Raw genomic sequence first — 144,179 nt, 5'->3', positions numbered from 1 at the left:
TTCAGTGCTGTACCCTGTCCTACATCCCTGTCCCAGGTCAGAAATCAAGTCACAGAGAGCTAAAGGGATTGTCGAGAGAGGAAGGCATGTTCCTTACTGGGTCAGTGATGGAGGAGGACACAAGCCCACCAGAAACTAGTTGCATCAGGGAAGGTGGAGAGGAGTGGTCTTCTGCTGTAGCCATCTGCCGTAGATTGCTCTGGCTAGGTGTCGCAAATACCTCTCTGCCTGCCTGGGGCAGGGCAGACTTATGCAAGCATTTAGGCAGGCGTCTTTCTGGTCCTGCAGCAAACACCAGGCCGAGTTAAAAGGGATGATCAGGCAGTGAGTGTCCTGAGCATGTTTCCTAAGTAAAAGGCAGCGTAGGACAATCTGAGGAACAGGAATTCAACCTTCACAATGTAGTGCAAAGGTTTTGTCTCTTTCCAGCAATCGCTAATTAATGGAAGACTCCTGTCCTCCCGAGACTCCGCTGTTGGTGAATCACAACCCAGCCTGTAGCACACATGTTGGCACTTGGATTTCAATTTGGACATCCTGGAGGATGTGGGGGAATGAGTAATGGAACTAAAAAGCACCAGGCTCACAGTGATCTGTTAGCATTGCAATGACAGCTGTCAACTTTAAAAACAAAACAAAACAAGAGTCCTATCTTCAAGTCAGAGTTTTCAGTGGCTGTCCTTTCCTCACATGCGCCCAGTCCCCGGGGCCAGCCCCATGTTGTAGGAAACACAGCAGACAAATCCTGTCATCACTGGCATCAGCGAGGCTACTTCACATTGACACCCAAGCATATTAGAGCAGAACCAACTTCCTGCTGGCCCTTCCTTTGCTAGAGTTGTTACCAACTTGCAACTAACAATTAGTAATAACGGAGGAAAAGACATATGAAGATCAGCCCCCAAGGCACTTTTGAAAATCCCAGCTTTTGAGAATTTCAGGCATCTGGCCACTTCACCAGTAATGCCCGAAATACCCTTGAGAATACAGTCTTTGAGTTTACAGGGTTGTCATCACACAACTCTTCTTTGCGTGAAACTCCTGTGGATTTTAATTTAGTTCACTTTCCAGGCTCCTCTTTTCTGACATGGCTTCAGAGAGCCCAAAAAGTCTCGTGTTCAGCTTTCCTTACACTTTTCCTACACAAAGGAGGCAGTTTCAGCTACTTTTTCTCACGGAAGGACAAGTGAGATTGACAATGTACCCTGTATAAACCAGAATATGAACTGACGCTATACAGAAAAGCTTCTGATTTCTTCGATAGTTGTTTGGAAGACAAAGCTCTTAGAAAAATGTTTTAAAAATGTAAAGAATGAGCCTCTTTCAGTATTGAAAATCACTTCTGCTTTAGATGAATAACATAAATGTCTTACAGGCACAAAAAGACTAATCTAGAAAATGAGAAACAGGAGTCAGAAAAAGCCTTGATGAACTGCATACAAGGAGTACTGTAGAGCTTCCCTACAGTAACCAACTGCCTTATTTACCCTACAGGAAAGGGTTAAAAGGACAGAGTGTACTTCATCATTTCCTTCTTAACATGATAGCAGCTCCCTATTTGTTTTAGGAAGGCCCTTAATGATAGTAGAGACACCTGGGGTTTTGGTGGAACAGGAAGTATCTGTGGCAACAGCAGGCGAGCGTCAGCTGTTGTATGACAGAAATACACAGGTAAAGCAGGGCAATTTAAACAAAAGCATGAATAATGAGTATGGTTAAAATGTATAATAACAGCTCAACAAGAAACCCACTTGAAAGGAAGCAGGGGATTTGGCAGTATAAGTATATGCTAATTATAGGATGGAGATTTGGCTGACATTAGTAAGAACGTACAGTGTGTAATTTTTGTGTATAAGATATGGACAATAGGCTGTTTTCTATGTTTAAGAAACCATGACACTTTGGTATCCAGCCCATGCCCTCAAGTTATTCCCTATTGTGCTTCACAACAGAGGGAATGGCTTTAAAACATTAACTGGGTCATGCCTTCAGCCCCCCTTGCATTGCTAACTATGAGTTCCAGGTTTGGAAAAGGTCTAGGTTTCTCTGGGCGATGTGTGAAGGCTACAGCAACCCACAGTCCCTCCATCTCTCTTCTCCTGTCTTTCCATCTCTGTTCTCCTGCTGACGCTGACCTGCGAAAGCAGACATACTTTTTTACAGGATGCGTTACAGAGCTCAGGCTTAAAAGTGCAATGCAACCAGAAAAAAGTGGAGGGCAGGGGAGGAGGTTGGTGATGACAAAGCTGGACTGGCGAGGGGGCTGATTTTCAGTTCTGCCACAGAAATCCTGGGACCATTGGCCCACCTGTAACAGGCTGACAACAGTGTCTCGCATGTCACATCCCTTCGGGCTGCGAGATCCTTGAGGAAGGGACTGTCTCTTACGGAACGCAAGTGCATCTCCCAGCAAACCAGAACCCTCACGCTGCGTGGGGGCTCTTCTCTTCTTCAAAGAAAATAAAGTAACAACAAATCAAGGTGGTAAACATAAACATGGGGCATTGAAGTTTCTTCCTCAGGCACGGAAAATAACCAAGGGAGCCAGCTGGGCTTGTTTCCTCCCAGCTTCGGGTGAGGCAACTGTATTGTTTTTTTATTCCCTCCATTTTTGGCCTGGTAAACTTAGAAGTTTGAGAGACGTGGTTTCAGTGAATAGATGTGACTTCGGGCATTCTGCTTTTACAGTAAAGTCTGAATCACAAAATTCCCCTGTATCAAGTTTATTTGCTTTGCAGAAACTGTAAGGTCTTAGCTTATGAAGAAGTAGCTGACAACATCCTTCTGGACGAAAAAAAAAAAAAAAAAAAAAACAAACTATTTTTATAGAGTATGAGTTATGTTTGTAGGAAAAAAATCCAAAAGTTTGTGCTATTTAGTCTCCCAATATCATATCTTGCAGATACTAACACAGCATTAGGACACAGATTACAACTGGAAATAATGATATAGTAGTTATCCTCCACGCTGCTAAAACTTTAACCACTGATGAAAAAAGTATGTTCTGCAAGTTGATGCTCATGCCATGTGGTTCCTATCAATGGGAGAACGTAAGGATAGGGAAAAAAGCTTGAAGTTACAGTTCACGTTTAAGAAATTTAAGAGAAGATGCTTTTACTTTCTTGCATAGAGACTGGATTGCCTGAGCTTCGCCCTGCTGTGGAGAAACCATGTGTGTAATTTTCTGCCTCCTTCGTTGTGAAGTTCTAATGCACTGGACTCTAAGTCCAGTCTTGCAATCACAATTTATTTATATAAATCCTATCTATGTCTGTGGTGAACAACAAATACCAGACACAATTGCTGCACAAGTACGTTCACAGGTGCCTTCACCTTTGCAATGCTAACAGCCTTGTGTGCATTTCTGTATCCTGCCTTTCATGTGCAGCTCTGCAAATGTCCATCTGAGCTGCTGTGTCTCATTCCTGTGCTGTTGCTGTTGTGTCGTCGTTCTCATGACCTTCCACCTGCAAATCTCTGTACTGTTTTTATAACAGGTTCTCGTGGGAAGCGACTGACAGCAGTTTGAGAATCCTCCCTATCTTCCTGCTGTGTTTCGTAACTTTAGTTTACATGAGGGCAAAAACAGGAGTTAGCAAATAACAAAGTAGATAGTAGTCCTTTAAATATCCCATAAGCATTACCCAGCCATAGGCATGCACAAAGCATAGAGTGACCAATTGGCACGCACCCACTCTGACTGATGAAGTGTGATCCTGTGCGTGCTGACAGCACGATAACAACCAGCAGGGAGCTTGGCTGGGTCCAAATGCAAAGCACAGAGTTAACAGGGGAAAAAGTCTGACAAGAATAGTTATTGTCATCTTCCTCATCCCCACCACTTGCTGATTCTGGAAAGAACACTTCTCTAGAGACCCCATTGCTTCAGTCCATGGCTGTCCACTGGACAGCTGTTTCATGCCTTCTCTTTCCCTTCTTTTTTCCTTGAGGTAACCTCTAGTTGATGTGTGGAGCCCACTAATAAAACTGTGCAATTAAACTTGTCTCACAAGGTGCAATGATACAGTTTGCAAGGTCCCCTGTCCTTCCTTCAGCATAAGTCCCTGGTGGGAATGTTGGGGAACAGAGTTATAACAGCTAAACCCCAAAGCAAAGCTGGTTTCAGGTTGAGAACTCAGAAGACCGTTGCAATTGAGCAAGGAGCAGTCCCTTAAAAAAGACACTGACGTGAAGGGAAATCCAAAATCCAGCCTTTTCCAGGGGAGAAAGTTTATCATATTGGCTTATAACTTGGGAGAAACCTGTGTCAATTCCCTGAGACAGACAGATTTTGTTTCCTTTCTTTCTAGTTCACGTTTGCACCACTGAATGACTTGTGTAACAGGAATGTTACCTGTAAAAAAATATAACCCTTATCTACAGATTACTGTAAGAAAATCCTCATTCCTTTGAGCTTTCATAGCTTTTAGTCTGTTAATCTCATCAATCATTGACTTTAAATATAGGAAACATGTAATAAATGCACATAAAGCTCTCTCATTATGACAGAGAATCCAAACACAAATAAGCCTAAGCTATCATTAGGGACTCCAGCCTTAAAAGAGGTGGGGAATTGAGCCATTCAGGCCATCACTGCTGTGAATAATGTAATATGGCCAGGCTCTTACAGTAACCATCCGGGTATATGAAGCATCTTTGAATTGAAAAACAGTCTAGATGACATTTACAAGAGTGCAACTTAGGACCTGCAGTTTAAAAAAAAAAAAAATTTTTCTAATAGTCAAGTTTCTTTAGTGATTCTGATAAGGAAAGCAACATTGAAGTTTGCTCCAAAAGACAAGTGGGTGAAAAATTGCTTTAAAAAGCAATTTTGGAAAGTGCAACCAAGCACTGGTTTGTAAGTAGGCTTTGATCCTATGGTAAAAGTAATCCTAAGCTCTGATTGAAGCCAATTAAAACATCAGCTTCCCAGGAGGTTTTCACTGTTGTTTCATAGCAAGGCTCTTTGCCATCAACATCTGTATAACATAGCTTACAGGCTGCTGACTAAAAATACACTGATAAATGAAATTTTATTTTGAGACTCATTAAGTCAAAATTATTGTGCAACATAAGATGGAAAATCTTGCTTAACAACAACAATCAAAAAAAAAAAAAGAGAAACAAATCATCCAAGACTCTGTTTAAATGGAACAGCAATGTACCATATATTTCATCTAGATTTTGGAAATGTTTAAGTGTACTTTATGTATGTGCATGACATCGCATATTTCAGAGGAAATTAGTTATTCTTTTCAAATAGACGTAAAAGGTTCAGAACACACAAATTCTACACACAGAAAAGATACAGAAAGATTCTGCAGGTAACCGTACTCCAGACTGCAGCACAGAAAATCTTCCCAGAGATAAATTTTGCATTTTATTTTTAGGAAAAAAAAAAAAGTTACTTTTTCTCATCCCTCTCCCCTAAAATAATGAAAATATCCCTCAAAAGAAGGTTACAATGAAAGTATAAAACTGCAAAAATCAAGAGAAAAAGCATATTACTTGCAAATACTTTCTCAAGTACTTTCTAACCATTGAGTAAAAAAATAGCGATTTATGTACTACTGCTTTAGTTACTTAATCTAGTTAGTTATTTCTTAACTTAGTTATATAAATCACCATCTTATTCTAGCATGAAATGCTATGCAGAACTAAATTAAGCAACACTCCACTATAAAGATTGGGAACACATGTTCCATGAGGAGCGGCTGAGAGAACTGGGGTTGTTTAGTCTGGAGAAGAGGAGGCTCAGGGGAGACCTCATTGCTCTCTGCAACTACCTGAAAGGAAGGTGTGGGGAGCTGGGGGTCGGCCTCTTCTCACGGGTAACTAGTGATAGGACTCGAGGGAATGGCCTCAAGTTGCGACCAGGGGAGGTTTAGGTTGGAAATGAGGAGACATTTCTTCTCAGAAAGAGCAGTCAGGCATTGGGACGGGTTGCCCAGGGAGGTGGTGGAGTCACCGTCCCTGGGGGTGTTCAAGGATAGGTTGGACGTTGTGCTTAGGGACATAGTTTGGTGGGTGACATTGGTGATAGGGGGATGGTTGGACCAGATGATCTCGGAGGTCTTTTCCAACCTTAATGATTCTATGATTCAACAGTTTTTAATTTTGCCAAAAATTTAAGAATTCAAGCTAATGTTCTTCTACACCAAGTCTCTACCAGATAATAAAGTATTACCTTCTCACTGGTTATTTTGGTGGGTCACATGAGTATGACAAGCCTGCTGCTCGGGCACTGAGAAATACGTGCTCACTCATGGTCCAGAGCAAGGACTTCCTCCCAGAGGGCATTTCATACTTGTGAGGGAAGAGAGTTGAGAGGCTGCAAGGCACAGGTAAAGATTTTAGTGTTCTGCTGATTTCCTCCTTGGACCTACCAAGAGAAGAAAAAATGTATTGATGTTCGTTAGTGTCTCTTTCCCTGTGGTGAGACTGCTGCAAGCCTGGCAAGAATAGCATTTTGTCCTGCATGTGCAGGAATGATAAACTCCCAGCAAACTCTGTGTGGGATTTGTTTGTGTTCGATGTGTTCATGTGGGATTTGCTGCCCCAGCTGGATGCACATGTCTACGGGGCCTGATGGGATTCATCCCAGCATACTACAAGAGCTGGCTAATGTTATTACAAAACCACTTTTAATTATTTTTCAGTGGTTTTGGGAATCTGGGGAGGTCTCGATTGGAAGCTGACAAATGTCCCAGTTTTCAAGAAGGGCAAGAAAGAAGACCCTGGTAATTGTAGGCCTGCCGCTCTCACTTCAGAGCCTGGTAAATTGTGGAGAAGGTTATTTTGGAAGTTGTTGAAAAACACTTGAAAGACAACACAGTCATCGATCACAGCCAACATGGGTTCACAACAGGAAAGTCTTGTTTAATGAATTTTATTTCATTTTACAGCAAGGTTACTCACCTGGTTGACCAAGGGAAGTCAGTTGATGTAATCTTTTTGGATTTCAGCAAAGCTTTTGATAATGTCTCTCACAGTGTTCTTCTGGACAAAATGCCCAGCACACAGCTAGTGAAATACATAGCACAAGGGGTGAACAATTGGCTAATGAGTCAGGCTTAAAGGCTAACAGTAAATGGGGCTACATCAGGCTGCCAGCCAGTCACTAGTGGGTTACCGGTGTGCTCCATTTCGGGGCCAGTTCTCTTCAATGTTTTCATAAATGACTTGCATGTAGGACTAGAAGAAGTTTTGAGTAAGTTTACAGATGATACTAAATTGGGAGGAGCTGTTGACTTCATTGAGGGTAGAGAAGCCTTGCAAAGAGATTGTGACAGATTACTGGGATGGGCAATCACCAACAATATGAAGTTTAACAAGAGCAGGTGCCAGATTCTGCACCTGGGACAGGGCAACCCTGGAGCAAGACCGGGACACAAGAGGCTGGATAGCAGCCCCACAAAAAGGAATCTGGGGGGTTGGGTCAATGGAAAATCAAAGATGAGTGAACAGTGTGCCCTGGTAGCCAGGAGGGCCAGTCACACCCTGGGGTGCCTTAGGCCCAGCACTGCCAGCCAGTGGAGGGAAGAGACTGTCCTGCTCTGCTCTGTGAACTGTGGCCTCACCTCAAGCACTGTAGGTGGTTTCAGGTGCCACAAAATATGAAGGACGTAAAACTCTTAGAGAATGTCCAAAGGAGGGCAACAAAGATAGTGAAAGGTCTAGAGAGCAAGACTTGAGGAGCAGCTGAGGTCCCTGGGTTCGTTCAGCCCAGAGCAGAGCAGGCCGAGGGGAGGCCTCATGGCGGCCTGCAGCTCCCTCACGAGGGGAGCGGAGGGGCAGGCGCTGAGCTCTGCTCTCTGGGGACAGCGACAGGACCCGAGGGAATGGCATGGAGCTGGGACAGGGGAGGGTCAGGCTGGGGGTTAGGGAAAGGTTCTGCACCCAGAGGGTGGTCAGGTACTGGGACAGGCTCCCCAGGGCAGTGGTCATGGCACCGAGCTGCCAGAGATCAAGAAGTGTTTGGACAGCGCTGTCAGACATTTGGGTCAGATTTTTGGGTCGTCCTGTGTGGAGTGAGGAGTTGGACTCAAGGACGCAGATGAGTCCATATCCAGCTTGGGACATTCAGTCGCTCTGTGAAGATGCACAGTCATATTGCATGTCCATGCAGGACCAGCAGGAATGCAGTGTGGCCCATTTCCATCAGCCGGGGGCTGTGTGTGCACCCCCAGATGAGCACCACTGGAGGAGCTTGGTGGCGGAGCCAAGCAAATAGCCACTTTGCTCCTGTCCCTGGAGGGCCCTGCCAAGAGTGGCTGTCCAGCAGCTCCTGGCCTAGGAGGCCATTTTTGAGGGAACCGCCTGGGCTGAGCCCTCTGCCCAAAGCCCGTCGGGCACAAAGCCTGGGGCTGAGCAGGGCCAGGCCACCCCAGTGCCCTGCAGACAGCAGGCAGGGGACACGGGGCCTGGTCAGCCCCGCACAGGAGCTGAAGTGCCCCATCTGCTATGAGGCACAAATGGACATCGCATATACAATGCCCTGTGAGCACCAATTCTGCCTGGGGTGCATCCTGCAGTGGGCAAAGCTGAATGCGGAGTGCCCACTCTGCAGGGAAGCTGTGAGCAGCAACAAGGCGTCTGTGCGGGGAGAAGATGACTACCTGGAGTGCATCGTCACCCCTCCGAGACTGCCAGCACCTGCTGGCTTCCAGGCAGGCATCATTCTCAACCCCAGTTGGCCTGCAACGTCCTCCCTGCAGGGAAGAGCAGGGATGGGGGATGAGGGGCAGGGGAGCACCACCACACTGCAGAATCTCCTGCCCGAGATCTGGGCAACACTCTTCAGGCAGCACCGCAGCATTCTTGACCCCGTGCTGCCCTGGATGCGTCAGGAGCTGTCCATCATCTATGGGGTGCACTGGTGGCCAGCGATGGTGATGGAGAACATGATCCTGCAGATCCTGTGCCATGCCAGGCTGGACAGGAATGTCCTAGTCCAGCAGCTGCTGAGATGCCTGGGGGACAGGACAGAAGCTTTCATGGATGAACTGGTCAACACCATCGTGCACCTGTGCAGTGAGGAGGCCTGGAGGCTGCTGGGCCTCCAGGAGGCCCACGTCAACAGGGAGCAGGAGGACAGCTCTGAGGCCATCCCGCGTCCTGCGCCCCCCCTGCAAAGAACTCCCACCTCCAGCCCTGCAGACTCTGATGATGAGGAGCTCCCCAACACATCCAGTGCTGCCCTTTGTGGGGGTCCTAGCCACCCCACCGCCACACGTGTCCCAAGGGAGCAGGAGGAGCCCCACGCGGAGCCAGAGCAGGCACCAGTAGAAGATGACGCTGGCCAGGGCTGCAGCCACTGGGCCTCTGCTCCTGGACAGGGCAGGGACCGCTTGCTTGGGAGGCCTCGGCGCCCCCCCGAAGAGGAAAGCCAGCAGCAGCCTGGACCCTTCTAAGCCCTGCAAGAGGCCACCCCAACTAGCAGGGCTACGCTTGTCTTTTGTTAAAGCAAACACAAAATCCATGAGGATTCCGCAGGCAGTGTTTTGCTCTTACTTAAAATAAAGCTCAGTGCAGAGCCTGTGGGTGGTATATGAAGGCAATCACCTTGCCAAGGTGAGACAAGCTCTCTCCTTCCCTACCAATCCTGGCATTTCACCAGCTAAGGCAAAAGGCAGCCAGGTGGAGAGGCAGGATCCAGCCGGGGTCAGGACATGTGGCTGGTCCCAGCACCTCACCTTCCTCCGCCAGGAGACCCCTGCAAGGCATTGGGAGCAGGGACGGGGCTGGGGCTCATCAGGCACAGCACCGTTAGCTGGGTGAGGGAGGTGGCTGTCCCGCTCTGCTCTGTGCTAGCATGGCTTCACCTGGAGCACTGTGTGCAGTTTTGGGTGCCACAACATAACGATACAAAACTATTAGGGAGTATCCAAAAATTGTGACAAAACGTTTGGACAACGCTCTCAGACATACGGTTTGATGTTTGTGGGGGCCTGTGTGGAGCCAGGAGCTGGACTCGAGGATCCTTGCAGGTCCCTTCCAGCTGGGGACATTCCAGGAGTCAGATTCCACGGTTCGTCTCGTGTGCTGAGCGCTCCCTCTGCTGGCACGCAGGAAGCTGGATTTTTCCCAGCTCTACTCCGGCTGGGGAAAACAAAACAAAACAAAACAAAACAAAACAAACAATGGAGCAGAAGTTGTACTGAAGAGGTAAGAGAGAGGTTTTCGAAACAGAGGCCTTGGGCACACGAGGCACGAGCTTACGTTTCCTTCATGGTACAAGGAATGATCAGTCCTGTTCATTACCTTGAGCAGCATGCAGACAGTGCCTATATTTTTACATAGGTCTTAGAGCTGTTTTTTTTTTCACTTATTGGAGTTGTCACCTGAGGAACCTGTTAGTTTTTTTTTTTTTTCCTTTAGTTGCTGAGTTACAGAACAATCACAGTTGTTTTTTTTTTTTTCTTTTAGTAATTTCTTTTTTATGAGCCTTGAAGGCTGTGAATTGAGCAACAGATTAAAAAGTAGCACATTTCTATCCTTATCTAGAAACCCTCTGTGGAATGCAAATACTGACAATAATTTCAACACCTGTTGTAGGTCTTGTCCTTACAGTGCCCAACAGACTGGCACACTTTTCAGCCCTGTCTGTTTACAGCAGAAACTCCAGGAATGACATAATATGAAAGTTCGTTCAGCAAGGACCAAACATGCCTAATACTCAGCACCACCAGCCCCAGTTATAAGGACTCTTCCTAAGGGAAGGCAGTGGTCTCCCTACCCCCATGCTCATGGTGCTGCCCTCAGGACGCATGCTCACCTGGGTCAAGCAGCACAGCGTAAACACATTTCATTGAAAAGCAGAGAGCCAAGCTTTCTGTTTTTCCCTTTTCCCTGCTTGCTTGTCCCATTAGGCTGGAACTCTTAACAGCTTGTAGCAATCAGCGTGCTGGATGTGGTAGTCCCTGCCCTTCTCTCCCCAGCATGAGCTGCCACAGCCACAGCAGTGGTCATACACAGCCCCGATCTGTTTGCCAACAGTCAGTATCACCCAGACCAGCATGGTGAGCTTTCACTCTTTCATCATGCAGTAAATACTACTGATGTACTAGGGAGAGAAGAAACAGTGGCCAGTCGGAGACAGCTCTGTACTGCTGTGGATCCATCTCCACTTTCCTTCTAAAGAAGACACCTTTCTCTAGAATTACACAGACAGCAGAGTGCATCATCAAATGACATTCACAGCTCCCAGCCGTGTTATGCAGGAGCAGTGCTGCTGAATGCAGGAGAAACACACACGTGCTTAACTGCAAGCACTGGCAGGGAACCAAACGGGCACATTCTGCCTTTGGGTTGCAGGATATAGTTAATGAATAGGGTGCTGCAACTCACCCTTCCCTCCTCCCCACACCCCTCACCCAGCAATCCTGAAAAACAAAATGCTTTGGCGGAGAAGTTGCACAGAAAACTGCTAAGGCGTGGGTGTTGATGATGAAATGGGTATAAAAGTAAACAGCCTTGCTCTTGTTACTCAAGTTCTTTGATCTGCCTCAGTTCCTGTAGTGTTACAGGGCTGTGTTTAGAAATGTACTTTGATTTCAAGAACATTTTCTAGTATCTGCAGGTTTCAAAATATGTCTCATGTTTTCAATGATTTGCAATAGCTACAGATCATTTGTCTTTTTTAATAGCATCTGATAGAGAGAGCCAGTTCCTACAAGTTTTGTGAACATCGTTGACCTGAATAGGAGAACAAAATGTTGTTTGTATCCTAGTCGGAGGAAAAGTTAGTTTTGGGTTCCACTCTACCTGTACAACGGGAATATGTTCCGTGTCCCCTAATCCTGGGATCAGATTTCACATCTCATCACTTGTCAGCTAATTCAAAGACATGGTAATATTATAAGAAATCATGTTGTGTTAGGTGGTGTACATCTCACAGTAACCAAGCACAGTTTGCTGTCGGTAGAAAAAGTGAAAACAAAACAAAACAAAAAAACAACTCCACACATTGAAACATAAAACATTCGGGATATCATTTCTCTTGCAGTCATTATAGCAAGGTATTAAGAAAAAAGTGTTGTATCTTGGGCATTACAATGAGTCTGAGTTACGTTTTCACAAACAGTTTCCCATTTTACCCACGCTTCTACTGCACCAAGGAAAAAGGAGGACTGGCATTTTAAAGTAGTAGACTAAAAAGCATGAAAGGCCAATATCCTGCTAGCAACACTTTCCCCTCACAGCATGAAGATAAACTGTAGCAACGTCTTTTACAGACTCATTTCTAATGGTGTGCCACATTTAGCCCCTAATTTTCCTAACATGAATGCCATGATTACCTTTAGTTTACCTTGATCTAAATTTACCTTTACCTAAAAAAGAAGAAACAGAAACAGTTTTTAGAAATTCCTCTTTGGTATATGCTTGGTATTTTTATCCATGTTGTAGAAATGCTAAATCACACTTTGATTAAATCTTGTCCTTTTCAAATACCTCAGCCTAATAAAGCATTTCCATATGCATATACAAATATTTATTAGATATATAACATAACATCGAAGTACTTATCAGAAAAGGAGGAGGCTGATTAATTGAAGAAGAATTTGACTTCCCAGGCCATTTTTTAATTAAAAAGGAAAATATTTGAGGATTTAATCATAATGATTAACTTCTGTAATGTAAAACTTTTTTCGTGATCAGTTTATTACTTTCTGACCGTTTTGAAGTTTTGCTAAAGGAGGTTCAGAACAGTTTTGAATAGTGAGAAATGTGGAAATCAGTTCTAAAACAGTGCCACAACTTAGAACTCTAGATCTGTGACATTGCCACTTGTCCAACAAATACTTCATAAATTTTAACTAGTAAACATCATTCTGGAACTAGAACAAACTCAATAGGAGGACCAAATTGCATCAGATTTTAACTGAGATAAGACCATATGACATAGGTCATCAGGATAAGGGTACAAGAAAGAAACTGAGTCACTTTCTACCAAATTCTGTTGTAGAAGCAGCACACATTTAGGAAAAACAGATTAGAGATTTGAAGAAAAAAAGTTCAATAGTCTGACTGGATGGTTTCTGAAACTATGGGTGCCTTCTGAAGCTACACTCACTGCAAAATCTTCATTAGCTACTTAACAAAGCAGTATAAACTTCCAGTTTATAGCTTCCAGTGCTAGGTCAGCTCTGCCTCCTATGCCACACACAGCCTTTCCCCAGTTCATGCCAGCATGCTCCCAGCCCAGATGCGCTGCTCCATCCTGCTCGGGCAAACACAGAGGGGCTGAGGAGCTGCTGCAGGGCCAGCTCTCACCCCAGCTGCACAACGTGGAGTGAGCTCCCTCTGTGCCCCAGATTTTCATGCCTGATGAGAAAGGAACCCGTCTTTGTGTTTTTCACTTCCCTGAGATTGCAGGGCACAATGGTGCATGTGAATTTTCTGTCTTATTACCAGAATTCAACAAGGACGGACCTTTCGCAATACCAGCAGTCTTAAATGAGTGTGGGCTTGAAAAACTTGAAAACTATTGGACCATGAAGTGCATTAGGAAATAAATCCTAAGTCTTGGGACGCTTGGGAGACCTAAATGCCTTAAATCCTGGGCGGTACTATTGGTGACACTGAATAAACGCTTAAAGAGATCGGTACCTTGGGCTCTGCAGATGCTCTCGCACCATGCTGATGAGGATGCGTTCACTCGCCCCTTTGGAGAGCGAGGCCGTCCCTGCTTTCAGTGCTGAGCTCCCGTCCTCACCAGCTGAAGAGGAGGAAGGGGATGTGGCTGTCTGCACAGGTCTGGTAGCTTAAACCTCCCGGTGCTACCTGCAGCTGTTGTGGGAGGCATCGCCTTGTCTGTGGCGGTGGATGGGGTGTGCAGCTGTGTGCACGCGTGCATGCAGGTGCGCGTAACCTAACTCAGAGGTACCAGGACTAGTGCAGGGAATAAACCAAGGAAAGCAAAAAAAAATAACGAGATGGCCACTTAGCAGAGGTACTTGGCACCCTGCAAAACTGACCATATTGCTCCCACTTCTCTGCCAGCACAGGAATCTCTGCATGGCATTCATAGCGCACAAATACAACGGCAGGGTAACACTCGGTCCCCCCACCCTTCTTCTGGGACATGCACGCAAACAACCATGTAGAAGGAAGCCCACTTCAGATATGCTGCACAGTTCCAAAGGTGTAGAGGAAATGAAAACGCTTGCAACCTAGCATGTGTGTTCTCAAGAAGGAATTCGTTTAATCAAGACAAACGCCTTCTAGTCTTAATCAGACTCGGTTATTTCTCCTCTAACAGTCTCACATTTTATTCTTACGTATTATATTTCATCAGAAAGGACTAGCATTTAAAAACAGCATTATCATTATACACAAAAGGCCAATGTTCTGTTAGGAAGGCTTTCCCCTCAAAGTTTAGAGTTAAACTGTGTCAGCATCTTCTCCAGCTTTATTGCTAGTGCCATGTTACCTTTGATCTTTAACTTTCCTGACATGAAGGCCATGGTTGGCTTTAGTTTACCTGAAAAGAAGATACAGCATTATCAGGAAAAGAGTTGGAAACAGACCGTGCAGACAAAACCTCGGTATCCTACAGTAGCATCTGGTGGTTACTTTGCTACCCAGCTCGTGTAAAAGCAGCATGCATTTAGGAAAAACAGATGAGAGGTGCAGAAAAGAAGTTCAGTAGATTGACCGGATGCTTTCTGAAACTGCGGATGCTTTCTGAAGCTACGCTCCCTGTGGAATCTCTCATAGCTACTCAACAAAGCACTATCAACTTCTGTGCTCTTTTTGTTCACAGACATAAGAGTCCAGAGAAGCCCAAGGAACTCTATGCTACTTGCACCTGAGCCACTAGAAGCTTAATGCTCATCCAGTTCCAGGACTACAAAGAGAAGAGCCAGTCGGCTAGGCTACCAGCAGAATAAAGCGTTCAGAATAAAGCATTCTGGGCACGAGGCACCGCTGCCCCTCTGGTGAATGCCTTCGTTACTCACCTGTGAACATTTTCACAAAGTCGCCACTCGACATGCTCATAACTACGTCGGCCGTCACAGGAGGCTTTCCAAAGCCAGCGCTCCCGTCATTGGTTTTCAGGTCGATGTACCAAGTGCCTCCGTCATCACCTGAGCACAGCAGGGAGAACGAGCGGCAGTCGCCAGGCTGCCTTCGGCTAGGCATGGGAGCGTGTGAAAGTTTTACAGGAGCTGCTCTTTCTTACCAGATAATTCAAACTGGAAGACACCCTGCGTAGATCTCACAAATTCTTTACTGATGGCTCCCTGAATAACTCTGAATGTTTCTGCAACAGGACTCGAAGCAGATTCTGTATGACCCTTAGCTCCATCTGGGCCTTCACGCTTGGATCCACTTGATTTCTTTTCCTCCTTGAATGCCTGGGAAGTGCCTACAAGAAATTAATTCTTCTGCAAAGTCTTCAAAGCCTTAAGTCCATTCATAACTTTAATCAGCATTTTACTACACTGTAGTGAACATGCACATTTAACAATAAAGGATAGCATTTGTGACGTAAAAGTCCCATTAAGTTGAACAGCCTCTAAAATGTTGTACAAAGTTGGTTAGGTCTTAAGCATCAGAAATTAATTAGGACTGTTTTGTGAATTGCTACTAAATAACCTGGACTGCAAGGTTCAGGGAGTTAACAGCATCAGACTCTCTCAGAAAAGATGTAGAGCATATGCACAAATAATATTTTCAAGGGAAAAGGGCTCTGCCCAAACTTAGCACCCTTCCGCCATTTTCTCATCTCTCTTTCGACACTTTTATTGAAACCTATTCAGCATTCTTACTTTCTCTCTACTTCTTGATAAACTGTAATTCTGAAAAATCCACGTTGGTGCTTAAAGAAGACTTCTCCATTTTATCTAAGAGCTTGTAAATTAGTCAGGTTTTACCTAAGAAGCTAGAGGTTGGTTTTTTGTATAAATCCAGCAAGATAGATCATATGACAGTCTTGCAAAGTGTGGTGTTAACTATTTATATTTTTTTATTTTATTTCCAGCAATCTTTACATGTGATCTTCAGGACAAAAAAAAGATTCTTCAAAATAGGGCATTGATTATAAACCATGAAAGTTTCACAGTCCTGCAGAAGGTAATGTGCTTTCCCTGACATGAAGTACAGACACTGCTTTCACTTCCATAAATCATACATTCCAAATTAGAAAAGTTTTTATTTTTTATTTTTTTTTTTCCCCAAATAGCTTGAATGGAGTCCAAGTTCTGGTCAGAAAAGAAGAAAACTTGAAATACAGAGGAAATTTATTATCATCAGAAATTATCAACTCCAACTAGCTGTGAAACAATAACATATGCATTGTCCTGGGCAACAGTTTTGAGTTGAGGAATTCCAAACAATTGGATTTATTGGCAATTAGTATAAATGTTTAATTACTGATTTTATCATTGATTAATGAAAACAAACACTTAGAAAAAAAACACCTCAGCTCCCCTTTGCACACCTCTCCTCCACCCTCCCCAGTCTCCAATACCATCACTGCACATACAAGCATTCCCTTTGGTGATGTGACAAGTGGTGCATTGCTACTTAATTGTTCCCAAGTGTGTTTCCCCATGAGCTGCAGTCCCTTTACAATTGTATCTCCTCCTCTGCCTCCTCTCTGTCACTGTCTGCTTGAGAACTCTGCTCCAGGCCTGCTTACCAGGTTAATTTGCTCCTCCCTGGAGAAGAAATTCCAGTACATCACATGTTGAGTGCCTTCACACCCAGTATTTCCTTAAGGAAATCTTCTGTGTATGGGTTTCTGTTATGAAATTTGAGTTTGAGCCAAATGTGGGAATTGCTTCTAGTAGCAATGTACACAGAAAATTTCTCATCCTTCGCTGCTGTTTGTCCAATTCAATTTTTCTTTAACATTCCAGTCAAATAACAGTGTATTTAAGAGGAATATTTTAGACATAATGATTCTTCTTCTAAAAATTCTCCTCCTACTTAGTTGAAGTAACAGCACTGTTCATTTGGGTGCACGCTTGTTGGCAGTGAAAAAAGAGAGGAAATGATACCATACATGATATGGGACTGGTGTATCAGAAATCTATACGCCTGGCGTGCTGGCTGACACTGGATGTGTGTCTTTTACTTCAGATGCCCCACTCTTCATCTGAAAAGTCAGAAGTTTGTGCCTATTTCTACATTGACCTTGAGACATACTAGAATATAAAATAAAAATAAATGGACTTAAGTGACAGTGTAATGCTGAAACCAATTCAAATAAACGGGGCAGGGCTAAGGAAACAGGAAGGGCAGAAGCAAGTTGATTGCAACTGTGGCTGGAGGAAACACAAGAGCTGATAACTGACCTGAAAGATCTCCTCAGTACCCAGCTGAAATGTCTGTGTGAGAGCATTCCAGCTACCTCCTTCTGAATGGTCACGTTTTCACAGAAACATTAAGGTTGGAAAAGCCCTTCAAGATCATCAGGTCCAACCATCCCCCTACCACCAGTGTCACCCATTAAAGCATGTCCGTAAGCACCACGTCCAACCTATCCTTGAACACCCCCAGGGACGGTGACTCCACCACCTCCCTGGGCAACCCGTCCCAATGCCTGACTGCTCTTTCTGGGAAAAAATTTCCCCAAATTTCTCCCTTTCTCCCCGCTTTTCCTCAGGTGACCAAAGGGTGCGTGCCGTGAAATGGGGTAACAGCAGAGCGGGGCGTTAACCACGGCAGCACACCAAACCACCCAAACCCTTCCCCGTTTCCTTCCCGTTCCTCTTCCCAGCTCGGGGTCGGCTGCCACCCCCGGCCCCAGCCACCCCCGGTGTCCTCACAGCCTCCCATACCGCTGCCACCCCTGTGCCCCCTCGGCCGCCCCTCACACCGGGTCCCCTCACACCGCCGTCCCGCCCCGCCACCGCCTCCCGGCCGCGGCGGCTGCGCCGTGAGGGGGCGGCCCCGGGCGGCCCGTCCCCGCTCCGCCATGCTGCCCAACACAGGGTAAGGCGTCCGGCCTCCCTCCTTCCTTCTCCAGGGGGCTGGGGACGGGGCAGAGCCGCGGGAGGGACCTTAGGGGGGGGCCGGGGTTTGGGGCCGGGGGGCGTCCCGGCGGTCGGTGTGCTGCGCGGGGACGTGCTGCAAGGAGAGCAGCTGCTGGGGGCTTTGGTCCGAGCTGTGCGGTGTCCCTGCGGGTTTGTGTGGTTTAAAGTAGTTTGGGTACAAAAAGTACGCCGAGCCGTGCCCACCCAGTCCGGCGATCACATTGTCTTTCATTAAAGAATCTTAATTCAGAGGAATTTTGTTGCCTTTTGGAGAGACAGCGCTGCTAATGGACGGGAACATAAGTTGGCCTTAATTTTGTGAGCAGGATTGTTCGCTGAATTCCTAACGGGGCTAGGCAAGTTGTAAAAAGTGTCCTGGTGTAGCCTGCTGGTTTCTGTAGTAGTTCGAGCCCGGTGTGAGATCAGTTCATGTTTTTCATTTCCCTGAGGCTGCAGAGCCCGGAGGTGGGTTTGACATTTTTTGTCTTACTGCCAGAGTCCAGCAGGGATGGAAGCAATAAAGGAGCAGCCTTCACAATACAGGCAATTTTAAGCAAGCACAGGTATTAAAAACTTGTAAACAATTGGACCATGAAGTGCATTAGGAAATAAATCCAAAGTCTTGCGAGTGTCTCAGCATGCTTAGGAGAGTTAAACGCTTTACAGTCTGGGTAGTTCTCTTGGTGAGGCTGAACGAGGACTTAAACAGGTTGACCCAGCTGGCTTTGCAGATGCTGTCACACCGAGCTGAAGGTGATAAATTAAATGAGTAAAAATAAAACCGAGAAGGAAGCAAGATTATTATTTTTTTTAAACACAAAAGCGTGAGAGTATCAACTCAGCTCAATGTTTCAGAGAGGAAATTCATTTCTGAAAAAGAATTTTTCCTGTTAGTAAGGCTTTGCATGTTTCGGTAAACACTATTTCTATGTGCTTCTGAAAGAAATGGAAGCTCCTGGAGGAGCTTCATTTGAAGGACTGAAGGACCTCGAGAGAGTGAATGTGGTCAGCGGTGGTTGTAAGCCTGGGGAGAAGACTTTGTGTAGGCTGGAGAAGCAGCTGTGCAGAAAAGTGGCAAGGAAAAAAAAAGGCTCAAGCCAGTGAAAATATAACTAGAATGAATAGAATGTTTCCCGACATTTTAAACAGAGTAATAATCTGGGCAAAGGAATTGAATCTGTGTGAATTCCTTCAGTCACAGAATAATTCAGGTTGGAAGGGACTTTGAGAGGTCTCCAGCTCACAACATCTTGCCCAAAACCAGGCCAGCTGTGAGGTCAGTCTGGATTGCTCTGTTTTACATCCACCTGGGTCTAAAGAATCTCCAAGGCTGGAGACGGCTCAGCCCGTCTTGGCCCCAGCTCTGCGACCTGACCTTCCCCATGGAGGGGACTGCCTGAACCTCTCCAGTGTGAACCTTTCTTCTCTTAGTTTGAAAGAACACATTGTCTGTAATCCTCCTGCAGTGTGCCACAGTGGATGTGCTTGGCTGTCTACTTGACCACCTCATAGTGAGCAGCTGCTGTTAGGTTCCCCCAAAGATGTGCGTTCCTCAGGCTGAACTGGCCCAGGTCCCTGAGCCTCTCCTCACAGGGCAGGTGCTCCAGCCCTTAAACAGTTCTGTCTCCCTCTGCTGAACTTCCATTTTGAACTTGCCTTGTATTAAGGGGCCCAAAATTGGTCACAGGGTCCATATGTAGTCTTAGAAGTGCCAACTAGAGGGGCATGTCCCCTTCCTTCAGTCTGCTGGTTATGGTGTTCCTGCATCCTTTCCCTGACAGGGCATGCTACTGACGTATGCTCAGCTTGCTCTCTGCCAAGTGTCCCCATCCCTTTTCAGCTGTGCACCTCCCTGTCCACTCATTCCCCAGCCTGTGTCATTGCAGGGACCCTTTCTTCCCAGTTGCAAGGCTGTCCATTTGTCCTTGCTGAATTTCATGAGGCTTCTGTTACATTCATCCGGCCTGTCAAGGTCCCTCTGGATGGCAGCCTAGCCCTCAAGCACATCAGCCAATTGTCATCCCTGCCAAGTGCACTTTGTCATCTCCTCCATGCTGGCGATAAAGGTGTTGAACAGGACTGGTGCTGGAGGAGATCTGACCTAATGCTGTCCTCCAGGCAGAGTATGACTTACCCAAACCACCACCCTCTGGGCTTGACCAACTAACTGTTTGTTAACCCTCAGGTTGTGTACCCATTAGGGCCATAATGTCTTTATTTTTGAGAGATGGCATTGAAAGCCTTGCTAAAGTACATGATGTCTGCTGCTCTTGCTGTGGCTACAAATCCCCTCATTTTATCGCAGAAGGCAATCAGGTGAGCCAGGCATCTTTCGCCCTTGGAAAACCCATGCTGACAGTTCCCAGTCATCTTCTTAAAGTGCTGCCAGAGAAGTTGGTCCACAGTTTTCCCAAGAACCAGGACAAGTCTGATGAGCCAGTGGTTTGGTGAATTGTTCTTTCGGGCGTTCACATTTGCTTTCCTCTAGTAGTCACGGAGCACCACTGATCTCTCTGGAGTTTCGTATGTGATAGAGAGGGGCGTTGCAAAGGTGTCAGCTTTCTTGGTACAGCATGGTCCATGGACATGTATGGCTTATGTCCTCTTAGGTAGCTTCCAGCTTGACTTCTGTTTGCTGCCAGTTGTTCTCCTCCTATGGAACAAGGTCTGGGACACCTTGCTGATGAAGACCAGGGCAAATGCGGCATAAGGTACCTCAGGCACTGCCAGTACCTGCTCGCAATAAGTCACCCCAACTATTCAGCAACAGGCCTGCTTTTTCCATGTTCAGCCTCTTACTGCCCTTGTAACAGCAGATGATCTAGTTGCCTTTGACATCTTTTGCGAGCCTGAGCTGCAGGTGGACTTTGATTTTCCACTACCTGATTCCTCCTTTGTAGCCTGTCCTTGCCTGCACCCCTGTATGACATCTTTGTATGTGTTAGCTCAGTCGTGAGCGCCCTGCGTCGCTGTGTCAGTCTGCTGATACATCCACTTGGCTTCCTGAGCGCCGGAATGGACAACTCCTTGGACGGTCCACGCACATGGAGGGGCCTCGAGCCCTGCCAGCCTTCCTGACCTGCTCAGTCCTTCAGAGCTGCCTCTCGCAGGACCCCATTTCACAAAATCACAGCGTGCTTGGCGCTGGCAGGCACCTCTGGAGGTCACCTGGTCCAGCCCTCCTGCTCAAGCAGGACCGTGTCCATTTACCTGTTCCCTTACTGAGGTGGGGTCTGCACACCTCGTATTGGTTTGGGGAAGGTAGAAGCCAAAATCTGGCCTTGTTTTTCTGAGTTTAACACCCTGATTATGAATTACGGGGGTGATCTTTCCTCATTGTGCATGTGACTCAACTCTAGGCAGCATTTTTTTGCGATTCACTGTATTTTGAGATTTTTCTTCCCATGCCTCTCTAGAACCCAATTCTGCAGAAGGCAGCTGCTTGAATTGGTATCTGCAGGGCTTCACTGACTTGTGGGACTCTGCTGTTGACTAAGATTGCTTAGGGTTGCTTAGGGTAACTAAGTTGCAGGGGAAGATTTCCTCCCCCTTCCTGCCTTGTTTCAGTTTTCAGTCTTCTGAGAGCAAATACCCTCCTCGAGGTTGCTTTAGAGAGGGATGTTCTCAGACCAGAGGGAGAAAACTGAGACCTGGAGGAACAGTAATTAAATCAAGTGTAGCCCAGACTGAATATAAAACCACATCACATTCATGATGTGAGTGAATGGTGACGCTGCTGTAGCACGTGGTTTATATTCATTCTTTAACTGGGGTTCAAAATTTGGACCTCTTGTCATTTTTCACTCAGTTATGAAAAGCAGCACAAGTTTTCTGCAGAACACCACAGTCCACATTCCTTCATTTGGAAAACCTGTGGTCTAAGAGACTTTATTGTCTAGTATGTCCTAAGTTAGAGTTGAATTTTTAGCTCTTAAAATTCAGTGACATTATGTATGTAAGAAAAATATCTTCTGGCACTCCAAAATCTGTTAGATTCTCCGGGGGTTTTGATTGGACTGATTTTGGGGTGATCTATTAGGTTAAATGTAGTTACTGGGAAACTGTTGAGTTTAGTGTAAAAACTTTTAAGAGAAAAAATGACTTTCTGAAAATCAGATTTCTGGCACTTGTCTTTGGCATCCTGCATTGGTATTGTGATTCTGGTCCTGAACTTTATACCATGTTGAGACACCAATTCTTTGCGTTTAGAGGGCTGTGAGAAGTGAGTTACAGAGAGCTGCACAGGAGTGTCACGTCATTAGAAACTGGCATTTCGATTTACGGCTGACTCCTTTTTTGGTTTTGGAGAACTTAGGCAGCTCTGTTGTAAACAGTGCTGGATCATTGTACAAAAAGGTCACTGGGTGACCTGTGTAACCTTCCTGCTTTGCTGCGTTTATAAACTTGGAACATCATCTCGTCTTCAGTGGTGGTGTAGGACTGTACTTTGCTGTAGTTCTGTCCATCTCTTCTGTATTTTGGGTCCGTTTTTGTAGTCAAATGTTGAAGGCAGTTGGCTGGCTGGAAGACCGTGCTGGTTGTTTTTGTCCTTGAAGAGTGCTAAAAAGTCAGTGATTTACAGGTTTTGCTTTGTTCCCCCTCTTATTTACCCTCCTTACCTGTTTATCTTTAGGAAACTAGCAGGATGCACTCTCTTCATCACGGGCGCAAGCCGAGGCATTGGCAAAGCCATTGCCTTGAAAGCTGCCAGGGATGGTGCAAACATTGTGGTGGCTGCCAAGACAGCAGAGCCCCATCCTAAACTTCCAGGGACTATCTACACTGCTGCAGCAGAGAGTAAGTTGTAACACATGAGGGTGGGCTTCAGGTGCTGGGCTGCGTGCGTGTCCTACCTTAATTTTTGTAAGTGAGTGGAAAAACTGCTTAGACTCCCTTAGCGCCAGTTCAGCTTTAAAACAGTACGCTTAACTGGTTCTCTTGCCTCCCAGGAGTTCTGTGAGGTATCAAAATATAACAGTGATGAAGACATATGTATGTAGATGTGAAAATGCTGTGTTAATTTAGACGTCTAGTTGTGCCATACACAATTTCAGCGTTAGGCTTCGGTTCTGGCCTTCCTGTTCTTTATGCAACATGTGAAAAGGTCACAATTTGAGAGTCTTGTTTTTGATGTGTTCGTTGGAGAAGAGATTCTCAGCAGACTATTTGTTCAATCTGAGAGACAATTTTTAAATGTTTTATTTTCTAATTATGCAGTTGAAGCGGCTGGAGGAAAGGCTTTGCCATGCATCGTTAACGTGAGGGAAGAACAGCAAATTATTAATGCTGTGGAGAAAGCTGTGAAGACTTTTGGAGGTATGCTGAGATGTGGGGGAAAGGTTAACAGGCAGATTGTTCAAACAACAAAAGAAAAGAACAGCCTGCCTTACTCCTGCTTTTTGTCCCTAACTGCTAACGTGAAATGGCTTATTTTAAAACCAGGGATTGATATTTTGGTGAACAATGCAAGCGCCATCTCTTTGACTGGCACTTTGGAAACAGAGACAAAGAAGGTCAATCTCATGATGGATGTCAACGTACGAGGAACCTACCTCACGTAAGTGCTGAGAAAGGAGAGTGAAGAAATTTTAACGAAATGTTTGATGTTACCTCAGTTTACCTGAGATACTTTCTGCAGCTGAATCTGGTTATCAGACATTATGTTCCTTTAAGTTCTGTTGCTAAAGATCAGTGAAGGAATTGTCATTAGAGTAGTTTAAAAACACACATGATCAGCCTGCTGAATCAGAGAGAGACATGCACAGCATGTCAATAGCAGGTAGAGAGAAAAACGGAAAGAAAGTAATGATTCTGGCTGTGGGGTGGTGAGTTTGTACTTCCACCCTGTGTTGTCTGCTTCTGAAAGCTGAACTGTAAGCAGCTCTGTGCTCATAAAGGAAAATTGTTCTTGCAGCATGGCATTGCACAAAATGCTCTGTGCATGTCCCTTGTTATGTCTCTGAATGGGCTGCACTGTGTTGCTGGTAGCAAGTGCCATTTACACCTTCAGCCCCAACAGCAACAGTCACTTTCTAGATGGTAACATCTAGCTTTCCAAATTAATGAAGAATTCTTTAAAATGTCTTTTGTTTGGTGCCTTAAGAAGATAAAAAAGCAGATTCTGTGTTGCTGAGAGTGGAAACATATGTGAAAGATTAATGCCTCTCAAGGGAAGTTACAAATGGTCTTTGTCATTGCTTTAAAGCAATCAATTGTGAAGACCTAGTAAAGCATTTCAGCCTTTTCTTCCCCTTGCTTTGTGTGTTCCTTCAGTTAGTAATTTGTAGAGTTCTGTTGTTTTGTTTCATTTTTGTTTCATTTTTGTTTCATTTACTGTTGAGAAGGTTATCGTAGCTAAAAAAAAATGGCACAGGTATTTTGTCTGTGGAGGAGGTATGGAGGATTTCCCATTCAGAGGTGTGCCTGTTGAAGTATATATACCTTGGTTCCTGTGCAGTAAGAAACAGGTATCTGTTACTGAACCTCACACACTGTCACTGGAAAGAGTTGAAACCCCAGCTTATTTTAGCAGGTGATAAAAGACAGTGTCAACTTTAATGGGTTTACAGTTGAAGGTGTTTCCTCTGTGGCTGACAGTATGCATGCGTCCTGATGAAATGTGTGAATAGGGGGTAGGTGGTGTAGTCCACAGCACTGCTGTTCCCCCTAACAAGCTTGATAAAAATTCTCCAGCAGAGGTCACGTGCAAACATGTACCCTAGATGTAGAAGTGAAGTCAAATGATGGTTTCTAATAAGGTGAAAGTTATGCCTTTACAGATGCACTTACATTCTAAGCTGAATGAAGTAGGTGACTCTTCTGGTCAGCAGAGAATAGGCTTTGAGTTTTGCTTGGAATTGTCACAATAGCTTTTCACTATGCAGTATTACTTCTGTGATGTGGTTTTGAAGAAGAAATAGATGTGTGATCAGAAGAGAATATATTTAGGACTAAATGATGCTCTGCACTGGTGATTTGGCTTGTTACCTTATTGTGGTTTGTTGCCCCTATCAGAACTATTACCAGCAGACTATGGCTTCTGAGCATCTGGAAAATCTGCTTTAGTAGGTGCTGCTAGGACAGAATATTTCTGTTGTTCCATTTATCAGATAAATATTTGATACAAGGGCAGGGTTTCAGCTTAGTGTTGGATCTTCAAGAAAGTGAAAATAGCGGTGTGCCATTTTTTATTGTGAGGATAAGTGTTCTGTAAAGTAAGAGGTGACTGACTTGTCTGGTTTCTGTCTTCCAGGTCCAAAACATGCCTTCCATACTTGCGGAAGAGTAAGAACCCCCATATCCTGAACCTCAGCCCACCTATGAATATGAATCCCATGTGGTTCAAAAATCATTGTGGTGAGTGGCATTCAGGTGCTTTGTTGTTATTTTTGAGAACCACATAAATAACTGGTGAAATGTGCAGGAATGCCAGCCCAGAACGCCAGATCTTGTGTTCTTAGCATTCAGTACAGACTGCCTGTAATGGTTCCCCAGAGTCTTTTGCACCTCACATAAAAAAAAAAAAAAAGTGGTTTGCGGGAAAACAGAGTGCAAGTTTCATGGTCTAATATGTCCTTTTATTTTCAAGAATGTTCTACAGTTGAGACTGCTTTTTCATAGGAATTCTTAAGATAACACAGTGTTTTCTGTTACACAAAGAATTAGAAAAGCAAAATCTGTTTTCTTACAGTTTCAGCTTCATGTTTGATTTGATAGAAATAAAGCTCAAGGCTGTAGTTTTGATTGGAAACTATTTTGAGGTGCGAAAGAGACCTCATTCTGTGTTTAGGTTAGAACATATGTTGTTCATTTTAAGCTTGTTGAATAGCTTTCAATTTTAGACGCTTGTCCTGTAAATCTCCCCCAGCAAGTCCAAGTTCTTTTCCCCTAAAAGTTTCCCTTCTCAAAATAGAAAAGAAGGATTTAGAATGTCCTTTTTTCTTCCTCTTCATTTTTTTTTCCCCTACACTAAAATGCTAGTTTGGTCATAAGCAGCTACTGTGTTGCAGAAAAAAATGAGAGCTGCTTTCAGTGTGTGTATAAAAATACAATATAAACACCATAAAGTTGAGCTTCGGTCATTGTTTTCATTTGCCAAAAGATGCTTAGCTCATCTTTTAGCTCATTTAGTTGTAGTGAAGAGATGGCAGGCTACAGTTTGTATCTGCCAAGGTACGGGGGAGGAAGGGAGCGATTTTTGCTCTGGGAAGATTCTGCTTTGTGTCCAAAAACTTAATTTTCCATACAAAGAAATAACTTTAATTTTGAGGGACAGAAAGTTCAAGTTCTGTTGATAGACCGTACATTTTGATCCTACTAAATACAGGATGTTTATATATTTCTTGTTGTAGCTTATACCATTTCTAAATACGGAATGTCCATGTGCGTCTTGGGAATGGCAGAAGAATTTAGAGGAGAAGTTGCTGTCAATGCTTTATGGCCTAAAACAGGTGATTTTTTATGATAATAAAATAATTTTTGTGTTTTGTCTTATACAACTTGGTTTATTTAGCTTTAAATGCACTTTAAATTTCTTCTGGAACTGATTCAGGACACCAAGCAATTCTTTTGCATATTCTTTGTTCAGCCTGCATGGATGTTGGTTTTCATTCCTAGCTCTCACTAGACCATTGCCACTTTGATCCTAACTTGTTTTCAGCCTGATTGCAACCCATTCAGCCCTTCCAATTGGCCTGACTGCGCTCCTTTTCATATTCCCAGAGTTCTGGTTTGGACAGAATCACAAAAGTACTAGCATGCTTTCATTTGCATTACTATTTAGAATTCCCTGCTGGTTAGGTTGCCAGGAAGTAGGTGGACCTGGCAATAGACATATCTTTGTAGAGATAATTTAAAAAAAAATCCTCATTCTAGAGGTTTTGGCACAGTGGGCCAGCAAATAGTTGTTCACAAAACCGTCTTCTTGCAAGTCACAGGACATTAGAGCTTTAACGTAGAAAAACAGCTTGGTGTTCCTAGACTGTATCAGCTCCAGTTTGTTGTCTGTGGATCAGCGAGGATCAGGGCTGTGTTTCAGGATTTAGTCCGCTGTTGGACAAAGAGGCCTGTCCCTTCATCCCAAATACATCTATATGCAGAAATGATATGGATGTCATTAAAATCAGAGAGAGGGTAATCTTGCCCTTTTGATGGTGTGGTCCTAGTCATCACCTTATGATACGTTACAACAGCAAAGCTTATTCCCTTAACGTGGAATTAAGCAGTGAGAGAGGCAGAGGGGCAGGAAGAAAGGAAAGAAGAAGAAATAAAAATAATGAAGCAAGAGCCTCTTCTGGGCCTAGTGCTCCAGTTGTAAGCAACGTTTGCACCCAGGCACTTTTCAGCACTTTCCTGTTAGGAATCGCAGGCCCGTTACAGTTTTGAGTGTGGAAGCTCTCTGGTTTTCTCCCCCTAAAGTGAGGAGTGTGAGCAAAACTTGATGATTTCAGTCAAAGTCAACTGGGTTTCTTTGCTTAAATGCTCTGGGCGGTACTCAGTTGAACACTTACATTGGTATAACTGTTAGATCAGGTCGTTTTTCGCTGGTCTGGATACTTGCATTGTAAATTCTCCCAGTACATTAATATCTTATAAACTCTGCTTGTGCTGAGTTTTACTCACAGAAATATTTTATTTAGGGATTACTTCCTGAATGATAGTTACATCAATACCAAACCTGCATGAATATCATGCTAGGTTCTCTTGTGTGAAAAGTATTTAAATTTTAATGTAAAATTCTGCACGGTATATCCTGACACTTTTCTGTTCAGTCATGTATTTAAATTCTTTTAATGAATGTGCTCAGTTATTCACGGTTGGATGAGCAAAGAGAACATGTTAGTTGCCTATAGTAAGTGTTCAGTTTACCTATAGATGCTAAATCCTCGTGTCATTGAATTACTTATCCATTAGGCAGAATAAGATGATGTAGTCAATCTTAAGATCTTTTTTTTTTTTTCTTTTTAATCTGGTATTTGTAATTGTTTTGATCTTTTGTTTTTAACATTTTGGCTAAAAATGAAAATTCTCGTTTACAAGCAGTTCTTAGGTAGATATATGGCTGAGGAACATGTGTTTTCTGTTTTTTTTACCCTGTCCGTGAGGTTTGGGAGTGTTGGGTGCAACGCAAGGAGTTGTAAGCTCTGGAGTTTGGTGATAGTATCTTTGTATTCTCTGGCAAAACTCATACCTGCTGGGTTATCCGGATGAAATTCTGGGAGTGTTCCCATCCCACCAGTGTCTGTAGCAGAAAGAACAGCTTTGCGTTTGGCACCAATGTCATCTGCCTTAATCGTGACGTAAGAAGGAGAAAGTGCTGATACTGTTGAATTTTAGTGAGCACGTCTTTAAGGCATGCTGTGTATTTTGAGGAGGATAAGCTGTTCATCTTTGCTATACTGAAGGCAAATGCACACATAACTTCATGGTCTGGATTGCCTTCTTGACAGTGAAGTGAAAGATTGTCTTTCAGGTTTCGAGTCTCTGTTTTATTTGTTAATTCTGAAGGAGTTAGAAATACGCACTCGTTTCCACATGCTTGCTTCTGGAGTAGTCCAAGGAAACCTCACAAAAGTTTCAACGGAGATTTCACAGGATAGGGCAATGCAATTTGCTTCTTAAAGCCTCCGACCCACTAAACCTCATGCCCATCCCTCCTGGCTTGCAGCTAAAATGCCACTGCTGGATGGGTTTTATATCTCCTCAGAATCCCGTTATTTTATTTTTAATAAGTGGAAACGATATTTTATCTAATATTTTGTGGTTTTTGGTCACTGACTGATTAAGCATAGAAGATTGTTTATGAGAGTTAAGGACGATGAAGGAATTCATCCAAAGTACCTCATTCAGACAGAGAGATTTGGCATGACTTATTTTCACCAGCAGCACTTTGTATGAAATATGCAAGCATAGTATGAGGCAGTAGATGTTCAAAACCTTTCTGCATCAATCTGTGCTCATAGGCTTATATTTAGAAGGATAACATTTGGCACTAATAAGAAGGTGGGAGGTGCATGGGCCAGGAAAAGTGAGCAGGTTAATGAATCCTCAGAGTATTGAAGTATACTTGTGTCAAAAAGACCTAATAAACATCATCAGTGTATCTGATGGAAATAACCTCTGAACTGTTGGTAGTTATTAAAAAAATAAAATAAAATAAAAATTAAATCTTGCAGGATAGGTCACATTTTAGAGGACTGAAGGAAATGCCTGAAGAAGATGTATTTCCTGTCTTTAGAAAGGATAAAAAGACCTAGATGTATGTACAGCGTAACTATTTGCCACTTATCTATAGGTGACTATTTGTAGCATTTCACTTGATTTGAAAAAAGAAGCTGAGGATGATCAAATGTAAATGGAATCCGAAGGCTAGCGCTCACCACAGAAGAGTACAATAAGCCTCAGAAGTGAGTGGACAAGGCCATCCACCTCTTACACTTTACCAGAACACACTTTGACAGGATCTCCGGGGCCAGCGTTGAACACTGTTGTTCTTTTACACGGCTCCCGCTTGGGAATGATCTTTCTCACATTGGTGTGTACAGTGCCTACTCTTTTCTTTTAAGTGATGTTTCAATCATTTCTGCATCAAAGCTGCTGTTACTTTGTGTGGAATGGAAACATCTGAAGGAGAACGAAAATAATTTAAAATCAGGTTTATCCTTCCGCCTCCAGGATCTGTCATCCCCAAGTGGGGGAGATGATTTGAAATCTGTCCTGGAACGTAGAAAAGAGCAGGGCAGAGTGTTGAGTCTTGAAGAGAAGCTGCAAAGAAGACATGAGGCAGAACCGTGTAAGGGAAGACTAATAACATGGCAAATGCCAGAAGCTACAACTGAGCAGTCTCTTTGTGGAAGAGGATGAAAGCAAAATGAGGTACATACCTCAACCTGGAAGAGCAGAAGTCCATGTGTGGGACATTGATAGAAGGGTTGAGAGACATGATGAATGTCATAAGGAGTCCTTCTCATTCTTCTTCTTTTTCTTCCTTTAATAGCTTCCTATTTTTACTGCTGCTTGTAGAGAATTATTTGTCCGTTGGTAGTATTTCCTAGTTTTGTCTTTGTAAGATTTCCTTTCATGTGAAAGGAAAATAGTTCATGCACTTGCCATGAAGATGGGAATTTCATGTCGTCAGTGTTAAACCGTTATTTTCTTATCCTCCAAACTTTCCAGCTATACACACGGCTGCTATGGATATGTTGGGAGGATCTGGAATAGAGAAACAGTGCAGAAAAACGGACATCCTTGCAGATGCTGCATATTGCATTTTAACAAAACCGAAAAGTTTCACCGGAAACTTCATTATTGATGAAGTTCTGCTGAGAGAAGAAGGAGTTAAGGATTTTGATGTCTATGCAATTGCACCAGGTAAAAGAGATCTTTAAAATGAGAGAGAAGCTGAGGAAGGAAGGAAGGCCATATGAGGAATATGTATATTCTTTTGTGTCTAGGGCCTCTTACGTGAGTCTGTAAAAAGTCACGTGGCTCGACTTTCATAACTTGCCTTCCTGGAAAGCACATACTAGTTCACCAAGGCTCAAATCATACATGTCTATTAAAGTAAAGAAATCCATTGACAAAAATAAAATGCACCTGCCCTATAGGTGCATATATAACCATTTACCAAATAGTGAGATAATGTATCATCTTCAAAGGTTTCTCATTGCATCTGTAAGAGGCCTCTAGGTCTGATTTTAAATGAACCAGAACCCAAACATGTTATTTCATGATATGTCTTTCCTTCAGATTGCAGTTTTTTTTACATACAAACTGGGGTATAGTTTCATACAGAGTGGATTCCTGTTTGTGCTGTTCACCTTCACTTGGACTTACTGTTATTTTTTAACTCCCCTTCAGGTCACCCCCTGATGCCTGACTTCTTCTTGGATGCTGAAATTGACATGACAGCCATGAAACCAGAAAGCCATGGTAGGGAAAGCTCCTCATGTACAAGTTGATAATTCCAAGTGATAACAAATGCCTCCTCTATTTCAGATTACTTTCTTTTCTCCCAAGCATTTGTGCTACAAGCTGTTTGGCAAAACCTCTTTTGTATTTGGGATGTGTGATTTATGGACTGTCACACTCTGTAACTTTTACGGTTGATAACTATTGCTTTATTTTGAAGAATTCTCTCTTAACCATCTGAATTGTGTAGTATTAAGGTCACAGGTAAATATTGCTGGAAAAAAGTCAATAGCAAACAATACATTTTGCAGGGATGTTATATCTGTCTTGCTAAATTTGTAAGAAAGGAATTGATGTAGAGCCTCCATTGCTTCTTAGATGAAATTCCCACAGTCATGTGTGATGTGAATGTCCATGAGGTGAAACAGAGAAATCTTTGTCATAACAGCATCAGTTTTGCTTTTTCAGAATTGTAGTCTGTCAGGTTGGTGGGCAAGTAAGAATACTGAGTAGTTTTCATGGTGGTGCCAAAACAGGTAGAGAGAAGGGAAGAAGGATGCTAAGTTTGAGCAGAGTCCCTTTCCCATGAAAAAAACAATTTGTGTATATGCTCCAGGACTTTTTTGCCAGAGATAGAAGCTGTTAATTCCCTGGACTGTGAAACCCAGGTTATTTAGTAGCAATTCACAAAACAGTCCTAATTATGTTCTGATACTTAAGATACCTAACCAACTTTCTGCAGCAAATTTGAGGGTATTCAACGTGATAAGCCTTGTAAATTGCAAATGCTTTTCTTAATTTTTAAATGTGCATATTCACTGCAGTATGGTAAAATGCGGGTTAAATCAGTGAATTGACCAATAGCTGAGAAGATTTTGCAGAAGAATTACTGAAAATATTTGTGTTATTAGAAATATACATAACATGCATAAGCATTTCAGCATGAAAGTTCTGTTACTAAAGACACTGATGGTTTTTTTGTTTGTGCTGTCAGGAGTATATTGAGTGCATAGAAAACTGTGCTGGATAAACATAACGAATGAATTGTGAACAGTCAGAATTAAATTGTTGCTGTGGTTTCATTTTTACTTTTCTTTTGACATAGTAAGAAGTTAAATATATATTACAGAATTACCCTTAGTGCTGTATACCAGTTTCAGTTGCTAGGTGCTGAAAACTTCATTTATCAGTATTGAAGATATTGTTATTTCAGTGGTATTTTCCCAACTGAGAAGCGTAAGTCCTAGAAAACCGCCTATGGTCAACAGTGTTGCATATAAGCTTGTCAGAGTTCTCTCCCTATGTTAAGACATGCTGTTTTAGTGTTTCGTGCATCATTTAGCAAGAAATAATCTATTTCCTGTAGGTGCTTCCCAGGCATTCAAGGAGGAAAAGAAATCAAGTGGATCCAAGCGTGAAGGCCCAGATGGAGCTAAGGGTCATACAGAATCTGCTTCGAGTCCTGTTGCAGAAACATTCAGAGTTATTCAGGGAGCCATCAGTAAAGAATTTGTGAGATCTACGCAGGGTGTCTTCCAGTTTGAATTATCTGGTAAGAAAGAGCAGCTCCTGTAAAACTTTCACACGCTCCCATGCCTAGCCGAAGGCAGCCTGGCGACTGCCGCTCGTTCTCCCTGCTGTGCTCAGGTGATGACGGAGGCACTTGGTACATCGACCTGAAAACCAATGACGGGAGCGCTGGCTTTGGAAAGCCTCCTGTGACGGCCGACGTAGTTATGAGCATGTCGAGTGGCGACTTTGTGAAAATGTTCACAGGTGAGTAACGAAGGCATTCACCAGAGGGGCGGCGGTGCCTCGTGCCCAGAATGCTTTATTCTGAACGCTTTATTCTGCTGGTAGCCTAGTCGACTGGCTCTTCTCTTTGTAGTCCTGGAACTGGATGAGCATTAAGCTTCTAGTGGCTCAGGTGCAAGTAGCATAGAGTTCCTTGGGCTTCTCTGGACTCTTATGTCTGTGAACAAAAAGAGCACAGAAGTTGATAGTGCTTTGTTGAGCAGCTATGAGAGATTCCACAGGGAGCGTAGCTTCAGAAAGCATCCGCAGTTTCAGAAAGCATCCGGTCAGTCTCCTGAACTTCTTTTCTGCACCTCTCATCTGTTTTTCCTAAATGCATGCTGCTTTTACACAAGCTGGGTAGCAAAGTAACCACCAGATGCTACTGTAGGATACCGAGGTTTTGTCTGCACGGTCTGTTTCCAACTCTTTTCCTGATAATGCTGTATCTTCTTTTCAGGTAAACTAAAGCCAACCATGGCCTTCATGTCAGGAAAGTTAAAGATCAAAGGTAACATGGCACTAGCAATAAAGCTGGAGAAGATGCTGACACAGTTTAACTCTAAACTTTGAGGGGAAAGCCTTCCTAACAGAACATTGGCCTTTTGTGTATAATGATAATGCTGTTTTTAAATGCTAGTCCTTTCTGATGAAATATAATGCGTAAGAATAAAATGTGAGACTGTTAGAGGAGAAATAACTGAGTCTGATTAAGACTAGAAGGCGTTTGTCTTGATTAAACGAATTCCTTCTTGAGAACACACATGCTATGTTGCAAGCGTTTTCATTTCCTCTACACCTTTGGAACTGTGCAGCATATCTGAAGTGGGCTTCCTTCTACATGGTTGTTTGCGTGCATGTCCCAGAAGAAGGGTGGGGGGACCGAGTGTTACCCTGCCGTTGTATTTGTGCGCTATGAATGCCATGCAGAGATTCCTGTGCTGGCAGAGAAGTGGGAGCAATATGGTCAGTTTTGCAGGGTGCCAAGTACCTCTGCTAAGTGGCCATCTCGTTATTTTTTTTTGCTTTCCTTGGTTTATTCCCTGCACTAGTCCTGGTACCTCTGAGTTAGGTTACGCGCACCTGCATGCACGCGTGCACACAGCTGCACACCCCATCCACCGCCACAGACAAGGCGATGCCTCCCACAACAGCTGCAGGTAGCACCGGGAGGTTTAAGCTACCAGACCTGTGCAGACAGCCACATCCCCTTCCTCCTCTTCAGCTGGTGAGGACGAGAGCTCAGCACTGAAAGCAGGGACGGCCTCGCTCTCCAAAGGGGCGAGTGAACGCATCCTCATCAGCATGGTGCGAGAGCATCTGCAGAGCCCAAGGTACCGATCTCTTTAAGCGTTTATTCAGTGTCACCAATAGTACCGCCCAGGATTTAAGGCATTTAGGTCTCCCAAGCGTCCCAAGACTTAGGATTTATTTCCTAATGCACTTCATGGTCCAATAGTCATCTAAGACTGCTGGTATTGCGAAAGGTCCGTCCTTGTTGAATTCTGGTAATAAGACAGAAAATTCACATGCACCATTGTGCTTGCTTCACAGACGGGTTCCTCCATAGCCAGGCATGACAACCTGGGGCGCAGAGGGATGGAGGGAGGGGGAGCTCACCCCCTGTTGGGCAGCAGCAGCTCCTCAGCCCCTCTGTGTTTGCCCGAGCAGGAGGGAGCAGCGTGGCTGTGCCGGGTGAGTGCTTGCGGCCACACAGCCTGCCAGCTGCAGCGGAGTAGGGGCGCTGGCATGAACGGGGACAAAGGCTGTGTGTGGCATAGGAGGCAGAGCTGACCTAGCACTGGAAGCCAAAGTTCTCTGAAAGAGAATGAGCTGGCTGAACGGATTGTGCAATAGTGCACATATCATGCTGGTTGCTGCAATGCAATAAGGAAGTGTATATGCTTTGCCTCTATTCAAAGCAGAAACCTCTACAGCAAATAACACCTGAGAGCTGCCTAGGATGTTTGATCTGGAAAGAGACACTTTGGATTAGAAGTAGATTTAGAGTCTTAGATTAGACTTAGAGTCTTCTGAATGGAGAGGGCAAGAAAAAGAATCTTTGGGAAGCAGAAAAAGCAGTGCTTTGCTGCATGATCTAAAGGGACAATGGTACCAAATCCTCTTGCTAGGAGCACAGGGTAAGTTTTTCACACTCATACTGGAGACTGTTGGATACACTGAAGTTTTCTCAGCTGGATGGACAGCAGATGGAGGTAGCCTTATGTGTATGGACAAGGGATGGTTGTGAAGGAAGTGGTCTATTTTGGAATTACTGCTGTGTGAGGAAAGCAGGGGTGGCTGGTGCGGGGGGACATTAGCCAACCTGGCACTGGGAAAAGGAACAAAAAGAAAATGAGAAAAGGATTTTGCAGCCAACCTTCCTTAGTGGCAGCTCAGAACTGTGAGCTGGGAAAGAATTAATACAGTGACCTTCCCACTCTATTCCTTGAAGACCAATGAATATTTCAAAAGGGGCATTTTGGTGTTGGACTACACCTTCCCCCCACACCCCCAAATACAAGGTCTTTTTAGCTTGAAAATCTGTGTGCCTTGTATTTCTTTGATCTAATCCTGCTCAGATCTGGAGACCTCCTTACAGGATTTTTGAGCGGAGCCCACCCAAACATGAACGTGGCAGCAGGGGCAGGAGCAGAGTAGTGCCGGCACTGCAGATGGCTGCTGGGAGCATTTTTCATCTTCCCTCAGCTGGGGCACTGCTTGAAAAATGCAAAACATGGTGCAACTAGCATGGTAACAATCTCCTACAGCAAGCTCCAAAACCAAAAGAGACAGCAAAAAGTGGCTATCGCAAACCAAACATGCCTGCAGTACAGCAAGGGGCTTGTTTTACGTGATGGTCTCCTGTTGGCCTACCAAGTTCAGCCAGATGCTATGACTAGATGCAAGTTCGCCATCTAGTGTAGAGTGGAGTGGTTTCCATTCTCTGTTCATGTGAGAGGTTTATCTTCAAACTGAAGCGTTTGCAGTCCAGCTGAAATCACTGGAGCCTTTCCTCTGTCTCACCTTCTGCCATCCCCAGGGATGGTCTGTGGCGGGATTGTCTTTCTTCTGCTCCTCCAACCATATCTGTCTCCTCTGCAATTTCCCCCCGGCTCCTCTCCAATTTCACAGCAAAGGCAAGCTGAGCTGTCACTTTGAAGATCCTATACCACTATATCCACACATAACTCTTCCTGCGGGGTCTCATCCTCCCTCTCAGGGATGCCTGATAGAGGCTCTGGTACTCCCCCTGCCCTTTACACACTGCCCGCTTGGCAATGCTGCCAGGAGACATTCCACCAGCTCCTACCTTTGTCTTGTCCTCGTTCCCTTTTGGCTTTCACACAAAGGTCCAATGCAACATCTGGAGAGCATATTCAAGTTTCACAGATATTTAGGGCAGGGAGGGCAGTTTTGGCCATGGTTCTGAGTCCAGCATAGGAATTAAATCAGCGGGCTTTACTGACTTGAGCAGAAGTCCAGTTAAGCTACAAAGAGACCCACTTGTCCTTGTGTCTTGAAGTCATGGTAGCTATTTGACTGCCACTGCATGTCCCGTTTCCTTGGAGCTCCAGACGCCAGTAGGAACCATCATGAATAAGCCAAAGGAATCAAGGGCTCTGTGAATGCTTTGCTTCCCAGAATGTCTTCTACGGCTCCTTCCTGCCTAAGGTCAGAATCCTCCACAGGTGGAAGCCAAGCTGGTCTTGTGAGAAGACCTGCTGAGACAGGACCTCGTCCACCCTCTGCAGCCCCTCAGCCCAGAGGCAGAGGCCCAGGTACACGGGTGGGGAGCCTCATACCTGCAGCGGAGCTGCACGGCCGTGCCTCCACAGAGAGCTGCTGGTCTCAGCACCCATGGTCCTGCTGGCAGGAGAAGCAGCTGGGCACCGTACTCGGCCTTGTTCCCAATGCTTTTGTCTTGGATGCTTTGTCCTCTCCAGCATCCCGTGGTGAGGCTTTCTTCTGCATCAGGAGGGTGGAGTTTCCCTGAGGAGTTCTTTCTGAGCAAGACGCTTTCTGTGGCACCTGCAGTCCTGCTGTGGGGAGGCATCCTCTCACAAAATGGCCGCTTGTTTCAGCCTGGACCCAAGCTTGCCCCTTGCAGCCATAGCTGCAAATGTTGGAACATGGTAAGGCCTTCTCCCTGAAAAACAACCTATTTACCTTTGCAGGGTCAGCATTTTGTCAGCAAGCTGTTTGGTTTATGCGTGGCATTTCAGCAGCACTGCTCTGTCACTGCTCTGCCTGTTGGTTTGGTCTGCTGTTGTGTTTAACACCCTGCTCTGCTACCTGCCAACCCATTTCCCAGCCTTCACCACCAGTTGACTTTAATTCAAGGAGCAGTTGGAGCTGGGGTCCCAGGGTCATCAAGGCAGTATGGAGATCTTTAAGGTCTTTCAAAACACGGCTCTGAAAAACATGGTGTCTCCTCCAACTGAGAGTTACAGCCATCTTGCTTCTACCCTTTAGGCCTCCATAACCCTGGCCCTGTCCAGCGCATTTGAGCAGTGTGTTTCTTTATTTCCTGCACAGTTCCTCTGCCTCTATTCTACTAACTCTTAATGCAAAAAGTTGCTTTGCTGTCTCACTCTTTTCAGGAATGTATCTCTGAAGGACAGTGGTTCCTGCCTATATTTCAGACATTTGCTCCCACAGAAATCTTCCTCTCATCCTGTCATTGAACCAACTGTTTCTGGAGTACACTTCTTCTCAGGTAAGGAAGAAGGATTTCAATTACTTATTTTCCATGTAAAAGAGAATATTTTCTGATAGTGTAAACTTAATATAGGCTTGTTTAAGGAGACATACCTCTGCTCTGTTTGAGAGAAACTGTACCAACCATCGTGAGTGTGTATTACAGCTACCAGCAAATGCTGCAAAAGTGGGAGTGTATTCATTGACTTCAGTGATAAAACAGCCACCCTGGTGGGGATACATGTGCTTTTTGGGGAGTCCCACCAGCTCTCTCAAAAGTGTTACTAGCGGAGCTGTTTCAGTGTTGGGCAGTGGAGTGAGCCTGTGACTGGCACACCTCTTGTTAGCTTAGCCTAGGGATTTTTAACTCAGAGAATCATAGAAGATTTTATTTATTTATTTATTTGGATTTTTTTTGCAAAAGGTAACACATTTCTTCTATCAGTGTCGTGAACAGTCCAGCAGGTATCTTTGGAACATCTGTGGAACAGTTATTTCTATTACTGGCAGTATTTGCTACCATCATCTAACAAACGCAGTCTTATTAATAGCAGTTAAATGGCAATTTCATCTCATAACAACTAAAATGTTAAAGACTTGTGTATTGTAAAGCTTTGTTATGTCTGCTACCAAAATTGGGAAAACCAGGTGGTTTTATGAATAAGTTGTAATAAGTTCTCTCCTAAGACACTTCATTTATTACCAAAGAGTTTATCAGGATTCATTTTAGAATTTTTTTTCACACAGTGAAACAAGTACAAGCAGGAGCCTGGTTACCACATGAAGGATTTACATCTTTTCTGACTTTTACCTTGGTGAATCGCCTAAAATGAAGGTCCAATTTAATCACAATTATTTTATTTAAAAATGAATGTTTGAAATCTTGCTCTGCTGTGTGGTGCAAGTCAATGGCTTCTATCAGACATTTTACCCCGTTGGGAACAAATTGAAGAAAATGATCATCAATTAATTGTAAATGCCTTTGGAAAAACTCAGGGCAATACCTCCCTTGCCTTGAGCTGCATCCAAGCGCAGTTATGGATACAATCTGTAGCAGCAGCTGTTATTAGAGAGGGAGAAGGAGAAACTTTGCCCACTGAAATTCGAAATTTGATTTGGGATAATGCTTCAGAATTTGAAAAGGAGTTTCAAGCATGGTGGCAATTAGTCAACTTTACCTACTCTGCAGAAAATGATAAAATTGTTGCCTTTATACTTACCGTAAGTAATGCCACCATATACAATGTATATCCAATCATTGCATTAGGACTCAGTCATAATGGAATTATACTTTATCCTAAGGAGCATAAAGTATGGGCCCATCAAAAGGGAGGAAAGTGGCAAACAATTGCTGTGAATGCATGTATTGTGCTTGAACAAAAAGGCTTCGTCTGTAAGAGTAACACGCTCGAAGCCCAAGACACTTGTCTTGACACTGAACAAAATATTTGCCGCTTTGAGATACATCCTAATGAAACCCTTGAAACTGTACTTGTATATATTGGGAACGGCTGTGTTTGCATGAGAACCCATTGTGATTTTATAGTCATAGACAATACAGTTGTAGATACCAGTAATCACTCTAATGTTTGTGTTTGTAATTTTACCAAAATTCGAGGATGTGATTTTAGTTACTCAGCTCCTGTATCCTCTTGTCAACTTATTGCGCCCCATTATATTCTGCTTCATCTGTTGCCTACTCCTATTGGAATGAACCTTACCTTGGTGAAGAAATTGCTGTTACATGAAGACTTAAAGCAGCTGATGAAACAAGTCCGAGAAAATGGACGAAAGACTCTGATTACTGTCCATCATGATGTACAAGAAATACATCAAGTGATGGAAAGAGTAAAGAGAGATGAAAAACACCGTTGGTGAGACACTTTGGATGGTCACCAGCTGCCACAGGAATCTTCAACAAGATGCTTCACCCTGTTGTTTTGTTAATACTCACTGTATTATGCTTTATACTGACAATTAGTTTGTACGTTAAACTCTGGATTATGATGAAATGTTTAGCATCCCTACACAATGTACATACACTCGATAAACCTCGTCCTGAGAATGTATGTGGTATCCCTGACATATTCAAATGTCATGAAGCTTGAGCTGTAGTCACGGGGTGGATTATGTGGTGCAATTGCCTAGAGTAACTAGGAAAATAAAACTAACATTCACATTTTAAAGAAAATATACAGCATTGAAGAGGTTTTCAGGGTAGGGTGTAGCTGCATTACCTGAGAATTCCCTAGGCTTCCAACCTTAGATGTTATCGCGCTGGGGGAACCTGGTGTGCTAGCTCTAAGGAACAGTACGGAGCATAGAGTGGAGTGGAGACACCACGGCTAGGCTCTGTGGCCAGGTGGGGACTCAATTGTTCTTGTGCACACCGAGACCGATAAGCCGCACTTTTTGGTACCCTGAGCCAACGACCTGTCATGTTTTGACAAATGCTGTACTCTAGTGTACTTTTGCTCATTATAATATCATTATAATACCAAAACACACCTGCATCCCAAAAGCTACCCGCCTCCAAGGTGCAACCACCCCTCACTGAGCATGCGCTCTGAATTTCTCAGAGCCTATACTTTTAAACAGAGACAGGAAAACTTTTCACCAATCATAGCTAAGATATGCTTGACTAGAGTCACTCAAGCTCCACCTAAAAGATAGAAAACAATTTAAATTGGCCTAAGAGAGAGGGGATGTCAAGGGAAGATACCATCGTAAGGGAAGGTGTCACCGTCAGGGGAGATACCATCCTGAGGGAATACAGCATCCCGAGGACCTGACTCCTGGGATCAGTCGACGGGCTGAGCCTCTCTTCCCGCGCATTGGGACGCCTTTGGGTGAGATTTGAACACTTGGTTATACTGTGTGTCTCCGCAGAAACTTAGAAATCTCTGTAGAGTCTTTGTGCCTTTTAACGCGTTAATTTCCAGGCTGCGCACCTGTGTATTTCATGCATGCTAGCTTGCTTTTGCAGACAGTAATTATCGCCAGCAATCCAAAGAACCTGTGTACCTGTTGCTGTAATATATTGCACTTAACTGCATTGTTCCTAGCCATGATAGTTCTCATTGAACGCGACTAGAGTAAGGGCCGTTATATGTTATTGGTGAATCCGTGACCGTGGTAGTTCAGTGCTCTGAATCCGACCAGACCCATATTGGTTAATGCCTCATTGGTGAATCTGTGATTGTGATAGTTCAGTACCCTGAATCCGACCGGACCCGTAACAGTTAATCGGCTACACCCCTTAACGCGACACGCTGATGACTCAGATAACTGATTTCCATTCCCTTGCTCATAGCCCTGTATTTTTTTCACACCTTGCACTGGCATTAGTCAGCTGTCTGTGCTCCAAGATTCTCCTCTCTCTCTCTCTTTTGCCTATACACCATACTCCAACATTTCCTGGAAAAGCCCAGGGTATTTAAATATCCTTGAGTGATCCAAGTGTTTTTCCAGAATTGAGGATGAAGAATGAATAAGCTTAAGTATGCATAAAGCTCCCATGTATGAGTAGCCTCTGTTACACTTGCCAATTAGATTTAATCCAATGTATATTAATAATCAGTTCCCCTACATCTTGTAGTTTAGCTGTTCTTATGGAAATATTAATTGTGAGTATTGTGTTAAGAACACTTTCTGCAATTAGATTCGCTGGAAAAGGTAATGACTATCAGTTCCTTCACAGCAAAGGAAAAAACACTGTATTACATATTTTTATAATGTCTAGTACAACAAAATACTCTTACAAGATAATAAGTAACATAGACCAGATCTGTGTGAAGACAGCTGTTATACATTATCTCCACAAATAATTTGGGTCAAATACTAAAGTTGAACTTTAACAGGTGTCTCAAGCAAGATCAAGTTTTGGCTTTTCAGAATAAATGGGAACCTTTGAACATTCGTAGATTCGTTAAGGTTGGAGAAGACCTCCAAGACCATCTGGTCCAACCATCCCCCTACCACCAATGTCACCCACTAAACCATGTCCCTAAGCACAATGTCCAACCTTTCCTTAAGCACCGCCAGGGTTGGTGACTCTACCACCTCCCTGGGCAACCTATACCAATGGCTAACCACTCTTTCTGATGCGTAGAGCCCCTCTCTCCAGCTCCTAAGTTAACTAAGGTCTGGTTAATTGCATTCAGCACACCATCGAAGCATAGTCAAACTAGTCCTAGTTAACGACACTGTCAGTTACTCCTTACTATCTGTGTGCGTGGTTGCTTTGTTGGCATCCACAACACAATGCTCTGACAAAGGGGAGCAATCTGCTTTGCAAACAGGTAGGCACAGTTTTGATAGCCCTTACTGGTGCATCACGTTGGGCAGAGATGAAAATACAAAGAGGCTTAGAGAAGAAGGCACTGAGCACCACTGTAAGGCGGTCTGGCGGTGTTACTCAGGGCACTGTGAGGACCTTCCCGTCATGGCAAGTGTATTTAAGGGCTCAGCAAGACCCATGGAGTTTTGAAGACCCTCCAGGAGAACATGATTTGGGATGCTATGATGTACACTAAGCTAAAGAGACAAAAGGTTGGGGAAGCTGGGGATACGATCAATGCTCTCATGTGCCACGGTTGCACTCTTCATGATTTTGTTAGCTAAGCTCCCCCCTCATCCATGTTTATGATGAGCAGGCAAATTACGAACAGAAGACAAAATCCTGGCAGCAGAAGCAATTCCTTCCCCCTCCCACATTCTCATTGCTGTAGTGCAGGGTGCCTGTGCTCGGCTGTGATGGTATAAAACTGTGTAGTCCTGCTATGAACCAAGATGGGAAACTGAAAAGAAAAAATGGTCTCCATTCTCTTCAAAGTCAAGCAAGATCAATTCTGCAACTTTGTTCAAAATATAAACCAACTAACCAGCTGCCACCACCAAAAAGCAGTAGAGGAACGCAGTTTAATTTTGTTCCATAACAATAGAATACAGACAGTGGAAGCGGGATATGTAAAGTTGATCACACGATCCTTGTGCAGAACAGAGAGCATACTATTAATTCATGTTCCGTTAGCACAAACATTACTTCATTAAGTTTCTCCTAGAGCCTGTGGTTCTGATTTACCCACCGTCAGCAGAGACGTCCTGACTTTTTCCTAGTCATATAATACTTGACTCTAGCAGACAAATGAGAAGATTTGTGTAAAACATTTCACTCTGTAGAATCTGCTGTGCCCTAGAAGCACATTCTTACCACCCGTTGCCCTGAGTACCTCCCTCTGATTCACAGTGCAGCCGGGTATGTTTGTCCCGTAGACCTCTGAACTACGGCACTCCCCATGACGCCTCACTCACTGCTCAGCCAGCTCAGATATTCTGTTACACTGGGACAGTTAGTATCAAGGTCAGTTTGTTTGTTTTTTTTTTCTCAGAAATGGTTTAACTGTAAGTATTCCCTGATTATTGCTGTGCACACAAAAATGTGGAATTGCAAAAATCCCAAATTAGGATAAGTACAGCTAAAAAAATACAGGATTCTGTTGGAATTCATTATCTAGTTAGCAACCACATTTTCCACTGCAAGACCCCTGTCAGTTTTAAACATTGTTAGTGGCTGTCACAAAAAAAAAAAAAAAAATTCAATTGAACCATATTTTAGCATGTTTTTTTACACATTCCACACTCGAAATTACATTTTCAAAAGAAATTGATTGTAGAAACAAATGAAGTTTCAAAGCGATGTATGAAAGCTTCAGAAACTGATCGAATACTGAAGAGCTTTGAGATAGAAACTGTAGGTAACTTCATTACAGCTTTTTCTGTAATTCCAGTCCTTTCTCTCTTTAATGGTGTGAACAAAGAGTAAATGATATGTAAAGTCTGTTTGTATGTCTTACTCACAAGTAAAATGCATGTGCTTTGACCTGACATCAAATATTTTCCTTTACGAAACAGTCCCGTGTGTTTTGGTAATATAGCTTTGCAAAGAATTTTCTCTGTTCTCTAGGGAATTTTGAAATCCGTGTGTCTTTCAAGGCCTTCTGCTCTGATTTTCCTGTTTAATGCATAAATGTGATGTTTGCAAGAAAACCTCTTGTATTCATATGCCTCTTTGTAACTCAGTCGTGCTGCGCAATCAAGGTAGTTAGATGAATGAATAAAGCCTTTGAGTCTCAGCAACAGCCTGAAGAAATGAAGCATGTGTGCTCAGAGGTTCATAATGTTTAAATGTTCTTTTCTCTGTCAAAGGTCCTCCCCGTGTTTTAGGGGATGCCACGCTGGGGCTGCAGGGCGCCTCTGTTCTGGGTGATGCAGTCGGAAAAACGAGAGTGAGGCACCAACACAGAGCTTGTCCACGCGGGGGTGCTTCTGAGTGGTAAGGACGAGGTCGTCGCCGAACTATTTCAGGGAGCAAGACGATAGAAGACAAACCCCACAGAAATCTGTGCAGCTGTTTCCACCGATTTCTCTTAACAGTCGGAGGAAATAACATATTAGGTTTATATATGTGTATTCTAAATGTAACAGAAACAATAACTTCATGTTCCAAAATGATCTCTTAGAGCACTATTTCAGACCATTTTTTTCTTTGCCTATGCCATGAAGATGAGTGATCACTCTAATGAAGAAAAAAAAAAACAAAAACAAAACCACAAAACAACGCAGCACAGCACAAAAGGGACAGAATGCACAGCATAACTTCCTTAGGAGCTAACTGAGGGATGCCAGTCTGTGATGCACAGGCAAATAACCAAAGAGCTTATTTACATGCCTGTATCATCTGGGGAAAGGAAATGTTCCCTTAACAGTGAGTGCAATGAGAACAAAGCAGTGACAAAGAATTAATCTGTAAAGGAAATCCTCCTTAATTTCTGAAGGAAAGCAGGAAGTGGATCTTGCAAATAACTCACTAGGCATGAAAATCTAAACTAGACATAACAGGCAGAGAAAGCTGCTCTGGAGCAATAGCATCTTGTGAAAACAGTTGTTAAAATTAACCAAAGCAATGAAAGGTGTTTGAAACAACTTGAAAATTAGATAAGTACAACCAGTTTAAAACCTGCTGGAGGCTGTTACTTTGCTATTTTTTTCTGAGCCTGAGCACATTGCTTAAATTAAGAAGATATAAGTGAAGTTTTTATGTGGGAGAACACTACAAGGTCCTCTTGAGCAATCTCACAGACAGAGCATATTTCCAGTCCCTTGATGTCTTTACCTGACCTTGAAGATAAGAGAAGAATCTCAAAAGGAGCTAGCAGCAGAGAACTGCTTTTCAGTTATGAGAAAATTTTAATCCTCCATGACCTGAAGCCCTACAAATCAGGTCAGGAGGCTTAAGCTAAAATATTACAACAATTCCAAGGGGAGGACATCAAAGTCTCTTCCTTATTTCTTACTAATCAGTAGATAAAGGAGAGCCTTCCATTATTTTAAAATTAGAGGGGGAGTTTATTGTTATTAACTTGAGGCCAGGAGATGAGTATTAAATTCAAGAGTTACTGAGTATGACTTTGACGACTGGAGCAGTGAGGAATATGTAAGATGTATTTTCTTTCTGGTTACATCTTATTATATCCAATTCAGCATGCATCAGAGACAGGTTTGAAGCCAAGTGACAGTTTTAAGTAAACATAATGGTAAATGCTTTGTTCTTGCCTCTTGATTTAATAGACTAAAAACCATAAACCGTATAGGGAGAGAATCATGCAAGACTATTTCAGATAAAAAGATTTAAATGTATTTCTTCTGTTATGACAGAAAAGACATTTCTTCTGTTGTGAATGAAGAATGTCCAAGTCTTACAAGTTGCTGAAGGCTACACCCACGGTGTAGTCTAATCATGTAAGCATCTTTGCTTCCAATGTTTTTAAACATCTCAAAGACACTAGAAGGATTCAGAAAGGGAAGGGTCTAGCTTTTGAATAATATGAACAAAGAAATACTTTTTAAATCTGACAAAACTGTTCGGTTCTCATGAATTTGTACTGGGATAAATCAGACTTAAAACTTACAAACTTGACAACTACACCTCCTGTGGCTTTTTAAAATTCGTATGCATGATATTTTTCTATGTGCCTTACAAAAAGCTTTAACAGTTGCAATTTCCTATGCAACTTTGTCAGGTTATTTCATAAGAGTATAGCAGTTCCATCACACAAACGTGCTGCAGAGCAGCAAGATTTTCTTTTCAGCGTTTAGCAAGAGGTTTCTGTGAAGTAAGAATTGCATTAACAAAATTTGTGTTTGACCACAATTGACTTTGTTCTGGTTGCTGTAACCTGTATCACCTGTGAGGCTGTTTGTTCATGAAAGCAGGCAGAGTACAAGCTGTCCCAGGCTTGTCCCCTGAAGCCTCTGGTACAGGTACAGAATATACAGCCTGATCTCAGGTTCATGATGCAGATCTTTTCTGCCATTCATATTTGCTGTAAAAAAGTGAATCTTATGAGCGTAGTGCTGCAGCAAAATGCCCTGATACTTGGACACAGAGTTCCAATTTCCCACTTCAGCTGGTCTGTTCCCTGACTTTCATACAAAAGCATAACTGTCAGCTGAGACAGTGACAAAATCCAAGTGACGGAGGGAGAGAGTGAGGGAAGGCTACTTTCTCTCTTCAAAACATTCCACTACCTTCTTAAAATTAGGGTCTATTTTCAAAAGCTCCTTTGCTGGCTTTTTCGAACGAGCTGTCAGTGTAATGCTATCAGGGTTGCTGTGTCCTTGGCCTTCAGGCAGGTATGCAGGGAGGAGGGCGCAATGCTTTCCTCCCTCATTCTTTGGCAAAAGGATTGAGACTATCTGGCCTCTGCGTGAAAATTTAGCGAAGCCAATTATAATGGGCTCTTACTATGTATCGTGATCAGCAGCACATAAATACATGAAGAGTCATTAAAAGTCCTGTGCGTCGTTTTCTCTTTGATAACTCCAAAGCTTCTCATTTCTTAGGCATTGACAACAATACAATTCAATGTTGTACGTTTCACAGGTGGTAGAGAAGATAGGTATCAGAGCACAGAATTAATTAGCCATTTTATGGGGCTGATGTGGCCAAAGTGTGAGTAAGAACCACAACTGGAGCATGTATTATATGAAGCACAAAGATTTCAAAAGGAAGACATTATGATTCATTCACCTAAAATAAGACGAAGTTAACAGCAAGAATCGAAGAGAAACCTTATACGATGTCCAGTGTTTCCTTTGCTAGCAGGTGATTTATTTCTGCAGTGATGCTGTGGCAAGTTACAAGCTGTTAAGCAGGGTTACTGAAAGCAAAATCCTTTCTGTGCTGATTTCTAGCAAAAGCAGATATACCTAATTGCTGCCTTAAAGTTGTAGCTCATTTCCTTAAGCAAAATAATTCAGATATTACAGTTGGCAGATGGCTTTATTCATGGGCTAGAAAAGAAGGAGCAATGCAAATAATCCCTAAAAAGTAACATACAGTAAACACTGGTGTATTTACTAACTTTTTAAAACTATCTAACATTCAGTAATGATACTATTTATGGCATTTTTGACTGTATTCAGTATTTGTCATACTAATGTCGTATCACTGTCTTTGAAAGTTATCTGAAAATTAGGTTCTGGTTTCACTCGCTGCAGCCCTGGAATGAAACCAGCGGTTACGTTACATGGAGAGTTAGAAATTACTCTAATACTTCAGCTAAGAGCTGAGCACAGAAAATTGTAACTCAGCCAGCCCCAGCATGTCCTTCTGTCAGCAAGCATCGATCCCAGTGGAGAAGATGAAAACGTAGTATCTTTGCTATTCTTGACATAATGTATGGCTTCTTAATTTTGGACATCTACTTCTGCAGGGTTTATATAAAGCTGTGTGGATACATTTATCTTCTTGCACTTGGCTAAAGGGTAAGGATGAGAAAAAGGTCGTTAAGAAGGTAATTGGTTTTTGATACAGGAAAGTGTTAATAAATGCCAAGCGGTTCGCAGTAAGGGAAATTCTTTGAGAGAGTGTGGCAAAGACAGTCGCTTTGCAGGCTGCCATTCTTTTGGCAATTACTATCGTGAAGTATGTTCCCAAAAGACAAAGATTTATTTATTTATTTATTTATTTATTTATTTATTTATTTATTTAAAGGGGCAGTTAACAAATCAGGAAAATGTGCTGTGCCATTGCTTGCCAGGACAGTGCCCTTCTTGGGGCGGGAATACTTACAGTACTAGGAGAGATTCATTACCACACTGACCACACGTTGAATCAAAGCATTAGTCTTTCACTCTTTCTTTCGGCCCGCAGATAATCTCACTGCTGTGTCTCACAGAGAGAGGGCACCCCTGCAGAAGCCCCGTGAGAGGCCCCTGGACAGGCAGTGGTTTTTTCCAGTGTCTGCCTTCAGGGTCACCATCCGTGGCTGACTGGTTGCCTCCTCTCGGTCTGCTCTAGCGGATTTGTTACTGCAGGTGTTCACAAGAGACAACAGTGGGGTCGAGAGGTCTCACAGTTGTTCTATTTCATCTGATTAGAAGCCACAGGCCTCCTGAACGCCGACGGGAGCCCTTTCAATCAGCCTGGCTCTTAGTGCAGGAAGAACTCTTTCCCATCGTTGCCTCATCAGCATGGGTTGGTGTCTGGAGACATGGGCACTGCCGCATGGTCCGATGGCTCTGGAATCTGGGAACACGCTCACTGAGCAAGCAGGAAAGGTAAGAAGTTGCCTTACAGGGCACGGGAGAGCATAGGATAGGTTCTGGTCTCAGAGATGTACAAAGGGCTTCTTTCTACCGAAATACCAAAAATGGTCAAGGGAGTTTATAAAGGCAAACTACACACATTTTGCTGAGGGGAAAAGTAGCCTTCACGTCAGGAAGGATGCTTCCCAGAGGTGTGCTCAGCTATCTGCATTTAAAAACAGATGATTCATTTCAAAAATCTTCCTTGTGATCCCTTATCTCTGACAGGAAGTAACTTAAATGAAGTTTCTTATGTATTCAAATGACGTGTAAAATCTGCTTCCTAAGCCTGGATGGTTGAGAGGGTTCCCACCCTCCAGGTGGGTTACCTGCCCGCCCATTTTGCTAAGGGATCAGGGACTCTCGTTTTGCTGCTTGCACAGCAGCTGCTGAACCCACTCACGTTTACCTTCAATATGCATGGCTCCATACTGCAGCACTTTAGCTGTCATGACTTCCTTCCAGCACAGAGGCAAACCAGTGCTTGCAATCCTCCGGCTGAATCATGGGTCTCTTCTTTGGCAGCTGTCCACAACTCATTTCATTTTCTGAATGTTAATAGACTTTCAGACCTGACACCACTGGAAGTGTAAATTAAAGCCAGTCTTTTCTCCTGGCAGATGACCTGCAGGCTGACCTGCTCTATCACTTATTTCTTTCTCCCTGTTTCCTAAAGGACTAACTCAGCTCTTCAGGAACAACTTCTATATTTGACTGGAAAAAATATCATACACAAATCATCTCAGTGTAGGACATCTCTGTGAACCACTAAACATGGTCCCACGCACCAAAACAATACGCAGAGATAAATATAATGCCGTTCAGCAGCTCTGCTGCCTGGCTTCTCCTGCCTGTGTGACAGTCACTTGAATTAATATCTGTAAAAATACATATGTAAAGATTACACATTAGTGGCTGAGCAAGTTGCTGCAGGCATCAAGTAGGCTGGGAGCTTCCCAGGTAGCTCTTAAACCCTTGAGCAGCAGAGGGAAGACCAATCCACTATGGCTTACAGCTAGATACTGAGTCATTCTCTGAAAACAAATGTTCATAATAGCTGAAAGCAGCCCTCAGTCAGTCACCCGTGAGTGAGAACAATTGTTGCTAGAGGCTTAACTTCTACCACCCAGTCCTTATCGTCCTTATCGTTTTGGCCTTTGTCGTGTCTCCCTGTGCTCGTGAAGATTTACACTGACAGTACCAGACTGACAGTGCAAATAGCAAAATGCAAGGTTCTTCCTTCAGTTTCCCTCAGGATGCTGTTGCAAGGTTTTTGTTCTGTGTGTCTCGGTTCAACTGACACATTTTTTTTCGAGCCTTTTCATTTCAGTGTACAACAGCATGAATCAGGTGGCCATTCGTGTTTTGGTGTTGCTTATACTGCTTCTGAAGGCAGATTGCAGGGAACGCTACCTGGCAGATGGCACGCATTCCTCTTTGCTACCTACCAAGCTGTTCATCCTTGTTCTCAACCAGTTCTGGGAGGTGTTGAGAATCCCTCACTGGAAGTGAAAATCTGTTTTGTTAGACAGAGTCCATCACAAGCTTCAACAGCACATCAGACTCAGTCAGGAAAAAGAAAACTTTTGCTTGGTGCTGTGCAACCTATATATACAGGTTAATCTTCTCTTTCATTTAAAAAATAAATAAATAAATAAATAAATAATGCCTTAGTCTTCCAAATCAAAACAGGGAAAATTAAAATAAGGACAAAAGTAAAGGTTTCAGTAAACTAGTCAATCTTCAACATAATTCTCTCTCTCTCTCTCTTTTTGTTTTTAATTGGTAGTAGCCTTCTGTTACACCCCTATAGATTCTGAATATCAGATCTTTTTTATTTTGATGTATCAATAAATATTTTCTTTCTGCTCACTCTGTAAAAATTTGGGGCAATACTCCATTCTGAAGAGGCATCCTAAGTAATCCTGTTATTGTGTAAATCAATCAATGACTCCATTAGTAACTGCATTCAAAAAAGTACAGGCAGTATAGGATTTATCCTGACATTTGTCACCGAAATAACTTGCCTAATTTCATTCTGAGCATGCAAAGCTGAAGCAAATAAGCCTAATCATCTTAGCATGGGAAGGGATCTGGCAGAGAGGTAGAAGCAGCGGCTGTACCAGTTCCATTTTTTCCTAGAAGCAAGCCAGAACAAGCAATCGCAAAAGGAAAGGACACCACCACCACCAGACGCACACGCAGGGGCACACGCTGCTGTGTGATGTGCCCGCAGGCATCAAAGGACCACGCAGCACTCCTGCAGAAGCTGAATAACAGCTCGCCAGAAGTGGGGGCTTCCAAACAAAGAGATGCCTCTTGTTAGCAGCGGACAAACTTCTTCAAAGCAGCGCAGAAAACACTGCCTGATCAGCCGAAGGGTTTCTGCTGCTACTCATCCGCACAGCTGTCGCCTCCTCCAGCCGCAGTTCCAGAGAAAACCCAGACAGGGAACACTTCCCCTGGGAAAGGCCATCTTCAGCCTTCTGATCCACGCAGTAACCTGTTTTTGAAAGGCACATTTTATTTATAAGGAATTGCTTGACAGGTCAGCTTGCAGAACAGTAATTTTATAGATCAAAGGGAAGAGAAGGGAAATGTGCCAGCAATCAGAATGGCTGTCTTATGAATGATGTGGTATTCTAATAAAAAGGTCAAAGGAAAATTGTGAGAATATGTCCTAAGCTGACTGCAATGGTTATCTGAACTTCAAAAATACAATACAACAAAAAATATTCCGAAACAAGAGTATAAGCCAAGCAAGTTGAAAGAAGATCTGATTAGAAATTCAAGAAAAGAGAAATTCGAGAGAAAGTAAGATACCTTGTTTGTCAGAATAAACATAAGGGCGACCCCAGCACAATGAAATAATGCCAAATACTGGCAGGATTGTGTCAAATATAAAACAAAATGATTTATTTTTGTAAAAACGAAGTCAGTTAATAAGTCACAATGAAACACAGCAAGAGAAGACAGTTGTGATGCTAAGGCTTGAGCAATGACTTGTCTATGAATAATCTTTATGGAGAAATGAATATTACAAGAAATAAACTAGAAAAAGAATTAAAAGACAAACGCTGTCCGATGTGCAGGATCAGAACAGAATGGGAAAACTTTACAGAAATATTAGTGATTAACCTCACTAAAATCAGAAAAAAACCTGATATGTAAGGATTTTACAAAACTGATGCTTTGAAATACTAGCTTGGGGTTTCTGTGCATGCTTGGGTTGAAAGAAATCAGTCTGCAAAACCAGGTAATAAAATGGATGTTAAAACTAATCTAAAACAATAATAAAAAAAAATCCAGGAGAAGCTGGTAAGAAATTTTTCTTTGTTACCTAGCAGATGCTACAGGATTATCAACTATTACCCCTCATTAAGCTGAAGGGAGCCTGTATCCAGCGGCTGTGATTGCAGCAGAAAGCTGCCTCAGGCTGTGCCCTGACATCCATCAGACGCCCGGCGGCACAGAGCCCTGCCCGCCGGGACGCAGCCGTGAGCTGGGACTTGGCGAGCGTGGCCACTGCCAGCACCTGGCAGCCCACTGGTGCTGGTCGGGCACCGAGCATCCCTCAGCGCCCTCGGGCTGCAGGTTCCTCTACATCCTCCTCCAGCCACTGTTATTTGACAAAATCTTTTCTTGAGGTTTGGATTTTGAAGTTCGTCTGTCCGTCCTCTGAGCCCGGATCTGTCTGGGCTCCTCCAGGTCCTGCTGCTGGTAGAAACAAGCTCTCTCCCAGAGCAGCAGGCCACTGAAGCCGTCAGCCTCAGACTCCAGCCTTTGAGGACACCCACGGCCCTCATGGTCATGTAATCCAACAGACAGATTGCTCAGTGTTTCTAGACACATCGTTACTTTCACTTCAAGAAGGAAAACCAAGTGCATACAGGCCGTTAAAACAAACGAGTGTCAGCGCAGCAGCCTTCTTTGCAGCTCACTCGCGCACGGGAATACACCTGTCCCCTAACATGCACGATTCCTTTCTCCCCACCCAGCCAGAGATGCTAAAAATAGTCAAAGAAAGCAAACGGCCTGCCTCCTTTCTTTGTGTAACCCTCCATTTTCCCTTCCAGGTGATTGATATGGGGTATCCACAGACTCCACTGTGATGCCCTGCAAGTAAACGAGTTTTTTTTCAGAAGCAGTTAGCATATTTTTGTCTAGCTCATATCTTATGACAGAGAGCAGCAGTCAGTACATCTTTATTGCTAGTCTCGCGCTGCCAACTCCGAGAAGTTTTGCAGAAGGCAAAGCAGCTGAGATGGGACCAGCAACCCAACAGCTGCCCCTGGAGTCCCCACCACTCAAAATCCATATGGTCTGCAGACAGACAGACCGATTGCCGGACCCACCGCTGGCCTCTCTCCCGTGGTGCTGGCCTGTGGCTAGAGAGGGAGCTGCCACGAAGCAAATACACCAAAGGTGAGCCTGTACCCCGTCCTCTGCTCTATTATTTTTACAACAGCAGCTATAAAGTATCTGGCACTTTGAGGTGTGCTGTGGTTCTCTTTGTAAAGGCAACGCAGGCCTCTACTGATACAGCTACTACAGCCAGCCCCTTCTGCTTGCAAGCAGGAGATGTCAGTGATTATCCTTTTGTTAGTCTGAGTTAGCTTAGTGTTGGATACTAGCAAAAGGATTTTTTTTTTGTCACGTTTTTTGCTATGCTTAACTGACCTGTGTTCAGCTATGAGGGTAAGCGATCTTTCCAGGCTCCTTCCTAACCTATATCATACATGCAGAACTTTTCCAATGTTGGTCACGCCAACATGTGAGCAGGCAGTCTCATTATGGGGCTATTTCTATTTCAATTTCAATTACATTTCCATGTTGAAGCAGTGGTGAGGCTGGTGCGCTGTACTCAGGTTGTGGATTCTGAAGACCGGTGGCTTATGTGTGTATCGTATGTTTAAAAAAAAAAAGGAAAAGGTAAAAGCAATCGCTAATTATTAATTTCATAGTAGCAAATCTGAAAATAGTTTGATACATGGAGAACACTAATTATAACAGGAAACCGAAATGCAGATGGCTAGAAAAATGTGTGACTAAGCCAAGTGTCAAGTGTAATTTCTTCATTCTGTTTGATGTCTTAATGATGCATGTCTTAGAAGTTTTTGTTTTCAGGAAAGCCAGCAAACCCATATTAAAACAAAACAAAAAGTCACAACGAAGCCATTATCTTATTCTTCAAAGGGAAGCTTTTTTTAATAAGGCTGTAATAAATTAACAGTGAGTACAACTACCATGAGAACTAAGCTGACAAAAAAAAGCAAAACTTCACTAAATAACATATTGACTAAGGTGCAACCTCCCCCTTGTACATTCATGTACACAGTCATATAAAGAACTGAAGGGCAATTAATTAAAAAGACTCCTTCTGCTACATTCTTACTTCATTTGATATGCTGAGGCTAGCCCCAGACAAGGTCAGATTGCCTCTGCCAAGCAGAAAACATGCTATTTCTATTTCCCACTGTCTTTAAAGGTGCAACACTCTTACTGCTGCCTAAAATTCTTCTGTCCAATTTTGGGTTTTGCTGGCATTTAATTACTGCAATTTATTTTTATGCTATCTGAAGCATGAGTTTACAGGTGGCTGTTTTTGCAGGCCAGATTATACAAAAATTATAACCTGTGCTGCATCATAGTTTTGGCTCTCTGCGTCACTTTTTTTTTTTTCAGAAAGCCCCCGGTAGCTGCTGTTGTCCTACATGTGGACATTGCCAATAAGACGGGCAAGGGCTGAGGGAGAAGCAACATTCAGAGAGGGTGAGAAACAGCACTGAAGGAGGGACCAGATTCCAGCATTTGCTGTGATGTCAGTAGAAGGGATATAAGCATGCATTTCTTTGTTAGTGATATGCCAGAAAAGCCATTTCAAAGCAGGTACAAATGGGTAGCTCTGTTTCAGTGAGACTGTGCAAAGCTGGCGTGCAAGATAGCCTGTGAGGTGGAGACAACACAGTCAGGTTTCATTTCCAGCTCTGCCGTGTGACCTTGGGCAACTCTTTCTGTGCCTGTTCCTCTATCCTGTTTTATCTCACTATATTGTGAACTCCTCTGGTCAGGCCCCTTCTCCCTCTGGTTTTAGGAGAGCTTTCTGTGAAGAACAGTCCGTATTTCTAGCAGAGGGTAAGATGCTAAAGGAATAATGATCATCTGTATTATTGGAAAAAGGAAGCTCGTTGAAAAGGAAAAATCAAGGCACTGTATGTTACAAAAACAAGTTTTCCAAACCTTTAAAAGAAGGTTTGCAGCTTCAAGGGCATGTACACGTCCAAGGAAACATGCTTAATAATTAATAACAGTCAGCAGGGCTGCCACAGCTCTCTTGTGCCTGCTGCTCCATACAACTAATTACAGAAATAAGTCACAGCAGGGTATGCATTAGGCAGTTATAGGTGCCCACATCCAGTGCGCTGCAAGGGAGCTTGCTGGAGGTTGAATACCTCTCCAACCACCTGAGAAATACTTCAGGAACCTGAAAGTGTGCATCCCCCTGTATGTCACTGTAACCAGGACAAGGCTCTTCCATGTCACAGCCTATTTTCTGTAACTTTTTGCCGGCAATTCTGACACCTAGGAAGAAGAGTATCACACTGCATATCTGCCCATGGTATACAGTTTTGCAGGGTTTTTATGATGGAATCCCTTTAACGTGGGTGGGTGAACTGCATTACAGACACACAGTGAATATTTTGTATGCCTAGGTTATACTTTAACACGTTGAGGTTCAGTAAGGTCCTTCCCTTAATTTCAGTGATAGCTTGAACTACTTTTGCCTCCAAATGTTTAAAAACTTATGCCTTGGAGCCCAGTTTAGGTTTTGAGTCAGCAGAGAGAACTGCCATCCAGTTTTCTCTCTATTCTCACTCTTTGTCCAAGAGATACAGCCATTTAATTTTATATTGAAAGGAAGACACAGATGGCTGAAGGGCACAGTGCAGAAGCAGAAGTTCCCTCCCCTCCATCCTTCAACCACTGTGACTTTTGTAAGGTTATTAATGTCTGACCATGCCTTCAATGTCATGCTGGAAGATCAATGCAGAGCACCATTGCCAAGAAAAGCAGCACATCTGTTTGTCCTAGCACTTTTACAGATAACTGATCTCCAACAGTTATATTCAGAGCATTCCTACAACCTCTGTAAAAAAAAATACAGACTTGTACTAGCATTGGAAACATCTTGAACAATTTCTCTGTACATGCCTCTGGCAAAGGCAGACACACCTGTCTAGGGTGTTCTGCTGCAAGACACTGCTAAAACTGGTTCAGTTTCCTTCTGGGAAGTTGGCAGGAGTTAGACAAAAAGAAGAATTAACAATTTGCATCGATGCATTCTTGTTCCTGCTCTGTCTCAAGGTTACATTAGCAGGAATTAACAAGGGTGCTCACGACACGTAAGTTCTGTCTTTGCTCAGCAGCCTTCTGGAGAGAGGTGAAGTGCAGACGATTCTGACGCTCCCGTTTGCTCGAAATAAGTTAATTCCATACATACAGAAGCAGAGGCTGGCTACATGTTCGGTCCTGTTCGTGTGATGCGTGCTGGAGGTCCCACTGAGTTCAGTCAGACTGCTCGACTGAATACATAGAAAGCAGGATGTGGCAGGAAAATACTAACTTTCAAAAACAGATTTAGTGTGAGCGTGTGTGAAGCTTGCTCTTCTGGGGTTTTAAGAGAGTGGGTGGTTAGCAAGAAATAACTGGCTTTGGGTGAACTGTGAATCTGCTTTAGGCTTGTAGGATCTGCCCTGTTTGTATCTGTGATTGTTCTTTCATCCACAAAACTCCTAATTCTGAATAGGTGCACTTACCTGGATTTAAATTTTAGAAGACTCGTAAATATGAGCTGAGCGGACGATAGCAGTAGAAATTCTCACTCTCAAAAAAAAAAAAAAAAGGTATTTAATATTCTTCAAAACAGTATTACTGTTAGAGAAGTTTTTAATAGTTCTATCTTATGACTTCTGGTGGGATTTTTTCAAGAAGCATTTTCTCTTATGTTATTCCCTTGAAAAGGAGCATTGCTGTGAGGATTTCAAGTGATCGGAACAGTTTACTTTTTTTTTTTTCAGTATGGTTTGATTTAGACAAATACTATTTTCCTCTGTAGCAAGTGGAATGGTGAAACTGAAGATAGGTTTCCATGCAATTTGTGAAGGCAATTCTTCAGGATGTGCTTGGGGGGACTTGCACAGTAAGTAAAATAGACAAAATGCTTTAAAAGATAATTAGTGGTAGTATCCACAACTTAAATCCTTCCCATCTATGTTTTCAATACATACTTTTCATTTTCCTTTAACAGCATTGAGCATGTCTAATAAATTATGGAGACACTGTTCTTTGTGACAGAGACACGAGTACAGAGACAGAGAAAAGACACAAGTAACCAGCTGAAATAATTTGTCTCTGTCTCTCTTAGTTCTCTTAGTTTACAACTCTATGCTACCTTTGTTTTAGCTTTTTTTTTTTTCTTTTTGTTTCCTTTTTAAACACACCAAGTATATCTTGGGCACTTTTACAATAAAAATGCAAGCACTTACAGCTAACTAACTTGGCTCTGACACAATGCCCCTTAAAGCCTTCTCAAAAATAAGAAAATTCATCATTACTACAACTGACCTTATCTTATATTAAAACTCTGAAAACAATTTGAAACCAGAAGTAGCCCTGTAAATGCATTTGAGGTTCTAGTGGAGTGCCCCAAGCTCATAAATGAACTCTTTGTAACTTTGATCCAGTATCTCACAGAACCTGAATTAAATCCTTGGGTCCCTGTGCAAGTCTTGCAGAACTGGGCTCTGGTGCTTAAAGCAATGCCCAGCAAGAAGGGGGACTCAAATGACTGCCATCCAGAGCATTACATGAATTCAAGTTGTATCTGTCAGAATACAGTAAGCCACTGCTTTATACTACACACTTTCTTCCTTCTGCCAACAAAGGGCTCTTGGTGTTTCACTACACATTAATATATGAAATGAGGTACAGATCACGCTTATTATCTGAACACTTCTTGATGTCTGTCAAATGATGTCTGTGCTTAAAAACAGTGGAGCATACGTACTCACCAGATTTCCCTTCTCTGAGCTTTCAGGAAGAAAGAACACCAAGAAATGCTACCGGATATGAAGAAGAGACTGATTACTGCAACTGCTTGACTAAGTTTCTCGGTCTTCATACTTCTTTGGAAGAAGAAGAAATACAAGTCTAAAGGATAATGGCTGATCATTCCTCTAGTCTGTCTTATGAGCTATTTACCTGTGATATAGTAAAGGCTGAGTCCCACTGAGCCTGCTGCTGAGTAAACAGTGTGGATCACTAGCCCTGCCCTGAATTATGTGCATCCTAATGAGAAGGCAAGCAAGAGGGTAAGTACCTATAAGAGCAGAGCAACAGTGCAGCCATTTAACAACAGGTTAAATGGTAACTGATTTACAGATTATGACTGACAAATGACGATCACCTTTTGATTGCATTCTCACAGGTACTTTATAATCCAAGGGGAAGTGGTTAGCAACCTACGACAGCACTTGAACACACACAGGTCTACGGGGCCAGATAAGATCCACCCAAGGGTACTGAAGGAGCTAGTGGAAGTGCTCACCAAGCCACTTTCCATCATTTATCAGCAGTCCTGGCTACCAGGGGATGTCCCAGTTGACTGGAAGTTAGCAAATGTGATGCCCATCTACAGGAAGTGCAGGGAGAAGGACCCAGGGAACTACAGACCTCTCAGTCTAACCTCGGTGCCGGGGAAGATTATGGAGCAGATCACCTTGACTGCCATCACTGGAGGGAAGGGATGCCATCAGAGGGACCTGGACAGGCTTGAGAGGTGGACCAATGTGAACCTCATGAAGTTCAGCAGGGCCAAGTGCAAGGTGCTGCGCCTGGGTCAGAGCAATCCCAAGCACAAATACAGGCCGGGTGGAGAACAGATTGACAGCAGCCCTGAGGAGAAGGGCTTGAGGGTGCTGGTGGATGAGAAGCTCAACATGAGCCATCAACGTGTGCTGGCAGCCCAGAAAGCCAACTGTGTCCTGGGCTGCACCAAAAGCAGTGTGTCCACCAGGTCGTGGGAGGTGATTCTCCCCCTCTGCTCAGCTCTCGTGAGACCCCACTTGGAGTGTTGTGTTCAGCTCTGGGGCCCCCAGTATAAGGACATGGAACCAAGTATAACGACCTGTTAGAGCAGTTCCAGAGGAGGGCCACAAGGATGATCAGAGAGCTGGAGCACCTCTCCTATGAAGACAGGCTGAGGGAGTTGGGGTTGTTCAGCTCGGAGAACAAAAGACTCGAGGGAGACCTTACAGCAGCCTTTCCATACCTAAAGGGGCCTACAGGAAAGGTAGGGAGGGACTCTTTGTCAGGGAGTGTAGGGATAGGACAAGGAGTCATGGCTTCAAAACTGAAAGATGTAGGGAAGAAATTCTTCACTCAGAGGGTGGTGAGGCACAGAAACAGGTTGCCCAGAGAAGCTGTGGATGCCCCATCCCTGGAGGTGTTCAAGGCCGGGCTGAATGGGGCTTTGGGCAGCCTGGTCTGGTGGTAGGTGTCCCTGCCCATGGCAGGGGGTTGGAACTGGGTGGTCTTTGAGGTCCCTTCCAACCCAAACCATTCTATGATCATGCAGCACATACAGGACAACCAGGTGATCAGGCCCAGTCATCTCTTTCTATAACAAGGTGACCTGTTTAGTGGATGAGCAAAAGGCTGTGGATGTTGTTCCCTTGCACTTTAGCAAGTCACTTGTCATTGTTTCCCACAGCATTCCTCTGGAGAAGCTGGTTGCTCGTGGCTTGGACAGCTGTACAGTTCACTCAGCACAAATCTGGCTGGATGGCCAGGCCCGAAGGGTTGTGAATGGAGGTCAATCCTGCTGGTGGTCTCAGTACTGAGGCCAGTTTTGTTTAATATCTCCATCAGTGATATTGATGAGGGGATGGAGTGCACCCTCAGTAAGTTTGGAGATGACACAAAGCAGGCAGAGAGTGTTGATCTGCTTGAGAGTAGGAAGGCCCTGTAGAGGGACCTGGAGAGGTTCGATTGATGGGCCCAGTCCAACCACATTCAACCGGGCATTCAGCAGGGTGTCAGCTAAGTACTGGGTGCTGCACTTGGGTCACAGCAACCCCATGCAGTGATATATGCTTGGAGAAGAGTGGCTGGAAAGCTAACCAGCAGATAAAGACCTCAGGCTGCTGATTGACAGTCAGCTGAACGCAAGCCGGCAGTGTGCCCAGTGGACCACGAAGGCCAATGTCATCCTGGCTTGTGTCAGAGAGAGCGTGGCCAGCAGGACCAGGGAAGTGATTGTCCCCCTGACCTTGGTTCTGATGAGACCACACCGCAAATATTGTGTTCACAAGAAGGACATCGAGGTGCTGGAAAACGTTCAGAGAAGAGCAATGAAGCTGGTGAAAGGACCAGAATACAAGACATATGAGGAGTGGCTGAGGGAACTGCGGTTGTTTAGTCTGGAGAAAGAAAGACGAAGGGAGACCTCATCACTCGCTACAGCTACCTGAAAGGAGGTTATAGCAAGATGGTCTCTTTTCTCAGGTGATAAATTATAGGACACAAGAAAATGGCCTCAAGTTGCACCAGGGAAGGTTTAGATTGGATGTCATGAAGAACTTCTTCATGGAAAGGGTGGTTAGGTGTTGGAATGGGCTGCCCAGGGAGATGGTAGAGTCCCCCTCACTGGAAGTATTTAATAGGTTTGTGGACATTGCACTAAGGGACATGGTTTAGTGGTAGACGTGTAGTGTTGGACTTGATGGTCTTAAAGGTCTTTTCCAACCTAAATGATTCTAACTTCCCTCACTGAGCACTTCACTCTATGAAAAGATTCACCCACAGAAGCACAATCAGAGAGTTGATTTATCGTTTCTCACAACTAAGGGGGAGAAAACTGAGTGTCTGAGGAGGAACAAGGGGAATGGAAAGGCATTCTCCTAAAAGTCGTGCCAAATCTGTGTTGGACAGTTTCTGCCCCTCACGATCACCTTACCCCCTGACAGATTGTCACATTCTCTGTTCGGTCATAGCTTTGTAAGACTTTATTTCAACAGATTTGGCAAAAGCATTTTTTTTTAAATAAGAAGGGGAGGACATCTTTTGTATTATTTCCTAGTTGCACCTAGAAGGCAAAAAACAAACAAACAAACAAACAAACAAACAAAAAACCTTAAATTTCTCATGCTTATTTTGTAGTTTTCTTGTTCATCTAACAGTAACTGAAATAAATCAGAAGAGAATGATTTATGAAAATACTGCATTTTCATGTAGGTAGATGTAGCCAACTAAATCTGACAGGAATATAGATGGTTTGCTCAACAGAGGAGACAGGGGCTAGGGTAAAGTCATTCAGGAGAGCCTATGTACAATTTGGTGTATAGTTTTTGGGTAGCTTGCTAAGACTAGAATCTAAAGTATATTTAGACCCATAAAAGTGCAAGTGGAAAGTTATGTCTCCATGAGTATACTCTCAGAAATTCTGTACACCCACAGGCAACCATTTGTATCCACACTTCATCAACGTACACAAGTAAATGTCAGTGTGAACTCTGAACTCTTTGGTTCCAAATAATTCCAAATAGCTGCAGAACAAAGTTAAGCGTAGGCAGGTAGTACATAGATATTGCATGTAAAAAGCAACATTGTACAGTTACAGACGTTCCTTATTCCAGATGTCCAGAAATCTAACACAGAGCAGATGTTCCCATGGATGATTTCTCGCCCAGTGATGCACATATTGGTACATTTGGTTACTTACAAAGTTGATGTGAGATAATGTTTCTGCATCTGTTGTGAAAGAAATTCCATGCAGCTGGAATTGTAGTTTGTGAAATATAATGTGGGAGTAAATTCTAAAATCACGTTGGAGCATCCTGAAAGACAACCAACTAACAAATAACATATGTAAAACAAATGAGTCATAAATGTGATGTTGTTCAAGACTGATCAAAGGCTGCAAGGGAACAACACGGACATAAAAGAATCTTGTAGTAAGAAAATTGAAATGGGAGGTTACCTACCAGAAATATATAATTAGAATATTTGAGAAGTAAAAAAGTAGAATGTGTAACCTTGCTAGACCTCTAAAACAAAGATTTGTTTCAATTTACTAGAGCTGTACTAACTGGAAGTTTGGTCCTCTAACAAAACTTACTACTTTAAGCCCATCAGTAACACTGAAAGAGTGTCAAGCAAAATTTTTATGGAGAAAAAAAGCTGTTGTATGGTAATGATATGCCAGTATAATAATTATCATCTAATAGGGCACCTTGCAAGTTCTGTTTCCCTGGCACTTCCAAATAATTTATAAATAAATAAATAAATAAATAGACGTTTACCACTAGAGGGTACTGTTATGTCAAGCCGTAATAGAAAGGCACCTGGAGGTAGTAACAACTCTAATATACACGTGTTATGTCAAGCCGTAACAAAAAGGCACCTGGAGGAGGTAACAAATCTATTATACTCGTGTGGTGCTCTTGCTGCATAAAAGTACAAAAGCTTCTTTCTGGAAAAGATGTGATCATTTCTTCATTGTTAGGCACAGCAGTGGCATCAGTTAAAGAAAACTTGACACAAGAGAAAACTTTGATGTCATGACTTCGAGAAAAACAGTATTCTAAAGAGAGAGGCAGCTCTCTGCACTGAGAGTGACAAATCTTCATACAATTTGTTTGTAACTTTACTGAACTGAATAGATCCTGTACCAGAAATCCAGGTCACAGAATGTCAAGATGTAAGTACAATAAATTATTCCCTGTATTGAAAAGTGGATGGCTAAAATTGTTAAGATAGGGATAAAAAAAAAAAAAGTTTATCTTCAGTCAACAACCAAATCTACTAAGAAACCCTAGGCCAAATGCTTTTCAACATTCAGAGTTTCATTACTGCTACCAGAATTATGAGAGCATCAAGACATTCTTGTTAGTTGCATAATAGCGTAAGCACTGTTCAAATGAAAAGCAAATCATGACATCAAACCATGCCTGTCTGGGGGAAAAACTTTGGATAATATTCACTGAGCATTTCCAGGCACATTTTGTGAGTTTGATTGAGAGCAGGCCACAGTTTTACATGCATCTACAGAACAGCCACCTGATTAGCAATGACTCATTAAACACACACCCAATATTCACACCTGTTGATTCCTGGGAGGAAGGCAGTGAAAATGACTAAGTAGGTCTCTCCATACTCACTGGATGGATCCTAGCCAATTATTTTTTTTTTTCCTCTTGCAGGACGAGGAGAGTCTCAGGTGTGGCATGAAGTGTTCGGTTCTGTGTTATTGGCAAGGAAAACCAGTTATGTACAGAGGTGAAGCCACAAGTCGTGCTCTCAGTCTAAGCCTGTCTTTTCTCTCCTGACCTGTATGATTCAAATGGCTCCCACTGAGCTTAAAACTGGATTTGGGGTGACGTCCCAAGGGTTCCCCCTGAACTGTCCCCTGCCCACTATTTACTTTAAGAACAGAATTTATCTCACTAGGAGGTGGAATTTCGTAGGTCCAGCCAGTTGCATATTAACACAAAGAAATGCTGATTTTGGAGTGTAGTCTTACATTTCCAAGCTTGCTAGATCTTGCATCAGAGACTAAAGTAAACTTTGTTAATAACAAGCACAAATAAATTTTCTTTTCTGCCATTGCAGAAATATCATGCACCATTCCCTAGCACCTTTGGCATCCAGACCCACCAAAGTCCTTTACTGTCTTTGCCTGATCTTTTGCATTCTGTGACTTGGATCTCTCTAAAGCATCCACAAATTTCAGCAGCCCAAGACTTGATTACTGCAATGCACTTCACTTATCTAACAGGTTAGCTACATTGCTTCTATCAGCGACGATTTAGTTGCTTTATTCTGTTAGCAATTCCATGAGATACACAAATACTAAATTGTTCTATTTGTCCACAAATGCTCCCCAGGTTTACTGCAGTCCCAGAACGAACCTGATTGGAAAGCGGGATATGAACCAAAACACTGAATGGCAGTCAAGTCCTACCCACAAGATCATTTTCACCATGGGAGGGTATTTTAGACTTTGTAGTGAGGCAGTTTTAATTAAATTCCTTAGCAGGAACCTAATGTGTGCCTGTTGCAATAGCACATGTACTTTATTTATTCTTCACACTTACCAGTCAAACAGAAATTTGAGAACTTTCTCAAGAAAACACAAAAATAAAATCCTTGCTTTTCAACTGTGACCACACACAATCATTTTAGCTTGACTTAAACTTGGCACTTTGATAAAAACTGTTTTTAGTAGCCTGGCAAAACCATTTTCCCCTTTTCTCCTGTCAGTAAAATCCTGCAAAGATTCTGCACCAGTTTCTGCACTGCATCAGCCCTCTTCATGAAGGACTTGGAAACTGGAACGGCAAACCACGATATCTATTTGACACTTCGAGTGGTTCCCCCAAAGGAATTAGTTCACTTGGATGGTGTGTGGATCAGCTTCTCTCCAAAGCCAGCTTCTCTTCAAAAGCCAGCAGCAGACCAAAGTGCAACCTGCAATGCCGAGCGGCAGTGTGGTGGGCAGTTTTGCGTGGAGGCTGTACCAGGAGCCCTCAGCTTTACCAGTGTACAATAAGTTAGAGAGAGGCTGGTGGGTTCAAGGTCATAGCTGCTCTCTCCAGATGTCTGCTCCCACCCACTACTGGAAATTGCTGACCCCACTCTGGCCGACAGGACTGACCCCAGCATAAAAGTGGAGAAGGAGGTTACCTTTTTTAATCGAGTTTGTGGAATGACTTTAAGACGCAGTTAAGTCAGAAGAGACGAGGAGCTGGCAAGTCGCAGTGAATTGCCAGGTTTAATTAGGACCATTCCTTCTTGAGCCACAGTTGCTAGAGAAGTCCTTGTACTGTCAGGGAAGTGCAAAGATGACTGTCCTAGTCAAGTACTGCTGGAGTAAGAAATGATTTTTTTTTTCTTCCCCAGCACACTAAACAAAGAAGAACCCAAGTTGTATTGTATTTGTATAAACACAGCACATCTGAGTATGTACAGATACTATTTTACAAGGAACTGCAAAGGCTTAATAGGAGAATTACATGAAAGTCAACAATGTAACAAATTATTTCAAGTAAATAGAAGCTAAGTCAAATGGAGAACAGGCTATTTTCCCATTACATAAAACATAGTTTAGAAGATCTTTTAGCTGCCAACTAGCAATTAATGTCAAAAAAAAAAATCTTAAAATGATATGGTAATGAGTTTGTTCCCATGAACTAGGATTGATACAGCAATCGCTTGACATATCTGGATGGCAAAAATAAGAAGTAAGTGTAGCAAAAATGTGTAAACTAATGACTTACTGTAATGACAGTACAATTTAGAAGATAATTACGAGAGCTGACAACTGGCAGTAACTACATGTATTGCTTAAAATGACTTAACAGTAAATGTTAGGGAAAAATCATAATTTTTTACTAGTTAAGATGGCAAGAAAAGAGCAAAGGTGATGCTAAATTGCTCACTGAAAGGATTAAGCACATTCTGAAACATTCATTCCTCTGTATTTCATAATAAGCACAATTTCCGACTTATGGACGTGTAAATTAAAACACAGAAATGTAAGTAATTATGCCAGATGAGACCCAGTGAAGACAGGGCAATTTGGAACCAAGATTTCTATGTCTCGTTTTGGTACTGAATCAGTTTACACAGAATGTTGTGTTCTTGGATATTGCATATGAGAACAATGACTTGAAGACTACGCATTGATTTTCTGGCAAATGTTAAAAACCGATCTAATCAGAAAAAAAAAATAAAAGAAGAAGAATATATTGTAAGTGTTGAGAATCTGTACCATAAAAGAAAACTTTTTAAACAGGTGAGCTTAAATCGTAAACAGATTCCTGCAATGAGTTTGAAAATATAAAATTACAAAGCAGAAAAACAGACCAGTTTGGGGGGGCTGTTGTAAGTATTATTGATATTCCAATTGTCCATATTATTAAGATATGAATAAGGAAAATAAAGTAACTACTAGGTTTGTGGTTTTTTTTAAACTTGATATAAATAACCTCAAATACAGTAATTTTCCATAAAAGACTGTGCTGCTGAAAACTGGTAAATGTAGGCTGTTTAGAATAGATTACATTGACTGATTTTGTCTGTCTAATCATATTTGCATGTTGAGTAGGATAATTATTGCACACCCAGGCCCTAATCCTATAATTGCATCTGTGCATACAGCCTTCTGTTGTTGCTAGAAGTTCTGTTTAATTAAATTACACCATATAACCCTTTAAAGTAAACAAGACCATTGTCTGGTTTATGTGTCCTTATAAAAGAGTCAGCTGAAACACAATACATCCATTCAACACAATCACTCCCACCTTACTTGTACACGGTACAACTCCACCAACTTCCCTGAAGTTACAAGAAACATGAATTTGACAGGTATCAAGAAGAGTGCGATTGACAGGGACTGGAACAGAAGAAAAAGGAATGGATGCAACTAGCCAGGGAAGCAAGTAGAAAAGAAAAGAATGAGTAAAATCAGTGGACCAGTATAAAGACAATAAAAGCAGTCCAGAGAAATTAGGAATATAACTTCCAAAGCCCAATTTTGCTTCTTAGAAATGCTTTCTCTCACATCACCTTTACATCTCTTTCTCCCCTTTGCTCCTTCCCTGTATTGTTTAAACTTTTCTTCTTTCTATTGTTCCTCGCATGTGTTGCAACCCCACATGTTACAACCAGCTCACAGGCCTTATCACAAAGGATTTATTTTCTTTTTCTGTCATAACAATCTATCCAAATTTCTATTTGCCTTGTGAATTGCACTTGGAAATTGATTATAAAGCATTCTTCAATGGCAGCACAGTCTAGATAATTATTGGCAGAACACACGAATTTCTGTTTTTATAGTATACAGACAAATTATAGGAGAACCCTCATAATATTTTAAATTACATTGTATATTCAACTTGTAATAAGAAACATATGTGCCAAGGGATTAAACTGTGAGGCATTTTTCACAGCTTGACTTAAAGATTTTTTGAAGGATTAAAAAAAATGATAATTTCATACTCATATATACAATTATTGATCTATAATACATATTTAAAATGTAAGTATAGTCTGATATTTAAATATTAATATGTTCTAATATACTGTATATACTAGTAGATTCCTATATGTATACCTTTAATAAATATATATTAGAATATATATTAGCAGCTATATCTATTTTCCTCATGCTCTTTTGTCATCCTGACTGATTCAAATACCATAGATCTTGAGTCTGTGGTTAGGAATAAAATTCATTTCTTGAAATGCATACTCACCAAAGTATTTCTAATCTTGCCTTATCAGTCATTATGCTGGGTGGGATGTTTATTTATTTATTTGTTTATTAATCACTGTGATTTGTCTTGTTCTGATATTTAATGGGGGACAGGAAAAGCAAACTTTTAAGCACTCCTATATTATTAACAAAATCTACCGTTTTCAAGGAATTGTTCTTGAAAATTGACCAATTAAATAAAAAATATGGTCATATCCTAATTTCTTCCACTAATGACAATAACCTCAAATCCTAATTTGCACTGAGCTGTAGAAAACTACTTTAATTCCACTTCCCCATATTTAGGCACCTACAAAATTAAAAGTTTAAGATTACGAGGTATTTGCAGCCTGACATAATGAATATTAAGCTTTCTGAAGCAGCAATACTATTGAAAGTTTAAGTCGGGGAAGAACGAAACAGTGAAAACCATGGTGGTTTTGGTTTGTGCCAATGCCTTGTCATTTCAATGCATTTTGCACCTTACACAGTTTTGCTTTTATTATAAAGCCATTACCCAAAACCTAGTCTAAGGTGAAAAGCATATGAAACCACAAATTTCTCACAATTTCCACTTGAGATTGCAACTTTTCCCAGGTTAGTGAATTCAGATGAGTTTAAAGGACTTACAAGGCTGTGTTTTCAAACCACAAAAGCCTGTGAGGTTCATGTGAGAATTCAAATTTCCCTCTCCCTACAAGAGGCTTTTCCTGCCTCCTGCCCTAAACTAGAAAAGTAGCATAAACACACACTTTTCAACTTGCATTAGAGAACCAACCAGGTCAACAACTTAACTAGTTAAAAATATGTATTTTTTTCAGGTCAGGTTAATCCCCCATAAAGTATATCAGCTGGCCACACTAGCAGATGTGCTAGAAAAGATAGATTGGTATACCACTATGAGGGAAGAAAAAGCAGAAACAAGCTGAGGAAAAGCAGCATCTTGTCACTTCATAAACATCAAATTAAATAAAATCACCCTGTTTTTAGATTAACAGGACTCCCAACCTACATCCTTTAACCAAACCCAATCCCGCATTTTGGTGTGTATATTCCACCCCAAAGCACTCACTTTCCTAGGTACTCCTCGTTGCAGGCAGGAGTGGGGTCGAATACTTGGTGAACTTGCTACCTACCAGCTTCTTCTCCAGTCATTCCACCTACAGCAGGGCTCAAAGGACGTCCTGTCCCAGTCAACGCAGGCGCCCTCCGGCAGGTGACAGGACACAGGTATCATTTGTCAGGAAGTGTTTGCAGTTCACTCGCCCAGTATATGGCCGTCACCTGACAGGAGATAGGGTTGTGGACTGCAGTCATCTGGAGCCTCTGTAACAGGCTGAGTCTTGCACCGAGTGACTCCAGGAGATGCAAATATTTAACAGATCCCATTGTTTCCCGTAAAGGATGCTGTCATGCACCATGATTGTGTTAGACACCGGACAAATACAAACGCAAGCCTCTTCCCATTTTGCATGAGAGGATTCACATTACAGGGGCACCAGCCTGCACGAGGCTCCCCTCTCCTACCTTGTCTTCTCTGCCTTTTAGCTTTTACTTTCAGATGCTTCTGTGCATTGGGCCACAGAAGCCAGTGCCACAGTGTGCTGTGTGATAAAGACGCCCTTTGTAGACTTTAGTCCCTCACTTGCCAGGTGGTGACCACGGGGCCTGGTGTAGCCCTCACATGTACACACTCAACACCACATGTACACACTCAACACCACACTTGTGGCTTCCCCATGACAGGTGCAGTGTTTTGGGCGCATGGGAAGCACTGACACCCATCACACTGAAGTGGCTTCTCCCCTTCCCTCAGCACCCTCACGCCAACGGTCAGAAGTCGGACATGGCGAAGGGGGGACATGGCTTAGTGGGCGACGGTGGCATCAGTGGTGCGTTGGACCGGCTGAGTGTGGTGGTTTTTCACAACTTTATTGATAACACCAGTTTTTAACACACAAACACCCCCTGCTCCGCCGTACTTCTTCGGAAGCTCAGCGCAGAGGCAGCTTTATCGCGTTTAACATAGCCCACAACACGGGTCGGCAGCGGCAGATGGGCACGCACCGCGCATGCGCGCCGACTCCGAGGCCGGGCACGGAGGGGCGCGGACGCGCGATCGTGGACGCGCGGGGCGCGTGTCCGGCGGCTCCGCGCAGGCGCGTTGGGCCTGCAGAGAGCTCCCCTCAGTGAGGGGGTGGAGGGGGAGAAAGGGGGAGGTGTTGCTCCGCCCGCCGCGGCCGCCCCCCCCCGGTACCGTTCCCGGTCCCCAGCCCCCAGCCCCCGACCCTGCCCGGTCCCCGTCCCCCAGCCCCCCTTCCCCGCTCCCCGGCCGGGCCATGGGCGGCTGAGCCCCGAGGGGCGGTGTCCCTCAGGGGTAAGGGGGTGGCGGGGGGGTGCGGCTCTGTGCCGGCCTCGCCCTCTTCCCGCCCCGTCCCCGCCGCCGGGGGAGGCGGCCCGGGCCCGGCGGGGGCAGCGGGGAGCGGCGGGGGCCGGCTCTCGGCGGGGCCGGGCCGGGCCGGGCCGGGCCGTGGGGATATTGGCGCCGGCCGCCCCGGCAGGTAGCGGAGGAAGGAGGAAGCGGGCGGCCCTGCCGGCCGGTGTGCGGGTAACTTTCTGCTTCCCCCGTTCCTGAATTCGCGATTTTTTTCCTCCGTTTCTGTTTGCGTTGTGGGGTGAGTGGCTTCCCTCAGAGCGCCTTTCCCTTTTAATTAATTCGCTGTCATTAATTTATCGTCGTTTTATTATCACTGCTATTTATTACTGCTGTAGTTATTTAATTTTAACTACTGTCGCTGCTTAATTTTTTTGTCTCTTCCTGCCTTCACCCCGAGGGACCTGCCCTGCGCCGCCCGGAGAGCTGCTGGGCACCCGGTGGTAGCGACGGGGCGGCTGCCAGCACTGCCAGCCCGCCTCCTGCGCCTCGGGATCGCTGCTCTTCTCTCATTTCTGCCTTTACTTATCGCTGTCTCAGAGCTGAAGTGCATTTCTGACCGTGGTGAGAGATTTCCCTGTCCCAGGAAGCAATGCTTAGCGTGCGCTCTGTGAGCTAAAAGCTGAAGTCTTCTCCTTTTTTCCTTTCTCTCTCTATTTTTTTTGTCGTAATTTATCATAAATGCATGAAAACTACCACTTAAGGCAGTGCTAACTTCATGCAAGGTGTTTACATAATTAACTTAAAGTTCGCGCTGCAACTCAGTGACTTGCAGAAGCCAAACTGTTCTTCAACTCTAAGAACTCTAATTTTTGTTTCAGAACTTTTTTTTTTTTCCTTCTCGTCTCTTTCTGGTGACTCAAAGCAGCTTATCCGAAACTTTTCTGACATCTCTCAGCGCTGTTGGAGTGTAAGCCTTCGCAGGGAGGCAGGTTGATGAGAGCACTTGTTGTGTAAATGCTGATTAGTCAGAAAGAAAATGGTGCTGGGAAGTACCTTTTCAGAGAAATTCATTCAAAAATATGAGTAATTTTGATATGATCGGCATCTTTTTCAATTTTGCTTTGAAACTAGTTTTTTTGGAAATCTCCAAAAGGAAGTTAAGAGTGCTGACACTGGAGCAACAATGTCCTCCTTTTCAATGTGTAGAATGTATTTATGAGTAACTTGTAATTTTTCTGATTTAATCCATTTTAGAATAGAACATTTTTGGTTTCTCTTAAGCTGTGAAATTGCCAGCTAATCTTAATATCCTATAGTTCCTATGTCTGGTTCCTATAGTCTCCATAGTATCTTTCAATTAGTACGATGGGTTTCTTTTGCGCATTTTTTTTAATTATTTTTATGTAGCATTTGTTAATTCTGTTGAGAGAGGATGGATAAAGGTTTATGCATCAGTGTGTGTAGTGCTTTGGAATACTGACACTAGAGGTAACTTACGGCTGGTGACATGTGATTCTGTTTTGAGTAGAAATAGTATATGAAAACAAATGTAGTTCCTGAGTTGTACAAAGGTAACATTGCAAAGCAGAACTTCCCCAATAAACTTGCTTGCCAGTGAATAAGACAAAGGCAAAGCACCCATTAAAAGTGAATCAATGGAGTGTTTCTTGAGAAATTTTCTTAAGTGGATCTTTTCGGGTGTTTCAGGCATGATGCAGGTTTTTGGTGATAACTGCAAGTTTAAGTCTGCTGTGATTTGTGGGATACTGCCTCTGGTACTTTGGGAAGGTCTGTGTTTTTGGGGTGGTTTGGGGTGTGTGTCCTTTTGTTAGGAGATGCTAAGTACTTTCTGAGAATTGGACTTGATTGCAGGATGTCCAGGCTGTTAGATGAATAAAGATACAAGCTGTTGAGAGGCATGGTTAAGTTAAATTGCCTTATGTACCATGAATAATTGAAAGTAAAAACGAGTTATAAGTTTTCATAGTTCAACTTGTATTTTTGTTGTTAAATGCTCTTCAAAATAAGAAGAGTAATAAAGTAAAATTACACTTCATTGGAACTGTTGTGGAAATAATATACACGGGTTAATTTATTTCTGTGGGATACAGAGCCTACTTTGGATCCAAAGCTTGCTGCATTTAGTGAGAGTGAGAATACATTAAGTTAATAAAAGAGGAAACTTTTTGTGTTTTGATCAGGAGGCTTCTGTAGAAAGCTTGTAAAAATTTCACTGTTTTGTGGCAAAGCACTCAACTCTCTAATACTGTTTTTGGAGGGAAATGGCATTCAAGTTAAACTGATTAAGTTTGAAGTAAATCATGAGTGGTATGAGCTATAATTTTCTGTTGACTTTTGAAGACAGGCCTTTGTGTACACATATATTCTTTAAGTGAGGATAGTGACTTTCTTGTGGGTTAGTAAGACGAAAAAAATCAGAAACAACAGTAAACACAGCAGATGAACATCCATTTGCAGCATAAATTCAGCCCCTCCACTGCCAGATGAAATCTTCAGGTTTAGAAAGGATTCTGGATTCTGCAAGATGATGTTCAGCCTCTCAGAGACACATGCATGTCATTAGACCTGGGTTTCTATCTCACAAGTCTTCGGGGTTTTTTTATTACACATATGCGATAGCATTTGTGTATCCTAAGTTTTCCTATGTGTAATTCCTTCAATGATACCTGTTTCTAACCCTCTTTGAGTTATATGCTTAGGAAAAATGTGTCCCTGGTACGAATAAAAGCATCCCTCCTTATGAGGTTGATGTTCACTCAACAAACTGGCTTACTAATAACATCTGATATAATTGGAAATGTGAATCATCTGACATCAGAAACATGAAAATAGCAAAATATAAATCACTCCCGTGATTCTCTTACCAGTTGTCAAGTGATTATTTGTATGATTTGGTCTATGGTCAGGAAAGCTAATCTGCTTGGGCCCCCAGTGGGGGGAGGCCAGCAGCGAGGCATGCAGGGTCCTACTGAGGAGCATTTATCGAGTTTCCTGCTGCACAGATGCTCTGCTAGCTGAATCACCTCTCGAGGTATTAAGCGATAAGCACAAGTGTGTTTAGATTGACTTGCTTTCAAAGGATATCCTGATTAAATGCAGCATTGTGTCAAAACGTGAGGGTGGGAGTTCTTCTGTAATGAAAGTACGCCTACAGCTGTTTTAGGGTGCAGCTTGATTCTGTTCCATCGCACTCACTAACAGAGTGGCACTTTTGCTTTCAGTTTTCCCGGTTTTGGCTGCTGTGTATCATTTGTATTTTTAATTTTGTTATGTGTTGCGTAAGCTCTGTGTATTTGAGAGGCTTTTTTCATAGCCGCCCATGGAAATAGAGCTTATCTTTCCAGGTGTGTGGACGCTCCTTTTACACCGGAGTAAAAGGCAGCATTTCTGATGCTGTGCTGCAAAGTGGGTAGCTGAAAAGCAAGAAGTGTTTTGACTGCTCCTGCAGACAGCACTCTTCCCTGCTCTCGCTGCTTCTCTGTTGAAGTTGCTCGAACTCATCGCGCTTGCCAGAAGTGCAGCCCCATCCCCAGCGGTGCGTTTCTGCCCTCCCTCACGGTGCTGCAGCTGTGTGTGTGAGCTGAACTGCGCGGTCAGTTGTTCTGGTACCGTGCTGCCGGGCTCTCAATCGCGGCGGGGGGGCTGTGGGAGCACACGGGTGGGGAATGGCATGATGGCTCCTCTCGCTGCAGCCTTAAATCAGCATAAACCGGCCAGGAAACCGCACCCTAAATTTCCGGTGAAAGCTGATGAAATGAACGCTCATATGATTCAATAATCTAGCCATTATCTCTGCAATTAACTTTCTTAATCATACCGTGCTAGGAATAATTTAGCTCGATGCCGTTGTTCATTAAAAGACATGGTGTATTACGGTGGCATTTAAAGCCCAGGAGAAGACGTATCCTTTCTGAACAGTGCATACCAGAAGCAAGGGAGTTGAACTAATGCTTTCTTACTTGCCCTCTGTTCACACGATCGTGCAAGCATTTGGTCAGTGATCCCACGGGGATCGTTCCGTGTAAACAAAACATTACCAGCTCTTCGGAGCTGCATTGCCTTCATCGTGGAAACGAGGATGATCAGTCAGGCAGAAATGATATGCAAACGTGTCTTCTGGTTTGGGACCAGACCGTAGGGGGAAATGAGGCACAGGTCACCCTTTTCTTACCTTTAGGTGGCATGGTAGCTGTGTGCGTGGTAGTGCTTCAGAAGGACGTGAAATGACTTCCCTCTGTAATGAAGACAGGCCCCTGCCGATCTGTTTGGTGTACCTTGCAGAGATCTGGTTAAGACTGTCGCTCCAGCTTGGAGCCTTGCTTTCTAGGTAACTCCTAGGCTCCAACACTTTTTTAAAATGTCTGCGGCCTTTTCCATGGAGGATTCAAAGCACGTTTATGCACTCGTCCGGAGAGACATTTTTCCGGGGCTCCTTTTGAGCACGTGAACCAAGCTTCATCTCATCATGAGACAACAGGCTCCCATACGCCTTCGAGCCTTTTAACCGGAACGCTTTATACACTACAAACATTTAGAATATTGTTTGCCAGTCAGCATGAAATGCATGTTGCCACAGAGACCCAAAGACCACTGCAAATTAAATGAACTTAGTATCTGAGTACTCTACTGACTTGTAATATTGCCAGGTGACTTAATTTGCAAATTACACATAATCCTTCTTGGTTTTGTTAGGTCTTATTTTCCTACCTAGCTTTGCTTGCCTAGATGAGGATTTTCTTTCCAGTTCCATTTCTCTGGGACTTTTGGTTGTTCGTTTCCCCATTTTACTATCCACCACAATGCATTTGTTTTCTTATTCTTTTTTGTCACGTGCTTCTAGTTTCTCTTTCTGGCTTCATGTCTGCAGACAAGTTACTTGCTCAGGTCTTGTGTTACCAGAAGAATTACTCCAACTTCACGCCTCTTCTTTCTCCTCTTGTTTCAGTTGTGTTCTTTCCTAAAGCACTGCCAATTCGGAATCCGTGATTTTTTTTGTTATTGCTTGTTTTCTTTTGTTTTTAAGTTATTCATTGCACAGTATAATACATTGGATGTGGCGGAAAGTGTTGTGTGAAACTTCCTGCACAGAAACCTCTTGAGCTCAAAAGTACGTGATCTGTTAACTTTTCATTTGGCCTCTCCGTGCTAGCAGTCTTGTTTCTGTGTAATGAAACTTGGTAGAGGTGCACAAAAGTTTGCTCTACATACAGAACTGGTCAGTTTCAGAAAATTCAGAAGAGTACAAAGTGCAGACATCCTTCATTTCTTGAGGTTTTTTTCTTCCATTTTCAAATGTTTTTTCTCCTTGCTCTTTTTCCTCTGGACATCCAAGCAGTTATACAGAAGGGGTATCAAAGTGTAAGTAAGGGTATACATGGCAAAAATACATATGCTGTACAGTCCTGTAGATCAGTTTTAACACTACTTTAGCTCGCACCCTGAAGGAAAGATCAGTGAGTATAGGCATCACTTCCTGATAGACAAAATAAGCTATATGCAGTTCTTGATTTTCTTTAATGTTCCTTTTTTTTTTCCAGATGAAAAACAGCAGCTCTCCGTTGCTTCAGAAACAGAGTTGTCTTAACTATCATTAGTCTGGAAGTGTAAAATAGATCTGTTACTGAAGTCTGTTCATATATAACTTCCTTTTTTTTTTTTGTATAGCCCTGCTTTATCCAATAACGTATGTTTTCCAATTTATTGAAATAGATCTTTTCTTTGTACAATAGGTCTCCCTCCCCACCCCGCACCCAAAAAACCTATGGAAGTAAAATTAAGTACCTTACAAATGCAAAGGTAGCTTGACAGTAACTCCTCATTGCTAATTCTTATCTGCAGGATCCCACAAAATATTTTCTGCAAGGAAATTGGATGGCTAATGGCATTTTTTGGCTTTTGCCATCATGTAAAATGTCTCAAGCGTTTGTGTGCATTTGTGTATGTGTATATGTATCTACATATAATAATAAACTCATGGGACTGTCGTGTAAATGCAAAGATCATTCAGTGTATGCTGTGTCCTCCTGCTGCAAGTGCTCTCTGCTGATTTCTGCTGCCTAATGGTTGTGCTCAGTAGGGCGAAGGACTGGACAGTAATAGCATAAATACAGTCAGTGCTGTAGAATCAACAAGGAACAAGACCATGATTCCTTAGGAATTACTGATTTTTGTGAACTTTACTTTGCGTGGGTTTTATCTGTGGTTTTTTTTTGGTATGAAACAGACCTTTCTAGTGCACACTTGTGGCAAGCATTGCTTGGCGTGTTGTGAACAATGCTGTCTTGGAGGAGCTCTAGTTGCTGTTTCACTACCTTAAAAGATAGGGAGAGGGACTCATTACATGTTGCAAGAAAAAAAAAAAAACCATAAGGTCTCAGAGTTCTCAAAACATGCAATCCAAAGCCTAGATTACAGCTGTCTGGAATAATGAGTGTTAATAACTTGATGTTTAACCAAAGCAATCTGATTTAAGTCTGTAGACCACCTAAAGATGGTAATTCATTTAATTACCAGTATTTTATAAAACACCTGGAATGTTAACAGGATCCATGGATTTAAATATTTATAAAATTCAGGAATAGGTTTTCTTCTCAGGATCAGGTTTCTACCATAGTTGGTTGTGTGTTTGTCAGCAAAAGAGCAGGGTTAAAATGTCAAAAAAAATCAACAAACCACAACCAAACTAAAAGGTTGCTTACCAGTAAGGTAACTGTAATGTTATAGTTGAATCACTTCACATTATACTTTGATCGGGGAAAGTGATTTTGCTAACAAACTTGTGCCTTCTGTTCATAGTCTGAAGAAATGAGGACTGTCGCAGAATGTGGTGTTGTGAGGTAGAGCCGAAATGAAAGCCACGTTCCATGTGAACGGTGATGTTTAAGGGAGGGGATGAGAGGAGAAGAGCTTGTCCCTACATACTGAAAAGGTGCCAGCATTCTTTTCTACAAAAGATGTAGGGGGAAAAATGTACACAAAAATAAGGGTATATTAACTCTCCTCTCTCCTCAGTCTCTAGATAGTCTGAGATGATGATTTATATAATAATTATTATTGTAAGGATGATTCTAAGACTGGCTATCCTATTACTAGTTGTTCCAACAGGTGAAGCAGAGCTGGGCTGAGGAATAGAGGCCAGTGCATGAGAAACTGTCACGCAGTGAGAAATGATGAGAAACACTGCTAAGGAAGTGGGGGGGAAACAAAGCACAGATCAGACAGAAAGGACAAGAACTGCAGGTATCATAGATGTGACCACGTTCTTCTTGCATACAACACTACTCACCTAGAAAATCTTGAGCAGTAACTGAAAACTCATCTTGTGGATAGCAGTCTTATACTCCATTGTTAATCTTGATGCAAATCTTTCATCTATTAGGACAAGAGCTTATTCACGAAATATTTAATTTACGTGAGGTACATCATGCAGATGTTGTTACTTTCCAACCACTTGATTTCAAGTGTGCAACTCTTAGAACTTTTAAATCCTAGAATTATGTGATTGTTTGAGAATATGAATTTTTCTTTAAAAAATAATTTAAAATCGTTTAGATTTCATGAAAAAAATGTTTTTTTGTGGAGAGAAGCTTAAAACGTGAATCCAATTAAACATTTAAAAGACAAACAATACAAAATATATATCTTTACAGTGTTGCAGTTAAGTTGAGAGCAGGATTTTTTTTCTTGGATGCTTTTTAAGGCTCTTAGGTGCGTAGTTACAAAAAGTAATTTCATGCTTTTATATTGAATGATCACTTCAAGGACAAATCTTCTTGGTAGTTTCACATGAATTGATAGTGGATGTTAGATGCATTGGAAGGGAGACTTTTTTTCCCCCCAAATATGTTTTTCCTCAGCTAAGCTATGTATATTATTTAGTTTTGCAGAACAGGAGTAGGAACAAAAGTGGATATTTTGCATCCTACAAAGTAAAGCTGCTGATAAATGCTGTATCCTGGAATCCTGTTCATGCATTTTTTTCTGTGTTCAGAAGGAACTAGGTTTAAAAATGAATTGTAAAAAGTGTGTTTTATATAGAAATTCTGTATAAGTTTTTCTGGTTGTTTTTGTGATCCTGCCAGTCATGTTTTCTTTTTTCTCCATACTGTGCGTTGTTAAACTATTTCCTTTGCAAAAGAAAAAAAAATTCACAGCTCATGCTTTATGACCATGTTTTTTTCTCCACTTTAGCCTATTTGCCATTATCTTTGCAATAATTTGCTCTCCAACATCTTCCATTTTCTCTCTTCAATGTTTTTATACAGCTTTGTAAGATCTTATAGCAGTTGGTTTAAAGGTTGAAAACGTATTCAATCTTTTTCTGTACACCTGTTCCTTCTTTTATTATGGAATCACAGAATGGTTTGGGTTGGGAAGGACCTTAAAGATCATCTAGTTCCAACCCCCTGCCGTGGGAACAGAACACCTCCTGTTTTTGCTGATGTGATGCTGGAAGTCATAAGCCTCATGTTTTTGTTTTGTTTCTCTTCGATGTATTTCCTTCTGAATTTTAACTTTTAATAATAATATAAACTGGATTGTCAAATAATGACACTTCTGTACTTCAGAAGTCCTTGTAAAGGTTTTTTTTCTGACCAAATTGAAAACACCTTACTGGTGCCTTAAGTAGATTACTGGAGTTTTACCTCAAGTAAATATCTTAAGACTTGTGCGTAATAAAGTGCAGCAAAACTATACATGATGTGACATTACACAGATACATTTGTGATTGAAAATTCTGAAGGTTATGGCAAATGATTTTATTACTGTACAGGATTTCATTCGGTGAAGTGTTTGTTTACGGATGTGCCCACACATTCAATTGCTTATGTAGCATTAGGGTGAAAATTTTAGTAAAGATTGTGGTGTGTTCTGTTTGTTTTTTGAAAAAGAAATATGTTTGAAAGGAACATACTGAAGTAATTTTCTCTTGAAATAGCCTGTGTTACCTGGTCAGGAAAAACTTAATTTTCATCTTCACATATTTAAATGTTAAGCTAAGTAGGAGGCATAGATGTTTATCTTTATTGCTAGAAAGTTTGTAGTTAAACCATCAGAAAACAACATTACTGAAAATTATAAGCTGGTGATAGTGCTACAAAGAAAAGCTGGTGGCATTTTTGACATGCAGCAGATGATCTGCTTCTGTGTTGTGATGCCTGTTTGGTCTCTGCAGCATCCAAAGTTGTGTATAGATTCTTGTTCTTCAGGATGAGTTTAAAGCCACCATACCAAGTAAAAATACTCCATACTTTAAAAATAAAAACAGCTGTTTTAGATTCTTTTAAAAACTTACCTCACTAATTTTACAGCTCTTGATAATTACATGTTCAAGGTTGCCTTTGTTGATAGTTTATTTTACTGCTTTGCTCTCCTTGATCCAATGCAAGTGTCTCAAGCAGTCTGAACATTATACTTAAGAGGAAAGAGCCTAGAGGAAGATATTATTTCCTTAGATTCTTGCACTGCAATATACCATAAGTGAAAAGTATGTGACCTTATAGCATTGTGACTTATGGAGTCTGGTCATGAAGTCTGTTTGGAACTTAGTCAAATTATCCTGTTGCCCATTGTAACAAATTTGTATCTTATTTTAAAATCCGAAGTAGTCAGTCTTAAGTGGGACAGCAGTCTGTACATCCAGAGGTAGACTTAGTGTTACTGAAGATATTTTTATTTCTAAAGGAAGCATGGTCATAAAAGTCTGTGGAGCGTCACATTACCGTTCTGTTTAGGTGAACAGTAGTAAACTGTTAGACTGATACCTACATCTGGCTCACGCCAAGTTCTTACTGTGAATTCCTGTGATAAAGTAGATTGTAAAGCATTTCTACACCATGTCCTCATTCAAGTGTGAACTTCTTTGATGTGTAAATGGCGTAATTTATAACTTTTCATTTTTTCCGCTCTCTTGCATTTGTGCAGGACTGGTGGGCCTTACATTTTAGTATGCCTACTTCACAGACTCTGGTATCATTGGTATTAGTGATGCTTGTTTAGCAGTTCTCCTAGTGTACAACCCAGATACCTTTTTGTTTTGCTGGAATAACAGGTGTGTTCTTGTCTTTATGTGGGAAGGCAGCTCAAGAAATTTGAGATGTTCACTCTAAAATGAATGTTGTTTAGTAGTTTTAAGTGTGAGTAGGCTATACTAGTGCACTGGAAAAGGGAACAACTGGGACTTGGAAGATGTAAGTTGTTGTTATGAGCTTCAGATTAATAATTTTCAAATGGACATATTCCATTATAATTGCTCATAAATTACTCTTAAAATGAAAATGAAGTGCACAACATTTATTTTAATACATAAATTAAATCTGTCAGGGAGCAGAGAAGAAATTTGTATTAAAAACTGATCTGCAGATCACTTAATTACCTTCATTACATTGATAATTTTGAGACTGCTTCAATATGATTGGGTTTTGAGTTGTTTGGATCCTCCTGTGCTTCTGATGTGTTTTCTTATATCCCCAATATATCAGCTGATAATGATTTTTAAGAGAGTCATAAATCACTTCCCGAGACTGTGTGATGCTGTTTTCTGCAGAGTTCAGAAAATAGCAAGTAGTATTTCTTCGCTTGTCTTTAGATCAGTAACACTGGTAGAACACTACTGAATTCTGCCCACTCTACTAGGAGCAAATTGAGGAGTTGATATACAAAGTAAACTAGGAACATTTCACAGTATTTAAACAAACCATTTGCAGGAGTTCAGAAATCAGCAGGAAAAAGCAAAGCATGTCATACTATTGAAGGCCACAAAAAGTAAAATGAAAATTAAGCTTGACTGCCTTCACAAGTAGGTGTGAGAGGACTGGAAAGGGGAAGCAATAACATATTAATAACATATTAATCCAGTTGGCGCTGGTAGGTTTTGTCATGTCTTTGCCACAAGTCACGGAGTAAAAGGCAAATTATTATTTACCTTACGGAAGAGAAAATAAATGAAATACGGTTCTGTAGAATAACTACTGTTTTCTTCCTCTCACGCTTACACGACTTTGCAGACCGTAATGGGTAGTGAATTCTGTGTTTGCATCATAATATAAAGCAAAGGTATATACTGTATTGTATTTCCAGCTTTAGCGCACCTTGAGAACTTAAGTTTCTATTTAAACTGTCAGGCATCTTTGTCCAGGAGCATTAGAGATTATGAAATTCATGTTAGTAGTCTATGTAGAGCTGTCTTAATTTGAGCTCAAAATAACATGGCAAATCTATTTTACTTGATATTTTAACTTATTTGGGAAGTTATACACTTCTCTGAAAATATCTAACTCTTTTCATGTTCATAAATTTCTGCTCAACACTTAAATGTTTCTTGGAGTATAATTTCTTAGCTTTTGTAACACGGAAAATATACAATATTAAAAGTGGGAGTGGTGTTTTTCATACTTTAAAACATTGGGTAGCAACTTTTCACATCAACTGAACTATCTAGTGTAGGCCTGTATATATGTACACACACACACACACACACACATATATATATATATACACACAAAATAAGTGAAGCCCCTATAAGCAAAGGTCTACTTTAGTAGACCCTTGGATGTGAAAGACACTGAGCTTCATTCTTAAACTTGTAAATAAAACTGCATTGTGAGTTCCAGGAGAAGAGGGTAGAGGATTAACTAGTTGTCAGAAAACTTGGGATACCGAGCAGCCACTTTCTAATATGTATAAACCATGTCACAGCAGGTGGAAGAGGCAGAATTTGTCTCCTGAACGTTGCCTTCCCTTCCATGTTTGAGCGCAGGACGGTGTACCCTGGGTTGTCGTGTGGGATATCCTTACTTTGGAGAGGGCAATGTGAGGTCTCTTTCCTGGAGATGCATCTTGGGCCTCCAGTTTGAAAAATTCTCATTTTTATACATAAGTAATCAATTTTTTTAATTGTAATATTGTGCACTTTGAAATAGCATTCATGCATTCACAGTGCTAGAAAGAATTCAGTTTATAAGAGTTCTGCTTGAGGGCAGTAATCATTGATAGCTTATAATCATTGAAAATTGGCAGTCCTTGTAAAAAAAAAAAAAAAACATTAATGTTTTCTTTTCCATTCAAAAGCTCCGTTGTATGTTGAAATTCTGCAAAAAGCCTTCGTAATTCATCCTCAAGTAGTCTCATGTCACTGGAGTGCTTGTGAGCTTGCAGTGAAGGAGTACTGCAAGAATTTTTATGTGAGAATTATAAAATGCATTAAGTTCGAAGCAGCTTTGAAGAGCAACTACCTCAAGTGTAGTTCAAAGAAGACAGGAGTGCCCTGTGGTGGCTTGCTATTGTAATAATCTACATAGGAGTTTAAGGTGATTAGACTCTTTAAAAAGTAGATGCGATTTTCCGTATGCAGATTTTTTGCAGTTTCAGTGTCTGTACTGCATAGTTTCTCTTGATCACGTGTTTGTGAGCCGCAGTTACCATATGACTGGGCCTACAGAGCTGACATCACTTGAGTAATTAGGGTGATGTTGGATGCCCTCAGTTTGAACTTCCTTATGTTGCCTCACAGTTGTTAAGGATAGGACTTTTGTTAGATAAAGCACAATCTAGTGCGGGGGGGCGGGGGAGTTCCATCATTAAAAACAGCCAAACTAAACTTGCATAAACTTGCATTGGAATATTTGCCCAGTGACCCACTGCAACAATCAATGAGTAACAGCTTGCAGATGTCTACCAGCCACGAAAGATTAAACACTCTGGAAGATGCTCTCCCCCTGTAAATGTTATCCGTCTCATACTGAAGGGAAGAGGTACAAAGAGGTGCAGGGCGGACCTCTGGGGACACCTGACATCAAGCTTGCGTGGTTGGAACCAGCAACGCTCAGCATCTTGTTCCTGACACCCACCGCTCCTTTCAGCGGGAATGATGAGTTACAGAGAAATGCTTTTCTGTAACTTCGTAACGTTCCTTGCATTAACAAGCACTCCTTCACAGAGGGATTAAAAAGTTACATTCCTTCACATTAGTCTAATTATTGCATGCTAATTAATGCTGGTGTTTAGTCTGTCCCGACATAACCCATGCCATTAATAAAAAGAAAAAAAAAAAAGCTGGTGTCAGAAATGGGACCTGAAGGCTTTAGTTTGTGAGAAGAGGACTGTACAGCAGTAGTGCTGTAGGAACATCCACGATGCTGAGACTGCCCACAGCTGCTAGGTTAGTTCTCCTGGTGTCAGCTGGTGGAGCCAGCGGTGTGAGTGATGCTCAGAGGTAAGGGTATGGAAGGAAGTGCACTTAGTACACCACCTGAGTTGTGTTAATAGTGTATGTAGCATGTGCTAACTCGTGTATAACAACGCTAACAGCTATTCAGTGTGATGTTGCCAGTACCAGGTATATCTTGACACTACCTTCTTTGTGGGGTAGGTAGCATTTCAATAGTGTTTTCAATAGTTTGTTCAAAATTTCAATAGTACTGCTACATAAGGTAGCAGTAACATTTTGAAACACATTCAAGTGTAAAACATGGAATTAAAAATTTTCCCTTCCTTGATATGTTTTCTCATTGAGTAACTCTGAGTATACAACTAATCTTCTTTACACTGTTTGGGCTGTCCTTGGGGCTGTCCGCTGTGATTCCTGGGGGAGGTGGGGAGGAGCTGAGAGGTTGTTGTTACTTAAGTAGCAGTTTGAAGAAATGGGAGTCAAGGTCATGTGGCTGTGTTCTGAGCAGCCTATCTTAACTATTCCTCTCTTAACATTCATGTGGGGAGGCTGTTTCTTGCTGTAGGTGCTGCAAGATGGGGAGAAGGGCTGAAAAGTCACAAAAAACACTGGTGGTGGCAGAAATTGAAACCATGTTACCCTTAAATAGTGATCCCACTGCCCTGGGGAGCCTGTCCCAGTGCCCAACCACCCTCTGGGTGCGGAACCTTTCCCTAACGCCCAGCCTGACCCTCCCCTGTCCCAGCTCCATGCCGTTCCCTCGGGTCCTGTCGCTGTCCCCAGAGAGCAGAGCTCAGTGCCTGCCCCTCCGCTCCCCTCGTGAGGGAGCTGCAGGCCGCCATGAGGCCTCCCCTCGGCCTGCTCCGCTCTGGGCTGAATGAACCCAGGGACCTCAGCCGCTCCTCATGTGTCTTCCCCTCCAGCCTCTTCACCGTCTTTGTTGCCCTCCTTTGGACACTCCCTAACAGTTTTATGTCCTTCTTATATTGTAGCACCCAAAACTGCCCACAGTGCTTGAGGTGAGGCCGCACCAGTGCAGAGCAGAGCAGGACAGTCACTCCCCTTGACCAGCTGGCAGTGCTGGGCCTGAGGCACCTCAGGGTATGGCTCATCCTGTTGGCCCCTAGGGCACACTGTGGACTCAGGCTAAACTTGCCATCGACCAGAACCCCCATATCCCTTTTCACGCATAGTAGAGCTGCTACAGGTCATAGAATCATATCAGAAATATAGAATGCCTTGGGTAAGAAGGGTTAAATGTCACCCAGTTCTAACCACTTGCTGCAGGCGGGGATGCCACCCACTAGATCAGGCTGCAAAGGGCCCCATCCAGCCTGGCCTTGAGCACCTCCACAGGTGGGGCATCCACAGCTTCTCTGGACAGCCTTTCTAGGACTTCACCACACTCTGAGTGAAGAATTTCCTCCTAACATCTAATCTGAATCTCCGCTCTTTTAGTTTAAAACAATTCCTCCTTGTCCTGTCATTATATGCCTAAGCAAAGAGTTGCTCTCCATCTTTTCTATAAGCCCCCTTTAAGTATTGAAAAGCCACAGTGTGGTCGCCCTGTAGCCTTCTCTGGGGAGCAGAACATCCCCAGCTCTCTGTCTTTCTTCATAGGAGAGATGTTAGCTCTGATGTTACCTCCATCAGTGCCAACTGCAACGCTGATGACAATATCAAACCAACAGGAATTCAGTCTGCCCCTGAAATGATCTTATCCCTTGACTTTATACTTCTGCATTATTTATTTGAAACCATTTGCCCTTAGTAGCCTTACCTGGCTGGTGTGAAAACCCGACAGGGACAGGAGATTAACCGTAGACTGTGATGGTCTGAATGAGGTAACAACATCCCTGAGTGCTGCTGAATTAGTGTGCTAGAACTATGACATGAACTTAAAGCAATAAGTAAATAAATGCTGCCTGGTGTGCAACCATTGATATAGCTAATGTGTTTTTTATTAATTTCCGTGGCCACTGAGTGTAAACTGGAGTTCCTTATTCCTGGATGGGGGCACAATACATCTGTAGCTACCTGCCACGAGGACGGAGGCGTGGTTCTAGCATCTAGCTAGAACTGTACACATGGTTTTGGAGGAGAACAACGCCCCAGGTCACTTAGGGTGCACTGATTACATCAGCATATATGGAAACAGTGCCCAAAGGGTGGATAACAAAGATAGCTGGAACTGAAGTGATTCAGGATTTACAGTCAAAGGAATAAGGTGAAGGTACTTGCAGGACTAGAAATACAGTTTCTGTGGGTCAAAGAGGTATATGCTATATGCCTACCACTGTGTTCTACCTGGTGTGATTAATGAAATTTTGGCAATGGTTCCACCAGCCAACAAAAGAGGAAACAGCTTTCTCTTAGAGTGGTAGGATTTTAGCAAATGTACTTCTGCAGAACAAGTCAGCTCATGAATCCTCTGTCCCAAGGCACCAGGAAAAAGAACGTTTGACTGGGGACCCAAAAAACTGGTCTGTGACCAGTAAAGCAACAAACTGCACATGCAGTTGTGCTGAGCCCTGTCAGAACGGGTCCAAATGTCTGAAATGTGCTATATGCACTAGTAGGGGTCGAGTCAGTCCAGTGGGGTTTATGGCAGAAAGTACATATGGGGAGAGAGGCAGGAATGCTCCTTGGATTCTGGAGCCAAAGCTACTGTGGACATGAGGAAAACTGTATCCCAAGAGAAAAAGAAACATGAGTGCCCTGTACACTTGTTAAATTATTGACAGTTTGGAGTCCCACCCAGCAGGTGATAGAAGTGTATGAAGGTGAAGTATAATCAAATGAGTATGTGGAAGTCAAAGCCACAAGACAAGCTACTGGTATGGTGTTACTGAGGAAATGGCACAGGTGAAGCATCTATATTGATGCTTGGGTGGTTGCTGATGCCCTCTGCAGCTGTTTCACTTGAGACTGCTCACAGTGTAGCCATGAATATGTGTGGAATATGCAGCTAAAGTGTATCCTCAAGAGATACTCTCTGTTGGGAGTCCAAATGCTCATGCCTTGTTCTGCCTCCTCGTTTACCCCATTGCCATACCATTGTTGGAAGTACTTACCATATTAGTTATTGTTGCTGTAGTCGTGTATGTAAAATTCTGGAGACTGTTGCAGGTGGTGTCATTTGTGATACAAGTAACCTCACACTACATATTGTCAGATGAATGAGAGTTGTGAAGGTGTCAAGCAGGGGTGAAACATGCCTTGGTCTACTGAGCTGATGCCACCCGATTAACTACGGTGATCTTGGAGGCCTGTAAGTATGACCTTCGTTATGCTGCTATGTAGTTGTTAGGGAAGACCATAATTTTGGATAAAACAGGCAAGTATTACAGAAAAAAAAAATGTTTAAAATTGGTAGAAATAGCAGAACCAAAATGATAACAACAACATTTGACGAGCAACTCGCTGCACAGACAGCGGCTCAGAGTTGTCCACCAACTGCTAAGGAACAAACAATCTGGAAGATGCCATTTCCCTCTTAAATGTCTGATCCACCTCAGCCTGGAAGGGAGAGGCACACATGTGCCCTCAGTGATACTTGGCCTTTGAGGACCTCCAGGGAGACCTGGGGTCAAGCTCATGTGTCTGTAGCTTGCACACTCGTCTCTGCAGCTTATGACTTCTGACATCCACTGCTCCTTTCAGCAAGGAAGGGGCTAAGTGAGGAGAGAGACTTTTCTGTAATGTTGTAATGTTCTTTGCATTAATAATCACTCTTTCACAGAGGGATAAAAAGACAAATTCTTGACACAAGTCCCGTTATTGTATACTAATTAATGCATTTAGTCTGTCCTGATCTAAACCATGGCATCACAGAACTTTGAAGTCCATGTTTTATGAAGCTAAAATTGTTACCAGTTTGCTCTCAGCTCTTGTTACCACCTGCATTTTTAAGGTTTCATTCTTGATAAGCATTTTGAACATTGTGTTAGTATTCTGAGGAGGGATAAGTGTGGTTTTCCCACATACCATTGCTGTGAAAAACAATTTGGCATTTGTTAAAATGATCGTGTACAATTATTGCAGGCTTGAAATTGCATTTTATGAAAATAATGAGATAAATATACAAGCATTAATGTAAACAGACAAAACGTGGTCTATAAACATTTTCTGACCTTGTGTGTATCTTTGTACCGTCTAGTCCTGAAATCTGTTTCACAAGGTCAAAAACAATTAGTAATGCTTCAGGAATGTCTGTCCTAGAAATGTAAAAGTTTGTTACCTGAAGCTTTGTTAGAAGATTTTTTCAGCCTTTTTCTGTAGGCTGACTGCCGTAAGTTTTGGGAAAGAAGTCCAGAAGTCAGTGAATTCTGCTGTAGGCACGAGTTATTTGATTACTAGTACTAGTTTCTCCTTAAAAGGAAGTTTTACTAACATTCTAAATGGGTTAATTTAAGATGTCTAACTTAAATGATGATTAGAATTGTTTAGGTCCAGATTCCCTGTCTGCAGATGAAGTGTTTTAAATAGGATTGTTATTTTTACTTCCTCTTTTATTTAGATGTTGATTTCTATTGCACGGTATAAGTTGTAGCTGTGAAGGATACATTATATTTGCACATTTACTGAGTTTAACATGTTTCTCTCTCAAACATTTAGTCTTGCTTTTGGATATGTGTCATGGCTTTTTCTAGTAAAGTCAGCATGTGTATTTGTCCGTTTGTGTGGTTCTGGGAGCGTGTTTTGAGAAAATATAGTCGTATGCTTGTTTCTTCCCAAAGTCTTTCCCAGGCACACCTCTCAGCGAGTGTCAGAGGCAAGATTCTGGGCCGTATGAACTTTTGGACTGACCTAATATGTCCATTCTCACATTCTTCGTTTACACAGGAATAGGAATGCTGTTAAAGTGGACAAATGCTTTAACTTTTAAATAGTTGTTAGTTAAATAACAACTTTCTAATCTGTTGAATATTTGTGCACCAAAATGGATTTGCATTAGCAGATCTTCTTCCAAGAGTAATTTCTTCTTAACTTGTTCACTCAATTGCTGCTCTGGATAGAGACTGTACAGTTCTGGGATTACTTGCTAGCTTTGGCTAAAGTGACATGCAAACGCATAGAAGTGTATGAAGCGTGGAAAGGGTATCAGCACATCTGAAGTTGAGCCTGGCACAAATAAGTTAAATTTGGAAAATTTGCAGAGTGTTAATGTGAAAGACTGAGCTGGCAAGTAAACCTGTGTACATAAGCAAAGTTGTGAATTCAGAATCCAGTGTAGATATACCACTTCAAGAGTCAGGCTTGCTATGAAGCAAGAGAAGCTGTAATCATTAGATTTTGTGTGTGAGTTATAAAACTTTCCCAAACCTGACATGATATTCATGATGCTAACCGTGAAGCCTGTATCTGTGGCAGTGATATTTTCCTCCTGTTACAGTCATAGTGGAAAAAGGACACAGAAGCTTTTGTAGTATTGAGGTAGGGCAGACCATGAGAGGCTGAAGCCTGGTATTAGTTTTTCTGGTTACATCTGTAACATCACGTCTTGTAAATAGTTGTATGGTGCTAGTATTCCTGTGAATAAAAAAGCATGTTTAGCAGCAGAAAAGCAGCAGAATCATTCTATGATTCTAAAAGGAGTCTCTCATTAAAGAATGATTAGAAGCAGGCAAGTAAATGATGCAAGTCTTACAGTTTTTAAACTCTCCTTTTGGAAGAAAAATATTATAAGAATAATATTGATTGTAAATATCTCTTGCTAAGTGAAAAATAGATGTTAGTTTCTGATCTTTAATATAGAACTACTTTCTGTCTAAAATATGGACTATATTACCTACATTTTTACCTCTTCTGCTATTAAAATCGTAAGCTATATAAACAAAACCGCCTTCCCTTTGCATGGCTGTTTACTCTGGCCTTTGCAGCACGTTGCTAATCACAATATGCTTTCAAGAAGACTTCTTAAAGCTTTTACGGGTGCCAACAGAGTGAAGTCTTGTTCAAACCTCTTCTGTTTCCCTGACCTCCTAGATACAGCTCATCTGAACGTGGAGTAAATTGATTGCTGCTTAAAGGAGGAGGAAACTAGCTTGTTTTAATTAAAAAAAAATAAATAAATTGCTTTCCAGGTGGGCAGGTTGAATTTGATTCCTTTTTGGCAAGACAGAGTAGAAGAGAGGGAAGGCAAAAGATTCAGTGATCTGCTTATTCATCTTTGTGGCAATAAGCTGTTAATTCAGCTAGGATGTGCCGTGAAACCACGCCATCAGGTATGCAGACACAGCTCTTTGATTCTACAGAGATGATTGTGTGTTATTTTTTGTTCCAATTAGCCTGACCATTTGGCTCACGGTGGGAGAGTGGGATGGAGTGTGTGGGAAGAGCCTAAGCTGATATTCTGTTGAAGATATTATATCAGAAAACTCAACTCCACTGTCAGTATGGGTAAATTTCTGTTATCTGACTTAATTGTTAGGTTTCTGTTCAATTACTGATCTCAGCTACATCCTAGGTCAGATGTCTTACAAGTTTTTTGAGCATATAGGATAATATTATTATTAGATACAAATTTTCTTGGTATATACACATAGTATTTACAACGTATTTGAAAGACCGGATTCTTCTATTGAATGAGCAGAATCTACTAGTATGCCTTCTCCCACTCTCTGTCCTAAAACCTGAAAGCAGCAATTCACTTTCTTAAGAAAATATTTTAACAAGTAGCCAAATGGTACTCCTTCATGCTGAAGACAACATAGGCAAGCTGTTTTTAGAAAAGAGAAAAAGCACACAGTATTATGGGTATGTTTTGAAAATTGAATTTTTGTGCTTCGTTGAAATAATGATTGAGTTGCTGTCAATTTAAGAAGCACTTTTCATTACTGGGCCCTTGCATATTGCTAGACAATGGCTTGCAAGGAACCAAGGAAACAAGGCTTGCAGGGAGTCAAGCAGACAAAATGACTCTTCCATTCTTCCTGAGCTTGTTACTTAATGAAAGCTTATGGTTCTTATACCTAGTGTGTATTTAGTAGCCTTTTTATTTTAGGCAGAAGGGAAAAACAGAATTCTTAGAATATGTTCTACAATGACAAGTAGAGAAGGAATGCTCAGGTCATATTTAGGGTAGGAGGACGAATTTACCTTTCAGAGTTTACTTTTTTTCCACTTTTTCTGTTATTGTACTTGTTGAGTACCAGTAATAATAGAAAAAATGTTCAGTTAAATGTAACATGAACAATTTAAAAAGCAAGTACCTTGGTTTCTGGTTTCCGCTACTATAGTCAGGGATAAACATGGCTATTGAATGGCTGTGGTGAAACTGACTGTATGCAAAAAGCTAGAGATGTTTAAAGTATGACTTCAGGGTTTTAATTGGCAAAGTTAATTTTTCTGTTTTTTTCACACCCGTATATAAAATCAAAATACTTGTTGTTTAGGTTTTGGGGTTTCTTAATTGATTTTTAGTCCAAGTCTGGCAATGTTTTATGCCTCAAAGGGTGTTGCATCCCAAAGACAAGGAGTTGGTTTTGTAATGGACTTGTACCTTGTGCCCATATTGCAATTCAGAACTTCTACAGAGTAGGTGTGGTTTATATTTTAGAGCAGTTAAACTGTGGCAAGGCAAATATTTAAAATGGAAGGATCTTGACCTGCTTTGCCAGGTAGCTATGGAAGCAGAAATTGCTGTTGAGTATGCTTGCCACTATGGATGACCTGAGGACGTTTAAAAACAGTTGGATTCTTCATTTTCATCCTTCTACTTTTAAGATCTGTCCCTGGTTTCAAATGATTTCAAGATAGCAGGTTGTCACTACAGCTTGTGGTTTCTCTGACTTTGTGCATTTGTGAGTGTTGATTAAACTGCATGAAATCCAGTTGTTGAGTCTTGTATTAATAAGATATGACCATGGACATACAGCAAAATTGGATGATTCATTTAAAATCATTTTCCTTTCCCAGTGCTTAGTTGCCTCTTTTCTTGAGTTAAACCTGGATGAACTGTTTCTCTGCTTTGTCCAGAGTCTGGTAATGATTTAAATAATATATACTGCTTATAATTCCTTTGCGTGAAATACAATTAGTGCTTTCTATGCAAAGCTTACAGACTGATTGTTTTTACTTCTGGAGCTCTAGTAATTGACCTAGATGCACTGGGATTTATTAGTAGTTTTACAAGTTACGATTTTTTCTAATCATAGTGCTGTTATTAGTAATTTTGCTGTCAGGTGTGAGTACAGTTTAGAACCCAGACACAGTACTGCCACTTTCTCTGTATATTGGTTTGGTTTTGTGTGGAGATTTCAAAAGACATTGCAGAATACATGTCTTCACTTATTAAACTTGATTTCAGCTCAGTAGTGGTATTATTTGTATACATGTAGGAATAAATTAATAAAATTATTCTGAGAATTAACTTTTGGAGACCTGGCAAGCAGATTCTAAAATGCAATGTTGGCAGCCTCACCCAAATATTGTAAGTAGGCAGGCACGCTGAAATAGAATGACAAATGGAGGAAAAATCTTAAATTTTTAGCACTAAGAGGACATAACTATATTTGCAATGATTTGGGCAACAAAGAAGTGTTTCATGCTGATGGCTGGAATCACCATATTTTGTTACAACTTGAAATTATTTTTCTTTCTCATAGAGCACAAAACACAAGTTAGAAATAATAATAGAAGCAGACAGCAGTTGAAGCTTTGTTGCAGGTTGCTTACTTCACCTGATGTAAAGTTCATCCCACTGTCACTGAAAGGAGCTTTTCAATTGTTGTGGCTGCCCCATCCTTGGAGGTGCTCAAGGCCAGGCTGGATGGGGCTTTGGGCAACCTGGTCTGGTGGGAGGTGTCCCTGCCCATGGCAGGGGGCTGGAATTAGGTGGGCTTTAAGATCCCTTCCAACCCAAACCATTCTGTGACTCTGTGATGATTCTAATTGCATTCAGGGCTGAGGCAGTAACTGATGTTACAGTCTCAAAGTTTATTAGTTTTACTGATTTTTTTACAGCCAATAATAGAAAAGGGAATACTTATACTCACTACATATACACTTGATTTTTAAAAGCCATTTATAATTTTTTTAGTTTTGATACTTATGCAATATTAGAATGCCTACTAAGGGAGTTTTCTGTGTTTTCTAAGAATTTCAAGATTTCATGCTTTGTCATTGTGATACTTTGACAGGGATTTCTTTTCCAGAAAAGCCCAAGTCTGTGGAAGATTGACACAGACACAGACACAGACACAGATTTCTAGGTTGGAAGAGACCTCAAGATCATCGAGTCCAACCTCCGACCTAACACTAAGTACTCCACTAAACCATATCGCTAAGCTCTACATCTAAACGTCTTTTAAAGACCTCCAGGGATGGTGACTCCACCACCTCCCTGGGCAGCCCGTTCCAATGCTTAATAACCCTTTCGGTAAAGAAGTTCTTCCTAACATCCAACCTAAAACTCCCCTGGCGCAACTTGAGCCCATTCCCCCTCGTCCTGTCACCAGGCACGTGGGAGAATAGACCAACCCCCACCTCACTACAGCCTCCTTTAAGGTAACTGTAGAGAGCGATAAGGTCGTCCCTGAGCCTCCTCTTCTCCAGGCTGAACAAGCCCAGCTCCCTCAGCCGCTCCTCGTAAGACTTGTTCTCCAGACCCCTCACCAGCTTGGTCGCCCTTCTCTGGACTCTCTCGAGCACGTCCATGTCCTTCTTGTAGCGAGGGGCCCAAAACTGAACACAGTACTCGAGGTGCGGCCTCACCAGAGCCGAGTACAGGGGGACAATTGAGCAGCATTGCAAACACGACAAGTTTATCCAAACCTTAGTTTTAAAAAATAAAATTTTGAATACTTGAGTAAAATTTTGATTGCTGCCTGTTGCAAGTTTCCAGATTTTTTTTTTCAAGTTATAGTAGTAAATTGAGTGTAAATGCTTTTAGAGATTAAAGATGTTCCATGGTGTAAAATATAAAATTAGTTTTGTGCCTCTATCTGGATGTATGTTTCTTAAACTCTTAGCTGACATGTTGTAGTACTGGCAGTCTGAGCAGCACTTCTTTGAGGTTGATTTGACAGCAGCATCCCCAAGGTGCTTTACAGTGCATGAATAATTTGACAGTGCTGTGTAGTCTAATCTGTTAATCACACTAGCTCCAGTTTCCTGGTTGGAGGAGGAAAATTAAAGGCACGTGGAAGGGTGGAGGCAACAACAGCAGTTACAACAGCAGTCTCATCTACCTTGGAGTGTGCTGGTATCTTTCAAATTATAACATCTTAATTTAAAATTTTTAAAGGAATAAAAGCAAACAAACAAAAAAAGTATGATGCTGATACTCTTGAAAAAAAAATACTTGAATGATGTTTGCTTTTTAATATTTTAGTAACATTAATTAAAGATAGAGAAATGATCCATAACAGATAGGTATTTTAACTAGGGTCAGAATAACTGAAACTTAATTACAAACGATGGCACTGCCATCTCTGTTCAGTTTGATGTCAGCAGTGGCTGGATCTGGCCAAGATTTAAAGCCCTGAATGCCGTCCAGCACGCTGCTGCCATTATTTCAGCCAGCAGCGTGCTACCTGCTGTCAGCCAGCCGATGTCTGTTGGTGAGGCTGGCTCCAGCCGCATCGCGAAGGATGTCTGTTACAGCCGGGGATGTTGTCAGCACTTTTGGCTGAAGTCGTTGTGCTTAAAGGGTAACGGTATGCTTAGTGAAACACCAGTAGCGGTCCTTTATCTGCTTGTCTCCTGGAAGGTCTGTTGTCAGCTTTAAAGGCTGGAAGTAGTCATTGCTGCCTGAAATACCCCTTGTATTTTCTAGACCCAGAGGATGAAGTGGGCTCTTGTTTGATGGCGGTTTTTTTTCCTCAGCGAGTGTCTCGTTGCTGTAAAGGAGCAGACACATGCAGGACGCATGTCCACCTGCCGACTCCCCCCTGCTGTGGGTCTGGACAGCGCTGCGCAGCCTCCTGCACCCAGCGGGTTAGGAGATGGCCCACCTGGTGCTTCCCCTCGCAGCAGCCCTCCCTGAGCTGCTGACTGCTGCAGTGGTCATAGGACTGAGACTTAAAGCACTCCGTTGTGGCACGCTTTGGCTATGTCTTGTTGAAAACAGCTGATTTGAGTGCAAAAGAGTTCTTCAGCATGGATTCGTGTGGTAATACCTGTATTTTCCGTGTTATGCAGTAAAATCACGTACATATATATGTTAATGTGAGTTGGTAATGCGGCAGAGAAGGTAAATAAGTCGAGGCACATACCATGCAGTAAGAGTATTTCATGTGCGTGCTGGTTAGCATGGTGAGAGGCAGGGGGAAAGGCGCTGCCTAAGCTTTTTGCTACCTGCCCCTCTCTGTCCTCTCCCTCCCTCCCTCGCAGGGAGGATGAATGCTGTATCTTGGTAAAGTTTGTCTCGTTTCCCATATTCCTGCTGCTGGTGTGAACAACAAACATGTACAAGCTAGAGACAAACTTTGCAATCTGTATCTGGAATGTGATCATTACCAATGTAATGAGCATTTATATGGTTTTTAAAAATGTTCTTACTTTGGATTTCCTCTTTTACAACTGATGCATCGATCTTAAAAAAAAAAAAAAAAAGTAGACTAAAATGAGAAATACCTCTTTAAAAGAGCAATACAAAGGTTTGTGCGTGTGTGTATAGTCAGTTTTCTTACTGATCACTTTTTTCTAGCTGTTTTGCAGAAAAATGGTGAAAAGGGTTCCATGATTCTACTATTCCATTACCCAGATTTGTAGAAGTTAAGATGGGGTAACTAGACAGTTTTCAAAACCGTTTTCTCTGCAGTTCTTGAAAGTGCTGAATTTGAAATTGTTGTTAAATACTTAGTGCAGTATATTTAGGTCTGTATTGTATTTTCGATTTCAATGCAGCATCTGCCATTAGGAACAGCTTATTAAAGCTATTTTTGTGTAATGGCAACTTCATATTTTAGTAATTGTTCTAATCATGATTAGAAAAGATACTTGAGATTGTATAACAGCATACATTGTCGCAGCTTTAATAACTGTTGATTACTCAATTTGTTGTTCTGAAAAGAAGCCTTTATCTCTTCAATAATGAAATGAACAAGCCTAATACTTTAGTCATTTTTCTTCCTTTTTCCTTTTTCTTCTTTTTTAAATTACCATTCCATGACTTTTAAAAAGTACTCTGTATCTTGTTACTGGTATAGCAGGGAGCTTCAATAATTGATAGCAGAGACAGCAGAGCCGGCTGTATTGCTAGCAGAGCATTCAAGCCTACAGAAGAGCAGCTATCTGTGCTAAAACAACATTCTTCAAGGGTGACTGATGATCAGCCTGTTGAGCCAATGTGTTTGGGAGGGATCTTTTGCATTGGACGAGGGAAGGTTTGCATTTTTATGATCACTGCCTGTAATTTTCTTCTGTTTCTTCACATTGAGGTGCTTTTTCTGTATAAGGTTCACTTGGTTTTTTACTTTTTTCTTTTTTTTAATTTATGTTTAATGCAAATGGTATTACCTTGTAATTTCTGTTAGTTCAACTCCACTTTCTTTGAAATGTGTTTTTTTTATTTTATTTTATTTTATTATTTTTTTCATCAGTGGCATTGTACTTTGTACTTCACATTAAATTTTCAGTTTGGAAGTAGAATTTCCAATTTCCATCTCTGCTGTTGCAAACATAGTCTGTGGAAGAAAGAATAAAGGAATATGGCAGGTGTTTAGAAAGCTTATTGTGGAAGTGGAAAATAATGGCAATTTTCATGCTTCTTCACGACCCCTAGCTCTTTTTTTGTCAATCAGATTGTGTAAAAGTTAATGAGATACACCTTTGAACTTCATTTTAAGTTAACAACAGTTTGTTACTAGCACAACTTGAAAACGCCATGTGTCAAAATGTACCCTTTTTGGAACAGAAATTCTTCTGTTCCAAGTAGAATCTTGGAGAAAAAAGTATCAAAACTGCAATTTATATGCAGGCAAAAAGGTGCTTTTTGAAAGAGTTATTACTTTATTGGGCTACCTTTTTTTGTTGTTCTAGCTATTTCATAGTAGAAAGCTATGATCATATTCTTCCACTTTTTGACTTAGAAATAATAGTCCAGAAGGAGGCTAATGATTTTCTAGGAAAAACTATTTTCTCTCAGATGAAATATAAGTTTGTCTGAACTTATTCCATCTGTAATTAATGGAACTGTACTGGAAAATTTGTGATTGTAAGAAAGTTACAGGAAAAATATTGCATTTGAGAGTTGCAGAAAAAATGTGGTTTTGTTTATATACTACAGTCTTTTCCAATATTAAGATGTTGTTCTTAGGGTTCATTGATTTCAGATGTAATGCTGAATAAACATATGATATAGTTTTGAAAAATGTACATCTTCTAAAGAAGTATTTCAGGGTAACACTCTTACTGTCCTGTTTCCAACAGTATCTGACTTGTAGACTTCAGAAGCCTAAATTTGTTGACTTTAAGATGCTTGCTGTACCTGTTTGCTATAAGTGCAGCCTTATTTCGACTTGAATTTCAGAATCATTGACACGCATATGTCACCATCAGAAACTTAAAAATCACAGAACAGTTTAGTAATTCCAAGGAAGGCATCTACTGCAGTAATTTAAAGCTTTACAATATACCTTACTTAGGGAAATTGGCCATTGCAGATAGAGAAGAATAATTTGTTTCATTATCATGTCATTGAGTGCTGCATCTTGTAGATGCCCCTTAGTGGGCTAGTTAGTCTCTACTACACATTTTACTTGCTTTTAAAGAAATGTCCAAAATTAAATTACGCTTTCCAAACAACAGGTTTCCGATTCCTACTTAGTAATGAAAGAATAAATTGGAACTACCTTGCCTATCATGAGTCAGTAATTCTAAACAAATGCAAAAATGTTGTAGTGAAATAGGAAAAGTGGAAAGCCAATTTGTGATTTAAGAAAAAACAGTTCAATATACTGTGAGGTTGTTTGTGTATTTTGGATGATGGGATGAGATGGGAGAGTGAAGATGCTGAAGAACGGCCTTCTGTTGCAAATGATCTTCCCTACAGTGGGGAAGCAGTATGAGCACGTGGTTAATTGCAAGGAGGAAAAGGACCAAACCGCTGCTTTAAGCACAGATGGGCTATAAACTAGTCCTCAGTAAGCTGTACTTCTGCAGCCAATACCAACCAGTGTGAGGGCTTGCTGCTGCCAAAAGGATGCTTTCGTAGTCCTGTCCCTTCTCCACGTAGCTCTGCTCCTTCCTTTGCATTAGATCCTGCCATTCTTCAACCCTTCTTTCAGCTGATAAACATATGAACCCGATTCAGCAGAGAGTTTTGGCAGGTTAAGGGATTGGACCATCTCGTAGAGAATCTCTCAGGCACCAGAGCTGGTGCAGCATAAGCAGCAGGGAATACTGGGGCAAGGGCAATGGTAGCCTCTCCTTCCACCAAAGTGGTGATGAGCTGTCCAGATCAGCTTACTCCATCTTCTAGAACCGCTCCCTTTAGTCGCAACTTTTTCATGTAAATACTGTTACAGAAAAGTGTGGTACATGTTGCAGGAACCTTAACTGCCTTAAGAAATGCCTTGTTGGCATTTTGAAGAACTGTCATATGAAGAAGTTGATGCTTGACTGGCATCCTAGAGCAATCATACAGGGTAAAATCAGCGCCTAGTTGCTAGTTAAGTCTGGTGTGTTGGATGTGGCATGTTTGGATGAGGAACCTGTAGTGCTCAAACTCTTCTCTGTTGTTGGTTAGAGCCACAAATTGTCAGTATTCCTAAAGCACATACTTTGATTTTCAACATATATATATATATATATATATTTAACTACAAATGATCCACAATCAAGTTCTTTTGGATGACAACTGGGTTTAAAAAGAGTGCTGTATTTGAAAATGTCTCAAGTTAGTTTTCTGAGGTCAGAACAAATGCTAACCGATGTAGTTACGTGTTTATTTGTATTTGGAAGCCATGTTGCATGCAGACTGAGAGCCTGCTGCCAGCTCATTTCTTTTCATAAACATTTGTTATTGCTAATCTTTTAAAACATAAACTGTAGTAGGGTAAGTAATAAGAGAAATAAGAAGTGTAACACAGCTGAACTTGTTAACTAACATCTTGAGACAGAATAAATAGCTGTGTGGTTGGCACTTTTTCATAGAATATTCCAAATCACAGAATCATAGAATATCCCTAGTTGGAACGAACCCATAAGGATCATCAAATCCAACTCCTTTTGTGAAAAATAAATTCACAGCAATAGTGGGTAGTGTGTATTAGAAAGGGAACATTATTGGGAAGAATAAATTACAGGCAATGTTAAGTTTTTTATCAAGTTCTTTCTCAATAATAGCTTTTGCAGTTAATTTTGTCTTTTATTTTTCAGTGTGGACCTGACGAGCTTCTTTCCTCTGGAGTCGGCAGAAGGACTTTTACCATGAATAATTCTACTCCAGCTACAGGTATATATAAGAGAAAGATTTTTATCATAGTTCTTCTTCAACAACATATGTGTATTCTCTGTGATTTTTTTTTAAAATTTTATTTCTTTATTGTCACCATTAGCAGCTGCACCAGGTCCTGAACTATATGAAATCTGACTCCAGTCTACTGCCATCAGTAGAAGCACTGAAGTTTACCCAGTGTTGTTTAACAACAGTATTGAGAAACTCTAAAACCGGCTTGTTGAAATGGGTCAAGAAATACCAGTTTTCTATAATCATGTTCAACAAGTAGCCTCCTGTAGAGATTCTCAAGTGCCTGCACAATTTTCCTGTAGTTGTGCATTTGAAATAAATTTGTTTTGCAGTATTCAAGGCTGTCTGGATTATAGAGTCAGAAGATGAATATCATACACTAATCTCAGTTTGGTGGAACATAGGGTACATTGTGTGGATTTGTGATAAACAGTTAAGCTGATTCCCTTGAGTGTTCTTGTTCATGCTTTCTACCCTACTTCCAGGATTTCTTGAGCAGCAGCACAGACAGTCCTATGATTTATTTCGCGGTTGTTTTTCTGCCAGTTCATGTCCCCAGGCGATCTCTCCGTGGGTTGAGATGTATGCATTTTTTTTTTGCAAGGGAAGCAGTATACGTTTTTTTTTTTTTTTGATCAGGTGGTTCCTCGGTCTGATTCACCACATATCTGCACTAATTGTTCTTCAGCAGTGTTTTTTGGGAAGAGATAGTGGGAAATTAAGTAGACATGTACAGGATAAAGAAACTAGTTATATTTAAGTGATATGATGGCTCAGTGTGAAGCCACAGCCATGGCTTCTTCAATCATGTTAAAGTGGTGTTGCCACCCAAATAAACTTATGCTTCATGTGTTGAGAAAGATGCAGTAAGTATATTTGGTTACCTGGAAGTTTACGTCAGGCAAAAAGCTGAAAGTGAGAGAAAGCTGGGACTGCTTAGTTTAGAAATATTTTCAGTTTATGTGGGTTTGAAGTATTCATGTCCCATGTCTGTATAAGTTAACTTTACTTAAAGTAAATTAATTTACTTGTGACATCTGGGCAATCACCAACCACATGAAGTTTAACAAAAGCAAGTGCTGGGTCCTGCACCTGGGACGGGGAATGTCTGTATAAGTTAACTTTACTTAAAGTAAATTAATTTACTTGTGACATCTGGGCAATCACCAACCACATGAAGTTTAACAAAAGCAAGTGCTGGGTCCTGCACCTGGGACGGGGAAACCCTGGCTACACGTACAGACTGGGCGACGAGACGCTGGAGAGCAGCCCCGCAGAGAGGGATCTGGGGGTTGTGGTTGACAGCAAGTTGAATATGAGCCAGCAGTGTGCCCTGGCAGCCAGGAGGGTCAGCCATATCCTGGGGTGCATCAAGCACAGCATTGCTAGTCGGTCCATCACTAGTCGGTCAAGGGAAGTGATTGTCCCGCTCTACTCTGCGCTGGTGCGGCCTCACCTCGAGTACTGTGTGCAGTTCTGGGCACCACAGCACAAAAAGGACATTAAACCGTTGGAGAGCGTCCAGAGGAGGGCGACGAAGATGGTGAAGGGCCTAGAGGGGAAGACATATGAGGAGTGGCTGAGGTCACTGGGCCTGTTCAGCCTGGAGAAGAGAAGCTGAGGGGGGACCTCATCACAGTCTACAGCTTCCTCGCGAGGGGGAGTGGAGAGACAGATGACCTATTCTCCGTTATCACCAGTGATGGGACCCGCGGGAACAGTGTGAAGCTGAGGCAGGGGAAGTTTAGGCTGGACATCAGGAAGAGGTTCTTCACTGAGAGGGTGGTCGCACACTGGAACAGGCTCCCCAGTGAAGTAGTCGCTGCACCAAGCCTGTCTGAATTTAAGAAGCGATTGGACTGTGCACTTAGTCACATGGTCTAAACTTTTGGGTAGACCTGTGCGGTGCCAGGAGTTGGACTTGATGATCCTTATGGGTCCCTTCCAACTCGGGATACTCTATGATTCTATGATCTGTCATCCATCAGTGGTCATGGTCCTCTGGAGAGGTCCCGTATGGCTGGAGGCTTGCTAATGTGATGCCCATCTATAAGAAGGGTCGTAAGGAGGATCCAGGGAACTACAGGCCTGTCAGCCTGACCTCGGTGCCAGGAAAGGTGGTGGAACAGGTCATCTTGAATGCAGTCATGCAATGTATGTGGGACCACTGGGGGAATCAGGCCCAGTCGACATGGGTTCATGAAAGGCAAGTCCTGCCTGACCAACCTCATCTCCTTCTGTGACCGGGTGACCCGCCTGGTGGATGAGGGAGAGGCTGTTGACATAGCCTACCTAGACTTCAGCAAGGCCTTTGACATGGTCTCCCACAGTATTCTCCTAGAGGAGCTGGCAGCCCATGGTTTGCACAGGTACACCGTGTGCTGGGTTAAAAACTGGCTGGACAGCTGGGCCCAGAGAGTGGTGGTGAATGGAGTGAAGTCCAGCTGGTGACCAGTCACCAGTGGTGTTCCCTACGGGTTGGTGTTGGGGCCCATCCTCTTGAATATCGTTATTGATAACTTGGATGAGGGAATTGAGTGCACCCTCAGTAAGTTCGCAGATAACAGTAAGCTGGGGGGAAGTGTCGATGTGCCGGAGGGTGGGAAGGCCCTGCAGAGGGACCTGTACGGGATGGGTCAATGGGCAGAGGCCAATGGGATGAGGTTCAACATGGCTAAGTGCCGGGTCCTGCACTTTGGCCACAACAACCCCATGCAGCGCTACAGGCTTGGGGCAGAGTGGCTGGAAAGCTGTGAGGAGGAAAAGGATCTGGGGGTACTGATTGATGCTCACCTGAACATGAGCCGGCAGTGTGCCCAGGTGATCCAAGAAGGCCAACAGCACCCTGGCTTGTGTCAGGAATAGTGCAGCCAGCAGTACCAGGGAGGTGATTGTCCCCTGTACTCTGCTGTGGTGAGGCTGCACCTCGAGCACTGTGTTCAGCTTTGGGCCCCTCACTACAAGAAGGACATCGAGGCCCTGGAGCATGTCCAGAGAAGGGCTACAAAGCTGGTAAAGTATGGTATAAAGTATACTATATCTTTAGTATGACTTCCATAGGCTTCTGCTTGTCTTGAAATAGCATAAGCTTATGATTCAGTAATTTAATAGCCAAAATGTATTTCAGGCTTGTGTAGATAGTATTTTTGTGATAAGCTGCCAACTGACAAGGAATATGAATTAGTACTGAGGTCATGTGGCTTTTATTAATTACCATTGTAACCACTGGTACTTCATAGTGACTTCCAGGGTGTCTAAATGATATTGGACATTAAAATAAGGTAGATGTATTTGGCTTCTAATAAATCCAAAAAAACTGTAGTTATCATTGATGCTTCTCTACTTCATTTTAAGGTAAAAATAATCTGAATTAAAAATAATTGAGATGAATTAAAATTAAAAATAGTTGAGATGAAGCTTTCCCTAATACCACTGCCTCACCTGCAGCAGTTTTTCTATGTAGTGGGTCACATATATAGAATATGTTTTGCATTTCTCAATCTGAGGCTCTTCTGTTGGAAAATGTATTCATACAGTCATGAGTCATGATTTTGATGAACTCCTGTTTGTAAATCAGGGCCCCAAATTTCATTTTGTTCTAAGACTTCTCTAATGTATATCTGTTGTCTGTTTTCACCCGAGTGTGAAATTCTGAAAAGGTAATGGCCTTGGGCATGCTTTAAAGAATTATTGAATTCATTTTGAAGGTTAGATGCCAACAAAACTGCATGATTATTGCTCTGCATCAAGATTCATATCAGGCAGTAGGTGGAGAAAGAAGTATGGTTTAAAAATGCTGAGGTCTTTATAGCTGGGATGGAATGAGTGCTAGCTTTTATTGTTGATTTAGTGACTTACCTGAAGCTCCACAATACTTAGTATAATTACTGCATTGCCAAAAGGAGGCATTTTAATAGCCCATGAGATTTTTAGGTTAGGTGTTGGTCACTATTCAGAAGCCAGAGGCAATATATGGTTGCTGATGGGTAGATAGTGAAGTAAAAGATGCACGCTGTACATGCACGGGTTGAAACCGTTCTGTTAAGCACTGGCCTTGTTGGCTGAATGCCTGACCTGAAAACTCCTGTAACACTCAGTGAAGATGCTGAGAGAAAATGCTGTGCTTGCCACTTCGTTCCATTTTGTCACCTGTGATGAGTCAGAGCCCTTATGGCATTACTCCTGCAAAAGACTCTCACCTTAAACTAAAGGCAAAATTCTTCCTAGGTTTCACTTGCTGTTTTATTTAGTCAACCAGTCCTTGGCTTAGTAAAACACAGGGACTTAGTCATGTCCGTTTTGAACCTTAAAACTAGATTTAACAAGATGGGACAGGTTGTTAGGCTTTAATAGAAATATATCCTGTCCTGGCTTGGTATTGATAAGTGTTAAGTACCTTTCCCTTTGTCTTAAAATGTCATCCCCTGCAAGTTTGCCACTTGTTCACATTTTCCAGAATGCACACAGAGCACAGGATGGCATTTCTTGATGGAAAAAGCAATGCATAACAAGCTCTTTTGTTATACAGGGAGGGTATTAATTACCCTGACTTATGTACAGAGTAAGACTTGAGTGAAATACTTCTCAGCTTTAGACTGTCTTCAAAACTTAGAGGAAAATATGAAATTACTTGCAAACCTCATACAGATATTTGTTCCTAATCCTTAGGGATTCTCTGGAATACCAAATGAAACACAAGATGTTAAGGTTCTCTCTCTTGCTGGAATGAAGCTGTTTGTAGTACATAATTTATTCATTTTTTTAAAAAGAGCTGTTTCTTAACAAAAGCGGTATACCTTAAGTGGTATACAGTTAGACTTAAATACAGTTTCCATTGGATATGCTGTCTTCTCTCTCATTTTAGGAAGCTTTTTTCATCAAGTCTCTTAAACCTTTGTATCTTGCTCTAGGAGAACCTATTACTAGGGTGTGTAGTTTGGCTAATGACTTTCATTTTTGTTACTTTAACAGTTATTACTCCATTGTGATAGTTCCTAGAACAACGTGCCTGTTTCAGATGTGGTGTTCTGTTTAAAAGTGCTCCCAAGGTCTCTGAGTCAGTTCCTTGAAATGTAACCATTGGTCGCTTGCCTGTTACAGGATCCAAATAAGCATACGTTGAAAAATAAATAAATAAATAAAAAGCCATTTGCCAAAGTGGAAGACTTTAGAATCTGTACAGATTTCATGCTTCTCTGCTGTGTATCCTTTTTAAAGGCAACTCTGATAAACTTAAGATTATGTGGGACAGCAGGCTTTATTTTTTTAATCATTTGAGGTAGTAACTGAATCTAGTTAAGGAATTAATAATGCAGGAAGATGGGTTGGGAATAAAAACAAATGTGTTACAGTAGTTAGAGTAGTCCCAGTTACTACTGACTTGCACCTGTTCTGTGTAAATAACTTTTTATAAATATGTTACATGCATATTTGGTAAGAAGTTATCAGCCTCTCTGGCTGTAAGACTTCAAAACAAATAAGCAACTCCTCCTCCCCCCAAAAATACTATCCTTACAGTGGAGATTTGGAACAGCTGAAGGGGGCATTTTTAACCTGTCCATTGGTTATATACGATCTGTCCTTTCTTACTATTCAGAGAGCTACAGATAACAGTCAATGTCAATACTGAGACAGCAATTTCTCTCTTTTAGGTTTTGGCATTTATACTGCATAATAAGCGTGTCTTGTTTCCTTGTCCATCCCTTTCCCTAAATACTTTAGCTAATGGGAATGACAACAAGAAATTCAAAGGAAGCAGATCTCCATGCTCCCCTTCTCGTGTGCTTCATCTTCGTCAAATTCCAAGTGATGTCACTGAAGCGGAAGTCATTTCATTAGGTCTCCCTTTTGGCAAAGTAACCAATCTCTTGATGCTAAAAGGAAAAAGTCAGGTATGTTTTCAATGTCTTAATTAAAAGAGCAAGGTTGATGATGTCATTCATGTTATATAACCCTTCTGGTATTGCATTTGACTGAAATGATTGCAGTGGTGTCTAAATATTTCATTGAGGGCTCAAGATTTTCCTGTTTTCAAATGTGGAAGGATGTCTTGGTATTTAATGCTTTTAATATATTTTTGATTAAATAATTACCTAGTAACTTGCTGATAATGTAAACATTTAAACACCTTATGTAAGAATACATAGATGATCAAGAACTATGTTGCCACTATTTAGCTGTCTTGAAATAACCTGCTTAATTAAATAAATAACATGCATATTAATTATTTTATGTGAAATAAATTGCTTAAGTTTTTTTATTTATTATTCTTTTAGATGAGAAGGGGTAGTTGACATGATGAATGAACACTAAAATCCTAAAAATAAAAGGCATTCATTCATAAATTGAGCACTGGACTGGGTTAATATTGTGAACAAACTGATAGATGTGTTCTGTTCCTACTGCTTCGTTCAGTATGTGTATCTGCAACCTAAGCAATAGTGCTTTGATTCAGGAATCTAATAAATTCATTAGCAGTGAATTTTTATTAGGATAGCTTCCCGCATGTCATACTTATTCCACCACTTTTTTAATGAGTGCTGAGAGAGCACATGTCATTGCAAGACCATTCTCATACATAAAAATCTATTAAGAATATCAAATCAAATATCCCCCACAAACTTGCATACATGAACACATTTTAATGCTGAGCAAATCAGCACTACAATTTCATGTAATCTTTTTTCTAGTGAGAGTGGAATTGGGAATAAATGATGGTTTGATGCTTTGTTCGTTCCTGTAAACAGAACAGTGTTGAAAACTGTTATATATTTATTGCAGGCTTTTTTGGAAATGGCTTCTGAAGAAGCTGCTGTTACTATGGTGAACTACTATACTCCTGTTACACCTCTCCTCCGCAGTCAGCCTGTTTATATTCAGTATTCCAATCACAGAGAACTTAAGACTGACAACCTACCTAATCAGGCCGTAAGTATAATATTTCCATTTAACAGGGTAAAATTGTACATGACTTGCATTAGTAAATAAGCAGACTACTTTCTACTAGTACTACACCAATAGTCAAATTCTAATAGATTTTTTTTTCTGTCAATTGTAATCTAGACAGGAAGTTATTTCAGACAGAGACGTCTCAATATTACTGTGGAGGAGCTCAGGTTCAGGAATGTTCATCCCAATGACCACGCAATCCAGTGAAGGTGGCAGGAAGCCTTCATGGATGGATAAGCAGCTTCTGACTGAACTCATACATACAAAGGAGGCATAGAAGAGGGGGAAGCATGGACAGGTGACCCAGGAGGAATATAAAGACATTATCTTAGTACGTAGGAATGTGGTTAGGAAAGCCAAAGCCCAGATAGATTTGACTCTAGCGAAGGATGTGAACAGCAACAAGAATGGCTCCTGAAAGTGCATCGATAGCAAAAGGAAGACTTAGGGCACACATGGGCTTACTGCTGAACAGGGCAGGAGCCTTGGTGACAAAAAACATGGAAAAGGCTGAAGTGCTAGGCACCTACTCCCAGTCTTTATTTGTTAAGACTTGCCCTTGGGAATACCAAGCCACTGAGCCCAGTAGGGAAGCCTTGATTGAGGGAATTGAAGAAGTATCTCATTAGGGAATATTTAAATAAACTGGACAGACAAAAAGTCTGTGTGCCTAATTGGATGCACTCGTGAGTGCTGGGAGAGCAGATGTCAGTGCAAGACCATTCTCATAATCTTGGAAAAGTCATGGCAGCTGGAGAAGGTTTCTGAGTACTAGAAGAAAGCAAATCTCTCTCCTATCTTTAAGAAAGATAAGGAGGAGGATCCAGGACATTTGCTACTTGGCATCACCTCAATCCCTGGGTAAGTGATGAAGCAGCTGATTCTGGAAACCATTTCCAAACGTTCTGAAGACAAGGAGGTGACTGGGAGAAGTCGGTGCAGGTTTGTGAAAGGGAAGTAATGCCTGACCAATGTGATAGCCTTCTACATCAAGATGACTAGTTTGGTAGATGAGAAGAGAGCAGTGTATGTTGCTTATCTAGACTTTGGTAAGACTTTAAACTTTGTTTCCCACAACATCCAAATAGACAAACTGATGGAGTAGAAGCTAGATAAGTGGATTGTGAAGTGGTCTGAAAGGCTAAAATAGTTGTAATCAGCGGCATGTAAGTCCATGGTGGAAGCCAATCACTAGGGGTAGATATTTTATTGTCCAGTATTGTTTGACATCTTCATTAATGTCCTGCATGATGGGATGGGACACATCCTCAGCATGTTTGTGGACCAGAACTGGGAGGAGCATTTGACATCCCAGATGGTTGTGCTGCCATTCAGAGGGACCTCAATAAGCTGGAGAAATGGACAGGAATCTGACTAAATTCAACAGAGGGAAATGCTAAGTCCTGCACCTGGGAAGGAGTAGTCCCAGGCGCAACTGCATGCCGAGGCCAAGCAGCTGGAAAGCATCTAGGCCACAGAAAAACCTGGGGTTGCTGAGGGACCCCAACTTTACCATAAGCTGGCAATGTGCCCTTGCAGCAAAGAATGCCAACAGCCTCACACATGGCAGAAGGCAGATTGCTGTCAGCAGATTGAGGGAGGTGATCCTTCTCCTCTATTCAACACTGGTGAGGCACATCTGTAGCGCTGTGTCCAGTCCTGGCCTCCTCATGACAAGAGAGACACAGACTTAGTGGAGCAACTTCATCAAAAGGCCTCAAAGGTGGTTAAGGAACTGGAGTGTCTGTCGTACAAGGAGAGCCAGAGACAGCTGGGTCTGTTCAGCCTGAGGAAAAGAAGGCTCAGGGATATCTTAGTGATAAGGGGCAAATAAATACCTCATGAGGAAAGAGTAAAGAGGGTGGAGATAGAGATGCCCAGTGACAGGACAAGAAGTCATGGGCACAAATTCATATACAGAATAATCCACTGAAACTTAAAAAACAAACAAACAAAACTTTTTGCTGTGAGCATGGTCAAACACTAGAATGTGTTGCTCAGAGAGGTTATGCAGTCTCCATCCCTAGAGGCATTTAAAACTTGACTGAAAACAGTCATAAGCAGCCTGCTGTAGGTGACCTTGTTCTGAAACAAGGGCATTGGAGTAGACGATCTCTGAAGGTACCTTCCAGCCTCAGCTGTTTTGTGATTCTGTTTGAAGCTGTTGAGAGACATGGGGTGCACCTGTCTTCCTTATGTAAAGTGAGACTGGATCCTCAGGCTGTGCCCTATTAGAAAACAAACTAGAAAGGAAGCTGGGAACACTCCGTTAGGTCTTCCAATGGAGATGGATGTATATTTCTGAAAAAGCAAATCTACGCATTGTGTCTGCGTGGTGGACTTTTTCTTTTAAGTCCTGTGAGTTCTTTAGGAGAATCTCATTTCTCTCTACTAAGAGAGATGATGTGGTTACAGTAGTGTTTATTACCTACCGCAAAAGAAGTTCCCTGCTCCTTCTGTGAATCTCCCAATATGTATTCAGTGCTGAAGACTCTATTGCTTGCCCCATTCTTTTCCAGAGCACTTCAATTAAATACGCTCTTATTTGGGGGGAGGAAGCATTAACCTCTGTTACAGCATTCTGCATGAACCAGGATGGAAGATGGCAGCCATCCTTTTGCTTTCCAGCCACAAATTATAAGTCAAACAATAATGTATGAAGGAAGAAATGCTTCTGGTTCCATCTCTTCATATATTCTAAGAATGTCATGTTTTTTCCTGGGAATTAACAGATGAAATTAGTGAATTCTTCAGAGCTCACTGCTCCTATTGCTTAGAGAATAATAAAAACTGCTTCAAAATTGTTTTTCTGTTTTCCAGTAGATCAAAGGGGCTAGTGCATGGAAGTTACAGATAGTGACTTCTTTCCTGCATATTGTAATCTTCATATTTTTTCCCCCTTTTTTTCCTACAGTTGATAATAATTTCTCAACAAATAGTTATATAACCTTATTCCTTTTTAAGGACATATTATGTCTTGCAGATGTAGAGGTAACTGTTTCTGGTGTTATTTTCCTTCATAAAGATAAATGAACACAAATTGTGTTGAAGAATACAGTATTTGTCTTGTGTCTTTGAGACATCTTTTCATTTGCTTAGGTGCACTGTCAGAAGGAATCATTTTCTAATGTGAAGAAGTCAAAACAGTTCTATGAAGCTATTCCAGATAGCTCTCTGTTTTTAAAATAAGATAGAGTGTATGAGTTACCGTTTTGTTGATCATACTTGGCAAGTGTAAACTTTGGTCAGGCGGTACTCTACTTCAGGGATTTTGAAGGCTAACAGCGTGAAAGAGCTTTTGTCATGGGATAGTCAAGCCTTCAGTTCAGAAGAAAAAGTCCTCTGTATAAGGAAAAGACCAGGAACTTTCCTCAGTGAAGAGGTTTCTAGACAATCTCATCAGGCTCATGTTTCTGATGATAGGATTGGGAACTGATTTCTGGTCCAAATGTAGTAGGAGATGGTCAAGTATCTAAGTATGGATTCAGTTTGCAATGGCCAAGAACACTCCCTGATGTCCTCTTAAGTGGATTTTAGCACAAGATGAAGGTTTTGCTTCATTTTCATTGAAGCCACTGTCATTTGTCACAATAACAGTCGTATAATTTCAGTTTAGGTTTTGATCTTTAGTAACTACATAGCCATGCTTCACTGAGGGAGATGTTATGGTATTCATGTCCTGTGTGCAAGATAACATTCATAATTTCTCTCAGTGCCTAGAACTATAAAAGGAAGCTCTTAAATGGTGAGTTTATCAATTAGCATGGAAGGTATATAATTTAAAAAAACTCCACATTTAATGTTTTATATTTAGTTTTCAGCACTAGTATTGATTATTGTTACATTCAATATTAAACAGTTTGGGAAAAGGTGATTGAAGAATATTCCCAGAGGGAGCTACTCTAAAAACTAATTGTTCTCTAATTGGACTTCTGGATGAGGTTTCTAACAGAAACTTGACACTAATAATACTGTTTTTCAATGAACATTTATGGTTATGTATAGCAGTATTAAAACTGAAGGAGCTTGAGGTATCCTTGAAGTAGCAGTTCTGTGAGTAATTGAGTTCACCTAACAGCTTTTTGCTGCCAAAAGAGAAAGTCTCCTGCTTCCAGCTACATGTTCTATTCTCTCCTTTATAGTGACAGTGCTTGCTGGATTCTTCTGTGAGTGACTCAGTTCATAATGTGGCATTTAAAACAAACAATTTTTCTGGGTTAGTATGTTGAATAGGTTTGGGTTCAGAGGAAAAATGTAGCAGGATCAACTCACAGTAACAGTGAGCCATTTGGTCAGCATATTACGTCTTTAAGAACTGCACTTGGAAGTTCAATTTACCTAGAAATTTGCCACCAAATTCATTATTTATAAACTAAACATGGTACTGTGATTTCAGGTACATATTTTTATGCCTTTCATGGGTTAACCTTGGCTGTCCACCAGGTGCCCACCAAGCTGCACTCTCACTCCTGCTCCTCAGCAGGACATGGGAAGAAAATATGATGAATAAACTCATGGGTTGAGATAATGACAGGGAGATTGCTCACCACTTACCGTCCTGGGGAAGACAGTCTTGACCTGGGGAAGAGTAATTTAATTTTTTGCCCATTAAAAATAGAGTAGGAGAACTACTCCAGAAGAGAGCTCAAGTAGAGTTGGAGAATGATGAGAACTTAAAAAACAAAAACAAAACCATCAACAACAAAAAAAACTCCTAAGCTGACCTTCTACCTGCAGGCCCCTGTCTTCACTCCTGCTTATACTATCTTTTCCCTTTCCCAAGTGGTGCAGGGGAACAGGGAATGGGTGTTGCTGTCAGTTCATAACGTCTTGTCTCTGCCGCTCCAAAGCAGCGTATTTTCTCCTCCCATCTTGCTGAGGGGTGTGGGGGTGAGAGATCTCTGAAGCCGAAAGGCTGCTGTGTACTTCTAAACAATGATAAAAGTGAACTGATAGAGTGATTTGATGATCCAGTTCCTTGGTGGTTCCAAAGATTGCTGCTTATGCTGTCTTTGGAAGAAGAAGTCAGATCAGTTTGCCTAACTATATTTTTTTATCTTCTGTGAAGTCTGTCTTCTAGAGATTTGTTTTGCTACAGAGCACAGTTTGCAGAGTATTGTTAGTGTTCTGATCATTTTCTTAGCCTCTGACCTGTATTCACTTGGTATACTGAAATGTTTGTTTCTATGGCCTTTATATTCTACATGACTTAGAAATACCTCTTACAGTATGTTTTGAAAGAACTTTTGCCATTTGTAAATTTTAACATGAGATAATAGCTCTCAATGGCTTCAGAACGTGAAGAAAACAAGTCTTCAGGACATTCTTTTCACTGAATAAAGCCTGTTTTTTTCCTCTGTTACCATGTCAGTAACAAAGAATCAGACATACCGTAAAAACTTGCCAATTAATTTTTACATTTGTGTTTCCTTAAAGATAAATATCTTTAGTATTTATATATGTATATCTTATATAAATTATAGAATATGATGGGTGCATAAGGATTTTGATTTTCTGTACAAGTGCCGCAAATAGTGATTGCAACAAGTATCACTGTTCATTTCTAATTTGTGCATGCAAGTCACTGAAATCTTGCAAACTTTTCGGTCTGGTAAATGTTATTTGTCTCTTTCCTCATCTGAGATTGCTGGATTGGTTTGTTACCTGCAAAAACAAATAAAATAAGGTGATGTTAAGTGTGTGGTGTATGTAACAGCCTCAGGAAAACTACACTCATATTTGCAAATAGAACACGGAGTGCAAGAGTCTCCGTGTTTCTCAGCATTTTCAGCTCAGTGTATGATAGTCTTTGCTTTCTCCTATTAAAATTAAAATGGTCCATGTTTAAAATATATGTGTGTATTTCACTTATAATTCTTTCATTTGAATTTTATTTAAATTTTAGAGACTTCAGTCAGGTAGCTGAGGACTACATTACTGATATCCTAGTGTCTAGGCTCAGCCCTGAGGGACAGTTTGTTTTTGCAGGGTTACATGTTTATGGAACTAGATGACATCCATACCCTGTGTCATGTTTAGTCCATCTTCCAAGGGAAGAGTGTTAATGAGATATGGCTTCAAGTCACAACATTATGTTTGGAAAGGAATGTCTCTCCATAGGGCTCTCAGAATTAATCTTGGAGTCCTTTTTGAGGAAAGCCTGTCAAAAGTGATTATTTGGAGTACTCAAGTTCCGATGAGGCAGTTTGAGGAGTGAGTTTAAAGGTGTGGGTTTGTTTTTTGCAGCCAATAGCTCATCTAAGAAAACAGAGCAAGGTATGCACCTTTAAGCTTATGGTTGTCAAAACTCAGTTCCTGAAGAGAATGAAATCCTAATAAAGCAGGTGAAGTAGTCTGTGGTAGTCTGACTGTTTGGTAGTCCATTACCATGTTACTGTTGTACTGATTTGCTGGAATATACCTCCAGAATGACAAAAGTTTATAGAATCAAAGCAAAATGTTGCTTATATGGCATTACAAAGTAGTGAGAGTATAACTGAAGAAGAAAGTTAAAATTCTGTGTGATCTGACTTCTTTTAATGGAGGGGGAAGGTGAGGAGGGATGATTTACCTACTAACACAGCATTTTCATTGAAAATGGATAATACAAATGGAATAAGGTTTTTAAAAGTTGCATTTTAAAAAGCATTTTACATGCTTTTCTTTGTAAATTAATTTAGATACGAATAGCTTGTGTGTGTAAGTTAATTGTGGTCTCTGCTGTGTCATGATTTCAGAGAGCCCAAGCTGCATTGCAAGCTGTGAACGCTGTGCAGTCTGGAGGCCTGGCTATTACAAGTGCTCTTGCTGCTGAAGGTGGACTCCTTACAGGTCAAGGTTCTGTTCTTCGAATCATTGTTGAAAATCTTTTCTACCCTGTCACTTTGGAAATGCTGTATCAGGTAATGAGAATTGGTAAAACTAATAGTAAAATCTGTTTCTATGTTGGTGCTGTAATACAATTAACTTTTTTTTTTTAAATACCTAGGGATCCTCAGTTGTGTATTGCTCATTTTGAATGAGGATTGCCACTTCAAACATGATTTGTTTTAGTTTAGAAATGTAGGCTTGAACTGGTTTTGCACAAAAAAATCAAAGTAAAGAGGACTCTTGTAGTCAGCTATTCATATGGGTTTTTTGTTTGTTTGTTTTTTTTGGTTGGTTGGTTGTTTTTTTGTGTTTTTTTTTTTTTTTTAACGTTTCTTTCACTCCCTTGGTTAAGATCACATAACAAGATTTCTCTGGAAGCAGCAATAAGTTCAAAGTGCTTCATTGAATTTATGCCCACATTATGAGCTGGTGAAATCTTGGTTGGTATGAACTTGTGGAACAAATGCTTTAGCACTCCTTGTACTAGGTAACTTTTGTAGGTTGCATTATATATGAGCATTTTATATTCATTTCTGTATGTTGATACAAGTGATGCAATATACAAGTATAGTTGTTTGAACAAATGTTTTAAATTATCATCAACTCTTAGAATGTTACTTGCTTTAACTACTGAAAGCTTGGAATAGTGGTAGCTTTCATATATATGGCTATGAAAGACGTTGCCATAAATTCTGCTTGGTGGTTGTGTTATGCTGTCAAGAATTAAACATTTAAAAACAGTACCCTTAAGAGACTATTTCTTTGTGCCTGAAGGATTTGTCAATACTTTTTTTTCAGATCTTGCAAAAGATTTCATATTTGAATATTTTGTAATTACCAGTAAATTTGTGCAACAGAAAACATGCCCCTAATATGACTTTCCTGAGTTAATGTGATTTAAAATATCAGGAGTCTTTTGCAAAGACCTGTAGTCCTTATTGCTGTATTTAGCACTATTTAGCATCTCAAACCATTATTACCAACACTTGCTTTTCCTTTTTACTTCTTAATATTTCCTTTTTCTCTATCCTCTCCCTCCCAACCAATACTGATTAACCAGTATAGTAGTTGTCACGCTGATGTAGGAATTTGCCTGAGCTAAAATTTTGTTTGTACCTATGAGCCTTGTTCACTCAATAATGTTAGTACAACTTGTATGTCAACTGTTTAGCATTATTACTGTACACAGAACAACCTGAGAACAAACTTCAGTGATTATGGGGGCTGTACTAGAATAACAGTGCAACAGCAATTTCTGTACCTAACCTTGTGCGTTTTTTTTTATCTTTTGTTGCTTTTGACTAAGGAGACAGTGGAAGGAGAAATTCATGTTATTTTACTTTGATATGATTAGTGTTCACTTCAGTGCAGAAAAATTGTATTTTTCAATGTTTGAGTTGTCCAATAACCCTCACTTAACTACTTCTGCAATAGCTCTAGAAAATTAAGCAATACTTGAAAAAGGAACTTAATTGGCGTTATTAACAAGGGACATTATCATCTAATTAAAGCAGCATTTTGTGTGTGATAGATAACTACAGCGTAACATTACTCTGTGTGTTAATGGAAATGAAAATGTTCACTGGTAAGTATAGCCTCTTGTAGAATTAGTCAGGCTGTCAACCAAAGCTTCAATTATATTTTGTAAGTTTTAACTGCTTGCCAAGACCCTTTCACTTTTCTCCCCTCCCTCTCCCTTTTCCCTTTCTCCCCACAATTCACCTGAAAATATTTGTTACAAGAAACAGAATACTCAGTGTTATCTTTGTAGAAACAAAGCTGGTGTATGCCATAGGGTGTAGGTTTAAAAACAAATAGTTATAAGTTGAATTTCATTATCTTAAAAATGTCTACTTGCTTCTGTTGAAATACACATGGAAGCATATGTTCAGAAACTGTAGTTAAGCCATACTTTAGGGGAAGTGCTTTGTGAGCAGGAACTCAACAGCTAATTTTAAATTGCTGTGAAAAAAGTTTCTGTTCTGTCTTCCACCACAAAACGATGGCTGCAGCATGAAATCCTGAGAGACTGAAAAAGTGGGCACAAAGGTTAAGGACAGTGTGTCTTGTTTCCATGATTCTAGGCCTAATAGGCTAGCAAGAGATGCTTGTCCTTATCTCTGGCCTTTCTTTCCAGTCCAGGATTAATACTTGTCTGGGGGGTTCTGCATTCCTGACTGCTGTGGTGCTTTGCATCGCTTCTAGTAGTTTGTTCTAAAACTGCCAGTGCTTTCCAAACTCTCCTTTCCTGTTTCATTGTTACTCTGGACATTGTTTTTTCGCACTTGCATGATACACCCTAGCTATGCTTTTGTCCTCGTTCTTTGTGGGCTCACTTTTTTATAGACATTGTCATTGTGTCGTGTAGTGAGCGTGTCACGTGCTACATGCCCTCATTCTGAGTGTACATATATTTAGTTTCAACCTTTTTAAATTTTTCTGCAATGCCTTTGTTTGCAGTAAATCAAATGCCATTCAATTGTAAATTAGGGGTAAGTGCCAAACAAGGTCTTTATCTTGCTTCTTTCCTTCTTTGTCTTCTAGTTTGGTCAGCGAGTCTGTGTAATTTATTTGCAGACACATAAAACTACTTAAGATGTATGTTTGGTCACCAAATTTGTAAAATTTGCTTGAAATACAGAATGTAAGGGTATCTTAAAAGGTATTTGCAGTTCCCATCTAACTGACTTGTGAAAATCCATTTCTCAAAATTGCTTTGATTATACACAGTTTCTTTGCACACATTGGATAAAGGCCTCTCTGCTCTTAGTTAAAGTTGTTGCTAATTCTTTAGGGGAATTTTATTCTTCTCCCCCATCTTTTTTATCTTTTTATTATTATTTATTGATTTTATTTTTTACCTGAAACAGAATTCTGGTATCACTTTATTTCTGTTCAGGTCTTGCAGAAGAAATCTCTTAGAAAATTACTAAAAGTATTAAAATACTAGTTTTTATGGTGCATAAATTATTCTTTTTTTCTTAAAGTCCATATTCCTTCCTTCTCAGCTTTTCTCTAAATTTGGACCTGTCTTGAAGATTATCACCTTCACAAAGAACAATCAATTTCAAACCTTGCTCCAGTATGCTGACCCAATCAATGCATATTATGCCAAAATGGTAAGTGCAGTGTATTCAGCTGTTTTGTTTTCTTGTGCTCCCTCCCCAAGATAAACTGGTCATTATATATAACATTAGTGATAGCTTGCTCTTTAACTTTCTTACTTCTTGTCATTCTAACACTCTTGCACAAGAATAACTTTGGCAACCCTCATTATTTAAGAGGATAGCACTCTACCATCAACTGCAAACATGAATGTGTAGCACACAGACCAAAATCTTGCTGATTATACCAAATCAAAGATTGGGGCTGTCAGTGGTAGTGAAGAGTGATGGTAGCTATAGTTGTCACAAAAAGCCTTCTCCTTGTCAAACTAAATGGACTATTTTCAGTGAGAATTAATCCTAAGAGTAGTATGATTAAAATTCCAGAGATTGGATGAATGCCATGTTTTACTTGTTTGAATTTCAGTGAGAAATTTACCGTAATTAATGTTTTCACTTTAGATTTCATAATTTTATTGAAGTTGACTTTATTTTCAGCTTCAAAATGGAAAGAACAGAATATTCTTTTGGTACTATTGGTACTTGTACTTTAGTCCACATATTAACTTTCATTAGTGCATCTACCAGGTAAATTCACTTATCTATAGAGATTAAGTAAATGTTGGAAATTAGTAACTGTAGTTGGGACTATAGCCTGTTTGTTAGCAAGAGCATCTGTACTTAAAGAATGGTATTAATAATAAACAATACCTTATCAGAGATTTGAGGGAAATTCATATGATTACTCAGATAATATAAACTTGACTGAAATCATAATCCTGTATGTTATGGCAAACCAGTGTCTTTTGGGTATTATTTTTTCCTTCACCCACCGTGATCAGAAATAGTGTGGCCAGCAGGACTAGGGAAGCGATACTCAGCCCTGTATTCAGTTCTGGTGAGGACACACCTTGAGTACTGTGTTGAGTTTTGGGCACCTTACTACCAGAAGGACATTGAGGTGCCAGAGCGTGTCCAGAGAAGGGTGAGGAATCTGGTGAAGGGTTCTTAGAGAACAAGGCTTACTAGGACTGTTTGAGGAAACTGGGGTTGTTTAGCCTAGAGAAAAGGAGACTCAGGGGAGACCTAATTGCTCTCTAGAACTACATCAAAGGAGGTTGTAGCGAGGTGAGGGTCGGTCTCTTCTCCCAAGCAACAGGAGATAGGACAAGAAGGAATCGCGTCAAGTTGCACCAGGGGAGGTTTAGGTTGGATATGGGGAAAATTTCTTTACTGAAGGGGTTGTGAACCATTGAAACAGGTTGCCCCAGGAAGTGATTGTGTCACCATCTCTGGAGGTATTCAGAAGATGTGTAGATGTGGTGCTTAGAGACTTGGTTTAGTGGTGGACTTGGCAGTGCTAGGTTAACAGCTGGACTTGATGATGTTAGGGTCTGTTAGAACCTAAATGATGTTATCATTCTGTGATTCTATAATGCTTTTATGGTTGGTCTGGGTGAAAAACGCTACTTCTTTGATCTCTCTGAGAATAACTACTGTTAAAAGATGGATTTTCATTAAGTAAGAGGGACCATAAAAATCTTCAAATTAGTATCACTACTAGTACCTGATAGCATGTGTTAAGTAGGAAACAAGTAAAATTAAAAGCAGAAAATCATAGAATGGCTGGCTCGGGTTGGAAGGGACCTTAAAGATATCTAACTCCCCTGCCATAGGCAGGGACGCCACCCACTAGATCAGGTTGCCCAAGGCCCCATCCAGCCTGGCCTTAAACACCTCCAGGAAAGGGGCATCCACAACTCCTCTTAGCAACCTGATCCAGTGCTTCACCACCCTGTGAGTAAAGAATTTCCTCCTAATGTCTAGGATAAACTATCCTCTTAGTTTAAGACCATTCTCTCTTATCCTATCATTATCTACCCAAATAAAAAGTTGCTCTCCATCTTTTTTATAAGCCCCTTTAAGTATTGAGAGGTTGCAGTGAGGTCTCCTCTGAGCTCTCTCTTCTCTAGGCTGAACAGCCCCAGCTCTCTCAGCCTTTCTTCACAGAGGAGGTGCTCCAGCCCTCTGATCATCTTTGTATCCCTTCTCTGGACCCGCTCTAACAGCCCCACATCCCTCTTGCGCTGGGGGCCGCAGCCCTGGATGCAGCACTCCAGGTGGGGCCTCACAAGGGCAGAGCAGAAGGGGACAATCACCTCCCTTGCCCTGCTGGCCACCCCTCTGTTGATGCAGCCCAGGACGCAGTTGGCCTTCTGGGCTGCAGGCACCCACTGCTGGCTCGTGTTGAGCTTTTTGTCCACCAGAACCCCCAAGTCCTTCTCTGCAGGGCTGCTCTCAAGGAGTTCTTCTCCCAGTCTGTGCTCCTCTCTGGGATTGCCCTGGGCCAGGTGCAGCACCTTGCACTTATTGACTTGGACTTGTTGAACCTCGTTAGGTTCACGTGGGCCCACTTCTCCAGCCTGTCCAGGTCCCTCTGGATCACATCCCTTCCTTCTGTTGTGTGACTGCACCACTCAGCTTGGTGTCATCTGCTAACTTGCTGAGGGTGTACTGGATCCCACTGTCTATGTCATTGATGTAGATAGTGAAAAACACCAGTCCCAACACAGACCCCTGAGGGACACCACTTGTCACCAGTCTCCACCAGAAGTCAAGTCATTTTTAAAGCTGTGTTTTATATATTGGGACAAAGCAATGTAATACTAATTAGTGGACTACACTAAGCTCTACACAGGATGTCTAGGTAAGGATAGGGTCAGTGTAATTGTCCACTTGATGTTTGAGAGCAGCACCTTAGAAAGAGAAGGTGATTTTCTGTTGGATACAATTGTGGGGTGAAAATAAAGTAAACCTAGGAGGGGGGCTGCAAATATGCATTTTGTCTCTAAAAACTTAACTATTTCTTCAGGCTCTGGATGGCCAAAATATCTACAATGCATGCTGCACTCTGCGGGTAGACTTCTCCAAGTTAACAAGCCTTAAGGTAAAGTACAACAATGATAAAAGCAGAGATTTCACTCGCCTTGACCTTCCCCCTGGTGATGGCCAGCCAGCCATGGACTCCACCATATCTGCTGCCTTTGGTAAGAAACCTTTGCTTTTAATGATAAATATACAGAATGATCATTATGTTTTTTATGTTGCATTACCCCTCAGGACATATTCTTGCTGCTTGCTTTAAAGAACAAAATCTTAGAAGACTTACATTAATAAATGTAGTGTTTGTGTCTTTTGTAGTTGCCTTCTAAGAGATAAAATTTCAGAAATTTTCTTCATTTTTAGAAGTCATTTCTGTGGCATCGAGAAAGAGGTGTCTGCTTGTAGTGACACTGGAGAGGCCTTCTTGGCATAAGGAGCGCATAGATGCTCATCTAATCAACTTTGGTAATAAATGCAAATCATCAAACAGATTAATCTGATTAGCTGGAAGAAGTACTCACAAGGCAATTTAGAAGTCTTAGCTATTTTTCTTTCTCTTTAACGACAACTTTTAACAATAATACACAGCTACAAACTGTCTCAGCTGTTGAATAGGTATCTAATGTTGGTTAGAACAATAGAAAGGGCAGCAGAAGAATTCTTTTTTCCTTTCTCTTTTTATGATAGCTAGGGCAGATACTGGTTTTGGTTTGTTTTTTGAATAGCTGGTTATGGTAGCTCTGATTAGAGTAATAAAGTGAGTTGCGCTTACTACTTTCTTGATTGTTTTTGCTTGTCTCCTTAAAGGCAGGCTTTGGGTCTCTATGAAATCCATGCCTATCTTTATAATTTTTTTGAGGTTTTGCCATAGAGCATCATGGAAACATTTTGCATGGCTGTTACAAATCTGCTGTGTTTTAATGAATTATATTCACATAATCTGAAATATAAATGAAAAGGTGAAGTAAAATTAGAAGAGATTAAGGACAAACTTGCTTGTAGGGTAGAGATAACATAGTAAACATGGTTTGGGGGGAATAACAGATGAACACTTCCCAATTTCCTTGCCCCTCACTCTTCCAAACCTGTCTTTGCTAGCAATCTCATTTTTGCAGAATCACAGAATAGCAGAGATTGGAGGGGATCTCTGGAGCTCGTCTGGTCCAACGCCCTGCTAAAGCAGGGGCACCTAGAATAGGTTGCCCAGGACCATGTCCAGGTGGCTTTTGAAGATCTCTGAGGGGAGAGGCTCCACAAACTCTGGGCAACTTTTGCTAGTGTTTGGTCACTCTCACAGTAAAAATGTTTCTTAATGCTCATAGGGAACCTCTTACGTTTCAATTTGTGCCCATTGCCTCTTGTCCTGGCACTGGGCACCACTGAAAATAGCCTGGCTTCATTCTCTTTGCATCTCACCTACAGGTATCTACATATACCCGTATGTAGGTATACATGCATAAGAGAAGAGAGCCTTCTCTTCTCCAGGCTGAAACAGTACCAGTACTCTTAGCTTTTTCTCGTAGGAGAGATGCTCCCATTCCTTCATCACTTTTGTGGCTCTTTGTGACTCTCCAGCGTGTTCATGTCTCCCTTGTGCTGTGGGGCCAGTACTGGACACAGTGTTCCAGATGTGGTTTCACCAGTGATGAGGACAGGGAAGAATCACCTCCCTCCACCTGCTGGCAATACTTGACCCAATCAATGCAAGCCAGGATACCATTGGGCTGCTTTGTGTCAAGGGCACTCTGCGGGCCCATTTTTAGGTTGAACGTTTATAGTAATGGTAAAAACAGCAGAGGTGTACTGATGTAAGGAAGATTGACATCTGCCTCAGGATGTTTTTATAGTGTAGTCATAGTGAAGAAGCTGCATAGATATTTTTCTTTTCAAAAATAGAAGTGGATTGGATGGAGTGTGCTTCTAATGTTTGTCATTTGGTACAAGGTGGATATGCTGCCATAGGCATGTTCAAATAATACTTAGCTGCATGACATTAGGAAAAAATACAGGGAGTCGTGTCAGTACTTATGCTTCCTATGTTATTACTTGTGCAGGCAGTTTCGATGAAGAACTAAAAGATAAAGGAGGTATCTCTATCAGAATAGTGCATCCAATTTCTCCTGTAGACTTGAAGTTGTTTTAATAGCAAAAATGAACTGGTCTTGATTTTTTTTTTTTTGAGATATTGCTCTATAATATATAACTGTAAACAAGCGGATTTTATGAATGTTTTGAATTTAAAACTTTCCCTCGCCCACAGAGCATGGGCAGATATATATGAATTAGCATGCTTTGAAACCTGCTAGCTGTAAAGAAAATGATTTTACAAATAAAAAACGCAACAAAGAATTCCAGATCTTTCTGCATTAGGTCTATTTGACTATTTTTACATGCCTGATTTTGGTATCAGTGTGCAACATGCAGGTCTCATTTGGCAGAATGAAAGCTCTTTATCTATTTCTTCATTAACGTTTCCATTATCATTCCTGGATTGTGAATAAGTGATTAATATATATATGGCCAGAACTTGTCAGTATGATGCACCAGTGTGTGTATTACAAGAACACAATGACTTGCTTTGGTGTGATAAATGTATTCCATTGTTTGTATTAAAGGCACTTTGTCACTACAGATAAGAGGAGGTGTAACGTGATGCGATATTCATGAGTACATGATCTGTGGTGTCTGTTTCATTTGTTGGTTTTGTAATTCATAACTGATACTTCTTTTGGTGTTGTATTATTCCTGTCAATAACCATCTGTTAGTGAATGAAGCTATTTTAGTTAGTGATGGAGGTTTGAGTAGTAAAACAAACACTTTGCCAGGTTTGCAGGTTGTATTTGCTGATTATATATGCACTGTTTAAAAAAACAGGCTAGTGTGCTAACATATGAAAGAATCCACACTGAAGCTTGTATCTAATGCGAGCTTACTCGTTGCCCAAGGTAGCGCTTAACTCCATATAATAACATAAAAGCCACTGAGCAATCTTTTTTGCTAGGACTCTCTGTACCCTGTTATTCCAAATCCATTTAATATTTGTGATTACAATTGCTGTTATTTATGAATTAATACAAGCTTTAAAAGTACATCTGCTTAAAAAGAAAAATATGTATCTTATATTCATCTCAATAGCTAGTAAACTTCAGAAGCTTGGACTTGTTCTAGTTTTTTGTATTATTTAGCCCTTAGTTTTTTTAGAAATATCTAGGAAATAGGGGTATCTCATCCCTGCAAACACCTTTGGGTGTACTTACTTCCAGAAAAATTCTAGAATACATGTCCATTTTATGAATAAAAAACGTGCTTTAGCTAACACTGCACCACAGGTACTTCAGCTTTAATGAATGCCAATCTATGCTGTGCTTTCATAATTAAACTTGTCTAAATTACATCTTGCCCTGACTTCATTTTAGAGAGGGACACTGAAAGACACTGAATATTTGCCTTCAAAAGTAATTGAAAATTGTCTTTGTAAAACATAGAAACTGCCATTTCATTAGAGTTTTTTAACCCAAACCTTTTATAAAAGATGTAATCACAAAACACATTCAGAATAGCAGTGCTGGCAGCTGAGCCTCATTCCTGAGAGGAATGTTCAAGTCTGTTATAATTACATGTGTCTGTTATCTCTAGGCACCCATGGTATCATGTTCCCACCATATGCAGGGGCTTCTGGATTTGCCCCAGCCATGGGCTTTCCTCATGGTGCTGGTAAGTTCTATTAAATATATATATAAATAAATGTGTGTGTGTGTATGTGTGTGTGTGTATATATATATATACACACATATATATAACATATATATATATATATATATATAAAAAAAAACAAAAAGCAGCGCTGCTATTGGAGTACACCTGGTTTCAGAGCAATTTGTTTTAGGTCTAGCAGTCAGAACCCAATGTTCATCTGAGTCATTCTGATTATCTTTGTATGTCATAGTACTCAGTAAAATTTCTTGCCATAATAAAAAACATATGTTGATACAGTTTTTAATTTAATAAGTAAAGAAATTTAATGCCATGAAAAAGATAACCTGCAAGAGAAGAAATTCTAAGCGTCTGTTTTCCTAAGAATTGCAAAACTTCTGTTACGTTCAAAGGTAAAGTAGGAACTCTTTCCTTTTCGGGCTTTATAGCCAGATGAGAAAAATAATTTTCTAGACTCCGTGATCTCTTTGTTTCTCACACAGGATAAACTTTGGTGCTAACTGATTTTTCTTCTTTTCTGGGCTGCTCAATATTTTTTCATCTCTAGAGGGCAGGTGCGTCCTGCTTTATTGGTCAGATACTAGGAATAACTAAATAACTTAAAAGCATTTTTTTAATTGAATATTGATGTTTTTGCTTAACCTGCGTTTGTCTTCAAAAATGTCTCAAGCAGTGCTGTTAATACCTTTCCAGGTCTTTCAGTTCCAGCTCTTCCTGGAGCACTTGGTTCTCTTGCAGTCACCACATCTGCAGCATCTGGACGGATAACTATTCCAGGTGTTACTGGTGTTCCAGGAAATTCTGTTTTACTGGTCAGCAACCTCAACCCTGAGGTAAGTTTGATCAATAGAAGTGATTCAAGGATCTACTTACAGCAACTGGCAGAATCCTTATTGGAAATGAACATTAGCTGAAGCCATAAGTGAGGAATACTATTGTGTTCATAGTATCAAAAACAGGGCAGCTCTTATTGTTTGAGATAATTTGCAGTATTGATGAGGCTTAAAAACCCTGATCAGCAGTGAAAGATTCTCAGCACAATTTACTTCAGGAAACATAGTCTAGCAGCATAATGTAAGCTTACTAATTAGCAAAGGGTCTATGGTCAGATGTGAGAAATGTTTGAAGAGGTAGACAATGCATATTATGACTACACTCACTGGTATCTGTGTTAGTTAGAGTTCTTTGGGTACCACTTTATCATTAGAGAAGCCAAAGAATTTTTCATTTGATACAAAACACGGGGAGTCAAAGAAACAGGAGGGACAGGAAAGGAAGATAAAAGCGTGACAAATCAAATACATTTCAAAACATTGATAGGATCTTCCTAATTTTTCAGCCCAGAGCAGAGCAGGCCGAGGGGAGGCCTCATGGCGGCCTGCAGCTCCCTCACGAGGGGAGCGGAGGGGCAGGCGCTGAGCTCTGCTCTCTGGGGACAGCGACAGGACCCGAGGGAACGGCATGGAGCTGGGACAGGGGAGGGTCAGGCTGGGGGTTAGGGAAAGGTTCTGCACCCAGAGGGTGGTCGGGCACTGGGACAGGCTCCCCAGGGCAGTGGTCATGGCACCAAGCTGCCAGAGATCAAGAGGTGTTTGAACAGTGCTCTCAGACGGATGGTCTGATTTTTGGGTCGTCCTGTGTGGAGCCAGGGATTGGACTCGGTGATCCTTGTGGGTCTCTTCCAACTCGGGATATTTTATTATTCTAGTTTTGCAACCTTTCCCAGATTGAAGAGGAAGAACACAGGTGCCCTCTGGAATTGATATCTCTGTAAAACCTTTTTTAAAGTTAATAGGTACACACGTGTTCACTTTCCATAGTACCACAGTTTGTTTTTTTTTGGTATGTTGGCTGTAAAATTGCCAGGGACAACTTGGATAGTTATTTGTATAGTGGATTGTTTCATAAGCTTGCCCCTGTTATTCAAACATTACACATTGATATACTTAATTAAAAGCAATATACATCTCTTAAATAAATGAATAAGCTTTACAAAGGCCACGTCTTAATACACATTTCTGCTTGACTGCTGATAAGCAGTTCTTCAACAGCAATGTAAAATTGTTTGTTTTACTCACTCATTAAATTCACTTAACCATAAAACTGATAAAACTGAGTTATAGTCAAAGTGGAAGTTAACTTCATTATTACTAAGGTTTAAAAATTTGTTGACCAATTCCTTTAATATTTAAGTAATTGCTGTGTTTCCTACTTTTTTGCCCTAATAGTTGAATTCTACACTAAGCATAAAAAGAAACAGCTGTAGATTAGGACTGTAAGACAAACCAATTACACTTTGCTTTGTTAGTGTATCTTATCACTTAATTTCTGATGATTGCTGTGGACAGGCTTTCTACAGCTAACTTTCTACATTCAAGATGATTTTCTGAATCTAAAAGGAATGTGCTTTTTAAGAATAAGGATATGCAAAGTATAGATCAAAGCTGGTTTTAGGACATTGCCGCTTTACCTAATACTGATCATATCTAAAAAGTCATGTAGAACTTCATGCTGCAATGCATGATACAATGTAAATTCATTAAATATTGCTAAACTTCTTAAAAGGTAAAAATAAAAATATACCACAACATTAGCTGTTGGAAATATAGGTCCTTGTAAATACATTTCTAGGAAAGTGTGTTACACTTGTTCTTTGGTAGTGGTTATTTGAGCCCTATTCCTTCTTTTTCTATGTATAGAAAATCTGGTTCACCGTATTTCACTTTTCATTTCTGCCCTACTGCAGGGTTTCACTGTGTGTTTGAACTATCCCTCATGATTTTTCAATTAGCTATTTTGCTCATCTTCCAAAAAAAACAACACATATTTTAGTAGAAATATTGCAGTTAAGTCATTTGGTTAAGAAATGACTTTAAATAAATTCTGCATTGAATTAAAGTATTTGAGCCAAAAGAATAAACACGAAAAACATTTAAATTTTACACTGATAGTAATTGTTCCTTTATAGGATGATATTTAGGCTGCAGTATGTTCTGTTTTAAATAATTCAGGTAGGTTTTGATAAACATTTCAGACATTGTGAGTTGAATGCGAATAGTGCCTTCTGATAAGCAGGTATTTTTAGTACTCATTACTAGTAAAACCTTCATCTCAGTTGAATAAAATCTGGCTTCATTAAGGTATAAGTTAACTTCTTTGGTACTTGGGGAACTTGGTACACTATGGTTTAATTAAAAACCTCTGAAGAAAAATTACTTCTTTTAGAGTCAGGCTTTGTTCTCACAACTTCTAGTCAAACAAAATTTAAACAGCATTTTTCTTATGTTTCATATATAAGCAATTAAATAGTAACATGTGTCATTCACATATTGTAATCATGTGCAGAGATGAGGACAAAACTGAAGACAATGCAAATACATTTAGAAGCAACCAGTTTTAGTTTTAGAGTTGGTATCTCCTGTTTAGAAAAGACAAATGAGTTCTTGAATGCTCTTTTCTATTTCTAGTGTAGCAAATGGCTTTGATTTTTCAGTGAATGAACTGCTTGGAAAGAATAAGTTCAAGTAATTAAGTCACTTAATATATTAATAACTTCTTCAGCATGACAGGCTGAGTCTTGAGTGATGAAAATGCATGAGCTGAAGTGTTAGCTTGTTTAAATATTTCATATATGCATAGCAGATATATATTAACAAGAATGCTATACGCTGTAGTTATTGAAAGGAATGGCTTCTGGAAAAATAGTTTTATGTATTAGTGTGCAGTATCTCTCCCATTCTTTTTGTTTACCACGCACTTAAGGAGTAGGTTTCTTTATTTGCATGGCTTTAAAAATAATATACTGATTTTATCATTTAAACAGGCCATCACACCACATGGACTTTTCATCCTATTTGGTAAGATACATCAAATATACCTTGAGAAACTACAGGACTAGAATTCTTTTTCCTTAACTGACAAGCAATGGTTAATTAAAGTTCCATTTTGTCCAGAAAATGCACAATAGAATGGGCTGGTTTTAAAATGACAGTAATTTGAGGCAGTAGTTTTAGTAGTACACAGGTACCAAAAAGGCAGAATGGTTATGGTTTCAGAAGAACTTCAGTGTGTGCTCTGATTTGTTTACTGTAAAGAAAGGCAAAGTGAAGTAACATGAAAAATCAAAGATTGTATCGGGGGAAACGCACTACAGAATTGGCACATATGTTACTTGCAGGGAAGAATGTTCTCATGGTGATATTTTAATATGCCTCTATTGAGAGGACTTTAACACTGTTGCACTGTTTAACATTTGAACACAGACATGCAGTTTTATGACAGATATACTGTTTTTTCCCCTATTTCTGAGCCTCAGAAAATAATACACAAGCTTGAAAGCTCTCTTTCATACTAATATTCTAACCAAGCTGTTTAATGAGGTGACTGTTCTTTGTTTACCCTAAGGTTAATCAAAAGAGAGAGACTTGCCCTTGAGCTTTTTGTAGTAATTGTCTGGACAACTTTTCTTTCTGGGTTTCCACAGGCGTGTATGGTGATGTGCATCGTGTGAAGATCATGTTTAAGAAAAAAGAAAATGCTTTGGTTCAGATGGCAGATGCAATCCAGGCTCAACTAGGTACTCCTTTTTAAGGCAGTTATGCTTCTAGCTACCATGAATGTGATAAAGATTAGGAATTTGCCATCTGTCAGTGGCTAATATAACAAATTTAATCGATCGTGGTGATGCTTACAAACTTCAGCTTTCATATATTAATATTGATCTGCTTACTTTCATGTATGCAAATTATTTTCCTATAATGATTAAAAAAAAAAACAAACACCTGCAAATCTCAATCTAGTAAATGTTAGAATTAAATCATCATAGAATTTTCCTCTAGTTTACCTTGTTAATAACTCATACAGTTTTCATGTAGGTCATCTTATATGTACCTGTTTAAAAATAATCAAGTGCTCTTTATTGAAAAGCTGCTTTGTGTTTCTGTTGCATTTAGACTGGAGGGTATATACATCCTTATACTTGTTTTAAATGTAATGTTATGAAGGGAAACATAACCCACCTCGTAAAAATGGAATTTGCTATTTAAAAATGAGAATGTGAAATCTGACACTAAACAGGAGACAACAGCAGTATGCAAAGAATCGTTTTTTCTTCCACTCTAATCATCTGTTTTCCTGTTCAAATGATGTTTCCACTGATTAGCTATCAGCAACTTGAATGGACAGAGGCTTTATGGGAAGGTCCTCCACGCTACTTTTTCAAAACATCAGACTGTTCAGCTGCCTCGTGAAGGACAAGAGGACCAAGGTCTGACAAAGGACTATAGCAATAGCCCTTTACATCGCTTTAAGAAGCCTGGCTCTAAGAACTTCCAGAATATCTTTCCTCCATCTGCCACCCTGCATCTCTCCAATATCCCGTGAGTATCTACATGTATGATCTTCTTGGAAAGATGATGTTTTTTAGGTTATGTTCTAGAAGTTACAAAGTCTGACGTAAGCTGTAAATTTCCTTGTCCTTCTACAATTTCCTGAGAATTGGGTCAGTTTGCTCTGTAACTAACAAGCGAATTCTTTAACTGTCATTTTTTATTGCTAGTGAAGAGGATTGAAAGTTGTTGCTCTTCTTGATAAGTTTTAATAGAGTTTACATTTTCTTGAGAAAATATATTTATTTTTTCATACCCTAAGTTCTGTGTAACAAATTTTTATGGAAAATTAAAGACATGCTTTTTGAGAGTTACATTGCATCAAATTCATCATTAGCATCATTACATAATGTAGATACAGTTTTTAATGTTTCTAACACTTTAAATAATGGTTTCTAGAGACTTTAGAATAATCATGTAAGGGGAAGTTGTGTTTAAAAAGCAGTTATTAAAAAGTGTGTTCTTTAAGACTGAAAACAACCTTTTTCTGTGCTAGAATGTTGTCAACAATGTGTAAACTGACAACCAAACCTAAGTTTGCGCAGGCTTCTTTTGTTCTGCAGCTGTTCAAGGGGAAAAAAAGAGAAAACTGGAATTTTGTTCAAACAAGAAAAAAATATATTTAGGACACTTCTTAAATGTTTTTTTGAGTAAAATAGAAAACTTTCAAAATTGAAAATAAATGCAGCATACTAACAGTAATTACGAGACAAGATATTTCTGGAGCTACCAGTTAATTTTTATGCAATCTGATTTTAACAGAGACAGAACTGAAGGTGGATGAAAAGCAGTAGGCTGTATCTGAATTATTTTTGTAGCACACTACAGTGCTAAATCTTAGTGTCAAAGCCAGGATTTTGGGGCTGAAGCGTTGACTAGGCTTAAGTTGGTGGAGATGGTATTTGATGCTCAAATTTAGCTTAGAAGCCAGAACTGGGAATTTGATATTACTGATCTCTGTGCTCTTTTACAAGTTGAGGTGGTTTTGTTTTGTTTTTTAACAGGCCTTCTGTAACTGTTGATGATCTGAAGAACCTTTTTGCAGGTACTGGATCTACTGTGAAAGCCTTCAGATTCTTCCAGTAAGTTCTCATGTAAAAACATTGTGCAATCTTTCATCCTGGAAGATGAATAATGGCTTTTTTGGGAAATTCCATTTGTGTATGACACTATCTATAGGTAACAGCTGTACAGCTGTGACATGTTTATGATAATTCTAATCTTAAAATTTCAAATGGGATACTATATTAGCATAATTAAATGAAAGATATTTGGCCTTTTGACAAATTCCACGTGTGTTTGAAGTAAGATAAGTTTAAGGAAAGTGAATGAAATAGTAGTTTCTTCAAAAAGAAGTACAAGAGGTATATGTAAAATGTTAAGTGAAAGATGACAATGAATCTGTTCTAGCATTCATTAATGTTGCTTGACAACATTATTTTAGCATAATCATGAATAATCCCATACATATAGACAATACAAATGTTTTCTAGAGGTCTTTGAGCCATATCTTGACTCATCTTTTTGAAATGCATTGTTATGGAAGAATGGCATGGCTGTAGACCATTGATCCACAAAATTTATGTAGTCTTGGTATCTCTCTTTTTTATCAGATACATAACTAGATCTGAGTCTCGCACTGCACAACTGTTCAGTGTGGAAGGGATTTATACGGCGTGGCTGAAAAAATACATGCACTATTTTTTTGTATTGGCTAGTGTGGTGAAAATTTGATTAGGATTAATACTGTTTTTTGTTGTACTTCAGGAAAGATTGCAAAATGGCTCTTATCCAGCTGGGCTCTGTGGAAGAAGCAGTTCATGCTCTTATTGAGCTTCACAATCATGACTTTGGAGAAAACCATCACCTCCGAGTTTCCTTCTCAAAATCTACAATCTGACTTTTCTGTGAACATTCCTTTTAAGACAGCATCGCAGTTTTGGTTAAGATCTTCAAATAGAGACTGAAGCAGCTGTGACCAACTCTGCCTCTTAAAAGAAAAAGCTTATTCATACACACAGCAAAGAATTAGGGGATGATCTTTTCTGATTGTAGCTGCCAGTATGTGATCAACATTTAATATTCATTCATAAAAAGATTCTTCTATGAAATGTCTTTTAGAAATAATATTTATCATCAAATTTCATACTTAGAATTTTCTTTTGAGAATATCTTTTTAGTTTTTATTCCAAATCAGCCTTACAAAACATTTTGGAGTGCTTTTACAATATACCAAACAAACAAACAAAAAAATCTAACAAAATGATGAGTCTACTCTACACATATTAAACACTAATTTGAATGTGAAATAGTGCTTGGATTTCTTGAAGAAAAGCAAGCATTGACTGTGAGTGCCCTCTGAATAGTATTTATGTTACTGAGGTGTGTGTTCATACTTTGGCAAATCTTTACAATTAACTTTTTTAAAAAAACAAAGTCTGTGCTGTTCATATGGGTTAAATTATTAGAGAAAAGGCAGTGCCTTCTCTGTGGAATAAAAGATATTTGATGAGTTTCTTCAAGATGTGATATCAGAGTTTTAGCTTGACTTCATCATGTAATGGAAGTTTGTGTTATTTTTACTATGAAGTCGTGTTGTGTAATAGTATTTTGGAGAATATAAGAGGGGAAAATAGTCCTGATTTCAAAGAGTTTTTTACATTTCTTTAAAGAAAAAAATGTTTACAATCTTATAGAAAATATTCAGGTCTATGACGGTTTAATGAATTTTTAAGAAGTTATTTTTGGTAAGGTCATATTTGGGGATGAAAAATTAAACCTCAGCAGTTTTTTGTACCACTATGGTTACTGTGTATTTACTTAATTTCTTATTATGTGCCTTACTATGTGCTTATGATACAATAGCTTTGAGTTTTATCTGAAGTATCTTGAAAAATGTATTGTGGGCTTTTCAAATTTTCTTCTTTCTGTTTTTGTAAATATTTTCCTTACTACTTCATTTGTATTTTTTTTTCAGTAAGTAACGCTCTGAATTCTAGTTACTGGTGCTTCGGTGTAGAGATAGGGCAGAGGTGGGAAAGAGGTTTAACTCATTGTACAATCCTGTGGGCCTCTTTGAACTTCACTGGTTGCAGTTGTCTGATACCTATATTTGACTGAAAAAAAAATCCCACACAGAAAAATGCACCAAAACAAACAAACAAAATCTCTACAGAAAGGCAAAAGAGCAAATTCACTCCAGTTTCTGGACTTTATCTAACTTCTTGAGAGACAGTGGCTGTATCAAATTATTCTCTTCCAGGTTCCTGCATTTTCATCCCAATTTTGACCTTAAAGGGCATTCTTTCCTTTATAGAAATCAAAAAGTTCAATACTGATTGTCCATTTCTATTTGGAGAATGAGCTGAGATGCAGTTAGTTTGTGTTGAAAGTACATATGAACTTCACTGATTTCTGACTGTATTTTAAGAAAAAATACATTTATAAGTGCTTTTTCTTTTTAGTATTTCCAAAAAAAAAATGTCAGTTTTTAAAGAGGTGATATCATAGCATTGCTTACTTAAAACTACTGTAGAGTTTGTTTCTGCAATAATGTTTTGCAACTTACTCATTTTTTTCATGATTTTTTAATGAGTTTAAGGATTTTTCCTATTTTCTAGAATAGAGTGTGTATTTCTAGAGAGATCTGAGCATTTTGGAGTAAACTTCTTCAAATAGTTTCTCTGAATTACTTTTGTAAAATCAGTGAGATACTGCCTTGCCCTTTATTAATGTCTATAACTTCATTAGAAATGCAGCAGCCAACCATAGTGAAGAAGGTGCCAGATCTCTATACAGCAACAAAAACATGCTATTTGGCAGTTGGTAAAATGCTGACTATGTAGGTAGCCATAGTTGTATGCTGTACACAAGTAAATAATTATTCAGAATGTAATATTTAATGGAAAGTTACTGTGGTTTAGGTATAGCTATGTTGTCTTTGGGATTTGAGGTAGTCTTTCCATTTTACCCTCTTTGAAATGGCTTATTCAGTTTGGTGAATTTTCAAACTTTTTTTTTTCATGAAAATTAATTCTGTGGTGCCAGAGTAGCCTAGAAAGTATCGTCTTTACATTTTTAGCAAAGTACAGTTGTAGGCAGCCTTGTTCATTTGCAGATAGAACCATTTTCAACAAGATAATTAATTCGTAATTCATGTCTGCATTTAACCTTCTTAGCAGTCACGTTGATAACAGCTACAGACAGTTGCTGGACTGAGAATGTTTCTTGTTACTGCACATAAAGTGGTTTGATAGTATTAAGACATTATTCATAAAATACGATTTGTCACATTTTTTGAAGAACTACAGCCACAGACGAGAGAAATCACATTAGACCTGAATGTAACTCTGAAGCAGGGAAAAGGAACCTTAAATTTGAGAGTTAATATTGACATATATAATATCAGAAGCAGTATATGTATATTGTCTGTGTAAAATGTTATATGTATATACAAACAGACAAATTATGTGCCTTTTTAATTTGTTGACTATGATAACGGAAGGTGAGAATGCTTAAATAAATGTAAGGGGATAAATGAAGGGGCCTTAAATAAATGTAAAGGGCCTACAACATTCTCTCAGAAAGAGAAATGAATATATTTTTGTTTTTATCTTAATGTTAGAATATAGCTAATGTCAGCTCTGGACTGCTTGCAGTTTGAAATGTAGAGGCCTACAGTTTAAGTTGCCAGATATTTACAGATTTTTAATTTAAGAAAAATCTGGGTAGTAGATATTTATGATGCTATGGTTTATTTTGTTTGTTTGTTTTTGCTTTTGTGATACATTTATCCTCTGTCTTTTTATAATTTACTTTTGTTGTTGCTGTGTTTCTTTAGTTGAGTTATTCTCTTCAACTTACATCTAGATTGGTGTATATCTTAGAGATGGTGCCTCTTACAGAGATCTGACTGTACAAAAAGTGCAGGCAGGCTTCAAAAATAGCAGTACATCTTCCTGTTTGCTTAACAGAATGATGGTACTGGTTAAGGCTATCTTATGTCATTCAGTATTCTGCCGTGAATAATTACAAGCAAAACCAGTACTATAATGCACCGTTAGTGAAGGATCAGGACAAAAGGAGTAATTCTCATACTTTGTGCTTGACTCATCAGTGCCTGGCTGCAAAAGCACAGTTGCATCTCAGTTCATGGTTCTCAAAAGCATATATGAGCTTGATATCGGTGAAAAGAGCAGGACTTGGGAAAGAATGGTTTTATTCTACAGATTCTTACACAGAATGTAGATTCTTACAGATGTACGTTGGAAAGGAACCTCTGAAGGCCTTAGTCCTACCTCTCACTAAGATTAGGGCCAACTTTGAGATGTTGTTCAGAGAATTGTCCAGAGTTTTCAATATTTCCAAGAATGGATATTTCAGAAATACTGAGCCACAGTTGCAATGTTTGACTGCCCTCATTGTGATTTTTTTCCCTTATGTAATTAGGCTTTAAGCATATTGCATCCTACATACGTTGCCTTTTGTGCTATTACTGTGCAATTCCCAAAAATGTTCCTGGCTCCATCTTCTCTATACTCCTGCGTTAAGTTGTGAAAGATAAGTTTATAATTTCTTTAACGTAAATTCTTAATTTCTGTTTAAATCATTTGTGGAGTACCTTGTAATGTGTATAATGTAACTCATAAGTTGTACTCTAGAACACTAGTGTTTAAATCCTGACCATGGCTGCCAGAAATGGCTGACGGTGGAGTTCTCTGCCTTTATATATGTCAAGTCAAAAATCAGCTCTGGGTTACTTCCAACTCCATTTTTTTTGGTGGAGGCACGCTTGGTTCAAAGTGTAGTAAGCCCTTTTTTAACAACCCTGGATGTCCCTTAGTGCCTTTTCAATTGCAATTTGTTGCTAAATGGTAAAAATTTACATTCAAGTTCTTTAAAATGTCTTGGAAAATTGGAACAAATCGCTGAAAATTTTATTCTTAATTTGATTTGGTTGCATTGTCTGGCGGTCCTGTCAGTTGCACTTTTATGTGCAACCTTTTACTGAGATAGATTGATGTCTTTTTGTGCCTATTATTGCACAGATCTGAGGAGATTTGCCTCTATGGCATTTTGTGTTTAGGGATGGCAAACCTGTGTTTGTATGCTGAGAAAACTATTTGCCCTTGTTGAAAAAAACTGCCAGAGTGTCTTGCTGTCCTCAGATTCATTCATTTTGTTTAGCAAAGTGATGAGGTTTTTATTCTGTTTTGGATATGGACCTATTCTTGTCATTGTATACAACTAGCACGTACTGCTGCTTTTCAGGTCAGAGGGTAACTGCTTCTAAGAAGCTTTTTTTTTTTTTTTCTTTCTGCTTTAACCTTTTGTCTTGGCATGCTGCTATCTAAAGCAGACCTACCAGACTGAGTGTTTTTACTGTTGTGTTGAAAGGATACTGTTCAGATTATACTTTTTTTTTTTTTATATTAACTTCATCTTCTAACTGTCTTCTGAAGACCTCTTTGCTATATACAAGACTGTTTGCCTGTTCTTTTTAAAGCAAATCCTAACAGTTAAGAATTGTGCATTATTTCATGAAAGAACAGAAAAATCCTGAGATTCTTAATTTCAGGGCTTTATTGTGTAGGGTGGGCAGGGACCAACACAAAGTGGGACCAAAGTTTATGTGCCTTCTGCAGTCCTATATGTAGGGGTTTTTCTTTGTATCTATTGCTGTTTTAAGTATAATAAATACCTTTTTTTTTTTTCCCCCTGGAAATTGTATATTTATATTGTTAAGAATGAATGTTGTCCACTGACTATACAAGCAGTCAATTGCAACTTTCAATACAGATTTAATTATATCTTTGCCTTTACCACTGCAGTATTTTATTTTATTTTGTACTGCAGTATGCCAGAATCCAAGCATAATCGACATATTTCCAATTTAGTATTGTAACAACAGGTTGTGCCTGGAACAGTCCCCAACAAATGAAATGCTTACGTAGTTGAAGGATTTTTTTTTCTAAGCTTTTACCTTAGATTAATGTCACCACTGTAAACAGTTTTTCAGTTCTTGGAAACTGTGCATTATTTATGATGAGCGGGAATCTAACCACCTATGTACTTAGTCCATTTTAAGCACTTTCCAATCTTTCTTGAGCATATTGTCCACTTTCTGCAAAATTTCACCCTAGAACTGCAGCAGCACATTAAGTTAGAGTCGCTAACTAAGCAGATTCTTGCATCAGCGCATCACGTTCTCTGATCAAATACTGATGGGAAGACCCAGTGCAAAGTGGCCTTTAGTTGAGACTGCTGCTGGTGGATGAAACACTTAGTAGAAAATGAGGTCATAAAGTGAACCAAATGATGTATGATAGGGGGTTAACGAGCTACTTTTAGTACTGTATTCAAGACACGAAAGCATGACTAGGAATTACTGACATTCCTTCATTTTACAGTATCTGTTCATGAAAGTCCCCTCTTGGTTTATAAAAATGTTAATCTAACACAAGAAAATGCTGTAAATATTTGTAACCTTTTTTTAAACCTGGCAAAAATTGTTTTGGGGGACAAATGAAAGTGTAAAATGCTTTTATATAAAAACATCAATTGTCTTGTATATTTTAATAAACAACAGTACCAGCTTTCATTTGTAAAGCAGCTTCTGGCATTGGAGAAAAAGGATTCCATGTTTGTTGAGATGGTTTATATTATAAGGGCAAAGATGATGTAATATTTAAAAAAAAAAAAAACTATTTTCTAATTGTGTAGTGCATGGTTAGTTTGAAATTGTTTACACTGCAATATATGGTTTCCTTTAAATTTGTGTATTTGCTGATTACTTGGTATCTACACCTAACTCTTTTCCTAACTCTAGTTGTTGTAGCATGCCTTTTAATAAATGTCATTACATCTGTACTCTCTTGAATTTTCCTGTGTTCTTGTCGATTGCTTTGGGTTTATTCTTGTCTTATATTTGTGCAGCTAATAATGTCTTATTTCCTTTTTTAATTTTTTTTCTTTAGCAACCATGGCCATCTAAGAAAAAGCATTTTATATCAAATGTATCTTAAGAGGACTAAAGCACATCTTCAACAACAGTTGAAGTTCAGTAACACCTGAACAGGGTAGAAATCTTCATTTTCAGTAGGATGGAAAACCACCACTCTGATCCATTTCAGCAGTTGAAGACTGCTTCATTCTCTGAGACAGGGATGAGAGAGTTCAAGCCTTGGGGATTCATCAATCAGATTTTTTTTCTTTTTCTCTTTAGCCTAGCTGTACTTTTCTATAGCCATAGGATTCAAGCTTGTAGCACCTGCACAAACATTTCCAAAATTTAAATGCTGGCTGAAAAAGATGTAGCTTTTAGCTTCCTGTTTCTCGACTTTCTGGTTGACTGCTTCTCTTTAATGCCCTTCTGTTTGTCTTTCTGTGTTACACAACACTAATTTAGACCCTGTTGTTCATGAATCCAAAATCGAGGAATAATGGCGAACGGGCAGGAGGCTAAACAATACAAGTATTAGGGTGATGACGGGAGTGCAGTGCCCCCTTGCTGAGCTAAAATTCTCAGCCAATCTGGGAAGGATTTCATTGTCAGCTACTGAGTCCAAGCCTAGCAGACCTTGAAGTCTCATATGTGTACTTAGTGACTGCCTGTGTCTCTTGACCAGGACTAGAGCACTGAGCAAATCTGGCATTAACTAAGCGGTTAGTGATCTCTGAAGGTAAATGCTTTTGTGGGGAGAAAATCCAAATTCAGTTTATAAGGGATTGCAGCTTTGAGCAAAATGCTTGTTCTCTGAAGGCTAGAATTGTACTTCCCTGGTGTAATGCTTCATTTTGGTGCTAGGTTTTGATAGTCAAAATCTGACATTGCTTCTTTGACCAGGTCTTTCTGGAGAGAGTGGGATTCTTACCCGTCCTCTGTTCTTTCACAACCAAAAACGTAAATCCCAACTCAAATTCCTGTCTACTGTTGTTATACCCTCTGAATATAATCCCAAGTAATTGTTTTTCCTTAAATAGTTAAACATAAGCATCTACCTTGGAAAACGGAAAATTACTTTTAAACAGTATGGTTATAAACTTTTTGGTACCAGAATTTATTCTTTTACTAACAAGCTGAAACAGAAATGGCAGTAACTTGTGAATATGCAAACAGGTAAGATCTCATACTATTGGGACCTTTCCCAAATGCCTACTCTACAGCCCCAGACATTTACGGAGTTGGGACAAGATAATGTGTGTTTAAAAAAAACAACAACAACAAAAAAAACAGTAATAATAATGGAGCATTGCACCCACCCACCTTGTATTTTGTTAAGTTCAGATATATTTGCCTTTGAGTTCTTCAGAGTATAGCAGGGGAGTACAAAGGTGTCTAAAGGAAAGATATGAAAGTCGTGTGGTAAAATATATCAGAGAGAGGAAACACAGGAGGCAGGGGCAGTGGAGAAAAGAGATCTCAGAAGTGAATACTCCCAGAGACCAGTTCCAGAGCAATGCCTTTGCTGTCAACCATGGATTCAGCTTGGGTGCTACCAAAAAAAAAAAAAAAAAAGGCAAAATTGTCCACTCACAAAAAGGACAGACTTCTTTAAGGTAGTGATTTCAAAACTTAAATGATTGAGACCCCTTGTCCTACCTTTGAAAAGTCTACATTAAAAAAGTTTGCACATTTAAACAAATTTCCTTTCTAATGTTCAAGAGATAATCTAACTTTTTCTGAAAAGTTTGGTCTGCCTGAAGAGTGGCATTTGATCTATTACAACTTTCAAGAACTCAGAGGTTTTGGGCCTAAAAATAGAAGAAAGCTGGAGATGAAATTTCCCTTAGACCCAATTCTACATTGGTTATACAAGACAGATAAGTGATGATACCAGTAGAACGTTCCCAAATAGCTTGAGAGGGAGACATTAGTTGTCCAGTTCTAGTTGGGTTCTTTTCTAACTGAAAACTTTAAGTTAAGTGTGAAGAAAGGATGGAAATTAAGAGATTTAGATCTTATAAAAGAACACTGGAATGTCACTAGCTGATCTTTCAGCACTTCCAGCCTGTTCTCTCCCCTCTTATTTCCAATTCTTTCCCGTGGCCAAGTTGCCCAATGGCAATATGAGATTCAGTACCTGCAACACAGTGTGTTCAGCAAAATGCTGTTCCTGTGTATGCGGAATTTAACTCATCTGGTCAACAAATTTGGAAATACCTTGTAAGTTATGCAACTAAGTTTCCTCTTTTAAAAATGTAAGCAGTTTTTCTACTTAAGAGCACATTAAGTTTTTGAAAAAGATTTGTTACCTGAGTACTCACTCTGTCGTATGCATTGACCATAAGTTGCTCTACAGTTTCCTTAGTATACAAAGTTTGGTTGCATTATGTATCATTTTCCTTTTGTGCGTGTATTCTCAGAGTGACTGGATAGCTTCAAATTCTTGCTGAGGCTCTAATTATCTTGACAAGCGCATAAATGGTCTCACTGTTCATGTTTTTCCCTTATATGTTTCAACACATTTACCACTTTTCTCAGAGACTTCAGTGGTCTAATAGGTACTGGACTAGTTAAAGATTTTGATAGGAGATGGATTCCAATTTCAACCATGTTGAAATCCAGTTTTTAAGTTTGTTGATAAATGAGTGTCTTCAGTTTCAAGAGTAACCAGTAGTGGGTTATGCTGTTTGAGTTCTTACCTTTAAGCTTCTTCCAGAATAAAAGCTTTTGATGTTAATTCAACCACAGGGATATCAAGGTTAATACACAACACCATACTTCTTGATGCTAAGACTTTTAATGACATAAGTATCTTTTTTTTTTTTTTTCTCTTCTTGCACTGGGTTGACACTTACACAGCCTGTCTGCCAAAAGATGGTCTGGGCTGATTTCTCCTTCAGGACGTTCTATAAATGCTTAAATACACAAAAAGATTCATGAAGAACTTCCTTTATGGAGCCCTGTATTTAGCATTTGGTGCAGGACCATGGCTGCTGCTGGTGTAAGTTGTTTTTCTTTGAGGAAGCTGTTTGACTACCGCCTATCTTTATCGTTAGCTGTTATAGAAGCTGCTTGTTATTCAGTGGGGCTTAGAAGGGTAGACTTGTCAGATAGGAAGGATGAGTTTATGAGTCTTTATTGTGATGCACCAGATTTTAATCAAGGTCCCTGAAAAATATTTTTACAGTCATTATGGCCACTCATCGTATGGAAAATAAAAAAGATAAGCACAAAACTACTTCTGAAAGCTCTGGCACAACCTTCAGACGTTAGCAACAACATCCTGTCTTGCCTGGGATATCTTACTCACTTACTCTCTCATGTAATCTAACAGGAAAAATGCTGATAACTTTGCAGATCAATTGCATAGAAACAATGGGCTTGATTAAGATGCTGAATGTACGTTGAGAAATTCTGCTGAGTAATCTTGATTTTTTTCTCCCCTCCAAAGTCCAGGATCCAGTCTAAAAAAACCACACTGCTAACCTTAAATATACATACCTTCTCACTTACACTCCCAATAATGGACCATAACATCCGCCTAACTTTAAAACACTCCCTGGTTTTGACTAGGGAGACTGAAAGGAAGATCAAAAGACTTAAGTTAACACCCACTGTGTTATATTAAGGCAGTTATAAATGGAGATATTTGATTTATGTAGCTCTATAATGTTACAGATTAAATAGTTGTACTTCAAATAGGTCTGAACTAAAAAACTACACAATTGTAATTAGATGAGGTGGTTTAATAAAAACAAAACAAAACCCTCAGTCTAGTGCAGAACTAAATAGGAAGTCGTCATTTAGTTACTACAGACGTCCATTATTTGAATCTCAAGTTCTTCTGGTGTACAGAAAGTTCTCCAAGAAGGCAAAAAGAATATGAAGTGTCAGCAGCTCATTAACAGAGCTGCACAGTAGTCATATGTTACCTGCATCGAGGTCTCTTATAGAGAGAGAGGGTGGTTTTGTTTGTTGGTGGTTGGTTTCTGTATATTTTTCTAGTTAAGATTTATATTTACGTGTGGACTTTTTTGCCTTCAAATGTAAAGGCTATGACAATGCATTGTAATACAGACCCTGATTTCTTGCTTATGTTTTTTTTAGGGTTTTAACAAGTTTTATTTGTCTCACTTTCTCTCCGTAACACTATAGCAGGAGTTTTGAAATGAATATTATACATGATTTAAAAAATAAAAATAAAAAAATCTTTGCCTCTTCTGTAACTGTAAAGTGTAATCTAATAACAAGGACAGAAAAATAATCTAAGAACACAGTAGTTGTGCATGTATCATATTTTTATGTCTGCCTTGTCCAGTTAATTTAGGGGCAATATTATAGAACGTAAGCTGGCCATGCATTCCTCAGGAAGATAAGCTACCAAAAGTTTAAAACATGCCAGAGATTTTGATTCCAGTTATTAAATATTTACTATGGGTTAAAGTGTTCACTTTATGCGTAATTATATGTAGAATCATCAGTACAGAAGGATCACTAAGTGAAAGCTGAATTTCTAGGTTATATATGTATTTATTAAAAAAAAAAAAAAAGTTTTGAGTAAAACATATATGCTCAGAAATCTGTATTCCTAAGGTTTTGAAGAGCTTCTGTCTGAGATGAGCTGTGCTGGACAAATATGTAATTCAGAGACCATTAGAAAAGCACAGTTGTTATGCACTATATTTCTATTGCATAGTAACCTGCAATGAAACACTTGGACTGTCATTAGGGGACACTTTACTTGTACAAAGAGTTACAAAAAGAACCATAAAGGCTGGTAGGCTGCTTCTAATTTCATGATTTCCGAGATATAGCTATTTGTCTTTGGACACAAGATAGGTTAATAATGCCTATGTGTGTTTCTGTGTTTCCAATACGCAAACATCTCTGAGTGTTTTCCTGACAGCAATGGTTTATTATTTTTTTTTCCAAACATTTCACCATTTGTTGATCACAATTAAGCAATAGCTTCCACACATAACTTTTTTTTTCTTATTCTATTCAACTCCTTGCAGTGCTTCTACATCGTACTTTTTATCACAGGCAGGACTCCACACGATAGGTTATTTAAAAAACAAAATCAAAACCACTTTTGTTTACTAGTTTTTTTCAGAAAACTGTCATCTGTGATGATTCCCTGATTTTTTCTCCTGCAGAAAGAACTAAGTAGGAATTTGCCCTGTTAGAACTGTGGGGAAAAAAAAAAAAAAAAAGGGCTCCTGTTAAAGATATAGACGGACACCTCAGGGGTTCATCATGGGACCAGTACTCTTTATTATCTTTACCAGTGACATAGACAGTGGGATCAAGCACACCCTCAGCAAGTTAGCAGATGACACCAAGCTGAGTGGTGCAGTCACACAACAGAAGGAAGGGATGTGATCCAGAGGGACCTGGACAGGCTGGAGAAGTGGGCCCACGTGAACCTAACGAGGTTCAACGAGTCCCAGCACAAGGTGCTGCACCAGGGCCAGGGCAATCCCAGAGAGGAGCACAGACTGGGAGAAGAACTCCTTGAGAGCAGCCCTGCAGAGAAGGACTTGGGGGTTCTGGTGGACAAAAAGCTCAACACGAGCCAGCAGTGGGTACCTGCAGCCCAGAAGGCCAACTGCGTCCTGGGCTGCATCAACAGAGGGGTGGCCAGCAGGGCAAGGGAGGTGATTGTGCCCCTCTGCTCTGCCCTTGTGAGGCCCCACCTGGAGTGCTGCGTCCAGGGCTGGGGCCCCCAGCACAAGAGGGATGTGGGGCTGTTAGAGCGGGTCCAGAGAAGGGATACAAAGATGATCAGAGGGCTGGAGCACCTCCTCTGTGAAGAAAGGCTGAGAGAGCTGGGGATGTTCAGCCTAGAGAAGAGAAGGCTCCAGGGAGACCTCGTTGTGACCTTGTCCAGAGAAGGGCTATGAAGCTGGTCAAGAGCCAGGAACACAAGTCCTGTGAGGAGCGGCTGAGGGCACTGGGGGTGTTTAGTCTGGAGAAGAGGAGGCTCAGGGGAGACCTCATTGCACTCTACAACTACCTGAAAGGAAGGTGTGGGGAGCTGGGGGTCGGCCTCTTCTCACGGGTAACTAGTGATAGGACTAGAGGGAATGGCCTCAAGTTGTGCCAGGGGAGGTTTAGGTTAGAAACGAGGAGACATTTCTTCTCAGAACAAGTGGTCAGGCATTGGGACGGGTTGCCCAGGGAGGTGGTGGCGTCACCTTCCCTGGGATTGTTCAAGGAAAGGTTGGACGTGGTGCTTAGGGACATGGTTTAGTGGGTGACATTGGTGGTAAGGGGATGGTTGGACCAGATGATCTTGAAGGTCTCTTCCAACCTTAATGATTCTGTGATTCTAAAGGGGGCTTATAAAAAAGATGGATAACGACTCTGCTAATTGGATAATGACAGTATAAGGGGGAATGGTTTTAAACTGAAAGAAGGGAGATTTAGATTAGATGTGAGGAGGAAATTCTTCACTCAGAGGGTGGTGAGGCACTGGAACAGGTTGCTCAGAGAAGCTGTGGATGCCCCATCCCTGATGGTATTCAAGGCTGGGCTGGATGGGGCCTTGGCCAACGTGATCTAGTGCGTGGCAACCCTGCCTATGGCAGGGGGGTTGGAACTGGGTGATCTTTAAGGTCCTTTCCAACCCAAGCTGTTCTATCATTTGATGATTTTCCATGAAGGTATGAGGTTCAAATACATTTTCTGGTTTTCCTAGCTATTATGTTATCTACAATGACACTTACTAGCCTAATTTTGAGATTGTACCAGGGATAATTAAAGAATGGTTTCATTTTGGTACTATCTTCATATTTTAATCCTAGACAATGCTTTAAAAAAATCTCTCTGAAAGCCAACAAATACTTGTATAAATGCTTATATAAATGCTTATGTTCTGGTAATTTTATAAGCAGTACATTCAAAATGTATTTTTACACAAATTTATCAGAAGTGATGTAAAATAATCTCCCCGATCTTGGGTCTGTAGAAAACAATTGACCAGTGTCGTTGTGTTTGTCTTTTCTTCAAAACTTTTAGGGCCATTTAGACTGATAACATCTATCTCCAAAATACTTTCTTCTGCTTCCATAGAGAAGTTTCCATCCTCTTTAAGCATATCTAGCTCTAGTTCACTAGCTTTTATTTAGGTAATACTGATTAATACATACTTTTCCTGGTGGAAAGAAGCAGGTAGGAGGCAAAATCTCAATAAAGATCAATGATTTTCTCATTTAGCTACTGTCTTTTTGTGGTCCAATAACAAATGTTCACTACTAGATAGAATTCAACCTTTAATATTGTGATAAATGGTATCTTATTGCCAATTTCTGGATAGCTGCATTGCTGATAGACTTGAAGAGTCTTGTGGGAATATCATAAAGTATTTGAAACAAGGACGTCAGTTTTGCAATTAATAACAAAACAAAACAAAACAAAAAGACTAGGTGACCTTTTCTTTCCCTAGAAACGTCAATTTTATATCTTTATTGCAATTTATGACAACACATGAATGTCCTCACCCAGGGTCTCTTTCTCTTTTGACTGCCAGTAGATGTACAAATAATAGAGTTATACCTAATTGAATTCTGAAAGACCAAAGAGCAGAGCTCATGTTGTTGTTTTAACCAAACAAAAGCACTCTCTCTTTGTATGCCAAAAATGAATCCATAATATTATGAATCTGAGGCTCCAAGTCATCCTGTTGACTTTGTGTTGCCAGAGTCTAAAAATACAGTAACTTTGAGGTGCTTTCTAATTGAGATAACAAAGGTTTCTTTACAATGGATAAACAGTATCTGAAAGCTGAATTGATTATGAAACAACTCTGAGAGCAAAGGTCAAGGTACTTACCATGAAAGGTTTGATTATCAGATTCTTCCCTCTTTCTTCCGTCCTACAAAGTGTTGATGCAAATAAACTACGTGGTGACAAAATATAGTTGGTCTGTAGGGAAAGAAGCAGCTGTAGGAAAGGAATCCTTAGATACTTGAAGAGAACTGTTTGGTTTATAGGATTTCATCAATATTTGTTTTCCTTTCTCATAATCAAAAATCCCATAAGCATGTCTTTTCATGGATAACATAGTTTGGTAAGTTTTCATATACCCCATCTAATGATTGTAGCACTTATACACTGATCTTGCCTTTAAATGCAGCAAAGCTAAAGGTAAGAGAGAAGGATAGTACTTATAACGAATGGGACTTGGTTTTCTTCCTGTATCCATTGAAGAAATTACCATGAATTGCTGCCATAACTAGAAGTTGTTACCAAGTTTGGCACAGCTGCATAACAAAGCCAGAATTCTTGTGGGTAAGTTCAGGAAGCATGGCAAAGGGAGCATTAAGCTCATTGCTCAGTTCTTTCTCTTCCAATATTACTTGGTATTCTACAATCAGAAAGGAAAAGATGTCTGTACATCTATCTGGAATTCAAGAAATCACAACACTGTTTGTTTGTTTTTTAATTTTGAAATGACACACGAAGGGAGTGCTGTTTTGCATGGTACTCTGTTCTTTACTTTTACTTTGTGGCTTTCCATCTCTCCTCTTAACTATTACCTTCAGTCAGCATAGCTGTCAGAATGACACAACTTGCATGCAACAGCATGGAACAATCAGCAGCAGCGTCAAGTCAGCAGCCTTCTTGCATGATTTTGCTAGATCCAGCAACAGTAGTGTGCTTCCACATAAACTGATTGCGCCTAAGTCCTTCTATCTATCCTTATAGTTTAAAAATCGGGGCAGATTTTAGTAACATCAAAACTTCTGTCAGAATAGCTTACATTCTACTACCTCAGACCCACTTTTAAGATACTGACCCTGGGGACACCCCTGTAGGAATATTTTCCCAGTTTCACAGCAGAGGGGGGAGGGAGAAGCCAAGACAGGCAGAAAGGGGTTATCTTATCTGAGGTCACAGTGAGCTTGTGGCAAAGCTCAGTTCGGACTCCAACTTCTATGCTAAAACCCACAGATAGCAGCCCTTTTGCTCTGTAAAACTGCTCTTCTGATTAGCAGCAACGGTCAGCAGGCTTTATCACCTAACATGCTCTTGCTATGAGATGTATATGGCATGCTCTGATGTCTATTTCATCCAAGGCCTATCCTCCATGGAAGTGTTGCAGAAGTATTCAATATTTAAGGTTTAATAAGGTTTGATCAAATTCAGGTATCTTGCACTTGAATTCTTTCACAAAGACCCCATTTCTTTTTTTTTTTTTTTTTTGGTCTTGGCTTCATTTGTCAGGAGTTGAGACAAATGGCATAGATAATGGCATTAAATGGCACATGAGAGCACACACAGATACACTGCAAACAACTTGAGTGGTAATACTTGCTTTGTAGCAAAATGCATTACAGGACAATGCTTTTCCTCCATGCAATATTTACTAAAGCATTTCCGTTATAACCTGAAGAGGGACAGCCAATTTTTCAGCTATTTCTCTTTCAACAACTGCAGTTGCCTATTCTGGAAATAAAGTGGATAACCAGGAAACAGTTATTAATCTGACTCATTTTTAAATAGGCTAGGAAGGCAGAACGAACCTGCTGTCAAGTTACCATTACTCTCTTCATCGCCAGCTGGAAAGAAGTGCTCGATAGCAAGCTGTTAGAGAATGCAACTGCTTTATGAAAAGCTAAGTAATCTGTTAACAAGGATGAATTATATTTATTTAGTCTGGCTGAAGATGTTTGCTGTGTTTTTAGAAATCTGATTGCTGAAAGAGCTGTTACTATCAAATGTTTTGTCTTTATATGTCAGAATAAGTAGTGTAATCTATGCCAAACATCCTTACAAAATGAATGTGATTTAAATGACATAGCGACATTCGCTGTCTGCAAAGAAGACAGAACAAATACAGACAACTGAGAAGATGTTTAACCCTGCTTGCCTTTTTTTGATTTTCAATTATCTCCATTTAGACACCTGCAAGGAAAAAGCCACACAGGAAACTTCCATGTGTCTCTGAATGAATTCAATTACTTTGACCATCACAACTGTTT

At 40.8% G+C, this 144,179-nt stretch overlaps 3 protein-coding genes across 6 annotated transcripts; 2 read left to right on the top strand and 1 right to left on the bottom strand.

The window, feature by feature from the left end:
• Positions 1-14,182: 14,182 nt before the first annotated feature.
• LOC118257028 (hydroxysteroid dehydrogenase-like protein 2) lies at positions 14,183-17,931 on the bottom strand. The gene is made up of 4 exons (XM_050716547.1): positions 17,829-17,931; positions 15,188-15,373; positions 14,964-15,092; positions 14,183-14,485 (listed from the first exon to the last, which is right to left on the bottom strand). The coding sequence occupies exons 1-4, from the start codon at positions 17,929-17,931 to the stop codon at positions 14,373-14,375; spliced, it is 531 nt and encodes a 176-aa protein (XP_050572504.1). The 3' UTR covers positions 14,183-14,372.
• Positions 17,713-33,453, top strand: HSDL2 (hydroxysteroid dehydrogenase like 2). 2 transcript variants are annotated; one of them, XM_035564577.1, is made up of 11 exons: positions 17,713-17,946; positions 22,621-22,784; positions 23,205-23,303; positions 23,430-23,544; positions 25,240-25,343; positions 26,339-26,437; positions 30,162-30,356; positions 30,846-30,917; positions 32,263-32,448; positions 32,544-32,672; positions 33,151-33,453. In XM_035564577.1, exons 1-11 carry the CDS (start codon positions 17,930-17,932, stop codon positions 33,261-33,263), a joined length of 1,293 nt encoding a protein of 430 aa, XP_035420470.1. In that variant the 5' UTR covers positions 17,713-17,929; the 3' UTR covers positions 33,264-33,453. The 2 variants fall into 2 exon arrangements, with proteins under 2 accessions (XP_035420470.1, XP_035420469.1); XM_035564576.2 differs by having other exon boundaries at positions 17,869-17,946; positions 23,205-23,544.
• A 35,385-nt stretch (positions 33,454-68,838) lies between these two features.
• PTBP3 (polypyrimidine tract binding protein 3) lies at positions 68,839-132,685 on the top strand. 3 transcript variants are annotated; one of them, XM_035564548.2, is made up of 15 exons: positions 68,840-68,965; positions 88,010-88,150; positions 97,251-97,326; positions 103,063-103,232; positions 104,122-104,268; positions 111,027-111,191; positions 114,168-114,278; positions 117,136-117,310; positions 120,784-120,861; positions 121,555-121,694; positions 124,685-124,718; positions 125,345-125,437; positions 126,023-126,239; positions 127,253-127,330; positions 128,016-132,685. In XM_035564548.2, exons 3-15 carry the CDS (start codon positions 97,302-97,304, stop codon positions 128,146-128,148), a joined length of 1,566 nt encoding a protein of 521 aa, XP_035420441.1. In that variant the 5' UTR covers positions 68,840-68,965; positions 88,010-88,150; positions 97,251-97,301; the 3' UTR covers positions 128,149-132,685. The 3 variants fall into 3 exon arrangements, with proteins under 3 accessions (XP_035420439.1, XP_035420441.1, XP_035420440.1); XM_035564546.2 differs by lacking the exon at positions 88,010-88,150 and having other exon boundaries at positions 68,839-68,965; XM_035564547.2 differs by lacking the exon at positions 88,010-88,150 and having other exon boundaries at positions 68,893-69,032.
• Positions 132,686-144,179: the final 11,494 nt, after the last annotated feature.

This window comes from Cygnus atratus, chromosome Z (genome assembly GCF_013377495.2).
Source record: "Cygnus atratus isolate AKBS03 ecotype Queensland, Australia chromosome Z, CAtr_DNAZoo_HiC_assembly, whole genome shotgun sequence".
NCBI classification, from domain to species: Eukaryota; Metazoa; Chordata; class Aves; order Anseriformes; family Anatidae; genus Cygnus; species Cygnus atratus.
The sequence above is the reverse complement of the archived record's forward strand: the minus strand, read 5'-3'. Positions and strand labels throughout refer to the sequence as shown.

What these genes read in the sequence shown, in the direction of transcription:
- HSDL2 (XM_035564576.2), top strand. An exon ending in TGTCTATGCAATTGCACCAG is followed by an intron (nt 30,357 to 30,845) that starts GTAAAAGAGATC and finishes ACTCCCCTTCAG; the next exon opens with GTCACCCCCTGATGCCTGAC. An exon ending in CTTCCAGTTTGAATTATCTG is followed by an intron (nt 32,449 to 32,543) that starts GTAAGAAAGAGC and finishes TGCTGTGCTCAG; the next exon opens with GTGATGACGGAGGCACTTGG.
- LOC118257028 (XM_050716547.1), bottom strand. Translation starts at nt 17,931, where the DNA reads ATGGCGGAGCGGGGACGGGCCGCCCGGGGCCGCCCCCTCACGGCGCAG. An exon ending in GCGGTGTGAGGGGACCCGGT is followed by an intron (nt 15,374 to 17,828) that starts GTGAGGGGCGGC and finishes AATTTCTTGTAG; the next exon opens with GCACTTCCCAGGCATTCAAG. An exon ending in CTTTGTGAAAATGTTCACAG is followed by an intron (nt 14,486 to 14,963) that starts GTGAGTAACGAA and finishes TCTTCTTTTCAG; the next exon opens with GTAAACTAAAGCCAACCATG.
- PTBP3 (XM_035564546.2), top strand. Translation starts at nt 97,302, where the DNA reads ATGAATAATTCTACTCCAGCTACAG. An exon ending in ACAACCTACCTAATCAGGCC is followed by an intron (nt 104,269 to 111,026) that starts GTAAGTATAATA and finishes TCATGATTTCAG; the next exon opens with AGAGCCCAAGCTGCATTGCA. An exon ending in AAAGCCTTCAGATTCTTCCA is followed by an intron (nt 127,331 to 128,015) that starts GTAAGTTCTCAT and finishes GTTGTACTTCAG; the next exon opens with GAAAGATTGCAAAATGGCTC.